We start from the raw sequence: 122,159 nt of genomic DNA, 5'->3' as shown, positions 1-122,159 counted from the left end.
TTCATCAGACCCTAAAGACCATGCTACGAGCCTACTGTAAGGAGTTTGAGAGAGATTGGGATGAGGGAACCCCTTTGCTCCTCTTTGCGGCTAGAGAGGTCACTCAAGAGTCCCTTGGCTTTAGTCCAGCTGAACTGGTGTTCGGTCATACTGTGAGGGGCCCTTTGAAACTTTTGAAAGAAAGATGGTTGGCAAACCAGTCCCCCTCGACAAATTTGTTAGACTTTGTTTGTCATTTTAGGTCAAAACTGAACAAGGCGTGTGAGCTGGCGAGGCAGAACTTGGGGAAGCCCAAGAACGGATGAAGGGGTGGTACGACCGAAGTGCAAAGCATCGAGCATTCTCCCCTGGCGAAAAGGTGTTGGTGCTGCTGCCAATTCTGGGGTCTGCTTTGCAGGCTCGATTTAGCGGTCCATATGTGGTTGAGCGTCGGGTGGGTGAGTTGGATTACTTGATAAAGACTCCAGAGCGAAAGCGTAAAACGCGTCTCTGTCATGTTAACCTTTTGAAAAAGTACTGTGAAAGGAGCCAGGCTGGGCTCTCAGGGGTGAAGGCAGTTGCTGGGGTGAAGACAGCTGCTGTGCTGAGCACTTCGATTCCTGTGGGTGAAAAGGACATTGATGGTGTTGTTGAACGTGGGGTCTCTTGTGCTAGGCTCCCAAACTCAGAAATTGTCGCAAATTTGGAGGTCCATCTGTCTTATCTCGATTCACCACATCGGTCCGACGTTACTGAGGCTATTTGTAAATATCCTGCCCTGTTCTCTGATGTGCCTACTTGTACCAATGTTCTCCAGCATGACATTGATGTCGGGGATGCTGCACCTATTAGGCAACACCCTTATAGGGTAAATCCTGAGAAACGCCAGCTGATGAGTAAAGAAGTGGATTACATGTTGCAGCATGGCATTGCAGAACCTAGTGCTAGCCCGTGGAGCTCCCGTGTTTGCTGGTTGATAAGTCAGATCGCACACCTCGATTTTGTACTGATCTTCGCAAGGTAAACTCTGTCACAAAGCCGGATTGCTATCCTCTTCCCCGTCTAGATGATTGCATTGACAGAGTTGGGTCTGCAGCTTTTGTCACGAAGTTAGACCTCCTGAAAGGCTACTGGCAGGTCCCTCTTACTCAGAGGGCTCGTGAAATCTCTGCCTTTGTGACTCCAGATGATTTTTGTCAGTATAGAGTTATGGCTTTTGGAATGCGGAATGCACCTGCCACATTCCAGCGTCTCGTTAACCTGGTGTTGAAAGGGGTTGCAGGTTGTGAAGCATTCCTTGACGACATAGTTATTTATAGCTCCACCTGGTCTCGGCACATAGCTCAAGTGGAGGAGGTATTTGGTAGGCTGGCTGCTGCCAATTTGACGGTGAACCTTGCCAAGTGTGAGTTTGGTCAGGCCACTGTGGCGTATCTAGGGAAGGTTGTTGGGCGGGGGGTAGTCTGTCCTATCGGCGCTAAAGTAGAGGCCATCTGCTGCTTCGGCGTTCCTACTTCTCGGGGTGAGCTGAAGCGGTTTCTTGGCATGGCAGGCTACTACCGAAGTTTTTGTAAGAATTTTGCTACTGCGGCTGCCCCCTTGACTAGCTTACTTAGCCCAAAGGTCCACTTTGTTTGGACAGAGATGTGTCAGTTGGCATTTGAGAACCTGAAGGCCATGTTGGTCAGTGCCCCAGTCCTGGCTGCCCCTGACTTTAACAAGCCATTTAAACTGGCTGTCGATGCTAGTGATGCTGGGGTAGGTGCCGCCCTACTTCAAGACGACTCATCAGGGGTTGAACATCCCGTTTGTTATTTTTCGAGAAAATTTGACATTCATCAGAAGCATTATTCTACCATCGAGAAAGAGGCCTTGGCCCTTATTTCTGCTCTGGACCACTTCGATGTGTATGTCTCTTCCAGTCAGGTCCTGGTGGTCTACACGGACCATAACCCACTTGTGTTTCTCAGCAGAATGAGGAACTCCAACCACCGGCTGATGCGATGGAGTTTGTTCCTGCAGGGCTTCTACCTGGAAATAAAGCACATTCGTGGAAAGGACAATGTGCTCGCTGATGCCCTTTCAAGATCATGAGTGTCAGAAGCATCGGTGGTATAGGTTTTCATTTGTTTTGTTGTTGATTTGGTTTGTGTAACTTGGCGGTTGCCTAGAGCAACCGTTTTAAGGGGGTGTTATGTGCAGGTCTGCTCCATGTTTTGCAGTGCTCCTGGAGCTCCTCCTTCAGCCCCTCCTTCGCTTCGTTACCTGGCACCTGCTGTTGCCTATAAAGCCTGGGAGGCTTTATACGCTCCCTCTCTAGCCAGGGCCAGCAGCACGGTTCCCATTCACCAGTCTGTGTAACCTTTAGTGACAATAAACCCGGTTTTCTTATATCTAATCCTTGTTTGTCGACTTCATGTTACTCCCCTCGAGCCGGGTCGTAACACTCTGTGACAGTGTATTTTCCAGCTGATCCAAGAAGGTTTTAAAGTAGTTATTTCAGCACATAAATACCATTTAATCCTTCAGTTTATCATTCAAAATCACCAAAATCGTGAAACAAGAATACAGCCGTCAAACAATCTGACTCTTGTTGTTGTTGTTTTTTTACAGTCGGACCTGACAACATGGCCATCAAAGGACCTAAATCAGTACGTGTTGGAGATTTCATGATGCTTTACTGCTCCACCATGTCGGTACCAGCTCCGACGTTCACGTGGCTGTATAATGGAAAGCCAACCAGTAGGCAGGAGTCTGTGTACGTTATAACGACCATCAGAGGCTTTGACGGCGGGACGTACACCTGCACTGCTGTGAACGCTGCTACAGGGCTGAGTCAAACAGTGAGCCACATGATAACTGTTGTAGGTATGTGACAAAAAAGGTAACTGAAAAAGAAACATACAAGTACTAATGAGACATGTATTTTTCTCTGTGTTTAGGAGAAATGCATTAAGGATTTTCTGCATGTTATTTTTTCAGATTTTTCAGACTGTGACTGCTCAGTTGCTGCTGGGAGAGCTACAGTCATAACAGCTGGATGTCTTCTAATCATTGCAACTGTGTGTGGAACAATTGTGTATAATATGATAAGAAGGAATAGGTAAGCATAAACTGTGTGTAAGTACATTTACTCAAGTACTGTACTTAAGTAAAAGTTAGAAAATTCTTGAGTATTTCCATTTTCTACTTTACACTTCTATTCAACTACTTTTAGGGAAATGTAGTGGAGGAACGTAGGACTCTTACTTGTAATGGAGTATTTTACTTTTACATGAGTGAAACATGTCTTGCATCTTAACAAGCCCTTACTTTATTTTTTCAGAGTCAACAACATGTATGCAGCACATCGAAAAGGCAAGTATTTACCTGATCCAATTTCTTCTTCAACGAATGGAAATACTAATTCTTCAATCATTAAAGTGACCTAATGAATCGTGAGATTTAACAAACGTCTGCTTCGGCCCTCAGAAAAATTAAGTGTGAAAGATAAACGTTCAGACCTGTACAAGATCTCAGGAACAGCAACGAACGGCTTGACCTCCTTTGAAGGTGAGTTCAATGTGGCTGAATTATCTTTATTTTGAAAGAGAGAACATTCACATTGACATTTCTTTGAGTCCACATTTTTGTATCTCTGATCATTTAACTTTCCTCTAGCAGCATAAATAAAACACAAATTTCAAAGAAAAACAGCAGTATTGTTGTTTTTTTATTTATTCATTCAACCCAACAATTTTCTGCCTCTCAGACTACTCTTCGCAGGGATGAGTTCGATGCATGGCTTCCTTGTAACTTTTGTGTAACTGGGTTTTGCAACAATTTGTCAATTATTATAAATGACATGTTATGTATATATTCAATAAAACACTATCTGGATCCCCAGTGCCTCCTGTATCACTGCCTCTGAACACAACAGGAAACATCAGCTTTTACCATCATAAATACACACAAACATTAGGCAGGCAGCACTATTCACCTGGTATCTGTTGTAATCTTCTCTGGGTTGGACTACTGGGTTTACATTCTTCACTTCTGTTGAACATGGCCAATCTCTGCAGATGCAGCCTTTGTGCCCTGCTGCGCTCACACAGACAGACAGACAGACAGACAGACAGACAGACAGAGAGAGAGATAGATCTGCCCAGCATTATCTGGTAAAGGCCCTAGGTAGATAAAATAAAATCACTGGTCTACTCAGTTATTTTGGCCTTGAAGAGCAACCAATTTAATAATTCAAGTGACACAAAAATATATTGGAAGTGTAAGTGAACTCCACTCTTTTATTTCACCATTCAAAGTGATGTTATTTAAAAGTATGTTATGTCAAGCCAGGCATGCCATTTAATAACTATAGCATTTAAGTTTTTAGCTAAATTAAAGGATAGAGTTATATATCTTGTTTGTCTAATTAGTATCTTTGTGACTGTACATTATGTACATTAATTAAAGGTTTATGAACTCCCAGTGCTTTGTGTAGATCATCACACCATCAGTCTTGTTAATGATTATTCCTGGACTCTATATAGCAATATTTCTAAATTCATAATTTATGTCGGAATAAATATTTTACGACACCCATTATTAAAAAGGTAAATGGACTTTGTTATATATTACTGATATATGTATCGAGCCAGTCAGGTCCAACACAAAGGAATTTATGGAGCCCCCTTCAAAGCTGCTCTGACCTTTTGTTAGCTCAAATCTTATCATCTTTATTATTATTAGATTATTACTCTTACAAACACAAATAATTAATCTACAATGGTCGGGCAGACCAGGACAAGGACAGAGGAAGGTCACATGTTTGTCAGGCAAAATATTTGTATCTCTTCAGAGCTCATGATGTTCAGAGGGGCTGGAAGCACAAAACACAAACCAGTTGCATGTTTTGTGACGAGAGGGAAATAGGCACAATGAAGATGCAGTCATGCATTGTACAAACACGGATAATACTGTATGTAATCTCTGCACTAATCTAGATTAACCCTCATTTATCGTGACCTTGTGAGATCTCAGAAGCAGGAGGCACATCACAGAGGACAGAAATATCTACTAATGGTTTCATTTTTGCATTTCATTTTTGCATTTCAGCACCATTGAGTCTGCATCCATCTTGCTATCTGCTTTAAACTTTTATAGAGTTCTAAAACATGCAAACAGATGATATAAAACCACATAGACAATTTGTTTTAGGCAAAAGCAAAAAGAATGAATTAATCCAACGCAACACAGAGTTCCATCTCTCCTTTGACTGCAAGAGAAAGCAGAAGTGGACAAACAAACAGTGTTGCTCTACAGGTTCCTACATCAGTCACTGATTATTGGATACAATAATGTCCTCAAGCAAAAATCAGAAGTAGTACTAGTAGCAGTACTATCATTTAAAACATTTTGAAAAAGTAATAGCTTGATCGATTAGCTTTCTTATTCTGTCACTTTTTCAAATGATAGAATTTAACCAACGTCTATACAGAGCACAACTGGCACTTCTATTCAAGCTAGTGACATAATAACAATGTGTTTTTCTAGTGTTTTCTGGTTTGGTTGAAGTCAGTCAGGCGACATAATTAGGTCAATTTGGAGGATTTTCTGAAATGCAAAACAGTGGCTTTTTCTCTGCTGTAAAATATTAACCCATTTAAAAAGATAAGACCTTGCAGTAGCTACACTCTGTAGAGGTCAAAGGTCAACCCGGTTGAAAGATCTAAAAGTTGTGACTTTTTAAATAGCTTTTTATCTTTTATCAAAATCCAACTCAGAGTTTCTCCTGAAAATGTTTTTTTTCTTGTTCTGGAATCACAAAGTTAAACTTTTTCTTTCACCAAACAGTACTAAAATAAAAACTTGTTTTGTGTTGGAAATAAAAAAGAAAAAAAAAAAATATATATATATATATATATATATATATATTTATATTCCTTTATTGATCCCCATGGGGGAAATTTGAGTGTTGCAGCAGCTCAACTACACAGACACAGACAATAAATACACATACTATACAACAAAATAAAGATAGATAGGGGGGGGCTGGTCAGCATGTTAACAGACTGTGGTCTCCGCTGTTGTTATACAGTCTGATGGCAGTGGGCACAAATGAGCGTCTGAAGCGCTCCGTCCTGCTCTTTGGTAGAATCAGCCGATGGCTGAAAGAGCTGCCACAGTTCACAGGGATTGTCCAGGATGGCTCCAAGTTACTCCTCGGCGTCCTCCGACCAAACCTTCACAGTCCTTGTGCTGGCCGCCTGTTGCATAGCCAGTGGCTTGTAGGTGGCCACAAGTTCTATTAGGTTATGGTCAGATTCACCAAGGGGGGGCAGAGGAGCTGTAGGCCCCCTTTACATTTACAAAAGAGGTCCAGGATCTTGTTCTCTCTCGTTGCAACACTGACATACTGTTTGAAGTTGGTCAGGACAGGAGAGAGGGAGACGTGGTTAAAGTCCCCGCTGATCATTATGAGTGAGTTGGGATGTTTAGTCTGAAGCCCCGCTGTAACAGAGTGGATGACGTCACTCGCGCTCCTCGCTGCAGCTGATGGTGGGATGTAAACAACAACAACAACAACAACAACAACAACAACAGCGTGAGAGTACTCCCGCGGTAGATAGTAGGGTCTCAAACCCACCGCCAGGAGCTCAATGTCGGGAGTGCAGATACACTCCTTCACAGTGACATGGCTGTGGATTACACCATTTAGAGTTGACAAAGACAGCAAGACCTCCTCCTCTCTTCTTACCGCTCTGTTTCCCCTATGTCCGTAAATATCATTGCATTTTATCATTGCATATTAATAAAGGGCACTGTCCGTCTGTGTTTCTGGGACATTTGGTGAGTCATACTGTATTTGAAAGAATGTGTGTGTAGTACATGAATTAATGAGTTTATTGATGTGTGATTATTTGAGGAGAAACTCACAAATTTCACAGATCTGTTGAACAAGTCGACTAATCGAGCAGTAAACAAAATTGCGAGAAACAAAAGTCGACTTAGAATTTCTTTGCTCGACGACAGCCCCGATACTTTCAAAATATGTCGATGTATTTCATTGTTTTCTTAACCAAAAACCATATGGGAAATAAAAGTTTATTTCCACTTTTGCTTATCGTTTACAATAAAATGTGGCACTTTATTTACTCAGAAACCAGAGCCATACAGCACAATGGAATATATCGGTTACTATCATGACAGTCCATCGTATGTGGAAATTATTAAATTGTAAAGAGTGCATTATTTAGCAGAACTACATAACTACACAGAACACTGACTCTATTGACGTGGTTATTGTATTGAACAAAAGGGGTTTGGTTTTGAATGTAAACTCTGTCTGTCTGTTAAACTGTGGTCTTCTGTTTACATTACAGTAAACTTCACAGACTTGGAAATTGGCCAAAGGATCCATTCAGAGCTCGTAAAAACGTATAGAGATTTAGCATGACTACATGTGTTAAGAATGTATTTTGTATCACATAAAACTTTGGTTTCTGTATAAAACTCTAGTTGTGAAATTCAGCTTTGTAAATGTTATGCTTGATTCGGTTTTGACTGTAGGGACAAGGTGTTATATCAGAGTAATTGCTTTTATTTTTTCACACAGATATTGACCATTTCTCTCGTAGAAGCATACATTCTCTTTTCAGTACGTCAGCTTTTAATGAGCCACATTAAATCCATCACTCCCAGTGTGTCAGCAGAGGTTGGGTAACATTATATTTACACTTTGAGTGCCACTTACTAAAGCACATTTTTATTCAGAGGCCACAGTGACGTGTTCTGACATTTCACCTCCCGTTCTGTACATTCACATGTCAGGAGTTATAGACACACGTGACACATTTTGAACGCCTCATTGTTTCAGGTGTTTCAGGGGTTGGGTCTCAGTATTTGGACTGTCGACTATCAGACTGGGATTTATTATGGCTAGAGGTTTGTAAAAACAGCAATATTAAACAAATCAAACATATGTAAAGACACTGAATTAAATATCATAATTTTTTTAAAGTTCAAAATCTGCAGACATTGGACCAAAAGGCGTTTTTGTAAAGCAGTCTGAAAGTGTCCCCTGGACGTCTTTGATCCTCCTCATGGAGGAATGCTACGCCTCACTGCTGCTCCTCAAACATCATCCTATGGGAGATCCAAAAGCACTCACTGAGGAGCTCATAAAACTGATGCACAACACGCCTCCGACCACCATGACGGACTTCTGCTACACATATTCAAATTGCTAGATTCGTAGTAATTTGAGTAACTTTACCGATTTTGGTTTAACTTTGAAAATCTACCTAAACAAAAACAATATATCCACAAAGTGTGAAGATGGTGAAAATGTTGTTTCATGCCTTTTTAATATAAATATATTCTGATTGAACAACTTGAAAATGACAATGAATTGGTCTGCTGATGAGCATAACCAGTCTGTTGTGACTAGTTTCAATTATCTTCACAACTGGTTTTAATTGGAAGAGATTACAGAAATGACATGACCTTATGACTTTAAAAAGTCAAGCATTGATTTGTGCATCTAATCATTAGAATTTTAATTGTACATTCAGACAGTTAATTGTGGGCATCTTTAAATAGCTTTCTTTTTTATTTTAAGGGAAACGGTTTGAAGATTAACTTGAATTATAAGAATTGTTATATTGATGAGACTTCCGGCCGGATATCACCAGGAGTAAAATCTTTATTTTTAAGATTTTTATTTCAGTGCCTTGGTAGTTTATTGTGACATGATTATGATCTTTCATACTTTATTGCATTGAAATTACAGTAAAAGGTGCAAACCTGTTTACGGAAAGCTATGATTACCAAAACCATGTCAAGGTTTATCTTGTAGATATAAGATCAGTTGAGCTGGTAGGTGGCTGTTCTTCTTTTGATTACATTTTTTTTCCTGTGGCAGATTTAAAGCAAAATCAGGACAAAGAATTATTGTCTCTTTAAACACTGCCGACCTGTATTTGTCTGGACAATGGACATGTCTACGTAAAACAAATAAGTCCAACAACCTAAGTCTATTGGTAACTTCTGACTGAACTTATACCTTCAGGGGTTTCGGTGTGTTTACACAGTGGCATCGTAAACAGGGTTAGTGCTTTTCATTACTGAGTGGGGGGGCTGGAGTTGGTCCTGAGTCATCGCTGTGGGACGATAAAAAGGGCAGGAGCACCTGTGACCCTCAATGTTTTAGATTTCGAAGAGGACTGTGAGACAACGATACATGAGTCTTTATGGACATCAAGATGCTCAGGACTGCTTGTTTGGTGCTCGTTTTATCAGGTAAATTAAATCTAGATGATGTTTTGATGGGTTTGTGTGATGAATTTTCTGTTTTGTTGTATTTAAAAGAAAAAAAAGTTGCTCTTAATTCTCTATTGGGTGTTATTAGGCTTGTGTGTAGGTGAGGGTGTCTTACCCCCGGGGCCTCTGAGCGGAGCTGTAGCGGGCAAAGTGAAGTTCACCACCACCCTCAGACCTCCCGAGACTCCGTTCCTCTCGGTCAGCTGGAGCTTCAAAGGGGTGAACATCATCACCTCCACCAGCATCAACATCACTGAGCCCGGACATGCCAACAGGATCACAATGGACAGAGCCACGGGGGCCCTGGAGCTCAGGAACCTGGTGCTGGAGGACAGCGGGGATTACACCATCACCATCATACCAGACGGAGGGCTGCAGAAACAGGGGAAGACCACCCTGAATGTGTATGGTGGGTTTAGTGTTGTGATGTTTGAAATATCTGTCACTTGAAAACAAGTCTTCTAAAATGAGTACCATCTTCCAAAGACATTGGTTGATGCATCATTAATATTTTGATTCAGAAATTTGAATCAATACCTCTTAATTCTGCAAGACCTGTGGAGGATACCTCTGCAATATCCAATTCAATCCTACAGCAATCCTGCGAGGAATGTGACCTTTTCCAAACTGATAGCATTACATTTTTGTTTAAAAATCTAATTTTAGACGGTTAGGTGTTGAAGCCCTTGAATGTAATCCAATAAATCTGTTATTCTGTCTTCTATATTTGTCACATTAAAAAAAAATCAGTACAATTGTAGATAGAGAGCAGACATTAATTGGCTCACTCGTCCATTAATTCATTGTATTGACACTCTTTATGTTCCGCCAGCGATGATAACTGGAGCCATCATCCGCAGCCCCGCGGCCATCTTGATAGAAGACAAAAGCTCCACCAACCTCAGCTGCGAGGCTTCCGGCTCCATCAGCACCAGAGAGTGGATGAAGGACAACCTGCCGCTGTATCCGAGTGCCAGAGTCACCTTCTCCATGGACAACAAGACGGTGTTCCTGCAACCCGTTCACAATTCCAACCACGGCATGTACCAGTGTCGAGTCAGCAACCCAGTCAGCACCATGACTGTGGCCCATGAGCTCACGGTCAACTGTGAGTACTGCTCACCAACACTTCCAGAAACACTTTATTTAGGAAAAGAATTAAGAACATGAAGATTCTTTTCAAAAAGGCAATTGTTTAAATCTTCTAAAAATGTTAACATGATTCTTTGCAATTATTAAAGTTATGTAGGTAAAAATATAACTATTATTGCTCTAATATAGTGCAGTTTATACAGTGGTGAAATGTAAGCATGGACGAGTACTGTATTCAAGTACAAGTTTGAGGTACTTGCACATTTTCTTCCAATACCACTTTGTACTTTTACTCCACTTATTCAGAGGGAAATATTGTACATTTTACTTCAATAAAATGATCTGACAGCTTTAGTTTCTTGTTAGTTTTTTATATAGTTTGTGTGCAAAAATCTGTAAAGTACAGCTGAAACAATTAATTGATAGACAGAAAATGTATTGCCTGTATTAACTGGAATTTTTCATGATTTTCTGAAATTTTACAAATCAATCAATTAATCTAGAAGATAACCAGAAGATGGATCCATACAAGATTTAAGGCCTGTTTTTACATTCATGCATGAATGAGAATTAACAAGACAAAATTAAATTTGGTTTACTTTCAACACTTTAAGTACATTTTCCTGATTACTTACACACTTTTACTGATGTAAATGAAGGACTTTACTTGCAGTGTGGTATTAGTACTTTTACTTATTTAAAGTACCTTAATACTCATATTTCTCTTCTCTGTGCAGTTGGACCACATAACATATCAATTACTGGGCCGTCAGCAGCCGCACCTGGACAGAGAGTCACACTGGAGTGCACAGCAGACTCCGTCCCACCAGCAAACTTCAGCTGGATGTTCAACGGCAACGACACACATGCAAATAACTCCATGTACGTCATAGAGAGGTTGGAGGCTGAAAGCATAGGGAACTACACCTGCACTGCCACGAATATGGTGACCATGCTGGGAAACTCCACGATTCTGCATCTGAGAGGTGAGATTTCTCTTTTTCAATAGAGTCAGGAAAGTGAAAGATTAATTTAATCGTCAATAACATATGATTTTTTTCTTAAATTTCATGGTAGTTTTGTCAGTGTTGTCTACATTTGAAATCAGTGTTGGTGTTTCCAAGTGGTGATCCTTGTTTTTTTTACTTCATAAAGCATCCTGCAGTGCTCCCCGCTGGTCGTTTTTATTGCTGCTCATCAGCACACTGATTCTGAGAGGGTTAATGTAAGAGGAGGTAGCAGGTGAGATTAATTTAAAAACAAGATGATATATCAGTATTATCCATTTATTCTTTCTCACTGTCTTACTAATTTACATGGTTTTATATATTTTTCCCCAGTTTCTTCCTTCCCTGATGCACTTTTCTCATGACCAAGGACCCTGATCAAAACCAATAAAAATGTGCTGCACATGACTCATTTGACTCGAGACATTGATGTTTCAGCTCGTCATTTGTGAGACAAAGTGGACACTCTCACATTGGAAAAACAATTATCACGTGTGTCTTCATTAAATAGCTTAATTAAATGTGGGAGATGTAAGAGTACAAATTAACTCCTGTGCTCTTATTTGGTTTTACAAATTATAGCACCAGATGCATCCCCCCCGAAGTGTTGCAAACATTGTGATTCTAATTCTGACCCAGTTTATACTCACAGCCCTGAGTATCGGCACATTAAAGAGTTTACATAAAGCACACCTCTCTTGTTTCTCTGTCAAACAGTCAGAGTAGTGTCATATTAGTGCATCAGAGTCTGTGTCTGTGATAATATGCATGATTGTTCCATGTTGTTTTTTCCTTGTATATCAAACTGTATAAGGCATAGTTGCATCCTGTATTAATCAAAAAATGATCTATATAAAGAATACATAATTTGCCAAGCACTGTATGATGATGTTGGTGAAAGAAGTGACATTTAAAAGATGCAACAAAGCTAGTTTATGCCAAATATCATTCCTGTTTACAGCATGAAATACATTTTTATCTTTGAATAAAAAAAAGGAAGACCTGTTGAGGAGCTGTGCAACATTTTCTTTTACTGACTCTGTCTAACAGATTTATTGGGTTAACTGACCCTGTGCAACTTCTACATTTTAACTGCAGTGCTACACATCAATTCCACTTTCAGGTCCTGTGAATGAAGCTTTGGTATGATATGGTACATTGACAAACAGTGGTGGAAAAAGTGTCCTTTACTTAAAGTGGTCATCCATAAGATTTCAGACCTGGTCGGGTAAGAATTATTATTTGAGTGAAAACGCTGGAATTGTGTTCAAAGTGTAGCATCTCAAGTCTTTTGATAGATGAGCTTCAAGTATTCAGAATTGTGAAATAGTTCCCTATTTTGTGTATAAAATAGAGCAAAACTGTAGTACAGCATTTTTTCCACGAGTGTCAACACAGTCACCCAGTTTGTGATACTGGAAATATATAAATATAGCAATACTTTCACCAGAAGGCCATAGGATAAGTCACTATTGTGTGCAATAGATAGTGACTTAACAGACATGTATTTAAAAAGGAAAATCTTCAAGATTGCCACTTTAAGTAAAGTTAGTAATACTAAAATGCCAAAATACTTTACTGCAGGTGAAGGTACTTATAAAAGGTCAAACGTAATTATAAGTAAGTAATAATATCTCTTGGAGACGCAAAGCTGTATTTGCTGCAATTCTAGCTATTGATACAGTACCAACACATTCACAATGTTCAATACACCACAGTCTCCTCTATGGAAACATATTGTGTGCTTTGACTTGGAGGAATGTAACTCAGTCTGCAGTTGTTATTCCCGTCTTGCCCCATAAAATCAGTAATTTACATGCAGGCAACAAGCTGAGTTCAACCAACTGAAACAGCCAAAGCTTTGCATCCCCGACCCCGATTACTCTTGAACACCTGGGGCTAATTGATCCAGGGACTCTGATTGGTGGAGATAATTATACAACACTTTTCTGAGATGCAGCTCCTACCAGGAGGCTTGACACGAGGTCACTTGTGAGCAGCTATACAATTGATGCAGTGTTCTGCTTTATGCTCTTTTGTTTCCTCACACTGTTATCATCCAGCATCTTAAATAAAACTGTCAAGCAAAGCAAAACGTAAATGTGTACATGTGGTGAAATCTGCACAAAGAATGAAGAATTAAAGAAGACAATAGACATTATGTAACATTATAATCAGTCTTAAATCAGTATTAAATAAAATGAGCATGTTTAATATCAAATTGCTGTGGATTATGTGGCTGCACGGTCAAACTACAGTTCTCAAACAGTATGAAAGAAGATGTTTGGTATTAACAATCATGTGAACAACAGATAAGAATGTCCTGTGTGTGTGTGCGTGTGTTGGGTTTTTTGTATGCCTATTTCTGCACGATTTATTTACCAGTACTGTGTTTAATATCACAACATAATATAAAATGCTAAAATACTTTTGCCTGCTTGCATAAATTACTCAAATTAAACTTGTCCTTGCAAATTGAATAACTATGATGAGCAATTAATTAGAATCTTGCAATAACAAGGTTCTTCTTTTGATTATGATGCTCTTCATAGAGAGTTTACATCTGCTGTCATGCTTTCAATACAGTAGTGTCACAGTTCATGACCCCCCCCCCCCCCCCATCTCTTTTATTGAAACTTTTGACAGCATACCTAATCAGTTTTTATAAATTAACTGTACAAACTCATTGAAAGCTTCCCCTGCACTATACTTATATATGTTGTATTGTATGTATACCAATAATCATCAATATTTGGGTAGAAGCAAATTTGCAGAGGATTGTTTAATTTATCATCTAATTTAATCCTAAATGGAACATATGTAACATTTCACATGTTCTCCTCTTTTGATTATCTCAAACTCTCACGCACACACATATTCTCACATTTACTAAGATGTTCCATCCAGCACTAGGTCTCCCAAATTTCCTCCTCATATATAAGGGGAACAAAATCTTGAGCATTATGCAAATCTAACTAACTGCATGGAAGAGCACAATTTTCAGAATTGTACAAATGCTACATTTATAGAATACAAAAATACATATCACAAGCATTACACGTAGAAACAGAACATCAGATGAATCATTATTATAAAACTTTGTGAGGCTAGTTAGGCTGTTTTTTTTACTTTTATCTCCAGGAAAGACGCTTATATAAAAGAAAATATATTTTTCTGCTTTTTGGCTGACGGCATAAGGAAAAAGATCTGAGAATCTGGATACTTTTTAATCAGTGAACGATGATGCAAAGCTTCTCATATTGATACAAATGCTTATATGGGAAATATTGTGTTCAAACAGTAAACTACTAGCTTCTCAAGAAAAAATATATATAATGCGTCAACAACACAGTGTTTCTCTCAACGGCATTATCATCTTTTGACCACACGAGGTCGCTGTTCTACTGGTGGATACTTTTGAGGGTGTCAGACAGGAATAAAAGTAGAAAATCGTTTTGATTGCTTACTTTGAAATATTAGCCTTGATCACTCAAAAGTGAAACAATCGGCCTGTTTGAGTTGTGTTTTTGATTTTATTCTTGGTAAAAGTGCTGAGAGATAGAAAACAAAAAAATCTTCCTGCGGTTGTCATGACCATATCCTCTTTTATTTTAATAACTAATTAAAGGACAGGTTTTCAGTAAGATGTCGATGCCACTGGATGTTCCATAATCTAACTTTAAGCTTGAGAAATCTACCGGAAGTGGACAAAACACTGCATATACTTAACAGTACTTTTTTTTTTTAAATAGTATCTGAGTGTTGAGGCCGTGGGTTTAGCAGCATTGTGTTGAAATCACAGACTGTAGAAACCGCGTGGCTATCAGTCTGTGTTTGTTGGACTGGTTGAGAGTATGTTCCTCTTTGCTGATGCTTTTTGTTCTGTGTGTTGACGTGCAGTCATACTTTGAAACCTTTTTGACCCGGCTTTACTTCATGTTTTTTCAGAGTTTACCACCAAAGCACCAGCACGACGGATCTGCCTCTACAGTAAGTATCCTTCATGTTTATTTGTCTTAAAACTGATGAAAAGAAAAAAAAAAAGAAAAAAGCACTATTGTGTTGTATTGTAATGATTTTCTCTAATTTTGTCCACCGCCTTTAGTTATGAACAATGGAAACTTACAGCAAATCACCCGTCACACTTCTGAAGGTTATTTTCATGACATTACTCCCAGGTAAGACAACAAGTTCGAAACTTTTTAAAAAAGGATATTATGATTTATAATAAGATAATATTGTTTTTAAATAATTTAAAATGTTTCTGTTTAAGATTTTTGTTTGACTGATAAATCAAAATCTCCTGCTACCATATCACCTTATTTGTTGGCAGTTCTTGAAGCAGAAGAAGTCAAAGTGACGGGTTACATCGGGCATGATGTCACCCTGCCATGCCAATTCATCCCACGACCAAATGATACGATTACTCAGGTTCAGTGGGAGTTCGAACCACCAGACGGAGAGAAAATCAACATTATTGTTTCTAGTAGTATACATGGAGCTACTGTTAATGAATCGTTTCTAAAGGGGAGAGTGGAGATTGAAGAACAATCTTTGATAATTCGTGATGTGGAATCAAGTGATGCAGGATCTTACACCTGGACAATTTCATCCTTTCCTCGTGGTGTGTTTGATGGAACCATCAATCTTCTTGTTCAAGGTGAGTAAAAAACAATAATAAGTAAAGATAGATCTTCAACATGAACATGACTCCAAGCCAGAAAATAAATTGGATTACAATATATATATATTTTTATATTTTCTAATTGTACTGTCCATTTCTTGTCAGTCACTTGGTGAATACCGTGTACGTTTCTCAACTATACCAATAAAGATAAATACTTTGGGGTTATATGAACCCCATAAATTTAAGACACACAGGGATAATCACGGTCATCATTCTTCTATCAGAACAGAAGCCGTTGTCATCAGGGTTGGTGTCTGCTATAGTGATTGCTGTCATTGTGCTGTTGGTGATCATGGTAGCACTTATTTACCTGATCTTCATCAGAAGGTGAGTGTGTGTGTGTGTGTGTGTGTGTGTGTGTGTGTGTGTGTGTGTGTGTGTGTGTGTGTGTGTGTGTGTGTATTTAGCATAGGAATATAGAAGTTATATAAAGAAAACCTTTAACCATAACCAAGACCCTTATGTTACAAATGGATCACTGTGCATTGGTTTTTTTTTGTATTTATTGTCAGGCAGCCACTCTTTTCTATTAGTTTGATTATATTTAAATATAACTATTTGATTTTCTAGCACATTTTCTTGTCATTGTCAAGTTTATTCCATAGATTTACTCCCTTTCCTGAGATGCATTTCTTTTGTTTCATTCGTCCAAACTCTTCATATTTAAACATATCTTCAAGAATATTTGTTCTCGAGAGATTCATTTTAAATTAAGAGGATCTTCATTTTCTATTCAGTTCACTCAAAACATAAAAATGTGTCTTTTGTTGGTTTGTTTTATCATTTTTTAAAATATATAATTAAGAAGGAATACAGAAGCACTTCGGCAAGTGTGAAAAAAATAACAAATTTAAATTCAAACAAAACTATTTCCACCACCTGTTTCACAGATGTAAAAAAATTAAAGTAAGTAACCTATAAAGATTATCCAGGCCAAACCTTTTTTTTGCCTTAAGTCAAAAACACAGGAGAAAACTATTTAGACTAAACTGAAATAAATGACTAGATTATTTTCTCTCCCTTGCTTCTCAGGGCTTCTGTAAATATGTAATTTATAAAAAAAGTTTTTTAAGGATCAGAAAGAAAAGTCACCTCACATCTAAAGTAAAATACGGACAACCTCATGCAACTGATCACGACTCTTGATTTCTTCATTCAGATGGGATCCTAGGGTCAGGCAACGCGTCTACGTTGGTGAGAACAAAACCAATAGCCACAAATGATCAATTAATATCTTTGTGTGTTTCAGTTCCCTTGACTCAAAGTGTTTCCGTCTTTCAGATACAGGTGGTCCAGTGAGGGATGTGGCCAGGCCATCTGTCCTTGTGCGAGACGAGGTGAGCTGGTTTGAAACAACATGTCTGAATTTAAGTTGGATACATTTTGGTCTCATTAATTGTAGTAATGTTACTGTTGTTTCACTAAAGCAACATAATGATATGACTGAGCAGGCCTCCATCTAAACACTCTGTCTCACACTTATTCATAGGCTGTGGTCTATTCTCACGTCAAGCTCAAACAGTCAAGAGACTCTGCCTGCAAGAAACACACAGCGGATGATGTCACGTACTCCGAGGTCTTAATTTTTCGTCAGCAGCCCAAATGAGATGAAATGTACGCCTAAGTGAAGTTGAAGTTCTCCCTATGCAGAATGCAAAAAAAATAACAGCAAGTTGTATTTAGCACAATTTTGGTATAATTTAGTGAAATCAGCAGATCAACCGCTTCTAAAATAAAACAACCTCTGTGGCTGCTCCAGACCTTCTGTACATCAGAATCAGCTTTATTGTCTGCTCTCATATATTGTTTTCCGATGGACCTGTTTCCACTGCAGCCTCTCAGCAGGTGATACAGAAAAAAAGGCAATGTTACATTTTCCCCCCCAAGTCTGCAGTGCTTTCATTAGCTGTGGTATTCTTAAAAAAAACAAGAGTCTACAGCCATGCTATCAGTTCTGTGATGTTGTACTTTGAGCTAAATGCTAACATCGGCATGCTAACAATGACAATGCTAGCATGTTGATGTCTAGCAGGTTTACCGTCTTCATTGTTTTGGTTTAACATGTTAGCATGCAAAATTCGCTAATTATCATTAAACACAAAACACAGCTGAGGATTGTTGGAAAATAAGTAAATGAAAAAGTCAGGAGATCAAAGTTATTCCAATACATCCTCTGGGAACCATGATTGCACAGCAATTCCTCTGGAAATCATTGAGATATTACTTTAAAGAACTAAAAAGTTAACCCCATTTTGGCGCTAAAGGGAAAGTAAAAAGATTATGAAACTGGATATTTGTACCAAATTTCATATCAATCCAGATGGTGAGATATTTGACATGATAAGTGTAGGAAAAGTCAGAGGTTCACAAGAGTATCCTCTAGGGACTTTGAATATCTCTTCTAAATTTAATGACAACTCTGAGCCATAAAATTCAACCTTGTAGCTCTATAATTAAAAGTCAAGAGTTCAAAATCTAATCACAATACATCGTTATAGGACTCCAGAAATATCAGTTTGGAACAAAGTGCTGCAGGTCTACATATTAACGGATGGACATGTTTGGTGCCATCGGGTTCATTTTTTATTGCCACTCAACAGCTCTCAACATGGCGACGGCTGAGCCAAGCTAATGCTGCTAACAGCGCAAACTACAGCAAAAAGGCTGACAGAGCCAACAACTGGAGGGTGGGCACGACATTTCTGCACTGAGGCAGACGGTCAGGACGGCATTACCAGCTGTCACTGCCGTATGAGAGCATTGCAGAGCGGCAGCCATTAGCTAGCTGGTGGGCTCGCTCATATGCACAAACACGCACCAACACGCACTAAAAGAATGCGTGCCTGGACCAGCTATGTCAAAAAAGCAAATAGGTAATTCGGATTACAAGACACAGGGGGAGAGCAAATACACTCTGCTCAAGTAGACATTACTCCACTACATCTATAAATCGATAATAGTTGTTTGCTGCTATACTAATGCACTGAATGCCGTATATTGCAGGAAGGAATAGTGGAAACTTTCACACCTCCAACACATTATCAAGTTTAACTTATAAAAGCTATGCTCGACAGAGGAAAACCCCTTATTCATGCCAACATGGCTAAGTGGTCACAATAGATCTAATTACACAAAGTTCCTGTTCCTCCATTGTTTTAAAAAAAAAGGAAGAACACAAACAAAAAAGGAAGTCAAAAATTAAATCAGTAGGGAACCGACTTAACAATGCAACACCAGTGTAGCGTGAGCTGAAGCTGCTTATGGACTTTTAAGGTTGCTCAATTTCTGCAATATAATTAACTTTCTAGATTGTCATCTTATTGTGATTTAACTAAGTTGGACTTCATGATGTGTAGACACTGATGTACCTCTTTACAAGATTTATGAGTCAGAGAGGAAGGCTGGAGTTGTTGTGGTTTTACTTACAAATTCTTCCTTATTCTTTCCTAACCCTGCCTATTTCTTTAAACTTGTCTGCAGCAGCTTTGAACCAAAAACAATAATTGCATATTGTGATGCTCCAGCAGCAAGGATACTGGTAATAGTTGTAGTAGTATTTTCACCTGATGCAGTATTCTGTCTGCCTTAAGTCTGTTGCGCAGAACATTGTTCCAAGTCAGTCCTGTTTGCAGATGTTGCAGTCTGAGTGCGCCTTAAGTAAAAAGGTGACAAAAAATGGTTTGTACAGCTGCTGTTGTAATGCACACATCACTGAACTTCACCAACAGTCGTTTTCTGTTGCCAGTTTAAAAGCGGCATTTCCTGACTGTGGCGTTTTGTGGGTGTGAAATTATGTCTGCTATGTAGTTACACCCACTTGTTCCTTTTAGTTTAATAAAAAACAATGCTTGTAACGTTGATGTAAATCTGTGTAATGCATATGAGATATTTTAGTCAATTTACTTGTTTATCAAATCATGCAGACAGATAAACTGTAAAAAATCTCTATTTTTAAAAACAGGCTACTGTTGCTGAATAAACGTGTACATTCTCACACTTTTGTCATGTCTGTCTCACCAGGAAGTGGATAAAGCTCAGACAAATGCAGTTTGTCATCATGTTATTCAGGCATGAGAATAAGAAATGCAGATGCAAGTCACTGGGGTTACGAGTTAGAATGAACCACACATTTTTTTGAGCTTCTAAGTAATTAAACTCTGAGGACAAACAATAAGCAAAAATACACGCTGTGGAAGGGATGATGTACAAAATGGCAGTTCTTTAACAGACTGCTCAATAAACTCCACAACGCGCCATTTGTTGTTTTGTGTCTCAGTGTAGTCTAATGTAGATCACTTCACTTCACTTTGAGTCGCTGTGAGTCCTTATGCTTTTTTTTATATTTCTCTGTGGTCTTTTTTGTTCCTCTTTGTAGTGACTTAATTTGATTGAATTTCCAACAAGAGACATTAACAGTCACCAGTAGCCCTGTTCAGTAGAACGGTCACCTTCTGACTCTGGTGGGGGGAGCACCAGGTCTGGCCAAGTTATATTCTGATAAAGACAACATTAATTGTTTTAAATGTTGTTTTATTGGGTCAGTTGTCCATCCGATGTGGTGATTAATGGCTGAAGATAATAACTTGATGTAAATGGTTTGATTCTTGAATAAAAGGAATTGAAAATAAGAGTTTTTTATGTTGTAAAAAAAACACTTTTAAGGCATAAGGTGTTAAAATACTTGCTATAGTGAATGTGTGTGAAGCACAGCAGCTGTGAGAGTGTCGTTAACAGCGGATACGTTTCCGCACTCACAGAATCGGTTTTGATAAGATGTAAAACTGTAGGGTTAAAGGAAGTATTACCATGGTTGCTGTTATTATGAACTTAACTGGAACTGGCGTTTGCACCATTAAATTGTAAATTAAATTTGATTAAAAATGTGAATTCATAAGAATCCTTGCTGCTTGGAAACCTTAAAGTTTTAGTCTGTTGGTTTACATTGTAGGTTTTACCCAAGATGTGAAAAACCTATACACAATCTTCCCTTTGCATTAATCCTGAGCTTATTGTTTGCACAAGTCTGAATCCTAGTGATGTTTAGTTTCACCTCAGACAGTGCATTTCCTCGGGAGGCTTTCTATGAAAGCTTAAGGAAATGAACTCCCATCCATAATTGAGCTTCAAGGAAACACCACCCTGATAAAGGAGAGATAGCTGAAAACATTTGGGGAATAAAACAGAGTTTACATGGAAAAGAGTTGTTTAACTTTGACATGCTGGTATGCAGAGCTTCAGTGCATTCTCAAAATTAGCCATTAGGAAAACATATATGCAACTTCATCGAATTCCACATTTTATATATATATATATATATATATATATATATATATAATTTCATAATCATCTGGTGTTATCCCTCACTTTTATTCAACAACACACAGGAACTCTGCACATCATCATTTGGCCACATGAGGTCACTGTGCTACTGAAGGTTATTAATGGCAGCAGGTTGGAACAAACTACAGGAAATCCAGCCGACTATGAATTGCAGTGTGAAGATGAGGAAGCACATAGTTTCTATTATTTTGTCGACCTGAAGATGTTCACAATGTTAATTTGCAGCATATCACCCCTTGTTCTTCTGTGGATCATTAACGTCCAGATCCCAGGTAAGAAAAAAGGTTTAAAATTGCAGTACAGGTATAGGCAGCAAAATGTAGTTCAAGCATTACAAGTGAAATTGTTGATTAAGAAACAGCATGGACCCTTTTATAGAGTTGTATCACTGCTTTATTATTAATGCATTAAGTTGCATATTAATGCTCTACTAATGTTTTAGCTGGTTGAGGTAGAGAACATTTTAACTATATATACAAACAGTTTAATCCATAGCAATGCATTTTACAACGTGCTCATAATGACATGTACTTGCAATCTTCTTAGTTTGAACTAGTTACATTAACCGACACACCGATTCATGTCGTGGTTTAAAAGTATTAAATCAAATCTCCTGCTACCATATCACCTTATTTTTTGGCAGTTCTTGAAGCAGAAGAAGTCAAAGTGACGGGTTACATCGGGCATGATGTCACCCTGCCATGCCAATTCATCCCAGGACCAGATGATACGATTATTTGGGTTCATTGGGACTTCGAACCACTAGACGGAGAGAAAATCAACATTATTGTTTCTAGTAGTATATATGGAGTTACTGTTAATGAATCGTTTCTAAAGGGGAGAGTGGAGATTGAAGAACAATCTTTGATAATTCGAGATGTGGAATTTAGAGATGCAGGATCTTACACCTGGACAATTTCATCCTTTCCTCGTGGTGTGTTTGATGGAACCATCAATCTTCTTGTTCGAGGTGAGTAAGAAATATTAACGTGAAAATAGATCCTCAACATGAACATAACTCCAAGCCATAAACTAAATTACAATATTTTGTTTTATATTTTCTAATTGTACTGTCCATTTCTTCTCAATCACTTAGTGAATACCGTGTTTGTTTCTCAACTATACCAATCAAGAGAAATGGTTTGACGATCAAAGTTGTGTTTCTTTTCCCAGAAGAGATGCTGATATTACCAAGAATGATTGCTGCTGGAGTATTCGCACTGATAGTAGTGACCATGTTGGCCACGACTTGCTTCATCATCAGAATAAGGTTTGTGACCAAGACTCCTTGACCAAGAGGTTGCAACATGAGACATTACTATCTATCTATCTATCTATCTATCTATCTATCTATCTATCTATCTATCTATTCATCAGTTTGTTAAAGCACTTGTACTTCAAAAGGGTCTTAATGAATTGAAAGAAAATGTACTTGTGAGTCAAGTGCAAAAGGACTAATACCTATTGTCTTTACTCAGGTGTAAGGCTTTGGTCAGGCACCATGTCTGCACTGTAAAAAAAAAAAAAAAAAAAAAAAAAAAAGTTCCTCTTTTTTTTCTGAACCACACCTTATTTATCCACCTCTCTTAATTTCAGTTCCCTTAACAAAATCCTGTCTGTCTTTCAGATACAAGCGGCCCAGGGATGTGTGATCGAAAGTGGCAAGGTGAGCTTTGAGTTGGTTTGAGGCTATACATTTAAATTGTAGTTCAATTTAACTTTTTTCCATGATTTTTGGGCTTTTGACAAAGAAAATGCATTTGTTTTCAACAATTCAACTTGATGGAAATCACATAGCACTAATGTATCATCCTCTAAACCCTCTCTCTCACATAAACATTAGGTCTTCTCTGAAGTCAAGCTCAAATCATACGGAGATGGTAAACCTCCATCCAATGACGAACACACATCCTGAAGATGTCAAGCGCTTCAAAGTTATGATTGGCATTTACTGTAATTAACTCTTAAAGCTTCTATACTGTAAGTTGCATTTAACATAATTTTGGTAACATTTAGTAAACTTTTATATATGTATGTATATAAACTGCTCCTTGGATTAATAATAAGGCCTGTGTCATTCTATGTTTTTGTGATTGACCAAAAACAATAAGGCGCTTTTTTAGTCAAACATGAGTAAAAACTGCATCTGTTGGCAAAGTACTTTAGCTGAGGATTCATACACATTAGCGAGTATTTACAGAATTTTAAACATTTTATAAAGTGGGAACAGGTCAACAAACAAAACAGGGTGGTACATTTCTGTTTTTTTTCAATAGCTTTTGGACAAAACTGGATAAATGTTGGTTTTAGTCTTTTAATGGGATTTGTTGACATGAAAAAATATAGAATACTGTCACCCTCATTCTTTCAATAAAACCCCAAACTTGATGCTTCTCAAGCCGTAAAAAATCTCACTGCACCTGAATCCAACCAGCCAATCATGATAGCAGACAGTTTTAAGTGACACAAACGTTGTCAGTAATAAACAATGGATGAGAAATCAAAACATGATGCCGTTTATTCTAGTGAAAGATGAATGTAAGTTACACTCAGGAAGTTTGCTTCTTACAGCCCTTTCTGTTTTAATATGTAGGAAAAAGTCTATACGAGTCTCAGGGTGTTACATGTAATATAGACTGTGGATGTTTACCCCAATGCCAGCACAAACAAACGCTGTACTTCACATAATGCAATGTGCCTCATTTCATTGGGATAAGCCAAAAATACAAAGTTATATCAAACAGTAGAGCAGATGATATTTTTCACTGCGTTCCTCAATTACAGGAAAACAGTAAGATATAGTTTGCAATGTTGCTGTATCTCAAAACTATTAAATAAAGAAAAGAGAGACAAACATTGTAAAAAGGGAAACTAAATTAGGTAAAACGATTATAGTTTCACTTTCTATGTGAAAATTAGATTCTTGATGCCCCTTTTTGTTGTTTGTCAATTTCTTACTTGTTCTCTCCCAATTCTACCCATTTCCGCAAACAAACAAGAATAGCATTATACGATGCAGACTTGTTCTGCATGTATTCCAATGCAGCATATCCTGATACAACGGCTCATGTGGTATCTTTTTTGTGCCTTCTTCTACAAATACCGAACATCATGAGCGACCAGTGAGCGTGAGCCAGCCACTGCAGTGTAAAGCCTGTTTAGGTAACAAAATTACTTGGGTATGTTTAGGAACAGATCATAAAAAGAAGATTGTTACTTTTATTTGTTTATTATTTTAGATTATAGTTACCAGCGTTTTCTGTTTTTGAGAGAGATGTAAACAAAGAAACAGAGTTGGCCTACCTGATCTCCTCCAGAAGGTAATTCTAGTTGAGGGTTGAGGGGCCACGGCACTGATTATGTCTGTTGTGGCTCATTTCATGGGTAGGAAGTCCAAACAGAAGTAACTGATGATCCACAGGAAACTGGTATAAGGCAGGAAAAGAGGGCAGGTTTCAGGTTGCACAGTACTGTAACAATCCCAGGAAAAGGGGGAGCAAAAGTATGAAGCACAACATTGAAAAACTAGCAACTGCCCAGGGCAAAGGGGCTGGTATATGTACAGCAGGGCTGATTAGGGGAAGTGGAAACAGGTGAGCAGGTGAATGAGAGTCATGTGACTGGGACCAGTGGGAAGGTCTGAGGGGGATGTGGTGGACAGGTAGGGAATGGCAGGTCTGGGGAGCTGGAGGAGAGAACGTGGCCTGCAGGGAGAGATGAGCCGGTCAAAACAAACTACTAGACAGGAAGACTCACTCTGTGCTGTCAGAACATGTGAGAACAACATCAGTTTTTTGCTTTGTAAAAACGTTAATTTACATCTTAAAGGCTCTTTTTTCTTTTTTTTTTCATGTTCTGTGATGTTTCATTTATTTGATGTTGAAACTCAGTGCTTAAGACATTTGATTATATTTACCATCTGTGTTGTCAGGACTCATGAGAACAAAAGTGATTTTTTTCCTGATGTGTAAAAAAAGCTAACATAAGGGCTGGTATTACCTTTTTTAATTTGTTGTGCAGTTACATCTGTTTTCTGTTGATAGTTAGTCCTTAAGTTGTGTTTACAAGTGTTTGTAATGCTTTTTGAGATTATTCTATCTGTTGCTTTATCAACAAATGAAGTCATGATTGCGAGCAAAGCATAAAGAAAAAAACAGTGCACAGTTCTCTAAATTGTCTTTACGTTTTCTTTAAAGCAGAAGTTGATTTTGTTGGTGGCTACTGCTTAATAAAGTTGCACATTTTCACAGAGCTTGCCGAATGTTTGGTTTCTCATTTTCCGTATGTAATGTAAAGCTCTATCATGACAGGAAATAGATAAAAACAATGACGACTAATGTTGTTTGAAGGGAGTAGGGGCCGTTTCCCTGCAGAATGAATACTTCATTCCAAAATACCTCTGTGCTTTCACTTCAGTAGTTGTTAAATTGTTTTAGTGGCACTTTTACTTGGGTAAAAAGCACTTTCTGCACACCTGGTATTATGGCAGCATTCTCATGTCAGTAAGGAAGAGGAAAAGAGCTGTTTGAATATTTTTTTATTCCAAAAGAACTTTGTGTCTATAGGTTTGAACAACAGGGCGATCTCTCTGTAGAACATCATTGCACCTTCGTCCCAACAACTCCCATCCCCCACTCTTCACCCACAATCACACTATAGAACCTCTTGGTCTTCAATAGGAATAATAACAACAATTTAATCATAATATTCATCATCAGTTTTGATAATCCATTTAGCACTAGTATAGAAATATGAAAAAAATTCCAAAGAAAAGAACATAAAATTGAACATAAAGGTTTGTATTATGGAGTGACTGTTCAGACACCCCAACTGATTGGTTTTGTGACCCTCCCTTCCCTTCATACTCGCATTTATTCATACTAGCAATATTTTGCTTTCTTAGGTTTTGAACCCTCCTCTTGCCTTTCCACAATAATGCTTTGCAGCTAATAAATGCTTTCAGCTGGTGGTTTAAAGCTGCTGACCACTTATTGGCTCAGTGGTGCTGTCACATATATGTCGTTTTGTGGATTCGTACACAGAACGGACCGAAGAAGACACATAAAGGACACACATTTTAAAAACAACAAACACAACCAGCGGGTTTACAACCTTTAGACAACGAGGGAATAGGAAATGAAGATGTTGTCGACGAGTGTGGTTGTTTGTGTGAGTGTGTGCGAGTGTACTGTGACTCCTTGTGGAAAAGGGCTCGCTCCTGTTGCCTTGTCAGCATTCTGAACACAAAGGCAGAAGTAAACAGAGAGAAGGAGACGCATCAAATCCAGGCCCCGCTTCTGCTGACAGCAATCATTCATGGAGACAGCATAATGTGTGCACACAATGTTATCATTCATTATCGGGAGCACAACTGTGTCGACAAATCTGTTTCACTGCAAAATGCAAAATGTTATACAGCAATGCAATGTTTGCCCAGACAACAATGTCGGTATTTTTTTTTCCAGGGGGATTTGTAAAGGGCTGAACTGGTGGGTTTGCATGTTATGCCACACAGTTTGTATTAATGCTAAATATGGATGGGTGGGAAGTCAGCTAGGGACTGTTTGGTGAGATCTGATATGAGAGCATGTAGCTGCTGCAGCTGGTAGCTTTATGTGTCCTGGGGGAGACTCATAGGAGTAAAAAGGTTATTAGAGAAGAGGACTGTGGTACAAATTAATTTTACATTAAAACTCAGAGGAAAAAAAGGGGAAAGGGGGAAAAAAAACTATTGACACGTACAGGAGGCAGGTAACACTGACTTTTGAGAATTAGCTGCAGGAAAGTATTACATTCATAAAATCAGCTGTCAGGAAACCGGAACAAGAAATACAAACAGTATGAAAACACTGACACTGAACAGGATGATGCAAATTCAGTTATTTCTCATTGAAAACATTGCATCAGCTAACCTTTGATTCTTGGATTTCAGCCACAGAAAGACTTTTTTAGAACAAGGTATCAAAGAGTGCTTGTAAAACCGCCTCCCCTGGTTCAGTAAGTAGTGAATCACTCTACAGCGAGTATTTTGGGAACCGATTGGATAAATGATTCAGTGAACACTGAGACACTGATGAGTCTACGACCTGCAGTGCAGAAAATGCTAATACAGCACTTGATGATGATTTCATATAAAACAAATGTATAATCTATGCGCTGAGTGCAAAAATCAGGACATTTACTTATGAGGGGACCGTTTACACAGAGAGGTTGTACAACAGAGAACACAGCTGCAGCACATGAGAGTGATCACATTTGATTAGTGTAAAGTAAAGGGAGATTATGCTGTAGTAAGCAAACACAACTCAATATTTTACTCCGGACCTGAAACTGATCTGTTGTAATTATGATTCTAAAAATCAATAGAAGCAACAAGCAAAGAATTTCATTTGGATTATTAAAACTGCTGCTGTGGTGATAATGCAGCCTGGTGGTTTCATCACATCATTTTTTCTTTAAAGTGAATTTAAAGGATAAGGCGACCAGTATTGTTTATTTTTCTTAAAACCACCAATGTGTTGGTTTGTCTCTAACACATTCTCACTCCCAACTCCTCAAACACTGATGTTTAATCTGTGCTAAACTACAACGCTCTAGGTTACCCCTCTAGCATCACTTTCAAACGCGTCAGAAACTCTCTGTCAGTTTCAACTTGTGACATGCATAGTGTCTTTTCAAAAAAACTTCCATGTTCACAGGAAGTTAGGTTTACGCAACAAAACCACTTAGTTTGGTTTAGACATTAACTTGAGTAACTAGCAACACTGACAAAATGTCGATGTTTACTTTTAGTGTCACATGGACATGAACAGCTGTGTGTCTCATGAGCTTCGGTATTAGGCTCCTCAGGGCTTTAAAAAACTGTAGTTATTTGAGGAGTTAGGAGCGAAAACGGGTTGTTCTCTCAATCCTTTTTGACTTCCTCATCCTATAAGTGACACTCAGCCACTTTGGACTCATTGATGACGCAACTTTCGGCACAGATATATACTTTAATTTTCATCTTTAAATGTTACTCAAACCAGTGCAACTGTCCTTAATGTTGTTTTAAGAGCTTTTTAACAATAGAGGTCTATAGCACACATGAGGCTTTGGCTACTTATCAGTTAGATCAGGTCATCAATTAATTGCTGGTTTTGGTCTTTTCATTGAATTTGTTGGCAATAAGAAAAATATAGAATATCAGCCTTATTCTTTAATGATCCTTGTAATTATACCAGAATTACTTGCTTTGAATGCAGTAGCTTCTTGGGACAATTTGAAATTAAAGGCCTGAAATAAGCAAAACCACAAGTGTATTCCCTTTATGCATCAAAGCTAATATACTGTGGTGTATAGTTTTAGTTGGTGTTTCACACAACAGTAGGGCTGTAACATTAACAGCCTAATTAAAAGAGACCAGGTTCCCTTCTGAACCGGAGTGAAAAAACATGCATTTATTCTAAATCTTTTTATCAGCATGTTTCCCTGTGTTCAACCCCCCTCCTGAACGAGCCCCCAGACACCCACGGGAGTAATTAGGCGATCAAAAGCTCGAGACAGTATTGACAAGGCTGTGTTGAGTCTATCACCCTGGCAGGAGGCTGTACTTTGGACGGCCAAGTCTGTCTGTTAAACGGAGAGAAGGGAAGAAGCTGTGGCTACAGTCTGCTGGCGCCTTAACAAGCCCCTTAAAAGATGCCCAGAATTAACAGATCAGGACAGATCTAATAATTGAAGTAGTTCAGTTAGGGATTTCTCACTCAAATTCAGTGTCCTTTTCACTCTCTGGCTCTTTCTATCTCCTCTCTTTCTGTTCTTCTCTATCTTGCCTCTGCCTCGCCCCGGCCTTTCTATCTCTTCCACGCTGTGTGAACAGAGGTGAAAAAGAAGTAAAGGCTTGGCAAGTGTTACTCAGGATAACGAGGGACATTCATTTCACATTTCAAAGCCTCTTGCTCTTTCTCCTCTGGCTGTCTGATCATTTAACATTTGTAGAAGAGTGCTGTTTCCTGGAACATGGTTCTCCTCACTTGAGTAGTTACAGACTTACAGGAAGCACACAGTTTTTTTTACAAACGCACAGACGCACAATGTAAAGGAGGGTGGACAGTTTTTCTCTGCTACCGTTTGCATTTTGTTGTCTTGAAGTGGCTCCATCCAACTTCCCTGATACCATCCAAAAAGCAGCTATGGGTCACAGGGAGGGACACAAAACTCTTGAACACAATTAGCCGCAGTCAAGTGTCTCATTATGTGATAAATTCACCATATTGTCAGGCGTGGTCTGTATTTAACTCTGTAATTCCCACTCAGAACAATCGTAACAAAACAAGAAAGACAATAAAAGAAAAAGCAAAAACAACAGGAAATAATTATCTGAAAGTCTTTTAGTTGCTGTTTTAAATCACATACGGATACAGTATGTCCTCCAACAAGGCTTCATTTTAGAGACGTAGTGGAGGGAAGTGACCCTGGAATAAAAACCAGAGCACTCCAATCTAAAGGTGAAGAGAGAGGGAGAGTGAGGAAGGACAAGGAGGCCAATAGAAACCATTATCTGGTCATGTGCATTTCCACTCAGATTTGTTTAAACTGAACTGATCTTCAGAGTTGAGTACAGAACCTCAACAGACGAACATCTCTCAGCGTGCTTGTAGCAAGTTCTGTATCTGTAGGCTTCAAGCACAACTGGAGAAAGGGTCACGGTTTTACCTCCTTATTCTCCTTTTAAAGGTTGTCTCTGTTTCTATTGGCCGACCTTGCAGAGTTTTCTTCCCTCCATCTCTCCCTCTTTTGCTCTCCGATGACTTTCACCTGTGGAAGCAGCATCTTTCTCAGCAGCACAACTGTTCCTCAGTAACATCTCCGTCACAGTCACTTCCTGCAGCCCTCTCACCTCCACCCGCTGCTTCTGGTCTCAGTCCTGCTCACCTAGTAGGTCTGTGGTGTTGCTGTTCTGTGGAGGTGGAATGGGTCGAGAGGTATGAGGTGGTGGGCTGTGGTGTAGCCGCCTTGGGCTGGGCCCCCTCCGCCCTCACTGTCTGTGTTGGATGAGGATGGGGGTGGGGGTGGGGGTAGCCTTGGCAGGGGCGCTGATGAAGGTGGTATTCTCGTTGAGGTCGATCCTAAACTGCTGCCTGATCTCAGGCTCTGGATCCTCCGACACTCCTGGCAGATCCGCACATGGGTGCAGCTGCGGGCGGGCAGCATCACAGGGGTAGGGGCTGGCGGAGGAGGGGTGGTGTTGGCCCCCAGTGGATCATCTAGGATCCGCTGGGGCCCGGGCCCTAGATCGGGAGGCGCCGTCCCTCCTGCTCCGCCTCCTCCAGCTCCACCCGTCAGCGGGCCGGCTCCACTGTAGAGCTTGCCGTTGCTGAGGCGCATCTCTCGGACCAGGCGAAGGGGCCGAGGGGCCCCCAGAGCGATGCGCGTGGGATGTCGCAGGGCTGCTGAGCTGCTGAGGGGCCGACGGCGGCGCATACGGGAGCTCTTCTTACAGGAGACGGCGTTTCTGAACTCTGTGATCATTTCCTGACAGACAGACACCTAAAGGAGAAAAGAAAGGAGGGAAAGAAAGAGGGAAAGACGGAAGGGAAGGAGGCAAAGGTAGGAAGGAGGCCACGGACACAGAGTCGGCAGGCAGCAGGAAAAGACGGTGGTAAAGCAGCACATAAATAGGAGAGCGGAGGGACAACAAGAAAATCGAAAGGAAAAGCAAAAAAAACAAGGCAGAAAGGACAGACACAGGAAAGCATGGTAAAAGAAAAAGTCGCAGGAGAAGCGAGGGCACACAGACCAACAAATGGTGGGATGGTTTTAAAAACAGAAATGAGGAGGCGATGGGGAAGAAGGATGAGGAGATGAACAGAGATGGGAGAACATCCAAGGAGCAGAGAGAGTTATTACAATCCAAACACACAAAACACCAAAATGTTGTTTAGTTTATGGGCACTTCATTATGGCACTATGCACTATGAACGGACAGGCAGGCCTGCAAACTCAGGTGCACATATACAAAAGGCACACTCACGCACATACCCTCACACAACAACAGTAAGACATCCATAAAATCAATTCATCATTCCAACGGCATGACCACTGTAATTTGCACGCACAACAATCAAAATGCACCAACATGTCCACTACAAAAACAAACAACATTCTCATTGAAATCATAATAAAAATTCATGTGCTCACATAAACAGAAACAATACTCGTTATCGGAGAACAGACACTGATGACAGGAGGTGTGTGTGTGTGTGTATGTTTGAGAGAGAGATTGGAGGAAGACATACAGTGAAATGGGTGAGAAGTAATCCAAGAATGGAAACGAAGAATACCAGCGTACATGTGAGGCGTGTAAAAGAAGATACATCGTGACATTTAATGCCAGGGAATAAGATCACACTAGTTTTTTTTTAATGCAAGCAGATATTGGCATTTCTCAATATTGCTTATCAGTACCATCAAGTTTAGCTCACAAACACTTGTTGCCATACTGTTAAACACTGAACACTACAGGGGCACAATGACTTCAAAACAGGCAGGACATGCAAAGTGAAATTAAATTCTGTATTTGTTTTATACATTTTTGGACACCACAGCAGTTTCAGTGCCACATACTTGAACGTTCCTCTCATTTCACATGCACATTCATCGAACCTCAAATGTTAGAGCGCACAAACACACAGAAACATACAAATGGATGCAGAAGCTGAGAGAATTCTACCCACTCTCTCACACACAAAACAGCATAATCAAAAGGGTTGGCGGGATGCCATGGGAACCTACTGGGGTGTGTCTGTGGGGTCGGCGTGGGCAGGTATGGGGGCATACCTCATCGGTCTCTGCAGAGCGGCGCGTCGACCACACAAACTCCATAATGGCCACAAACACGGCGATGATGAGACCGCAGATCAGCACCACAAAGATGCCCCCGATGTTCTCCATGCCCAGACCTGAGAGAGAGCCACAGGAGACAAACGTGAGTAGACGGATGCAGAAACACAACAACACCTTGTTTAACCCTACTGTTAAATGTATTAGTCATAAAGAGTTCTACACAGCCTGTGAAAACAGTTGTGTAATGCACAAAGTCTGTTTTTCGCAAAATTGATTTTTAACAGACAGCAGTGGCATAAATGACATTGTCATTGTTTTTGTCATTTATACACACACACACACACACACACACACACACACACACACACACACACACACACACACACACACACACACACACACACACACACACACACACATTAACATTCACATGTGAACAGACAGACATGCTCTTATAAAGCAAACAGACGACATTTGGGAGGTGAAGTAGATTGTGCTAAGCACCCTTCACAAGGACATTAGGTTAGGCATAAGCCATTAGCTGGACTGTAGCAAAGAGTGAGGAGACTATTACTGGGGAAATTAGAGAGAAGGAGACAGACAGCTGCGGTCGACTGACCCTTGGCACGGTGGTCCCCCTCTTTGGGGCATTTGCCTCCCTCCCACCAACGCCTCTTCAGTATCTCCAGCCTGTTATTCTCCTGCAGCTGGAGGATGGCCAGCGTGATCTCATCTCTGAACGGAGAACCTGGGAAATGACAGGAAAGCAAGATAAGAGCAAGAGGTGGAGGACAGAAAAACGATGCAGCAAAATAGCTCAGAACAAGGGCTTGGGTTAATTTCAAAAGAGGGGTAAAACATGAAATGTGGAGATGAAAAGAGAGACGGAATCACAAGGACAGGAATGCTGTTGCAGCCTCGAGATGGCTACGAGTGATCTGACTTTGAGAATAAAGAAAGGATTAGTGAGAGATAAAGAGCGAGATTACAACCAGACAGAGCCAGTGGTACAGCTGCTAGTCAGACCGCATACAGAGCATGTCGTGAACTAGATAACGGTAGAAAGGAATGGGAGGGTTTAAAAGGGTCAGTCCGTAACCAAAGAGTCGTCGAGAAATGAAGATAATCAGCACACAACAATGGGAGCAGTTTTCATCTGAACTGCTTTCTGCCAAAATCGTTGACAGTGTGTGCTTTGAATTGTGACAGGAATATTGTTTCTAGATCACCTCTGTTTTCCTCTGGGAGGCGATACAAGTCACTTCCCACCACGACAAACCAGTTCAAAAACACAAACCAATTATCCCCCGCTGCAATACAGATGCTGAGCTCCTCCCTCCACAAGCATGTGTGACTGACACTGTTGTTGTAGGGCAGTGACGTTGATAGAATTTGTGCTTTTACACACAAAACCGAAGTCCAGCAGCATGTTTGTGTGGTCATCAAAGTGAATCATATAGAGTTAAAGGAATAGTTCAACTCTCCGTAAAGTACGCTTATTCGCTTTCTTGAGGAGAGTTAGATGAGAAGATAGTCCGGTACATATAAAGCTACAGCCAGGAGATAATTAGCTTAGACTAGTTCTGTCCAAATTATAATTAAAATCTGTCTACCAACTACAATAAAGCCAACTAATTAAGATTTTTATATCCTTAGTGTTTATCTCTTGAAAAAACAAAATGGGAAAACAACGAGTTACGCTTTTACGGGGTTTTAGTGCTGGACTATTTCCTCCTGAATGCTTTTCGACTTCGGAAAAACACTGTTCCCTACCAGGAAATAGTCACGAACATGACTCCCCGTAAAACCGCATTTTATTAACCTTTGGACAGAGCCAGGCTAGCTGTTTCCCACTGTTTCCAGCCTTTATGCTAAGCTAAGCTAACCATCTCCTAGCTGTAGCGTCATATTTAGCACACCGACTTCAGAGTGGTATCCATCATTTAACTTCTGGAAAGAAAGAAATCAACAATATTTACACACATGTCCAACTTTTCTTTTAAATTGGACAATGCCTACAGGTATGTAAGAAAACGTGTTCTTTTTGGGTGAACCAACCCTTTAAGAGTATTTCTAAATATCTGCCTCAAGACCTCTTTCTCCTCTTCTGTCTCTGCTCTCCATCATGATGTACAGTGACTGCTTTATCTTTTTCCACACCTTTGGTTCGTCATATCGTTCCTTTCTGTCCTTTTCCTCCCTCTCTCTCTCTCTCTCTCTCTCTCTAATGTAAGAACGGATCACTGTGATACAATGACACCACCTCTTAGTGCTAGAAAAGAAACGGGCTTCAGAAGAGCCGGACGGGTGTGGAAAAGCAATTAACTGCATGTTCATTACTTCCAGTTGAAATACTTACTAATCCCTCAGATAAAAAAATAAATCAAGCACGTACAAGACATTTTCCAGGTCTAATCTCTCACCAATCAGTACCACTACATGTGTCTGTTTAGCATAATTGATCTCATGCAGGTGTTTCTGCCTCTCCAACAGCCAATTAAGTTTGAATTTGTTTATTTTGCAAGAATATCACAGTAATTCCAAATCTAGGGGTCAGAACCCCAACAAGGGGCTGCAAGATTAGTCTAAGGGGGCATGATATGATTATAAATTAAATCTAAAATCTGCTACATAATATTTGTTTAATTTCTTTAGACTTTTCTCTAATGTTTGCTTTTTTTCTTGTGAAATGCAGTGTAGTTTTATCTCTCTGGGTCTCAAAAAAGGAAACTGCTCATAGTTAAAACACATGCACTCTGTGTCCGGGGGGAAAGTAGATGTTGCCTTGTATTGAGGGCTGAAGAGCACAAAAGTTGAGCAACATCCCAAAGCTGTTGTTCTGTTAATGTTTTCTAACCAAACTAAATTCTACTTATATCGGTGCTATATTTAGGTAGAACTAAGAGGACCATACATTATTTAATATGTTGTTGTCGTGACAATACCCTATTCTTTTAAATTAATCCACAATCTGTAAAATACAGTTGCAGTGTTTGTAACAGGAACAAAAATAGGGTCAGTGTTGTATCCCCTGTAGCTTCCCTGCACTGGTTACCTGTTGTTCATTCTAAGATTTATTTCAGGCCTTTATTGATAAATCATAGGTCTAATTAAAGACATGACAGCTATATTCGTGACCGTCCGTGACTATAAAACCTTAAAGCAGTGCTGCAGGCTTGATGACTTAGAAATGCTTCAACTGAAAATGATGCTGACTAAATCAATGTTGATGTTTTCAAAACCCATTTATAGGATTCAAAGACCTGTGATGGTTTCATTAACATGTTTTCAACTCTTTTCATCCATCTATCCATCTAACTGTTATTTGATGTTATTACCTGGTAGTTATTATATTACCAGCTGCTACAGGCACTTTTGAAGTTTTATCTTAAAAAGTATATATTAGTATTATTAGACATAAGACATAAGAGGTTTTTATCATCATTGTAGTGATACAACGAAATTTTGTTTGGTAGCTCTCAGCTAGCCAGCAGCGGTGAATAATAGCCAGCAGCAGTGAATAACCCATTATTACCCAGTGGCATGCCGATGCCGTAACCCTTGGTGTCCAGTAGGCCTCCTATCTTTGTGAGGTTACAGTTGAGGCCGCGGTGGTACTCGTTCATGGTGCTCTCCATCAGGAAGGCGTACTTAGAGTTGACCACGCGGGCGATGCCCTCCTCCGTGCTTTTCACAAAGACGCTGGGCTGCTTGGAGTACATGTAGTTCCACATCCGCTGGTAGGTCTGGTAACGGGAGTTCTGCAGAGGGATGGGAGCACAACAATGAGAATTAAGCACTGATTACAGATGTGTTGCACACTCACAGTTCACAACATGTCCTATCATCTGTCTTTGAAGCAGAAATAAAATTTAGATTGATAAAAATGAAATAGGGAAGACAGAGAAAAAGAGAAAGAGACATGCATCGCCGATGAACAGGGGAGTGTGAATAATGACAGGCAGAGTAAAACATCAATGGTGAATAAACATAAAGAGGAGTGAGGAGAGTAGAGGGGGGCAAAGCAACGTGAATAAAGGCAACAGATTATTCGCTCATGGCGTAGCTGATGCATCATCTTTCATACAGATGGAGGTAAATCAGCACACAGGAGGTGGTTCAGCACTGAGCAAAATATGTAAAGCTCTAAAACAGGATTAAGTGTTTAAAGTGCACAATTACATGTTGCATCTCTGTGTGTGAGAAGACAGGAAAAGAATAGAGAAGGCGGCATCTGTGTGTGATAATGTGACTGTGTACTGTATGTGTGTGTTTGTGTGGATTAGCCATTGAGTGGGGTAATGTACTGTAGCATTGAAACTGGCTTATGCAGGCAAACATAGACCATTCTTTCTTTTATCCTCAATATGGACAATAACCACGAGGCTGCAAAGCACACACACTCACAATTTGGCATGTAGCCATTTCCCATGCATGCACACAAACAAACAAAGAAATGTTTTTTTTTATACACTCACCTACACACACTCCCACATGCAAACACACCTACACACGGAGACAAAACACACACGCTCTATGACAAACACAGATGCCGACACAGATGCCGCGAGCGCTCTCATAAGCAAACACAGGCAGTCAGCCACTTAATACAAACAGCCATAAAGAAAACAACAGAGAAACTCAGAGATATAGTAACAAATATGGAGACAGCAAGTTACTCTAGGAAATAAATACAAGAACAGTGCACTAAATCACACATGTACATACAAGCGAAAAAACTTTGATTGAAAAAAATTGATGCTATAAAGACAACAAAGGAAACTGTGATAATCTAAAGTAAATCCAACTTCTAACAAAATCAACACAATTTAACATGTAAGCACGGATTCAAACACACACACACACATAAACCCGTTCAAATAGCCCAAACACAAAGCCAATCAGAGCCATGGCTGCTGCAGCGGGTCGTACCATGAAAAAGGTCATGGTGCTCCCTCCGTGGATGGTACCATACTCGATGTTGGTCTGGTCGGCCAAGTCGTCCGGAGACTCGATGGGAACCTCCATCCTCTGGACGGTCAGGAAGGCGGCCAGGTTGGCCGTGTAGGAGGAGATGATGATCAGGGTGAACGCCCACCTGGGAGGTGGAGAGAAGGGGAGGAAACATGTGAAAAGGGTAAGAAGGGACGGGCGATATGGATACAACCAATTATCACGTCCTTTCTGGATCACAAAACTGATACATATAATGATGTAATAAATTGTCTGGAAAATTACTGGAATTACCTGACAAATCAAGACATTCAATCACACTGAAAATCTAATTAAAATCCAATATAACTATAAATTAGCCCTGCTCGTTGATTTGAGAGAAAGTTCATAAAGGCCTGATGTAACCAGAGATGTCAAAAGGAGCGATACATCAGAATAAACAGTATAGCAAAATTCCCAAATATACATAATCTCACAGTCGTTATCATCACATTGCCAAGCTTTAAGTTTCAGGTTTCCAGGACTAACATATAATACTCTACACCCTTAAATGGGAAGATGGGACTTTCTTATGACCCTTCTTGTTTAAAAACTTTCTTCGAGCACATCATGTACTCACTGTACTTAATAATATCCCACTATCACATATCTGGCTCAACTCAGTGTAATTTGGTCTTCCTGTCTTCCTCTACCCTTTATCTCCTTAGCTCTTAGCGGTTATATTACTATGTGTGTGTGTGTGTGTGTGTCTTTCACACTCACTCTGTTTCCACAGGAATACCATCAGGCTACTGTAGCATTTCTGTGAACTTAGCATTTTTCTACTGTTTGCTTGCTGCTCAGGGACTAAAATTAATAGACGATACGCAAAATGTAAATGCCGTTATCTCACACAGAGGATAAAAAATGCAGGTTGTTGATGAAGAAATTAGTTTAACCAACCAAGTTGAATTTGCTTTGAAACACTTATAAAGTGAATGAGCATTTTCAAACATGGACCCTAAAATCTGGAGCACATTCATATATTTAGTCAAAACAGCTGATTCTCGCATTTGAATTCGTAGAGCTTGGACTTCTTGTTGTAATCTGTAGTTACTGCCCCCATACTTTTACAATAGTATTAATGTTTAATCTTAACTGTCTCTATCGTTCGGCACTCCTTTGTTCCTCATTTTGTTTAGTACTTTGCAAACCTCTGATTGTGTTCCACACAAATGCATTTTAATATTATTATTATATCAACATGTATATTAAATATATCACATCATATTTAACACATCTGTATCAACAACCGAATATATAAATATGCAAATCTTTTTAATTTCCAGTCTTTGTTGAAAAGTATTTTCTCAGTGTATGTGAAGTGGAGGCTTCAGGTTTCCACAACACACTTGTGTAAGTTGCGTATTGGTCCATGATTGGCTTGTTATATAAATAAATCCTGTTCATACGTACATGCTCAGATTTTAGATGAGCACAGATAAACTTTCCCCCTTCAGCAGATGAATGTGAAAACAGCTTTCTGGTGTCGAACTCAGCACATACACCATTCTGCACAGTAACCTAAAAACGCATTTTTGAGTGGTAGGGACTTTAAACTGGCACAGAAACGTAACCATTCAGTAACTTACCACACCCCGCTAACACATCTGGTGGACAGGGCTCTGGGCATTATCTCTGATCCCTGCTGCATGAAGCCTCCAATAGGGAACCACAGGCTGTTTCCCAGCGTGTACTGGTTCTCCAACATGTCCCTGCGCTCTCTCAGACACGGGTGAGGGTTGTACCACTCATACGGGCTCAGCCTGGTGGGGAAACACAGACATAGTGGAATGACCTTGGGGTCAAATCTCTGTCATATCATTCGAGCCACCGCCAATCGGTCATTCGATCCATGTCAATCTGTCTGTTGGAGGGTGTTTAAAGTACAAATCTATGAAATGTGACAGGCAACTCGTGTTCAACAAGATAAATGGCTATAAAGCTGCAGACTATGGGCACAGTAAAGTAATGTAATGTATTGACCTTGCAGCCAGGAAGAGCACACAGCTGACAGCCAGGTAGGCGAGCAGCATGAAGAGCCAGACGGCTGGAGAGAAGGGATCGAGGAAGGAGAAGTAACCCGGCTTCCGACCCTGTTGCAGAGAAAAAGAAAAGGAGGAGAAAGAGGGGTGGAGAGATGGATAGAGCAACAGAGAGGGACAGTGACAGACAGACAGGAAGTTTGAGTGTGTTAGAAAACAAGGTGTCATGTCTCAGCAGTCAGGGACTGTCCCCTCTGCACCACAGGAGGGCAGTGTCCTTCACTGCACGCTGATAGTAAGTCTGCAGTGCTCTGATACGCTAATGCTACAATCCATAAATGCTCCGTCTCACAATGCCTGCTGCCGAAGCACACCTGGCTGAGACCCAAAACCTCATTAGCAATGTAAAGCTGCCACTGTTACGCGGTTACAGAGCACTGACTTATTGAGCAATTGAAATTACACCTATAAATTTCACCGTGGACACAGTGGATGCAGCACACTACATAAACACACGATCCTCTACTTCAAAGATGAGATCAACTGTTATGTAATGTTCAGTCTGATTCCATAAGAATCATCAAACAGGCGAAGCCCCGTCGCCTTCTGCGTGACCCTGCCGGCTTAAAAGCGGCGCAAACAAAGAAAATGAAATCCAATACAAGATCTGTAGTGAGTATCGTGCGGCGGGCACCCTGCAGCCCCGGATAAAAACCTCACCAGTTGAACTCTGTACAAGATGCTGATCCCCAGGGTCATGAACGGCTTAGAGAAGTCGATAACTTTCTCTCTCTCTGACGTGATGGTGAAGCCCGCTACGGCCAGGTCTGCTTTCTGTGGAATTGACAAAGATAGAAAGGTGGGTTGATAGTAGTGGGGGCGAGAGAGAGGTAGAGGGAGTGGAGGAGAGTGAGGGAGAAAAACCGACAAGTGGTCAGGTAACTGCTTAAAAATAGAAAAACACTCAGCGCTGCTCCGGGTAGAGGAGAGAGCTCTATTTGAAATGACGTGCCAACGGAAAAAATGAAAAGTTTTGATTGCGGCACTTGAAATTACATTTGGAAAACATACATACATGCACTCTGTCTCTTTCCCTCTTGCACACTCACACATACACACACACGCACACAATATCCACCATCCAAATTAGGCTAATTGCAAGTAAGCACTGGATGGCTGGTCCTTTCCACCTGTACAAAACCTTGCAGGTCTCTGGTCGCTCTGCCTCCCCTCCATCTATTCCATTAAAAGCTAATTGATGAACATGGGGCCGCTAATTAGAGCTGAGTGATCAGGCAGTGGGGAGGGCATGGAGGGAGAGGAAGCGTGGCGAGCTGGGGGAGCACAAGTGTGGCAGGCCCCACACAGGGACCACAGTCTGGTAATTGAAGTATACCGTATGATAATTAAGCGGAGAGGGGCTCTCATTAGCCTGCTTCAACCAGAGTGTCTGTCAAAGGCGCACTAGGCCTGGACAGGGAAGGAAAAAGGGGGGAGGGGGGAGGGTTGCTGCGAGGAAAGATGGTGCATACAAGTTTAGGCAATGCTACCATTCTCTTTTGGGGAATTATCAAGTCAGCTTTTGTCCTAGATAAGAGTCTTACTCCCCTCTGAGGGCAATTTGAAACATGGGATGTTACAGCAGAGTTGCGGTTTGGGGCTACAGCGTGAGTGAGTTTGTGGGTGTGTGCGTGCATGTGTGTGTGTGTGTGTTCAGTGAGTTATCTGTTTGTAGAGACACTGGATAGAATATCTGTGTTTCTGGTTTGCTTGTGAGACAGAGAGAGACAGAAGGGAGGGAGAGGGGGAGAATACACTCACCCTGTTGATTAGCTCTCCGACCATGCCAGTCCAAGAGCCGTTGGGCTCTGGAGCGCCATACAGGCCATCGTCCACCAGCTTGATCTTGAAGGAGAATTTCAAGATGTCTGCCAGCTCCTTCAGCATGTCGACACAGAAGCCCTCGTACTGGTCGTTGCCCTGGTAGTCCTGGTAGTTGTCTCGGCGCATCACATATGGGTTCTCCTGAGCACGGGGAGGAACACGAGGGGTTTCAATCCAAAACTAAGAATATCCTGTTTGAGCAGGGATTACTGACTGAAGTAAGACTCAATGATTGTTTCAAAAACAGGAATTTAATTTGTATTGTAAAAAATAAACTATTATGTGAATGATAGATGGTTCAACACCAGAAATTTGCTTTCTTGCAGAGAGTGATGAGAAGATCAATACCACTCTCATACTGAGTCTGAAACAGGGTGAAACAGAGCTAACCTTGCTCTATCGGATATTCAAATCCACCTACAAAATGTCTTAATCTCACTTATTTACACGTTAAAGCTTAAATTAAATTATCTGCCAAAATATTGAACTATTCATTTAAGATTTTAAGGAAACAAGCGCCCCTCTTTTGAACTCTCAGAAGCATTTTGAGGCATTACTCAAATTAAACTGAATTATTTTCAGGGACATTCCTCAAATTTATCACTACCTCTGTCAATGCAGTTGTGCCACTGAGCCTATAAACAGGGTGCATTGAGTTTTAGAGACATGCTACTTTGCCAGGCTTGAGTCTTTACAAAAAAATATATATGTACAGTTGCATTATGGGAATAGTAGGATTCTGCCTTTTTGGAGCTTGAACAATACTTTAGACTGAAAGTCACCAAGTCACCAATCCTTTTGTTTTATCTGTCTCTTGTGAGCCCCCAGCCATGATGGAAGTCCAATACTAAATGGCTGTAGAACTCCTTTAAAATACATGAAACGGCTTCAAATCACTGGATCTGTCGACCTCCAAATCTCATCATTTATTTGCAGGTCTTACAGCAGCAAAAAAGGGGGAGGTGAAGGAAACTGGGTGGAGGGGGAGGTCCAAGCAGGAAGTAATTTCTGGGCATTCTACTTTGTGTTTGCTATCGCGATGATTTTTGTTCTACTTTTTGATATTAATAACATTGATAACAAAAAGAAAATGGCTTTCAAGAGAACGCAGACTGTGTTCTTATTGATAGTCTCACTTCCTTTATTTGTTGTCCTCTATATTCATCATGTATCTCTTTTTTTCTTTTTTTTTCATTTCATTCTTTTGTTATAACGTGACATCAACATTCAAGCCATTAATGCTTATTTGATTTTATATCATAGCATAATGTAGTGCAGAGGATTTACTGTATCATGGGTTTTTACACATCTACACTGACCTGGAGATGATGGAGCAGCATCATGTGAGGGTATTATTGATTTTCTGATATGACATTACTCATATGGAAACCAGAAGGAGACAACTTGTGTCGTTCAAACATTACCAGGACACCAGGATTTTGGCAGTTTGAATTCAGTAACACATCTCTCTCAGTGCTCTGTCAGTTTCTATGACAGCTACAGTGACAGCAGAATTAGCAGAAACAGACCACGACGCAGCATGAGCTGCGGCACAGCCTGTGCAAGCAACACAAAAACAACTCTGACCTCACCAGCGAGATGGTCCAGAAGATAGCTGTGACCTTACCAGTATGGTGGTGACAATGAGTGTCTTGTTGGCCAGCGTCTCTGAGACATTGATATCTAGACTGGTGGAGTTCATTGCCAGAGTGTTGTTGGAGTACCAGACCCCGATCTAACAGAGGAGAGAAGGCAAGAAGAAATCAATGGCTATTGTGGGATAAATAATGTACTATTTAAGCTATTACTTTACTGCTGTGGTAGGCTACACACCATCGAAAATTTCAGTGAGCGCATTAACACTATTGGCCTATTGTATAGAGTACCTTTGCATGTTGAATATTTTATGCTTTGCCTTGATATCCATACTGCTACATACTGTAAATGCATATTGATTTAATAACCCCCATTGGAGCAATACACATACCGGCAAGTAGCATGCATTGTAAAAAAGACAACAACAAAAACAACAAAAAAAATTACAAGCAGAGCAATGAGCATGATGGCAACAATTGAAAAGCATTCTTGATCTGGAGTTTTATTGCCATGTCTATTTTCCTTTACTAACAATTTTCTTAAACTGTATAGAAAAAGCTCACATATTTCCTTTTTATGGAGACAGTAAACTCACTTATGTGTAAACAAGTATGTGATTATGACATAACTAGTGTGCAGGGGGTGGAACCGCAGCTCACAGAGACATTTCTTTGGGAGATGTTGCTGTACAATTTTCAATAACTCAGAGAAGAGGTAATGACTGCTCAGACAGAATCACAAGTTTTCAATAACACTCTTTATCCTGCCCTGACATTTAAGAGTGGTCTTTTCTCTGTTAACCACCTCTGATGGTGGGTGTGCTGCTGTGCAGAGGTGGGCCGAGTTAAAATGTTAATTATTGCAACATGACTCTCCCATAGATTTAAAGTGAAGATTTAAGAATGGTTATCAGGTGGTATTTAGTGTTAGCATGGGAGACAGTTGGCCTATAGCAGCACCGAGCAACACGTATTAAGGGAAGTTGAAGAGAAAGTGTTTCCTCCAGTCAATGAACCGCAACGTAATTCCCTCAGACAGAATCTGCAGTGATGTGTGTACTTATGCTTCATTTAATCTCCACTTTGAAATGCTGGTGAAATGCATTTTGATCTTTATCTCCCCTCACCTTTCCTTCTAATGCTCACTAGAGGAGTCTGCATTGACAGGATAATGGCAACAAAATGCTCCTAAACACCTCATTAGCTGGGTCTGCCAACATTTTATTTTGGTTCCCCACACTGTCCAACTACCCTGAACAAATTTGTTGTGGCATGTAACTTGTACATCAAAAAGATAAAATGCCCAGACTGACAGCGGAGGTCTGGTTCGGGAAAAATTAATGAAAAGGAATTAATGTGTGGAACAAAAACTGTAAAGTGAGACGATGTCATTTTTCAAATAAGAAATTACACATGATTATCTTATAAATTAAGAGTCTGAGTCTCTCAAAAAACACCCTCTTTAATAATTCAATACACTCTGTGGTTTTGCTGCAATGGCCTTAATTGGTCTGGTATGACTTTAGATAGATAGTTATCTGTAATTATCATTACTGAGTAAGTTTGCAAACTTGCCCCTTCACTAATTGTATTATTGTTACAATACGTTTTTTACAATGAACAATTATGCTTTTAATGCCATAGTGGAAGTTATTCAGCAAAAGCCACATCGTGACACTTTTAACACTTGGTTGTTTGTAATCTAAGTTTGGTTGAAATTATTCATATGAACCAAAAGGTTTTGACAAACGACAACACAATATGATCATACTGTCACCGCACAATTCCACTGAAAGGCAGTAGATCATATTATGCATTTAATGCCCGGCCCGTCAACTCAAACCCAACTGATTATTTGACTCTGCTCAGATCCTTGAAATAAAACTGCACAATAACAGTGTGAAGAAAATGCAGGGCATTGCTTGGAAAAAACTTTCCAACGTAATATAATTTCATTGTTTTCAAATAGTGGTGTCAAAACATATGACTTCAAGAGGAAACGTCTCTGTAGTCATGACCACTTTAGTCTATGTCAAATGGAAGACCTGAGCCAGTAAAAAACCCACCCAAAAAAACAAAAAGATACAAAGTACAAAGTACAAGCCTAAACAAATCCAGTTCTATAAAAGACAAAGAGAAAATTAAACTCCATTAAGCCTCCATATAAATAGTATATGAACAGTATTATAGATACAGTAGGATCTGTGCTGAGCTTGAATGAATGTCATTGTTTGGAGGCATGGGAAGAAAATAAACCAACCATTAATAAAATGCCATTTTTTGCATGTTTTTAGATCAGAAACATCAAGTCAACATCCAACAAACAAACAACAACAAACAAAGCGCCTGGCACCGGGTCAGTCCAAACATGATTATACATTCAAAAGACATAAAGAAGAAACACTGGGCTCAATACTACTGACCTACTTTGAAATTTGGCAACCGTTTGAAATTCAATTGATGACCAAACCAAGCAGCTAATGTATTCCAGTAGTCTTCAGATGAAATAAAAGTTAACATGTATTTGTAGCTACAACATGACCCACTTCTGATGGCAGGTGACGCTACAGTGCTGTCAGGTGAACTGCATCAAACCAACTTCACAAAGTGAGGCTATTTAGCTACTATCATGGGAGCCTGCGAAGAGGCTGACATCTGTGTTAAACAGCTCCTCTGGCATAGTGAAGTCAGACGGCTGACCTGTGTCTAACCCAAAGCCTGTGGGCGGTTTGACCCAGCTGCTGCATGATAACAGGTGACTCCTGACCTCTTTGTGGCCTCCTCTGTGTTTCTCCAGAATCCTCAGGGTATAGTTGGTCCTCTGACCTTTGCTGTTGAACTCCACGCGGCCTGTCAGACCATCGTACTCCACCTGGCAGGCGGACGGAGAGAGTGAGGTGAGAAAGTGTGAAAGAGGACAAGAAATGACAGGAAAATGAGAAGAGAGTAGGCAGAAACAATGAGGAGACAAATCTACAGGCAATCGTCTCTATAACAGCATACATACAGACTTTCTACAGTGTTGAGCAAGAAAGATAGGGTGTAAGACTAAAAGAAGGAAAGAGCTAGATAGACAGAGGAAGTGTCTGAGACTGCACAAGACAAGGGTGATTAGTTTTGGATCAACCAGGAGAAAGTGACTGACTGAGCGAGAGGCTCAGGTAGAGCAGCAGAGAGTCAACAGCTCCCTAACAAGACTCGGGACTGCACCTCACAGCTCAGCTCCGCCTCTCCAAAACCAAGGGCGCTGGCACAGTGAGCAAGATCTATGATGAATGGCACGGTGCTGAAGATGGAGCGCACCACAATGGTGACTAACAAAGGCAGATGTCGGGCCGGTGGGGAGGACGCAATGAGAGATGGGGCTCAGGCTGCCGTGACAACAGGTAGTCGATGAGAGGAGCACACAGACGACCGGAGAATGGGAGATGACAAAGAGTAACAAGAGACAGAGGTTACATGCAACATGAGACGAGGATGATACACAGTCTTGCTGTACTGTAGTCATTAATCAATAAGTCAGTCAAAGAGAAAATAAATAGGCCACAGTTCTGATTAGTGAGAAACTTATGAGGCATTTTTCAAGAAGAAAATGACAAACATTTGCTAGTTGTACATTCTCAAATTATTTTCTCTGATTCATATAATTAACATTTGAAAATATTTGTGTTTTGGGCTGTTGGTGCGACAAGACAGGGTTGCGATAATTATTTTCATTGTTCATTAATCCGCAATTAATAAGTTATGTCTATAAAATATAGACACACATAAGAACACACTTTTTTGGGTTTTCCAAGGTTTTTTTAAATGTGTTGCTTTATCCGTCCAACGGCCTAAAACACAATTCAAATTACTGTCACAAAAAACAAAGAAAATTAGCAAAATGTTCAAGTTTTAGAGTCTGGAAAAAGCAAATATATGGCATTTTTGCTGGAAAGAAAGACTGAAACGATGAACTGATTATCAAAGATTTTTGTTCATCAATTCAGCTCTTACTTGAAGGTGTCACCTTAAGCTTTGGGAAGCTTTAATACAATTTTTCTAACATTGTGAATATCACAAGCGTTGACATCAGAGGAATTCAACCAAATTAAGACCATACTTCTAACTCATATCTTATCTGTGTGCATGTACATGTGTATGAGCATGTTGTATATCAGCAGGTGATTGTATTATACTTCAAGCGTTTACCATGCGCAGGTAGTTCATAAGACTGGTCCCATGTTGCCAGATCTGGGGTGATGTGCAGCTGAGTGGCTTCACTCCAATTTCCTGACTGCGGTTCAATTCCCTTACGGCCCCCACCACCACATGCACCGCATCAAACATCAATGCTGACGAGAGCTGTGGAAAGAGGGAGAGGAAACAAGAGAGAAACGGAGGGGGAGAAAGGCAAAGGGGGGAGGGATGGAAACACAGTGATGAGAGACAAGGAGTCAAGGGAGTAGATGCAATGAGGAAAGATGTGCCAGCAGATAAGATTGAATGGTTAACAGGGATGGAGGGAGGGAGGTGGGGAAAAGAAGAGAGAGAAGAGATGTGAGGTATGAGTAAACCAGTGGGGAGGAAACACAGATGGATACATCAATACCCATTAAGTACAAGCAAAAGACTAGCTGAATCTCTTTAACTGCTCCATGAATCAGTGTGAGGAATAAAGTAGCTTAATGTTACGTGGCGTGCAAACAAAGCTATGAAAATCCCTCTTGAATGTACACACGCATGAGTACTCGAGTGTCCGCGAGACTGACCGCGGGGCCGGGGTACGTGAGGTCACATCCCTCCCTCCAAGAGAGGTTCAGGCTCCTGATGAACTCCAAATAGAAGGGATGGGTGGTGTTAAACATGGAGAAACCCACAATGTTTGACTGCTCATCCACGATATCATCCAGTCTCAAGAGCGGGAAGTCCTAACAGGAAGAAGAGGAGCATTGAGGGTGTTTGCAGAGAGAGAGAGAAAGAAGGTGACAGAAAATTCAGGTGAGTGACAATGTTGACAGTGTATCAAATCTTAGCACAGACTCAAAATATTGTGCAAAGGAGAGGGAGATGAAGAAAAAGAGAGGCAACAGGGGGTGACAACATGCAATCTCAGATGGAGAGAGAAAAAACGGATATAGATATCTAGAAAAATGGGACAACAGTAATACAGGTGGAAAGAGAGCTTGATGGAATGGTAGATTTTTCACACAGATATACACACAAGATGTGGCATCTAAAGCACATCATGTAGAGAAGGAAATAAAATAAAGAAATCAGGCGCAACGCATAAAGTGACACATTAATTTGAATGTTAGAAGGGGAGGTGAGTGTATCAAAGGGGGCAGATGAAAAACCCTGGAAGCGTAGAGAAGGTGGCGGGTGGCAGAAGAAAAAGGGCACATCACGTCTGTCATCGCCGACACCTCAGACCTTCCTTCAGTTTCTTCTGCCATCCTCATCTGCACTCCCACATCTTTGTTGAGTGTGTTCATTTCTCAGATCCTTCTCTCTCTTTCCCTCTCCCCACCCTTCATATCCTCTCTCACCTCCCTTTATCTCATACTTCCTCAGCCTTAGCACCTTTGCTTGCTCATAAAGGGACAGAAGAGAGAGGAACAAGTGAAGATGGAGGAACAGGAGGCAGAAGAGGGAAAGGGGTAGAATTTGGTAAGCTCTTACCATCGTGGTCAGTATGTACTTGTAAAACGCTGATGTCATCCCCAGCTCAGACGCCTGTGGGACAAAGAGAAAGAGAGATCAAGATGAGAAAATTAAAGTAAGGGCAGGTGGGATACAGAATGTGGAAAAAAAATAGAGGGAGCGAGGTGGGGGTCAAAGGGGGAGAGTTTTTAAGAAGGAGACATTTGGGGGACAAAGTGGAAGGGAGTATGGGGGAGGAGAGGAAGCATACGTTAATCATAGTTTCACATCATCAGGCTAACACTAGGACATTTGGCTAAGGGCAGACAGCCGCTCCGATGTGCCCAGTAAAACATCCCATACACATTCAAACTATGAGTCACTGCGCTGGCTATCGGCGTTACGGGCCGTACTATGAATCAGAATAAGCCTGGGTTACATCTGCACCGCATTCCCAGCAAAATATGTCCTTTTGTCAAATGCTTTCTTACGAGTGCAAGTGATTGTTGCTGGCAGACATGCATACGTACTGTTCCCTATGCAGCCCCGGAGGGCAGAGAAGGTAAAACGTATGATAATTCTGTTAAGGCAACAAACACGCAGCCACTGAGAGAGATGTTTTATCATCTTGACAGATGGTAGCTCTGCATGTCCTTCATGGCAGTAACCTGAATATCACAAATGGGTACATTTAAGAGTAAAGCGCAAACCCCTAAGTGGTACTCTGTGTTCTGTATACATCTTCATATCCTGCACGTATGTGCTGCTGTGAAGTACTCAGATTGATGCTTGTGAACTGACCTTCTTGAGGATGAGATAGGAGACAGAAGCGTTAGCGTCAATGATGATGGTGGCCACTTTGTCGTCACGGATCTCCTTCAGCAGCGGCGTCGGGTCCAGGTTGTCATCCAGCATCCTGATTGACAGTGTCTCCCGAGAGATGAGAAAGCGGCGGACCAGTTCCTCCAATCTCAATAGGCCTGAGGCAGAGCCAGAGAACAGACGAGATGCATATCAACGTCTGTATCAGCAGACAGAAACGCATATTTCCAAACTGTAAGCTTTGAGGGACCGGTGAGAATCTTGATTTATCCTCGGCGTTCATACATTTGTGTCATTTTGCATAGCCTGATCGATGGTTTGTCTAAATCCCCAGGAAATTAAACATCATTTAATGTGGAGTCTACAGTATGTCTGCATTCACTGTTTCTTATAGCAGGACTTATTTTCATCTATTACAAGAACCACCAAGGAAAGTTTGAAATCAGTGCCATATGTTTGCTTCTCTGTAAATTAGCAGTGTATCTCAAATTGAACTTGACACATTTTTTGGCCTTTACACACAGAGGGCGTGACAAATAAACAACACAAAAAAGTGGCATGGAATATTGCATGTCTAGGGCTTTTAGTGTAAAAGGCAAGAAGAGATGTGGATCTGGTCTGCTCTTCCTTTGTCTAGGTTGACAGGAGTAATAAAGATTGCCCTCTTAGCTCGGACTACAGAGCCTCTGTGTTATTGTTTTAGAAATATAGGCACAACTTAACACGTTCTGCACAGTGTAATTGGTCGATGGCTTTACTTGTGGTGTAAAAGCTAAGAAAAATTGACCTTGCTTTTTCGCTGTATAATATTTGCGTTTTGTGTGGAAGTATTCATGACAAAAAGTGTTTTAAAAAATGTATTGATGTGCCAAAATAATCACACAAAGAAATAAACAAAACGTTTAATTTACGACAATGTTTAATTAAAGCTTTAGATAGGTCCACCACGTGGCCATTTATATAGCACTTCACATTTTGCTCTTGAGGAAAAGTTCCTCCTCTGGTTTATTTGACGCTACATGATTCTTTCAGGCTACATCCATTTACACATTTTCATCACGCCTCATACAGAAACACGGATGAAGGCAGAGTTACAGATTTTTGAATGAATTCAGACCAAAACTCTGCTTTGAACTAATAATTTGTGTCTGGTATGTTTTTTTCCTCCCCCAAAAACTTTTGAGCTGAAGTTTAAGTACTCGACACAAGACGTCTCCTACTTTACAGTCCACTCAGTGTGGATGCTCCGGAAGATTCAAGTTTTTACATCAAATTAGTGTTAGTTGCACATTGGAATATGATTGGAATATATTTTCAAACTAGATTTGATCCCACAAAAGTTTTCCTGTAAGTCAACATTTTACTTGGTTTGACATGAACATATGTCAAAACATGTAAATCTGATGTCATTTTAGCCATATGGCGCCACACCAACATGACAAAATGTAATTATATCTGTAATAAGTCTGACACTTATGGCACCGAAATTCATCATTGTACAAAGCCCTAATATTCCCAGAGAGGTTTGAGACATCAGCCAATCAGAATGACAAATTTCTAAATATGTTCTATTAATAGAATAATAAATCTAGAGAGTTGTTCAGCCTTGGCAGAGGTATGCGCTCTTTGAGTGCTTTGTAATTCACTCTGTTGTCCCATCTATCAAACAGTGCTTTTCCAATTCTTTGAGTGATGTGTACTATGAGCAAAATAGTGTGTGTTCCAAAAAAATGATCATAAACAAAAACTGGAGACTCGAGGAGTCGAAAAGATGGACAGAAATAGAAGCAGAAGGACTGAAATACAGCACTCCAGACAATTCACACACTTCAAGCAAATTCCTATCTGAAACGAGAATAATGACTCACTTGACATTGTGTGTGGAATGTGTAAATGCCTTTAGTATGAAGTTTGCCCCGATGTTTCCTAATTGTAATTCCATAGCAAAGCACCCCCAGCTATGTAAATAAGTGGTGGGTTAGGCATCTGGGGAACGGAGGGGAAGGGGAGAGGGAGGAGAGGGAGGAAGGGGAAAGGTAGCGCACAGAGCCCTTCAGCAGGAGAAAGCCTCTGTAAGCAGTGGGGTAATCACTGAACCAGGCCAAAACTTTAATTAGTTTGAAGAAGGAGGGGAAAAAATCAATGCACTTTACAGCTTCCTCTCTTCCCCTCTCCCACTTTCACATATCCTCTCTCTCTCTCTCTCTCTCTCTCTCTCTCTCTCTCTCTCTCACACACACATATAAGCCCTAACCTCTCTATCTCTCTCGTCTTGGTCCTCTGCTCTAGTTACCTCTCTCTGTCTTTATCCATCTCGCTCTTACGGCGCCACCATCTCCTCCTCCTTGGGCTCCGTCTCTCCCTCTCGCTGTCCTCAACCTCATCCATCTCATGAAAACTGCATAATGGAATTAGGTTCGGATAGCGTGTTGTGACCCAGGCGTAGCGAGAGAGCGATACGTCGGAAATGACCCAAAATGTCTGACTGGCTCTCATCTATCTATTCTTTATATCTATTCTACTTCCACTGGCTAAAGAGAGAATAACGTAATAACTCAATTAACATGCTGCTGCAAAAAGGACCAGTTTCTAAATACGTGACTTAATTAGTATGCGTGCAGGGTGTCAATGAAACGTGTGACTTCACATGTTACTCGCCTCACTGACAAAAAAGAGAGAATGTCTACTTCCCCTGAACACACCACCCACCACTGGGGTAAACAAGATGAATAAAACAAGTGGTCTGGTGGTAAACATTGTCTGATGTTGAACCTCTGCAGCACCTCAGCAGAGCCGCACACACACAATCATACAAGAACCCCCCTCAAAAAAACCCACTCACACATAGAGACATACAGTATGCTCAATATACACACACACACACACACACACACACACACACACACACACACACACACACACACACACACACACACACACACACACACACACATTCACACATGCATAAACCAGCACTCCATCACAGGCACATGTACAGACAAAGTGAATCAGGCACTCCAAAAAATATATATATAAACAAACACACACACACACACACACACACACACACACACACACACACACACACACACACACACACACACACACACACACACACACACACACACACACACACACACACACACACACATATCGTGCCACACACACACCCACGCAGTCTTTCAGAGTGTGGAACAAGCCTGTTGAGTGGCAGTTAGCACCTATTCTGCAGCCATGGCAACCAGCTCCATGGCGATAGATAGCGCAGCCAAGTGGGTCAGAGTCTGTGAGTGTGATAACCTTGTAAAGATCACCTTCAAGCAAAATATATATATTACACACACAGGCACCCCTCAGTCTCTCCGCCGGTAAAAGCTGCGTCTTTTGACCCGGGCAGTAACTATGATGCTATCCGTCGCCTCTAATTCTTAAGACAGGAAAAAGGCTGTTGAAAGACGGGGCTCTTATCTGCACATTCAACTGATGATCAAAACTGGAGGAAAAAAAAGATAAAGAGAAGTCTGATGCCATTTCAAAGCTCTTTTTAGTTCAAATGAAATGACAAGTCCACAAGGAATTCAGCTTACTTTCAGGAACGACGGGGAGGCTGGCTTCATGCTGGGGAGATAATGAAAGCATCTCAATGATCGAATCAATTTTTCATGATGTCACAGCTCTTTGTTTGTCAGAATCTACCCTTTTCACATTGTCACAAGAAGTGTTCACAGACTTCAATGGTCCCACTTATTCTTTATATAATTGCCCTTCAGTTTTTGCTCGGTTCAACTTGGCTGGTGTGAGCAGTCATCAGCTGCATAACAGCTCAGTATCACTCTCACCAAAAAGTTTGGTGACTATCCAGTGGGAAAAAAGGTTTGCCACCTCCTACAAAACATAGTGTATTATTTCATCTATTCACAAAAGTTTAGTTTGAATACTACAGCCACCATCCGACCAAGCCTTTTAATTCCTACGAGTCTCGATGGGGCATTGCATAATAAATCAATAACGCACTCTTTCAAAATGAAAATAAAGAGTGCTAGTCACTAAGCCCTGAATCCCTTGTGATGTTAAAGCTCTCTGAGTGCCTGGCAAGTTAAATAAAATGTGCCCTAAGGTGGAAAGCATTTCAAACACTAATATTTATTAAATTGGTTTGGCCTAATACCCCTCAGAGGTGGATAAGAGAGACGGTGTGCAAGAGCATGAATAAAGAAAAAGACTGCAGCAGAGGCCATGTTCTGAACTCTGACAACAGACAGAACTTTATGACCAGAGTGTCAAAATGAGTGCAAAGCAGTCAAATCCGCCCAAACAGTGTGGTTGTGCCAACACTCCCACAGAAGCAATCACTCACACACACACACACACACACACACACACACACACACACACACACACACACACACACACACACACACACACACACACACACACACACACACACACACACACTAGATGAATAAGCTTGCAAGAACACCAACCTGAACACCAAACACAGCCACGCAGTCACACATAATGTACTGTACGTCTATAAAAGAGGCCGCATGTGTACTCACACTCAGCCTTGGCACAGACCAGGCTGGCTGAGGGGTAATTGAACGAGCGCAAGATGGCTTCTATGGCCAGGCTCAGGTCCTCGTTGCTAGGGTACAGAGTGACAGAGGCGAAGCGCAGGTACGGCAAGCGGGGAGTTTCCTCCGGACCAATCTTGACGTGAGGGATCTGACAGAAGAGGAGAGGAGAGGAGATAGAAACATCAAGAGAGGCAAATGTTTTGTGATTAGCTCCCCTCCAAACACACACAGCAGGAGAAAACAGGATATTGAAGCTCCATTAATGAGGCTACAGGGTGCAAAGAGAGAGACCTTGAGGATAAAAGGTAACGGAAAGAAAGGAGAAAACAGTTTGAAGAGGTGGATGATGGGTAATTATATGAAAATTACAACAGATAAGGGAAACCACATCTTAAGATACATCAAGACGTATGTGAGAGGAGGCGTAGTAAGTCAGAGAGAAAGAGGTACTAGATGTCTGTACGTACATGAGACATCGACACACACAGATTTGTTCATATTTGTGTGTTTGTGTTTATCTGCCACACTCACCTCCTTTTCTCCACATATATGACTGACAGTAGAGCCAGAGGCGGGGCTGGAGGCGGGACCTATCACAGAGACGACGCCTTTGGGTAGAATCTGACACACTGAAAGGGGAAAAAAGTAGAAAAATAAACATTGGATTATGCAGACACATACCTGTCGCTCTGCTTCATTTTGATGGCAGCACAGAGTTGGCATACAGTAGGAGGCTGTAGTCCGGGGATCGTGTTAGAATGCAGCAATAAAAAGAGGATGCATTAGGATTTCACTTTAGCCGCTGATTCTATTGTAGCAGCACAATCTGTCTCATTATAATCTGATTTATTTGGTGATAAATACTCCAAGGACCACAGCAGGGCATGCCGGGTGTTGCCTGCTGCTATTATTCACTTCTTTAGATGGCTGCTTTTAAGGACTTTTTTGCTTTAATTATATCCCTGGCGGCTGCACGGTGGTGTAGTGGTTAGCACTGTCGCCTCACAGCAAGAGGGGCCCGGGTTCAATTCCCGGGCCAGACAACCTTCTGTGTGGAGTTTGCATGTTCTCCCCGTGTCAGCGTGGGTTCTCTCCGGGTTCTCCGGCTTCCTCCCACAGTCCAAAGACATGCAGGTTAGGTTAATTGATGACTCTGAAATTGCCCGTAGGTGTGAAGGTGAGTGTGAGTGGTTGTCTGTCTATATATGTCAGCCCTGTGATAGGCTGGCGACCTGTCCAGGGTGTACCCTGCCTTCGCCCATTGACAGCTGGGATCGGCTCCAGCACCCCCGCGACCCTTAACTGGATAAGCGGTTACGGAAGATGGATGGATGGATGGATATCCCTGGCATCAGAACAATACTAACAGTATGGTGGTCAGCCTTCAATTAACAAATGCCACTTTGTATCATTATCCTTCGTGCAGGAAGACATTCATGTTGGGGGATCTATTCCACACATTTGTCTATTACAATAAATACTATGGCTGAAGACTTTATCTATGATTCAGTAAACAGTCAGTTAATTTCACCCTTAAAAACCACCACATGACAAAAGTCTCCATGATATCAATATATCCAGGCTTGTGTGAAGAAACAGATTTCAGACCTTACATTTATGTCAACACACTTATACTTATACTTGACAAATTGACCAGCCTGCAGTCTGCGTTACTGATCAATACGCTTTTTTACACTTTCTTTCTCAGGGGTCAGATAAGGAGAACAATGTCTCAAGTCCGTACAATAAGAGATTGAAGTCTATAGTTTGGCGTTTATCCTACAGACATGAGAGTGATCTGATCTGACTCTCAGCAAGAAAGCAAATGAGTATTATTTTCTTAAAAATCAAACATCTACCATTGACCAGTATTCATAACAGACAGAAGTTTGATTAGACATGTATTCAGGGGTTACCTGCTTTAGCACAGTGATTCTTAACGTGGGACCCCAAGGAGTTTGTGGTACGTTGGGGTTCCACATGAATAATTTGCTATGAATCTTAAAATTGTGCTTTATCATTAAAAAGTTCATTTCTACTGATGGGGACCATTTGCGCTGATGAATAAAAAAATAAAGGGAATACAGAGAACTGAACCAGGACTTCATAGGATGGTGCCGACGGAACCGCCTCCAGATCAACTCTGGTAAAACCAAAGAGCTGGTGGTGGACTTCCGCCGGGGTAAACACTGTCCTCCGGAACCAGTGAACGTCCAGGGACAGGACATTGAGATTGTGAAATCTTATAAGTACCTGGGTGTTCACTTGAACAATAAACTGGACTGGACTAATCACACAAATGCACTTTATAAAAAGGGTCAGAGCAGACTGTATCTGCTGAGGAGACTGAGGTCCTTTGGAGTGCAGGGAGCACTCCTGAGGACCTTTTTCGACTCTGTGGTGGCATCAGTCATTTTTTATGCAGTGGTCTGCTGGAGCAGCAGCATCTCAGCGGCTGACAGGAAGAGACTCAATAAACTTGTCAGGAAGGCCAGCAGTGTGCTGGGGTGTCCACTGGATACGGTGGAGGTGGTGGGAGACAGGAGGGTGATGGCCAAGCTATCATCCCTGATGAACAACACCTCCCACCCCATGCAGGACACCCTGGCAGCTCTGTGCAGCTCCTTCAGCCACCGGCTGCTTCACCCCCGGTGTGTGAAGGAGAGGTACCGCAGGTCCTTCCTTCCTGCTGCTGTCAGGCTGCACAACCAGCTCTGCTCCCAGCAGACCACATGACACATGACACGTGCAATACAATACACTGTGCAATTATAGCCATAATAGTTTTTTTCTGTCTGTAAATATAATATTTCAGTTATTGTTGATTTTCTACTGTTTTTTATTGCTTATTTATAATACTTGTTTTTTATTTCATTTTTATTTTTATCTTGTCTTTCTTTTACTATGTCTCTTGTGTGCACTTTACCCTATGCTGCTGTAAGCCTGCAAATGTCCCCGCTGCGGGACTAATAAAGGATTATCTTGTCTTATCTTATCTCTCTTATCTTAAAACAAGCTTACTGTGTCCATTACTCATTGTTTTAATGTTTAAGCACTTACCGAAAGTCTAAAAGGCACTTTTAGGAGCAATTACTTGAAAAGAAAACTATGTTTAAAAATACATAAGTGGCATGATTTTAAATTGAAATGTGTTTGAGTTTATCACCATGAAACAGGTCTTCAGTATGTAGGTTGAAAGGTTTTACCTTGTAAATTGTTTCAAGAGCATCTAAGAGTACATATGGTAGTATGCATATGCCTTTTCAGTGAGAACCCCTTCTTTAGCACACAGAAATACCTACCTGTTTTTTTACAGTATCTTTAGTTTGTGCATTTAGCTAATTTTTGTTTATGTTTTTCTGCCTACTCATCTGTGACATGCTTTCACAGATACAGCAGCCATGAGTCTGGTGACTTAACTGTTTTTTTCTGATACTCATACGCTCTGTTCTTGCTGGTATATTTGGTTGGTATTTTATTTCATCCCAATTAGTCCTCTTCAGTCACTGCAACTGTCGGTTTTTGTTTGTGTGTGTGTGTGTGTGTGTGTGTGTGTGTGTGTGTGTGTGTGTGTGTGTGTGTGTGTGTGTGTGTGTGTGTGTGTGTGTGTGTGTCCTTGTATATGTGTGAGTGTGTATGCCCAAACTGCGCCCATGTGTGAATTTGCATGTGTGTCTGCAGAAAGGGATGTGTGTGCATGCATGTGTAAACGCCTATGTATACTTATGTGTGTGATTGTGTGTGTGTCTATATAAGTGTGTGCATTTTTTGGTGTGTGTGTGAGTGTTTGCGTGTTTGCGTGCAAGCATGCCTCAGACAGCCGTAGCTGTAAGATGATGAGCTCTCTGATCCAGAGACGGAAAAAACGCTGCGAGCAAAGAAGCCTATCAGAGTCTCCTGCCCATCGGTCAAGGGCACGCACACACAAACACACACAAACACACACAATTCATGCATGCACATATGTACACAACCCCTTTCAAGCAGACATAGACATTTTGCCAGTAGCTTGTGGCAGGGTCAGTGACCTATTAGAATAGGAGCAGAGAGTCTTGTCTCCTCGGCGATCGGATTCAACACTTCTTCCATTTTTACAGACTCCATACATTCTGTTTTAACTCCATATATCAATACATATTTCATGGAGCGGCTGAGTTCTGTGTTTTCTGCTGTCCTGCACTGCTGATCTGTATTAGTATTTGATGATTTGTTTTTGTCGTGGCCGGCACAGTAGGCAGTGCCAGCTGTTACTGGAGGGCACTGGTCCACTGTTTTTAATGAGACAGGCTTACTGGCCCATTACTGGTCTCCAATGACGTGTAAACTAATCAGCACAAGCCGTTACTGGCTCCTAATCACATGAAAGTGGAGGAGGTTTATCGTTCTAGTCATCATTGGAGGATTTTGCTCACAAAAAGGCAGCTTTTTAGGGAATGTAATTGTCTTTTTTGTGAAACACCAGTGCCCCTTTTAAGTGGAATAAAACCTGCAGTATTCAGTGGACTACTGTTCTTTAATCCTCTATATCGGTCACTATTAATATTAATAGTCCATATTAATAATAAGATCTACTGGTATTTTTAGTGGTCACTCTCTGCCTGTGCTAATTAGAGACTATGCCCTACTGGACTATAATGGATTTAGCAGGACTTAATCACTCTGATGGGCTGGGTGAATCTGCTCTACTGGTTCTATTTGGCATGCTTCGGCTCCACTCACTGGTGTCGGTAGTGTCGTACTGGGAGTCTTTTTGCAGCTCGTATATGTCCACCTCCACTCGGGCTCTGGCCGGACCCTCCATCACGCTGTTGATGTTCTCCCTGGCCAGGGCCAGCGCCAGCCGCTCCCCACGCCCACAAACAGACTGGTCATCCAGGATTGCCGCTTGAGAGGCAGGGAGATAGAAATTAGTTTATAATTGTGATTTACAACCTAAACAATTTCCCATCGCACCAAATAGATAGCGTCTTTTCTTAATCTTGTATCGGGGATGTGATTGAATACCTGATCCTTGGTACAAGATGCTTCTCGTCTAGCCTCTGTGTACATGGGTTGTTTGGTCAGACATTTTTTTGTTTTTACAGAAAAATTCTAATTTGCATACAGGATTCAAACAGATGAATCGGGGAAATCCACTGATATTTAAAACACTTAGGGTTATCGTTGCAGGTTTCAGCTCTTGCTGCTCCTGATGGAAGCTTTTCTGGAGTAAATGCTTAATACTGCATATATACAGTAGAGCAAAACAACTTAAATAATTCTGCTAAGATCAATCAATCTCTCTTTGCATGGGGACATATGTTGCTGTATAAGGACAGTTTGGACACAAATAGGATTAATAGTAATGCTCATTTGGCAAAGTGCTTTGCTGTCACGTTATGTCTGTACTGACCAAAGTGGCAAAACCCACTTTGAGGCACCAAAGCAAAAACAAACCATGAAAAAGTATGATGAGAAACTCTTTGATCCAGGTGTAGTCAGGATGGATGGACGGCGGGCCACTCACCCATTCGGACAGAAGAGAGCAAAGGGGCCTGACTGAGGGAGTGTGGCAGCATGGCGACTAACAGGAAGGAGAGGAAGTGTATTGACAGCAGCAGTGCTGGCAGAGCCGGCATCTTCTACTGCTCCTCATGGAGAATGTTCTGCTGGCTGCCTGTACCACCACCTGTGGGATCGGAGGACACACTGCACGTTACTGGACACATCATCGTTCTCCTCGTACAAGATGTCTCTCTTTAACATCGTCATCCTGACGCTTATCTTCAGTTTGCTCTGTCACATTTCTCTGTATTGGGAGAACCTGTAATTTGACAGCACATACAATGGACTTTCATACTGAGCTATGAAGATGTTCTCTGTCATATCACCGAGGCCCATGCCTCTCTTATAATAAAATACAGTACACACATCTCTATACACGTCCGGAGAGCCTGCTGCTTAGAAGTGACAGGACTCAGCCTTAGAAAAATCTCCAGGGCGTTCAAAGACGACATCACAACAGCTGGCACACACGTCGGTGCACATTCACTCATACATATCTACACTGTGCGTACAGTACACACACATATGTGCATATAAACTAAGCCATACCAACAGATACACAGTCTAGAAAACACTTTGTACAAACATACAGAGAAACTCCCAAGTACAAAGGCAACGGCCTTGAATACACACACAGCCATGTACGTTACACCAACACACGGCAAAACCCACTTGCATGTTTTCCATAAACTAGCACCCAAACACAACTTCAAAACAGAAACCCAACTACCAAAAAAGAAGCACTCAACTGAGCTCAGCTGAGCTCCACCAGTGCTAAGAAGCCCTCTTGAAGAGTGACAAGGCCTTGCTCTGACAGACGTGTTGACAAGGCAGTGTGAAGGGATGGGGGGATGAAGGGAGGGATGAAGACAGAGAGGAGAAGGAGTGTTGTGTGATGGACAGACAGGGAGGTTGAGGTTGAGATTGTGTTGGTGGGGGCTGTTGACCTCAGAATGTTGCAAAAGTCTGGTTCACCAATTCGAGCTTTAGACAGATCAGACAGACAGCTGAAATACTCAGTTTATGACCTCCAGTTGACCGCTGCAGCTGTAAACACAGAGATGCTGGAGTGGTGGAAGGCTGACCTTTTAACCTGACAAGTACATGAGGGGAAGGAAATGAGTTGGTGTGGTGTGTTTGTGCATACACTTGTGTGTACATCAAAGAGGAAGATGATGCGGATTGTCAGTCACTGTGTTGAATGCCCCTCCCACCTCCATTCTTTCCTTTCTTTCTATACAGTCTTTTCACTTTGAGATCTTCATTTTTTTCCCCTACTCACCTTTCCAGCACATCTTTAGCTTTGATGTTGAAAAAAACATCAGAAAAAAAATCTGCAACCCTCTGCTTTAAATCCCTCTTCACGTCTCATAAACCAACCATACTTCCCCTTTTTCTCCCTTTTGTTCCCTTTGCTTTCTATGCAATTACCAACCTCCCTTTCTTCCTGTCCAACTATACTTGTCTCTCGTTCTTGGGTTTTGCTGTGTCAAAGGGTGGGCAAGCGTGTGCACGAACATGTCTGTAATACTAATGGCATGCGCCATACTGTGCAGATGGCTGTGTTGCTCTCATTATGGTTACCGCAGCTCAAAGTGAGCAGAGGCACGGCTTATGTGAGGCCATCTGTATGTGAGACACAACATGGGAACAACTGGCACACAGTGGGAGTTTTCATCCTTCCAATTTAATAAATCATTCGTGTTGTAACACAATGTTACATTAAAAGGTGAAAATAAATAATTATAGCATGAAAAGGTAAACAGCTCAATGCTGTTGTCATATTTGTGTGCATGTGTGTAATGGTGTAGGCTACATGTACAACAGAGACAGTCATGCAACAGCTGATTATTCTGACCTCACAGTGAGATGACTACGGCACACGGCTGTCGCACAGTACTCCATTGTGCCGGCTGTTGCGACTGTATTCTATTTGCTCCCCACAACAGCGGTCTCTTTCTCAATTTACTCTTCATCAAAGTGTGTCTGCATGCATGTGTGTGTGTGTGTGTGTGTGTGTGTGTGTGTGTGTGTGTGTGTGTGTGTGTGTGTGTGTGTGTGTGTGTGTGTGTGTGTGTGTGTGTGTGTGTGTGTGTGTGTGTGTGTGTGTGTGTGTGTGTGTGTGAGTGTGATGGCGTATTGATCGAGCCCAGTTGAAGTGGCGGGCCTTCAGGTGCAGTCGATCAAAACAACGGGGAACCTATCACGGGAGCACTGCATTTCACAGGAGCCATCTGATTGGTTATTACCAAGAAGCAGATTGGCATGATGACAAATAAGATCTTAACTGAGGATATGCCTTCATCAACCATGTAAGGGACCGGTGCTATTTCATTGTTATTGAGTGTTATTGACAGCATTAGACAGAGAAGATTACAGCATCTATACTCTAAGGAGAAGAAGAGGGGGGAGGTAGGAGATGGAAAGCTGTGATAGAAGTGAGGAGAATGAGAGAAAAAAGAAGCAGAGGGAACGACAACGGGGGAATAAAAGAACAAAATTGAATACAGAGAGAAGAGATTGGAAAGTGTTTCTGCAAAAGAAAAGGATGTGGAGCAGGATAGAGATAGAAAGACTGAAGAGCAGCGGCGGAAAGTAACCAAGTACATTTACTGAAGTGTTGCACTCAGGTATATACTTTCTACATTTCAGAGGGAAAAATTATAGCTTTTACTGAACCACTATTTATACGGTAGCTACTAGTTACTTAGCAGAATTAAGATAAACCTACAAAATACATGATTAATATAGAAAATTAGATGGATCGTTATAGAAATATATTAAGCTGTTAAAATCAGCTCCACCTCACCAAGTTGCCACATTAAAATGCTGCTTTTACATTACAGTTATTCAAAGGAATCAATAATAAAATGTACTGTATTGGGGTCACACTGCGTCATCTTTACTTCAGCATCTAAGCCCTGTTTATCATAATGTATTAAGCTTTGTGGCCAATCACAAATTTCATACCCGTCACTGCAACAAATTTGGACGCACTCTCCTGCTGACAAGAAAAAAAGAATAATCACATTTTATTACTTTCTTAAAGCACTACAGCTAAAGCTTCTTAACTACCTCACATCTCTTCTCTCTCCGCAACTTCATTTAAGTCTTGCAACTACATTGCATGATCCACTTACTACTTAAACTTGGTGTTAGACTCTAAATCTAATGGCTAGTGGGAAGGCTGAGTAAGTCTGAAATTCATTTTATGCTATTTCAATTTCTTCATAAGTCTGAATGTGTGTGTGTGTGTGTGTGTGTGTGTGTGTGTGTGTGTGTGTGTGTGTGTGTGTGTGTGTGTGTGTGTGTGTGTGTGTGTGTGTGTGTGTGTGCTCTGCAAAGATCTAACAACATTAAATCAAATGTTTCTTAAAAAAATAGTGTGCAATAATAAAATAGAAGATTAAATAATTAAATTAACTTACAAGACGCTAACAATATGGCTGACGTAAGAACTAAACAAATACAAATACACCAAAGGAAGCAAAGCAGCACATATATCCTAATTTCAGTGAAGTGATTGCACCTGAGGGGGGCGTTGCCTTTTCCAGGCGAGAGGGCTCCTATCCTTCCTTCCTCAGGTGAGATCATGTGACCTCTTGATGTCGCTTCTGACACTTAGATAGATACTTAAATATCCCAGTACGCACAACCGTATATGCACCATTTGAATGGAATGAACTGCAAACTGCACTCAGGCTAAATTCTCTTTATTCCCTTTTTAAGAAGGATTTACTATCCTATAAATTTTTACGACTCTTTACATCTCAATGTTGTTTTTTATTGATTATATTCGTTGTTTGATTATATGGTGTTTGACTTTAGATCATGTGCTGTTATTATACGCAACTTGAGTGATTACTTGTTCTCAGGTCGCTTTGACAACAGGGAATACCTGTTTAAAAATACAATTACTTTTGTGTAATGATGACTTTTGATACATTACTGTAAATATAATGTGCCTAGTACTTCTTTACTTCAGTAACATTGTTAAAGCAGGGCTATTTTTACATTATGGTATAAGTGGTTTTACTTAAGGATCAGAGAACCTCATCCACCACTGCAGGAGAGAGAAAGAAAGCAAGTATAATGTGTTAGTGAAGGGGAGGGGAGGGAGGGAGGGAGTCAGAGGTAATTCAGTCAGAGAGACAGAGAGAGAAAACAGTGAGATGCTATTGCCGTGTTTAATCTGCGAGGACTGTGTGTCTGGCTGCTGTACGTGCTCTGTTGCTGTAGTCGTACACGGCTGAGTCCCTGTAGCAGTTGGGTGTCAGTCTGCAGGGAGCTGGAGCAGCGAGAGGGCCGAGCTGAGCCAGACTAGTATGAGCTGTACAAAAAAAACACACTGCTTCAAGCCCCCCTCTCTCTCTTTCATTCTGCACCCTGCTGTAAGTCACCCGGCACGCTGGCACCACTGAGAAATACACAAAAGCAAAAATACATAAATATCCGGACTGGCTGTGTGCGAGAGTGTGCAGGAGAGAGTAAAAAAAGGAGAGAGAGAATTGAGAGTGTGAGAGGGGACATTCATCCTAGTTGGAGATTTAGTTGTTTGGTGCATGTATTCATCTTAGTGTGCGTATAAAGGTATGTGCATATTTGTGTGTGTTTGCTGCTTATTGTGTGTGTGTGTGTGTGTGTGTGTGTGTGTGTGTGTGTGTGTGTGTGTGTGTGTGTGTGTGTGTGTGTGTGTGTGTGTGTGTGTGTGTGTGTGTGTGTGTGTGTGTGTCTGTGTTTTGCAGGAGACTTGGCGTCTTGCTTATAGTGTCTGCAGTGCCTATTATGAAAGAGAAAACCGTAAAATCAGAGATCTTAATTATCTAGAGAGAGCATGTGGGAGAAAGGGGGGGAGTGTGTGGAAGGAGACGGAGGGAAATTAAAGGGAGGGCTAGGGTGGGAGGGAGGGAGGGAGGGAGGAATGGAGGAGATGTAGAAAATGGGGAAAAAAAACGAGGGAACGCTATCTTCCCTCACACCCCCAGGCAGATGAGGAGAGGATGAACAGAGACTAAGGCAGAGGAAGCCGGATGAGCGATAGCAAGCAAGAAGAGAGGGATGCAGAGGAAGAAAAAAAAGAAGAAAAGAACTCAGATGGAGAGAAGCAGCTTGAGGGGGAGGGTGGGTGAGACGAAGGAGAGGAGAAGGGTGTCGGCGGGGGGCTGGCAAATCATTTGTTTTTCCTCCTTCTGCCTTATTGTATGACACAAGAAAATCTGACAGTTATCATAATGGAAGGATGAATCATTCCCGTAATTGAATTTGCAAGTGGAACGGCTACAGAGGCTGTGGATTTAAGACGACTGTACCGCCGGCCATTACGGGACAGAAGTGCTGTTTTGCTCATTCTTCTCACAATTAAAAGTCATTGTTGACGAGAGAGAGAGAGAGAGAGAGAGAGAGAGAGAGAGAGAGAGAGAGAGAGAGAGAGAGAGAGAGAGAGAGACTGGGCTGCTGTCCCTGAATGAGCACGGTCAGGACATTTCAGAGCATTTGTCTCCCCCCCAGACAATATGGATGAGCTGGGAGGTGTGTGTGTGGTGTGTGTGTGTGTGTGTGTGTGTGTGTGTGTGTGTGTGTGTGTGTGTGTCTGTGTGAGCTGTGTCAGTGGTAGAAGAAAAAAAACACCAAGGACCCTTCATTCACCCCTTTTGGGCTTTTTGTAGGATTAAGTGTTTAGTACTTTGTGTCTGCATCTAAAAATCAAAGCGGCAGCACATGTTCTCGGTCGCATTGACTCAGCATTTTCACTTTGCACCCATTCAAACCCCCCCCCTCTCTTCTCCTCTTACATGTACCTCTCTAATCTCACCATCTTTTACCTTTATCTTACCATTGTCCTCCACTCTTTACCCCCATCTCATTGTTCCTCTTACCCCTTTCAGCTTCAGTATTTCCACTTCTCTATGAGGGATTTTCTTACTCTCACCTCTCCTTCTTGTTGCCATCCTCAGCGATAGGAGGCTTTTGAGAATTTGTATTTGAGGCATGCCTTTAAGGTGAGGTTAAACATTTTGAGCGAATATGATTTATTCATGTGATGTTGCCTACCAGGAAGCCGGTACGTATATATCTTAAATGAGATTTTTTGAAAATGTTTACTTGACTGCGGGATGCTGGGTAAAAGGTATAATATTCACTCGGCCATATGGAATAAGAAACAACAATAACATGAACAGCTATAACAAAAAACGCAATTCAATACAAGTACCGCAATAAACACAACCGTGTGAGGCAAACAGTGTTGAATGTTTGTTTCTTTGAAGAGTTCCTCTAACTCCAGTAAAGGGGAAAATGAAATGAACATCTAACAATGTAGTGAAATCTAATACAGCAACAACACAAACTGCAGCCTCAAAATGAGTGGAATCAGCGCCCCATAAACAGACAGGACTCGTAAGATACTGCACAATTCTGCAAAACCCCAAATTATCCAATGCCAACATTTTCTCCTGCAGTATTCTGCACAAAACTCATAGGCACTACATAAAAGTGTTATTGCCACATTAGAGGACACACTACTTCCTGCATTGTCTCTGTATTATTGGCACCGAACACCTGCAATGGACATAAATTATGCACCACAGAATTCTACAATATGAACAGAGATACTGGGCTGCTCGGACCGAGCTTTAAAACATGCAACAGTGATTAAGCGATTAGATGAGCGCCAGAAAATGAATCAACAAATTGATTGTTATTAAATGTTTGAATCATTTATGAAGCAATAATTTAAAATGTTCTGTTCCGGCAACTAATGTATGAGGAGTAGTTGCTGTTGCTGTACTTTTTAAAATCATTAGAATCTGAGCTTCCTTGAGTTTTGGGCTTGTCTGCACAAGACGTGCAGGCTGCAAACTGGTTTCTGGGAGAGTGCCCCCCCCCCCCACACACACACACACACTTCCTCTATGTTTTCACCTTGTCCTCCCCTCAGCAGGGCTGCGGAGACTTTGATCTCTCATTTTCAGCCTCTCTGCCCTCTCCAGCCCCTCTCTCTCTCTTTCTCGCTGTCTCACCCTCTTCTCACACGGCCTCTATCTATTTTGTCTCAGGAACACTCCATCCCCCTGTCGCTTTACTGACCTCTCTCTCTCTTTTTCTCCCTCCCTATCTTAGCTCTCGCCGGTCTCCTCAATCTCGACAGTGCACTTTCTCAGTCCCCAGTTATCCCTCTTCCTCCCTCTCTCTCTCTCACCCCCTCTTCCCTTCTCTCCCTGTTCATCAGACATGGATAAATTCTTCCCCAGTGTTCTCCTTGACAAAGAGGCCCTCAGTCGGTGACACCTCCTGCTTGGGGAACCACCGTGCTCCTCTGACACTGTCACATCCGAGCATGTCACGCACAAACATACACACACACGAGCGTCCGCTGGCTGCACAAGCGCGCCAACTCTCGAGGAAGGTTCAAAGAACGTTGTGTGTGTGTGTGTGTGTGTGTGTGTGTGTGTGTGTGTGTGTGTGTGTGTGTGTGTGTGTGTTTTTTGTGTGTGTGTGTGTGTGTGTTCTTGCTTATGTGTAAGCCCGTGTCTTTTTTTGTTTTCTCCACGTCTGCGTCCCCGCTTCATGCCTGCGTGTTATGTGTTTGTACGAGCCAGCAGTGAGTTTGCATTTCATCCTTCCCGCATGAATATTTACCGCCCGCTGTTCGGATCAGTGCAGTCGGGGGGTTTGGTTGGGGGGGTGAAGCTCGGTGCACAGCTTTCCCCAGGAGCTGTTTAAAAAAGATGTACTGTTCAGTGTCACTGGCTGTCGACGCAGGTCCAACTTGTTGCAGCTGTGGCTTATGTAAGCACAGCAGTTTAATCACAATTAGGAAGCTCTCCTTGAACTCACTCGCCCCCTGGCTTTGTTTGGAGAGCCAACATTTGCATTCAGAACAAAGCATTGGGAAATACAAGAATGATATTACAACACGCGGTGCTGAAAAAAGAACAATGTCTGGGTGAGAATAGAACATTGTCAATTTAAATCAGTGTTTGCTATCAGTGAATGCTTTCACTTTCATCGTGGTGTGGGTTTAGTTATAGGATTTTATATGATAGTTTTGGTATTTGACTTATTATAATCCCATTGTTGGAATATAAATCCCTAATGATTTGAATTTTTTAAAAATGTTACAATTTCTTGCTCTTTTTTTCTCACTTCTTTTTTCCCCAACTGCTGCTTCTACTGAGGAGGCGGCCATCCGAGGTCGAGGGATGTCTTTTTGAATTTCTTCTCCCAAGGCTTCTCTCAATTCCTATTGTTGCTTAAGTGTTAATAGTAGTTTCCTTTTCTTCTTAGAGAGCTTAGCACCAATGGTGTGAGCCTGTGAAGCCCATTGAGAGAAAGTGGGTTCACTTGGGGATGCAAGAAAATCTGACTTGATTTGGTGCAGTGGAATCAGGACCTCGTATCGACACGGATAACATCTGTAATGTTTCAGCTGACTACTGACACAGAATATTTCAAATAACGTCTGTTACTGTACAGTAAGAAAAGCTTTGTTGAATCAAGAAAGCGCTTCATAGTCGGGACTTGACTTTGTTCTCTCAGTCAGAGCACACATAGGCTTCACAAAAGAGATGTTTGTGAATCACTCAGAGGGCACATTGCTTTAAAATAACCCGATATTTGCAGTGAACATGAAATAGAAAACGGAAACAGCGTTGCTATATGCAGTAAGACAGACAAAGGTAGAGTGTTTGCCTTCGCACTGCCATCGCTCTGTGATGAACCGATGAACCGACTCCACACAGCTTCCCACTTAGACACCTACGCGCCGTACGTACGCGCACACACATCAGACACAAACACACACACACGCATCAGAAACACACACAACAGATACATAGAGATGTACACAAACATAGCAAACATATTAACCTTCACGCACACACATTCAAACACACACACACACACACACACACACACACACACACACAGGTTGTGGATTAAATGACTCAGATGGCATTTGCTCACTCTGTCTCTGTCTCTCTCTCTCTCTCTCTCTCTCTCCCTGTCAGGTTTTGCTGCCGTGGCAACAGAGTCGAGGATGAGAGGAGGAGGGAGTGGGAGTGGGGAGGAGTGGGAGGGAGACGGAGAGAGAAGAGAGTAGCCGGTGATGGAACAGGTAAAATAGAGATCGGGGAGTAAGAGCTCACCGGTCATCTGAGGCGGGGTTTCGTCGCTGCTGCAGTTTTTTGTTCTTTTTTTCTGTGTGTGAGTGACTTTGCTTTATTAATGAAACACACTGAATGTGTTGGTGCCACGTGGTTGGAAACAAGTGTGTAGACTAATCATGACTGGAGTGTGTGTGCCGTATGAGTTGCATGTTGCATGTCCACTCAGATCGTGGTACCGTTCTGTCACCCATGACTGCCTCTAAAATTGGTCATCTGAGATCGAGCCATCACACTATCAGGGCGACTGGGGGACAGCAACTGGGAGGGGGAGACAAAAAAAGACCAAAACACGAAAAGGGGCAACTGAGTGTTGTAAAAGTGCTCTTGTGGTTCAAGTTTTCATTTGGGGGGCTTCTGGTTTGTGTTTTCGTCTGTACTAATTTGCTCTGCAGAAAGCAGCATGCTAAAATTTGTTTTGTTTTTTTCGGCTGCCCCGGGGCAAGAGACAAATTCTCTCTGACTGCACTTCTCAGACTCAGCTCAACATCTGAAAAGGATTCACTTGCAACTATGCAAAGCACCTATATGCAAAGACCAAAGTATGTAGGGCAAGCCTCAGCTGTTCACTCAGGAGAGGAATGATCACGCTTTCTCAGAAAGTTAAATAGTTGAGTATTCATGTAGAATGCCAAATCTTACATCATGCATTTTTTTTTTCTTCAAGGATTTGTATCAGATCTTTCATTTGAGACATTTCACTATGAAATGTATGTGCATCGATGTGTAACAGATGAGCAAGACTTGAATCATCTCTGAGTTATATAAAGTGTATTTTTATGATCGCTACAGGTATCGTGGAAGGCTTTCATCAATATGACCGATTGAAGACCTCATTATGAGTTTCCAGTGAATGTCTTTCTGTGAACAGCCATTTAACGTGATCATTAAAATGATCAGACAAGGTGATGATTTCAAATTAACAACAGAAACAGAACAGTGAGTTATTAGTAATTATCATTTGTAAGTACTTGCCGGCTAGTTCAACCTCAACAAAGCCTTCATTATTATTATTATTATTATTATTATTATTCACTTCTTAAATCTGTTCCTTTAATACATTTTTAAGTTAAGCATGCACCAGGCTCTGAATGGAAAAGTAATTTCATTTAATGAGAACAAACATAGTAATTATCTTGTTTACTCCACGTTTCTTAGTCCGACATTGTTTTCTGGGTGTGTTTAGGATTGTGCTTCGGGATAGATGCATTGAATTATTTTTTTTTTACTTTTGATGCTCCTGCTTAAATAGCTGAGAACTTTGCATTGGTGCCAGATGCTAAATATAAGCCCTGAATAATGCCATGCGACTGGAGACAGCGCCAATCTGTGTTGACTCAGCGACAATCTTAAGTCTGCGTCTTAATAGATAATACTGACTTTGGCCTTCATGTCGCAGAAAAATCCTCGCCGAAAACAAATTCTAAATATGCTATTTACAATTAAAGCAATAAATAACTCTATCAATTATCCCTAAATGTGCATGTGCACAGATAAAAGAACACAAACTGTAAGCACTCCCAATGGCTATATTGGATTAAATAATTGATCAAATTATTTATGAGCAATTTCATTGCAACAGAAAAAGAAACAGCCCCATCCATTTTAAAAAGGTCACAGAAGCGATAGGATAACACAATGAAGCCCTGAGGGATTTATTTTCATTGTGTCTCATGTTGAAAACAACATGGGTATGAATATAGCTCATGACCTTGGTTGATGTCATTCCCTCTCTTCCATGTTGTCTTTCATTCTGCACTCTGCAATATCCAGCACAGTTGAAACGCCAGAAGAATAATCTCTAATAATGTCCGTTGTCAGATTGTGGAGTTGCTTTAACGCATATAAAATGCCATGTTGCTGGAGGATGCAACAAAATGACTTTACGGTATTCTATTTGTGTTAAGCCATAAATTATCCTTTTAATCAAATGATTTCATCAGTGTTACTCTCCTTTTTCAATTTTATCACGAAAGCCTACGGACCATAAATACATTAATATCTGTACTGTATTAGTGACCATGAAAATATGCTTTCAACAGACCATATTTTATCACACTAATCATAAGGCTATGTATATGTTCTATCATGGCTGCTTGTTGCGGATTATAATTCTACTTTATGAAATAAAAGTTTCATTTATTGGTACTTATGTTATGTAAATTGCCCAGAGATAGTATGTCCAACTCTGATTGAAGTCAGCCAGGCTGAGCTACTTTATCGGCTGCAATACATATTAATCAGATCAAATTAGTCTTATAATTATGTTTTTAGGTTTGTGGTCTAACCAGGGGCTAATGGTCGATATTTATCTGAAAATTATTCCCTTATAAGTATTTCACAGTTTTCCTGAATATTCTGCATGACATCTTCACTCCTCAGGATGTTGTGTAATTCTGTCACCCATGACTGAGTCTGAAATTGGTCATCTCCACTCAACACGAGACATCACACTATTAGGCCTGATAAGGACTGACTGGAGAGAGGAGAGGGAGGGGCAGCGACTTTCAGCAAAATACACACAAATGGAATGACTGGGCACTTTCAAAATATTGCTGTGCATCAATTTAGCATAAAAAGCTCTTTATTTGTGAATCCATCTGTGCTAAATGCATTACCGACAACAGCAATCTGAAATTGTTTCCAGACGCCCCGGGCAAAAGGCATTTACTCTTTTCTGTACCTCTCAGGCCCAGTTAAGAAACAAAAAAGGACAACCTGCATAAAGCAGTGAGATTTTTAAAGGATTCAACCACTAAGTGTGATTAACGATCAAAAGTTTTGTATCAATGTTTGTGAAAGGATGAATGCCTTTTACTTAAATCAAATCCAATATTTTTCAGTGTAATTCAACAGTTGTGCAAACTTCCAAAGAAGTATTTTTTTACAACTTGCCACACATTGCTGTTCTGTACATTACTTTCATTTTTAAATAAATATTCAAGGAAGGTATTAAAGGAATGCAAAAGACTTCTCAGCTACCAATAGCAATTGATTTAGAAATCATAATTGTATTGTGCTGTGAGCAAATACAACTATCTTCTGTAAACAAACATAAATCAATGTAAAAGACTGTTTTGTTGAGAGTAAATCTGCAATATTCTCCTAGTGCACCAGATGAGTAAATTATCATAGTTTTCAGATGCTAAGATTAACGAAGTTAGCTGTGAACTTTAATTTGTATTTCATCTTGACATGGGTATGATGGGATCCAGTTTAAGTTCAACAGTAAAGCACTGAGGAACAGAGGTCTGAAACATAACAATGGCTAAGATGATCAAAAACATTGTATCAGAAAAATGATGAATCATTTCTTGCCATTTGGGCCTCGATTCTATCCGTAAATTAATATTTAATGTCCCTCACCAGCAGGACAGATTGGCTCCTCAACCATCTCCAGGAACCAGCTAAGTAGCAGAGCTGCTCGCTGCAGAAATATAAAACTAAAACAAAGTGTCGTACTGCTTATTTTTAGCAAAAACTGCATGTCACTTTCAGGCTGTTTGTGTGTCATCATGACCGGGTTGTCACCTTCACAAGGTCAATTAAGTGATTCAGTCTGCCGTTCAGAAGTCAAACACTGCTGCACTACATTCAGTTCAGCTCTCTCATGCTGAATTGTTGGTTACCCCTCCGCCGGCTCTATGCTAATAGATGGTAGCATATGCTAAAAGCGCTGTCTGTTAGAATATTTATGCAACAGCGCCGTATTTAAGGAGGATTAGCATTTGTTTGCTCCATTGTTCAGTAAATCAGTACCAGGCACGGGTGAATAATTGCATACTCAGTTAGTTAGCCCATGGTACATTAGCCTTGGAAGTTCCACGACTTACTATAGAATTATGAATATCCACATCCTTTTTTTATATGTTGTACTACTGGCATCTCAATAAGAACCGCTCATTCACGTTACTTAATCTAGGTCAGGTTTGACTTAATTTTGAATGCGAGATGTGTGTTTATTCAATTGCTTATTTATTTGAATGACTATTTGTAGTATAGTATCACCTTTTTTCCATACCTGACAGCTGTATTGTCTGCTTTTGGATACATTCTGCGGGAAATAAACTAAAATTACGTGCTTTGGGGATGAGAGTGATATAATGTCCCATCACACAGAGTGATTTCATGTGCATTAGCGTGCATTTATGTACTATATGTGCTGCTCATTATGCCAAAGGGGGATAATGATAACATTTATGTGTGCTTTGTTAGTAATGATACACACTGCACCGCACTGTTTTGTTATGGAAACCACATAATTAGGCGGTTGGCATGCAGCACATGTACCAGAATTAGGTTTATATATGTACAGTATTCATAAAAGCATCCGGCCTGAACCCAAATGTCAGAGGTTCCCTCTATTAGATCAGCCTCATGACACAAAAGCTATTCCAATGTCAAAGGAGCTGCTGCATAAAGCTCTGTAATCATTATGACAATGTCCAAAAACCGCCTGAGAGAAGAGAAAACAAACTCTATGTTTTCATAATAATCCATAAAAGAGTGGACACAAAACGCTACATAATGGTGTAACAGGCGATGGAAAAGAGATTGTTTTAATTGAATTGCCCATATTAGCATTTTAACTGTGGTGTACGTCTTACAGTGTGTTGCTGTCCATGCTGCAGTGGTGATTATTGAGGAGCATGGCTCAGGATTTGGCAACAACAAAGCACACTGTCTTTTCCGAAAAAACGGCCCTTTTGATATCCTGCATGTCTGAGATAAATGTAAAACAGTATAATATGGCTGCATGGGAGACTAGTCACAGCAGTAACCGAGTTTACTCGTCTGTTTTACTGCCAGTGTTCTCACACGGTCAACAACACGTTCCCCAGGGAGGAAAAAAGGGTGTGATTTGAAAGTTGCCCTATATTTTGGCTCATATGCTTTCAAATGCAGCCTGTCAAGTTGCCCTGCGTCATGCAGCACCTTTCACTCTCCCCGGCGGCCGTCCGCTTGGTCAGGTGAGTTATTGCCAAGAACGTTCCTTAAACACCCCCAACCACCACCACACACACACACGAACTCCAAGCCGTCCATTACCGAGCCCGTCAGCCAAGCGTGCAATCAATACTCCCCCTCCGACAGAGTGCACACATGTGATGGAAGGCAAAACGGGAGCAGAGGAGGAAGACAGCAAGGGCAACGGAGGGATTGTTGGAAGGAGGAGACGGGTGAGAGGGGGCAGAAGGGCTGGACGAGGGAGGGAAGTGTTAGTGATGGGGGAGTGTAGGGCTCGGGGGCAGCGGGTGAAGGAACATGGGAAAAAAAGAGAGATGACAAGAAAAATGTCCAGAGACCGGAGACAAACAACATAGAGCAGTAATATATAACAAAGCACAGAGATAGAGTGAGTGTGGGAGTAAGAGATGGAGGACAGAGATGAGGAGTGGCAGAGGAGTGATGGAAAATAGAGGCAAAAAAAAGAGAAAAAGAATGAGAAATGGAAGAGAGGCTGTGGGTGGATGAGAAGAATGCTATATATGATGGCAGAGGGTTCAGGAATAGATCAGAGTGATTGTGTTTGGTGATTACCTAACACTCACATCTGCAAACAGTAGCAGCCACCAGCTGACATCAAAGACCACACACACAAATACTCTAAATACACACACACACACACACACACACACACACACACACACACACACACACACACACACACACACACACACACACACACACACACACACACACACACTCATTGACACGCATGCACGCAGGAATACAGTCGGCAAACCTCATCTTCATGCTGAACTGCACTAACTCTCCACTAAAGAGCTTCTGTCGTCTGGCCCGGGTTGATAACAGAAGCAAACAAACACAAACACTCGGACACAAACACACTGTTGTCGTGCTACGAACACGTCTCGTACACATAAAAAGATTCATAATCGCATATAAACACACAGACATGGCTGTGTTGTAAACACTTCACCCAAGCAGCCACGCTGCTCTCCTGCCACACACAAGCAGACCCAAAACACACACAATGAGCCAGCAAGGGCATTTAATTGTTCATATTTTAAGCTCTGCAAGAACTCTAACCTTTTTCTTCTGTGGTTTGAATGGAGGGTGAACAAGAAGGGTTGGATACCGACAATCGAGATCCTGTTATTACCTGAAATTAAATTTTTTAAGAGATAAATAGCTGTGGGAACTTACTGTGCTTGTTCATATTTGTTGAAACAAAGAAACTCCAAACTTCATTATTGCTAAAATGTAAAGTAATGTTATGGTAATACTCTATCCTCAAATCGGCCGTATTCCACAATTGAGCATCAAGTGCAGTAGACATTGACCATGTTAAAACTATAAGTGCAAGGATAATGTTTCTGCACCTCAAACCACTGAAACCCTGTTACCGCAGTGATAACCTCAGGTCCGCACAATAACATTCTTCATACACTCCCATCGTCTCATACTCGTCTCTGTATTTAAACTGGTAAGAGGTTTTATCGAAAAGCATTGAATCAAATGATTCAGTATGATGGAACTGTGTTATTTAGCTCAAAGATAGTGTCATTCTACGAGGAATTGTTTTTCAATTACGTATACTGTCACATAATGAAATAAATATGAATTCATCCCATAAAAAAAATGAAAACTTAGCTGCAGTTCTATGTTTGAAATCCAACTCAACTCAGGACTGATAAACTCCCGGAGAGTAATCATTTTAAAAATGAAGGAAAAACATTCAACCCCAGTTCTAGGGGGGTGCACGAGAGAGAGAGAGTGTGTGTGTGTGTGTGTGTGTGTGTGTGTGTGTGTGTGTGTGTGTGTGTGTGTGTGTGTGTGTGTGTGTGTGTGTGTGTGTGTGTGTGTGTGTGTTGTGTGTGTATACGAGCCTTTGCGGTATGCCCCTGTTTGTGTGTGTGTGTGAGTGTGAACAGTTTGTGTGTGTGTGTGTGTGTGAGTGTGAACAGTTTGTGTGTGTGTGTTTCCTTCCAGTGTGAGGTGGTGAGAGGGAAGGCTGAGGGCTCAGAGGGAATGCTAAAGCCGGGGCACAGGAGGAGCCTCTCTCCTCTCTACTTAGACAACAAATTACTTACAAAAGTCGGCTATCACTGTGTGTTTCCCCACCAAGCTGTGGAGTCCTAGAATATCTGAAGGGGGGGGATTCTGAGGGGGAGATAGGTGTGGATGTGCTCCAGTTTCATGCCTGCATAGAGCAGGCGGTGAGCTGCTTGCAGCCAAGGTGATCCCTGCCAGCCATTTTGCCCTGCATTTAGTATTCATTTTCCAGGCGATCAAACCCGCTGCCAGGAGGTAGAGAGAGTATGTGTGAGCGTGTGAGAGTATGAACACGCACACACATGCCAAGTGTGTGTGTGAGAGCACATTAACAAACACATGGATGTGGCTGTGCAGATGTAGGCTTAACACCCTCACAGACTCATGTATAACAGACGTGAGGATGTGCGTAAGTTAATGAATTTGCAAAACATGTTTGCATCGTGCAGCAGCGCTGATTAGGAACACAGGGATGGAGCCACAATAGGCCAGGGGCCAACAAACCAATGGAGTAAACCTGGATGCACATAGCTTCCTGCTGGGGAAGGATAAGGCAGAAAGGGGGGGGGGACACAGGAAGTAAGGAGAATCGAAAGAACAAAGGAAGCAGTAAAGAGGGGTGAAGGGGGGGGACAGAAGGAGGATGAGCGGAGGAAGTGGGGTTTGGGGAGAAAAGACAAAACAGCACGGTAACAGGATGAGCGGGAGAGGGGAGCATAGGAAACAAGTGATAAGAGGCAGAGTGAGCAGAAAGAGGAAACCAAGAGGGGGATGAAAACGTGCTCTGTCCTGGTGCAGGAGGAGAAGAAGGAGGAGAACACAGAAGAAACGGGGATAGAAACAAAGAGGGAAGGAGCTGAGCAGCAGTGCCCTGGCAGCATGCAGGGGAGGCAGGCAAGATGGCTGCAGGGGAAAGAGCACTCGGCCAAATATGGTCATCGGGACCCGGCTCTGTCCTACTTTTCTCTAGCGGGCTAAACCAAAGACTGGCTGATACAGGAAGAACCATGTATGGTCAGGGGGCAGCAGCTTCGGCTCCTGTCTCTTTGATGTCTTGTGCTACAATGAGTGATGCAGGACTCGGGCCTAATATACAAACCAAGCCCTACAGCGTGCTTACACACACACACACGTAAACACACTCATTTATCTAATTCCCTTTCTTTCATGGCGAGCAAGTTGACACGACGACCCCATCAAGAAAATGGTGGTGAGAGTGCGTGAGGGTGACTGAGCATGTGGTGAAAACGTTGGACTTGTCCATTTGTGTTTGTGCGTGAATGTGTGTGCCCCGCTTGCTTCTGTGCATCTGCGGTCACGGCACCCGGGGCTCCGCCAAGCTGTGTGAACGATCATCAATCTGTGAAAGCTTACCCTCAGCTTTCACTTCAGGCTACTGTGTAATAGACCAGAGACAGGTAACGTACCCACACCATGTGGCCAGGTCAACAACCCTCAGCCGGAACATCTGTATGCATGGCGGGCAATCAGGGATGTACAAATACGGACTGACCATGGGCATCGCTGCAAGTGGCCCTTCTGTTGTTGTTGTTGTTGTTGTTGTTTGTGTCCTCTCTAGCGTTAGAAGTGAAAGCAGTGCCCTCAGATAAACGCAACAGTGTGTCTATGTTGTAAACATTCTTTTTCTTTTGAATTATTCCAACTCCTAATTAGCTTATTGTGTCCACAGTGTTTTTTCTTGGCAATGTTGTCCACCCCAGAATGTGGGGACAAACTGACAAACACTGATTACAAAGCCGTTTTCCGTGGCCAGGAGATGAAGCATGCCAAGAGTAAAGCACTGCTACTGATTCATCTCATCTATTTCAGTTGTCCTACGCAGGGCTTGTTGCTATGTGAGTTGCTATGATTGACCAGCGGGTCTCACATCCAGTCTATGCACAGCAAAATTCCATTCCTGCCTGAATTAAGCCATTATATGAGAAGCAGTGCTTCAAAATAAGGGGTCTCTTTCATTATGGCCTCTGTGTCAGGAGCTGCAGAAACACAATCACAAGGCTGCAGCTGTAAAAAAACAACTAACACAACTCGTGTACTGTACAGCAAAGCCCGTCAGGCTGCAAGAAACACCTTCAAAGAATGAGGCTCCTAGGTGAGATGGCTCCAAACGTGCAAAGTGAAGTCCCTTTACACTGCTCCATATATGGACACATAAAGGGAGGTGTCACTCTCCGTGTCATTGAAGCGAATAAGTCTTAAACAATCCCATCACAAGGGCCTGCAGGCTAAAACAACAACAGCTGAAAAACTATATGCAAGCTGTCAGGAGGGCAGCATACGGATTTAAAGAATTGTGACTTTTTTTATTAGTTTCAGAGCAGTGAACATACATTCTAGGGAGGAAACTGAAATATACACCTACAATGTATCTGCCAGCATACTGTAAACACTGGCACACAAAAGAGATGCTGTATAGTATACAGCATCTCTTTTATACAGTGTATACAGTGTGTTTTGTGAAAGCCCACACACAAATGTACTTATTATCATCACAAAATATGCGCAATAACAGCAGATTTTCAAATCCCTCCCCTCTGCCCAGGAAATGTTTTCAACAACAACCCTGGGAATTGTTCAAGTGTTGAAATGTCACATTGCATTTCTTCTGCAAGACACCGTCTTCCTCATCAACCACGCATCTGGTGTGCACTTGAATCAAGCCCCAGTGTGGGGCTTAGTTCCTGTTCTTCCTGACAGCTACACTTACAATGAGGCCTGTTGGCATCACAGTATTGGTTAACATTCTGCTACAATGCTTCTTAACAACTCCGCTGTGGCTGCTAAGCCGCGTATTTAAGCATAGATAGAACGCCAAAATACTTCTCTGCATGCCATATGAGAACAGGCTCGCTTCCATTCAGAGTCCTGCTGAGCTGGAAAAATTACAGACGCCCTGAAGACCCACAAATAATACCAATTTCCACAAAATAATTACATGTCCAGTGTATCCTGGCAACGGCTTTATAATTCAGTAAAAAAAAAAGAAGTTTTAGTACATTCAAAATCCGCCAGTGTTCAGGTGTAACGAGAGAGACAGGAACGAGAAATGTGAAACTGTTAAGTGAGTATATGTCAACTTCAGTTGAATTTAAGTGGCGAGGTTAAGAGTCCTCAGGTTGAATGAGGTTAGACTGAAGGAAAATGGGAAAGCGAGGGAGGAAGACAGCCTGTAGTTCCTGTCAGGTGAGCTGACACACACTCACAGTTTTTGACAGTGTTTTGTTACGGGTTTGCATAACACGGACGCTCACCGACGGCCAGTGGGAGAAACTGACAGACAGGAAATGTGTGCGCACGCGGGAGCACGCACGCGTCCTGTATTTGTCTATGCTCGCAGAATGCCTAATAAGGAGTACATTATACACTCCCAACTGTGTGTGTGTGTGTGTTTGTGCACATTTAAATATTTGTGCGTTAGTGGAGGTGTGTCCGTCTCTGTCAGTGTTCAGAACGTAGCCAGCAGTGCGCTGATGGCTGCGCTGCGTGGATGACACCTCCCGTTGACAGTGGGCTCAGAGCAAGGACGCGAGTCATAACATAACAGCAGGAAGGTGGGAGGACATCACCTCCAAGCACACACACAAACACATACACAGTGACACACTATGACACAGTGTTAAAGTCACATCAAGGTCCTTATTTAGATTGGCTATCATCTCTGACCTCTCTCTCCATCCTCATTAGTCGGACTAGACAGCCTCTGCAGGCCTGACGCTGCCGCAGGCCCACACACAAGATGTCACATTGCTTCATCAGTGGTACAGTAACTAACGCACACAGCCCGTAGGTTTCATCCTGCTCGTTTGTTGTGCCATAATTGAATGTTTGATTGACAGTCTGGTTCTTATGATAGCCTTTTTGCTAATCCGGAACCAGGTTTGCAAATAAACTCAACACTGATCTCTAAGAATCAATTTGAAGACTCCCGTTGTCATTGGAGGAACAGTTAGAGGTGCAGAATGACTGGAGAGCAGGGCACAACAAAGAAGTCGGGCAACGCTCCAGTACTGACATGAGGGCCAGAAATGGGTTTAAATCAGGCCTGTGTCACATTTATCTATCTTCACATTTTAGCTTCAATGTACTGAGCAAAAGAAGAAAAAAAATACTAATAAAATGCCAAAGTGAAGTCCACTGCCAAACTTAAATGTCAGATGTCAAAATGTCAAATGCCCCTCGAGTACGACCTTAAAAATCTAAATGAAGGTTGAATCAAGCATTATCTAAAGACGTCATCTGCCCTTTTCAACGGACCCCATCCAGCCTGCCTAGCCTTTAATTATCAATGTTAGCACCGGTGGCAAAAAAAACAAACGGCATCTAGGGCTTCACCTGGTGGACCAAACCTTTCATTATCTCTTTCAGTTCGTCCGGTCTTTGTTCCGAATTCCATTTCTCTTGCTCTTTTTTCCTTCTCCTCCCCCTTTTCTCCGCATGTCTCAAGTCAATTCGGTTCAGTTCAAAGGGTCTTTATTAGCGTGACCGACCCTGTGGCGAAGTGCCAGCTCACTGAGAGGGAACGCTATGATGGAACATCAACAAACCACATGAATCTCAGCACCGCTACGTCAGGTGAAGAACAATCAACATAGAGATGAGAAAATCCATGTGTGTGTGTGCGTGTGTTCAGTGTGAGGCCTGTGCACGTGATGTCGTAACGTATGTTTTAATCCAGGATTATGTATATTTAGCAAATGAAATTATTTCATCAAGCATACAAAACAGGTAAATGTGAGAATGCTCTCGCCCACTCACGTCTAGCTTGCTTTTGACTGGCAGATATATTGTGTGTTCCATGCATTAGTCATGTCTGCAAAAGAAAACATCCACAGCATGACAAGCAGCTAATGCTGGATTCAGAGAGAGAGAGAGAGAGAGAGAGAGAGAGGAGAGAGAGAAGGCAGCGACTTGTGGGACTCAGACTGTAGGAGAACAGGGGATTAGCATCTGTGACATCACTTTAAGGTGTCTGATGGGAGGTTTTAAACCCTGAAGTTGGATTAATTACCTGAGATACCAAAGCCAGAAATTCAAAATGTTGGCGATGGCCCAGTGGCTGTGTGGAGCTGACATGGTTTAAACAAGTAGAAACCACCACAGCAGAGTGCAGTAGCTTTAGAAGCATACTTCAATTTAAACCTTAACACCCCCTTTAATGGAGCAATAATTTTCTAAATCACCACCCAAGAAACACTTAGGATAAAAGTACAATAAGCTATTGAGGCTGACTTACTGTGTACCAACTTTGGGTTGTCCTGATGTGAAACTCAACCTATAGCTGCTGTTAGCTGCTTTAAATTGGTGCAATGTTCTGTTGAGAGTTTCTTTCATCCGTCTTTCTGAAGAAGTACAACATTTATTTTGAGTGTTCTTTACATTCATTACCATAATTGTTTGTTCTTGTTTCTTTATGCTCATCATTGGTGTGTGATTGTTACAGCCATGTCTAGACTGGAGGAGTCCATTAGCGCTCCACTGCACTAGCCTATACAGTTCAGTTGGTGTAAGGACATAAGATACAAAAACAAGAGACATGGTCTTATATACTGAGCTTCAAAGGTGCATAGGTGTAATGTTGAATTTTGAACAGAGCCTAGCTAGGCGTTTCCCGCAGCTTATAGTCTTTATGCTATACGATAACCACCTCTAGACTCTAGCTCCCTAATAAGCAAACAGTATTCAACTTTTCATTCAACTTTCCACAGGAAAGCATCTAAGGATATTTCCCACAATGTTGAACTATACTTCAAAGCACAAAAGGCTTCAACATGGGCCAGATAAATGTTTTAATTGTCTTTTTTCTTTTTTAAAAGACCACCCAAACAGCAGAATTGAAGTGCTGCACAACATACTGCTGAATGTTGTTATGTTGGGTTACATAGGGCAAGTTTTTTAATGTGGTGACAAATGTAGATGTGATTTTGAATCAGGTTTTCTCATCTCATAGAGCAGAACTCATAAATTCTGGTTGAACTTCAGCTCTCTATGCAGACTACATGTCCAGTAGCCTATGTTAAGGCTATACTGTAGTGACCATTATGTAGTGGCTATTATATTATGTTCAGAGCCTTCAGAGGCAGCAGCAGCATAATCCAACTTGCGCACTTAATGTTCTTTAAACTCAATATGCGTTTCAAGCACTCATGGTATAAGAGGACAAATCTTGTGCTGCATGTTCTATGTTACCTTCCTCAGTGACCTTATGTAGGAGACAATGGAGGCTCTTGTGAATCGCAACTTGGTAATGAGCACATAGCGTCCACATAACGGCCTAATGAGCTCAACCAAGAGTAAACGCAGCTACACACTCTCACACACACATACACACACTGCTGTCAAATGTGCCATGAAACACGTGTGCACATACAGACACCCAGGTGGTCCCATATACTTGGTGTGTCTCAGGCCACCTTACCTATTAGAAAACCAATCATGTTCTGCACCTGGGCCTATCAACGGTACAGATTTGGAGCAACGCTAGAAATCTGACTTGTTTTCCTGCAATCTGCTTATTTCTTGTCCTACAAATGCTCCATTTGTCATAGAAGGAAAATCATGACTACTACTGGAAAACCAGGGCAGCATTTGGTAGATTGTTTATATATTGGAATAAATGGTTTGTGTCAGGCAGGTAGGTTTTTGTTTGTGTGTGTGTGTGTGTGTGTGTGTGTGTGTGTGTGTGTGTGTGTGTGTGTGTGTGTGTGTGTGTGTGTGTGTGTGTGTGTGTGTGTGTGAGTGAGAGAGTGTAATAGAGAGACAGTGGGACAGAGCACACAGTTTTATGTACAGAATTACTTTGAACTCATAAATGATGGTGGTCAACAAAGGTCAAACCACCCACACATTTATTTTTGTATCAATAGAGGGGAGAAGGCGAAGAGTTGGTAAGTGACTAATTTAAACATTATGGTAAATACAGGGGTCAACACAATAACATGAATTTGTATAGAATAATATAAACCTAGGGCTTATGAATAAAAACCTTTCTGACAGAATCAACAGAACAGCATCACAACAGTATTGATTGCAGAGCTTATGAAATATAAAGGAATATAATAAAGTTGTTGGTGGTAATAGCATGCCATGCTATGTGCTAGCAAGCTAGTGTCAGCATTCAGTTAGCATTATCTGAACTTTACATAAAGCTGAGTCTGACAAGCTGAGTCTGAAATGTGCTAAAATGGCCACTGAAATAACCCTAAACCCTGATATTCATGTAACAATATGACTTTTCCTCTGGTACCACTTTCAAGCAAAGTTATAATTTTCCTCACACATCTTTGTTTTCTGGTTTGTAAGGAGCGTCACAACCCAACAAATTCTATACTACACACAAGGGCTATCATTTTTTATTCCAAGTTTAAATTACCTTTCAAGTAAATACTGGATCTGCTAGGCCTTGCCTTCTACTCCAGAAGGGAGCTTTGCTAAAATGCTTTCTATTTTTTGTGACAACAGGATACCATGCAATATGTATTCAAATCCTAGAATACCTGTTTGAATTGCATTGAGCATGAATGTGTAAATCACATGGATATATGAAGGAGAACTGGATAACACCTTCAAAGATAATACAAATTAAAGTTGCTAACTTTCTGCTGCCTGAGCCGGCCAACTTCCTACTGGCTCCCCTCACACATTAAATGGCTAAAAAAGTTATAATACATTGCTCTTCTTAACTTTTTTAATGTTACTGGACCAAATGGATCATTTCAGGGGGGTTGAAATGTTCAGAAAAATGGCGTCATTGTTTTACAGCTGCTCCTTTTCCAATGATTGTGCAGCTTTATAGGGCAACGTGCTTGTTGAGATGATCCTCAACTCTGCTACTTGGTACGTCAAGAGTACACTAAAAAAATCAAGCAATCTTTAAACGCTGACTGTTTTGAGTATTAAACAGGGACACAGCTTTAGTCTTGTTAAACCCCTTCCAAATATTAAAGTCTGACTAAATTCAGACATGAGACATTTAAGTGTGCCCGTGTCCTCGGTGACACTGTGTTAGCAAACTGCAGCCCTCTAATCATCCGGGGCTGTAATTATTGTATAATTCCATATTGAGCCACACTGGGGCAACACATGGGGTACTAAACACTGCTGATAAGAGACGACACACCGACACCTCCGCCTGTAGCCGCCCCCCCGCCTCACCTTTCACCTGTCTCTCAACATGCATGATCATCATCCCTCCCACACACACACACAGACACACACAAAACACCCAGTGTGCCGTCCACCACAATCACTTTCACACCACAGAGGGACGGAGAGAGAGGGGACGAGAGAAGCAGAGAAAAACTGTGGCTGAGTGTTTAGCTTGACATCACAGAAAATACTGGTGAGATAGAGAAGGGAGCAGTGAGTGCAAGAGAAAGAATTAACCGGTGAGATGCAAGGTAAGAGAACAAAGCTAATGAGACTGTGAGACAGAACAGAAGCATAGAAATGAGAGAGAGAGACAGAAAATAAGAGATGGGCAGTTGGTGATAAAATAGAGATGGGACGTGGAGACTCAGTGAAGGCAGACAATGAAAATCAACTCTGTTTCATTTTTATTAAAAAGAGCGAGGCGAAGGAGAGAGAAAGGAATTCCTTAATGGTCGAGGAAAAAAAAAAAGCAGCGATAGATGGAACATGCCTGGAAGATATCACTATATTTATACTCTACTATGCCATTATTTATTTATTTCTCCCCCCTCTCTCCCCCTACTACGATGCTCCCTTTGACAGACTTGAGTTTTAATAACATGCTTATCTTTGTTCTTCTTCTTGATGAAGGGATAGAGATTGGGGGAGACAATGCCGCAGGGGCCAGTGGAGACCACACTCCTGCTGGATGGAGGACAAACCCCCCCCCCCCTTCCTTCTCTTCCTTACAACAACCCCCCCACCACCACCCTCCTTATGTATCCTTATCCTATCATCAGCATTCCCTCTGGCTTTCTCAGTCTTGACTTCTCTCCCTCCCTCATCCTTCTCTGCCCCTCCCTAACTGCCTCCCCCCCCCCAGTCTACACACTCCTCATCTTCATCTCATCAACCCCTTTCTGCATCCACTACCATTTGGCTGCTATTCCACTTCTCTGTTGATTCATTTTTTGGGGAATACATCACAACCTTAAGTTGGTTCTTCTATATTAGAGCTGGAAAATATATTCTTATCAATAACAGGATATTAATAACAGTATTTTTTCAGATGATATTGGTTTGGAAATATTAATGCAAAATCACATATAAAATAGTCGGCGATGTCCAGCAATGGTCCACAGAGGACTATGACCAGAAAGAGTAACTAATGATGAAGTAATTGGTTATGAATGAGTTGTTACAAGACTGTGCCGCTCAGCCGGGTTCAGAGTTAATCGGGAGCAAAATGATTAACGTCATTCCGATTCACAGATGCTTATGAACTGATTCATTATTATAGTATCTTCCAGTCTCTCCTCTATTAACTCATCAATATCTGTTATATAGTCTCAAATCTGAGTTATTCATCAGATCGTTTCCTAGTAACTGCTCGTTTTTGTGTACAATATAGTGAAGTACTTCACTATATTGATCTCTTCATGTCTAAATCTTTTATTTTTTAAATAAGAAAAATGTGTGCACTCTACCACTTTGCAAGACAAGATGTCACTCTTTAAAAAAGAGCTGGATAAATAAATAAATGTCTTTGTTTCCCCCATACACGACCATACTTCTTCTCTTCTTTCCTCTCCTCTTCTTTACTCCTCCAACTCATCCTGCTGGAAACAACCAACCCTCCAGCCTCCCTGGCATATTAACATGACAGCCGTCAGCACCTCTGTGCGGCCCGGCCTTTGCGCTGGGAGTCTGTAAGGAATGCGTGGATGCCAGTGTATCTGCAAGATGTGTCACGGCACATGTGGTTCAGTCAAGTGTGCGGGAGTTGTGAGCACAAGCACCCATGGCATGCATGAATACTTAATCATAGAGGAGAGTTTTGTATTTTGAGCTGGTTGGTGCTGTTTGTTTTACTCCACCACTTTTACTTAACACCAACAGTTACATATCAAAAATATATAACCATATAACAACTTTGCATAATGAGTACTGTTAACTCTCTTAATTTGAAAAGTTTGGGCTTCAGTTGGTTGGAACTTGCTGTTAGTGGTTTTAATTGTGACTATTTCTTGGTTAGAAAATGGTTCCAATGCAAACTCTGCACTGTAAGGTCTGTGGATCACCCAGAGTAATTTGGGACATTGTTTCGGGAAGGACACGATGCTGCTGAATTTTTAAAAGGTAATAATTCATTGCTGTGAGCACCACACCAGCATAGGGGAAGAGGAGAGGAAGCAGTAATCTCAGGGACGGATGTCTTGGGTGATCAAACTATCTTAAGCAACGGATCTTAACACTTCCTCCATCACCGCTTTCTGCCTTGGCAAGCATTACCACAGCAACCAACCCCAGACAGGCCTCTGCCTGCTATTATTTTATTGGACCGATAAAGCTGGAACAGCGCACCGTTGCCTGCAATCAGCTGCTCTAACTAAATATGTGGGCGCGTGGCACTGCATTTGTCTTCTGTGAATGAGTAGAGAACACTTTTTGTGTCTTCAAAACATATGTGCCCGTGTCATATATCACATTTAACGCGTCGTTTCCCTCACCAGCCATTGTTGTAAATCTCTTACCACCATGATGATGATCTCTCATCTATCATTCCTTTCTTTTTGCCATTTTGTGCTATTTTTCTCACTGTGACGCATTTTTTTCTCTTCCCCCCTTTAAGCCTGTAATGCACGCGTGTATACACACACACATATCCATATCCACACACACACACACACACACACACACACACACACACACACACACACACACACACACACACACACACACACACACACACACACACACACACACACACACACACACACACACGGATTGCAGATGTGCTGACACAAGGATATTCTTCCTTCCGCATGAGCCTTCTTCTCTAAGCTTCTGGTCAGAACAGAGCATGCACACACCAGTAAAAGCTTCAATACTGGATCTCATTCTCTGAAACCAACCACACAAACACATGTGCAAAGAAACACACAGTAATGCATGTGCTCGTTTTATTTTTCATTATCCTACACCTTTTCTGCAACACTTTCCGATAGCAGTCTTTACCTCCCTCGCTCCCTCCTGGAACAAAGGTGAAGGGCACAGAAAATACCAGATGAGGGAGGGAAAGAGAGGGAGACTATAATGGTGATGTTTTTCAATTGGGTTGATTTATGGCTGGCTGTTACAATTATTTTACCATTTACGGCAGGCGGGCTGGAGGAACCAGGCTGGACAGCTCAAGCCGGAGGGGAGGGAAGAGAGCGGAAGAGGGGGAAAGGGCAAACACCACAGCAACAGGATACACACAGTATAGGTGGGACACAATGAAGAAGAATGCAGCCAGGCTTTAAGGACGATGACAACCCGGGCCGAGAAAGATAGGAGAGAATGAGGGAATAAAGGAGTGAGTGGGAGAAAGATAAAGAGAGGCAGAGGGGAGAGCAGAGGGGGCTTAATGAATGTAAAGGCTGTAACAATGAGGTGAGGTAAATTGTCCATTAACTCAAGAGTTTCTCATGCGTGTGTGTTGCCTCACCATAACATTCCAATTTAGCAGGTTACACTCTGATGCTTCCTGGCCAGAGACATGCAAAGTGTCCCTTTAGGATACAGAGTTAGGGCTAAAGTGAGAGAGAGGGAGGCGGTTGGGGGGGACAGGTGGAGAGAAAAGGAAAAAGGTAGGAGAGTAAGACAGAGAGGGCAAGATTGAGGGAATGTAGTGGTGAAGGAGAGATGAGGGGAGAAGATAGAGAAGCCAGAGAGGGAATATTGAAAGTTGAGAAAGGATGCTGGAGAGGAGGAAATTCACAGAGGGGAGGGAGATACCATCAGTTCTTCAGATACGGAGTGTGACAGCCACTGCAGAGGGACAGGATCGACATTTCAATACAGGCTCGAAAGGGAACAGAGAGCACCGCATTATCACACTGAAAGAAACACAATTATTAGTTTCGACAGCCCCAGAGAGAGAGGAACAAAAAACAAAGATTGAGCCCGGGCCGCCATGATGCTCAACAAATGACACAACAATTTGGTGGCAGAAAAAAGGGCGAAACTGGATGGGAGGTTAATCCGTTTTAATTGGTCTGTGCAATCACAGGGATTCGATGAGGAAGATAATGACGGGAGGGACAAAATGACTTTTCACTCTGATGTGGCCTAACTGGCTAAATTGAGTCTGTCACATCAACGTCATTAAAGTGATTCAACAATGGATATCAAATGTCACATATCAATTAATTTTTAATGAGTTGAACAAGTGCGCGGCAATAGATAAGGCATCCTGGTGCTACAGAATATTTGCACAGCGCAGCGTTTGACGCTAGTGACGGCGGGAATTTGGCAACGTTTCCAAACCGCAAAACTAAACACGAAGGGACACCTGTCATTAGCACTTATAATGACTCAATTTGGATTCTAAGTAGCTTGTAGTGCCGTGCCAGGAATAGCCACACACACACACACACACATCCTTTAGCACCTTAGCCGCTAGCGTGAGCGGAGCAATTCTTTCTGGCGATGGTCTTTGGAGGAGGACAACGTTTATTTGGCTGCGGCTGCCTGAGCAGTTGTGACAGATGTCAAGTTGAAATGATGAAACACGTCGAGATGTTATAACAGTTCAAAGGCCTCTACATTCATCAGTTCTACTACAATGTGTGTTGAACTGTTTTATGTTTAGTGTTTATGAATGCATGTGTCTGTGCCTGTGTGTGTGTGTGTACATCTGTGAACGCGATTTGATGTTGCCAATGTGTGTAGAAAAGGGAGACAGACACACACACACTGAATAAAAAGGATTAGCTCACTATTATGGAGGAACTGTCAAATGCCTTTAAGACCAAAACACATTTCCCCTCCCGTCTCCCTTTAACCGATGTTGCTTAATCTCCACCCAGATCCGCCTCAGAAAGACTTAAGGGCTGTTACTGATTCCTCTAATGCCTCCAGATGAACCCAATGCTCTGACATGTATTCAGTTAGCAAGAAAAAAACAACCGTAAAGTGCATAGCAAATAACACTGAAAGAAGGGGGGGTCGGTTATGCAGCGGGTTATTCATAACCAGCAGGCTGCCATACTGGAGGCTATCAAACTCCAGTGAGTGTATTAGCACTTCACCAGGCAGGGTTTCTAATCACGCCACCGCTGCAAAGGGCTGCATGGGCTTATAAGGTGCTGGTTCACATTCTCAGCCTTAGGGAAGCACTGGGTTAATAATTCCAGCTGCCTATGGATGAGTTATGATTTGGAGTGGAAGCACAGAGAGGGTTATGTAATTGGCGCTAACGTTATCAGCGGTACTAGACGTTATCATCGGTTTGTATCCGGCAACCTACCAATCCCTTCAAAATGGCATTACAGTGAAACTCTAGAGAGATTAATGGGGTTTTTTAATAAATGTAGTGACAACAAAAGTATCATTAGGTAGTTGACAACATAATTGGTGGGTTATTTTTGAAATACTGAGCAATGAATAGATAATACAGCAGAGGAGATGATCTCTGATGTTTTTATGTCTGCATGGTTCACTTCAGCTTTGTGGAAATTTTCATTTTAATTAGTGCCTCCATTACTTTCCATCAGAGCACGCGCGATTAGACGAACACAGGGGTTAGACTGATAAATATGAGCGGATGAACTCGCAGAACTTTTCAGTGCAGTAAATGATCGCAGCCACAGTTCTTTACATCAACATGGAGTCTTGGTCTCTAATGAGCCTCACACACCTTCAGCTTTGCTTTGCCGCCAAAGCAAACGTTGCTCATGTGTATTCATGATATGCCAATATGTGCCACTTCAAAAGACCGTCCGGTTGGCACTTTCAAGAGTTGCTCTCTTCCTCAAACTCAGCCACTCAGCCTCTCTCTCTCTCTCTCTCTCTCTCTCTCTCTCTCTTTCTTCCTGAGTTACAGTAGCTCTCCTTTGGCCCAGCCTGCTGCACCTGTCTTCCTGCCAGGACCCGAGCTTTATTTACCGTAAAGCTTTCACACAGATAAACACGGCAACCCAGCAGCTGCCGTGCACACGCACACAGGCACGCTCTCAGATTTTGGCTTGTGATCAGAGCAAAAACAAAACACAACTGTTCTGGGCTCGCCTGTTTGTTTGAGTCCTGTCTTTCTTTTTTGTCAATTGTTCTCGCTCAACACGCTCATTTTTGATTGCTTTCCCTTCGTCTTCAATCATCTCTCTGCTGAACCTGGATGTTCCCGTGAGAAAGCAGCGGCCTGGAGCTGGAGGAGGTGGTCGTAGGTGGAGGGAAAAGGGAGGATAGGGAGAGAGTATGCCCTCCACCACCTCCCTCTCTGTCTACCCCCACGTTCCTGACGGCTAATCGATGTGTTTGGGTTTCCCCCTGTGGCTGTGGCCCAGAAGCCTTGAAAGGTGAGCCCGGTGGAGCTTTCGCCTTCCTCCATGAGGGCAGGGAGGAAACCAGCCGCCCTAAGCCTGGCAGATTAGCTAGCCAAGGGAGGACTTCACACCTTTCTGCTGAGCTATCGCTTCCTATCTTCTCTCCCCCACACCCCTCGCCCCCCGCTTCCTCCAACATCCCCTCACTACAGAAGCCTCTGAGGATACGGTTGTACACACACACACACACACACACACACACACACACACACACACACTTCCCTTTATTAGCATATTACTGAATTTGGGTTTTCTCTTAAAATTAATTATCGTACAACAGTGTTTTAATATCAAAGCCTTGGTGGGAGAATAAATCAGGTTGCTGTTGTAATGGCATGTTGTCCCGTGAAAGGAGCCCTGCGTTTTCTACTTCAGAACAACACTGAGTGAGATGGATACATGGCGGCAGCATTGATGATGGCCCACAGGTAAGCATTTAGTTGACACACACACACACACACACACACACACACACACACACACACACACACACACGCAGACAATCAAACACACATTACAATCATCAAAATGGTGCATTGATCCTCTGCAGCAGCATGGCTCGACAGGCCTGATTGCCAAATGAAAACAAAGGCTGCATGTACAGTGCTGACACACACCATCAGTCACAGATAGCCTGCAGTCACAACGATTACCTGCTGTATGTAAATTGAGCAATAAGGCAGGTTATCCCCTCTATGAGACGCAGTTGTTATTATCGTGGACAGGATATCAGCGGAAAGTGCCACTGGCCGACTGCTTGCCGCTGATTATGTCCCATTGAGACTGGATGGCAAAATTGGAAAATGGTGTTATCACAGGGCCGAGGTTACACAAATCTTCAGGCAGTACAAATGATGGCTGTGTCTTTTGTCCTCATTTGTCTGAGCGGGCAAAGGTCTGACATTGTCGGGGAAACAATGAATCTTCTCTGGGGAAACATAGAACGGGTAAATAGCTACCTGGGATGTATTTTCAAGCCTGACATCTTGTTTTCTGCATCTTATGGAGATAATTCCTAACTGTAGCGTTAAATCTGCTGTGTGTAATGTCAACGGTGTTATTTGTAGTTCTGTCACAGACAATTATCATCTGACTCTGCAGTTCCCCTCAGCCCCAAAGAGCGTTTTAGCATCTTTGAGCTCAATGCTTCTGTGTGGTAGCTCTCACCGCTCTCATCTGCGTTGTTTCTAAACACAGAACACAGCTGTTTCGCCAAAAATGTATCAGAATCCTACAGTACCTTACCTGCCTAGCACCGAACAGCACACAGACAAAGGTGGTGGACATATAGTGGAGCTTTAGGAATGGTTGGAGAACAAAAGCAGAGCTGAAATCAGATGATTAACCGTATGCTAATGTTTCTCCATATCTGCTGGGTATTCTAACACGCATATGTTTGCAAACAAGTCCGCCATATCAACTTTATGAGGAGATAATAAGACAGTGTTTTGTTTCAAGCTTGTTTCCCCTGTTATTGCTGGTTTAGATGCCAATGAATTATTAATAATAATAATAATAATACTTCATTTTATTTGTATAGCGCTTTAAAAGGTACTCAAAGGCACTTTACATGATAAAGACAGAAACAATAAAATAAATAAAAATGTAAACAAGGCAGAGAGATGATATTCTAACAGAAATAAGCAAAACAACAACAAGAAAAAAGACATACATAACTAGCATCACAGGTTGAAAGCAGATTTAAATAGATGAGTTTTAAGTGCAGTTTTGAATGTGGCAAGTGACGGGGAATGTCTGAGGTGCTGGGGGAGAGAGTTCCAGAGGGAGGGATTAAATGAAAGTCATTATAGCATGTGGTGTATAATAACTACAATCTATTCCTAATCCAGAATTTGCTCACTAACTCCAATTCTTAACTGCTTTAACCTAGCATCTTTTAAGTAAGACACACAATATGTTGCGTCCCACGTTACCCCTTCGACTTCCTTTGATCATCTTCTACTACTGACTGCAGGTGATAAACTGGTATCAGCTGTGTGGATTAGCAGAATATCTGCTCTATCAGCCTGTTTTACTTTCAGATCAAAGACTGTCTCATGAAATTGCCTGTGATCCTCAGCATGATGGTACACAATGCATTGATTCTGGCATCTACCAGACACCAGCGTTAACAATGATCTGCAGAATGCACAGATGAAGACCCCCCCCCCCCCCCCCTCCTCTTACGTAGGGTTTCATCATGTATGTATTTCAAAGGAATTATAAACTCACACGGCATCACAATAAGTCTCTTGAGAGATCACTCATCTTGACACAGACGGAAAAGACGCCTACGCAACATTTATATTACACAAACAAGCGTATGGTTGTATGCATAAACATGGCACGCACATGCACACATGCTACATCTGATGTTCATGAACAGACAGACATATTAACACGCTCACGCAAAAACACAAGCTCCTCCTCGTTCCTCTTGTAGTGTTTTTGTATTCTTTTGATAACATATAATATTTCTGGGTTTGGGGGAGGTGAAAAATTGCCGCAACACTTGGAGATTCAGTGAAAAGCACCAGATAAATTGCTCAGGCTTTAGACTTTGATTCCTCAGCAAGTGAATAGCTCAGGAGGACTTGAAATAAACACTGGTCAAACAACTCGGTGGATTACATCAAGTACCGCTGAAGCGGAGACAAAAAATGTTTTTCACTTTAACTGAGCTTCTTGGATGATGTGCTGCTATTGTTTAGCTTAAGTGAAGCAGAAAAGTATCGCCCTCAGGAAGGTGTCAAACTGGTTAAAGAGTTATTTTGTTTTAGAGAAGCATTTTTTACTTTATGTCACGCACACCTCCATGTGAGCTTAATTACACTTCTTTCCCTGGGTGTTTGATTTAACATTATACTCCGTTAATCCGAAAGATATACCCCAAAAAGGCAACGATGCAGATAATACTGTACTGTTTTGTGACATCTCTGTATGTGGTTGCAGTAGGGGGCAGTGGTGGGGGGTTGTCATCGCAGCCAAGTTTTGATTGGGGAAAAAAAAAGCTGACACATTTTCCAGCCTCACAACACGTTTGTGGAAATCTGAAGCCCATGAAACAACAATGTTTAAATGAATCACATCTATTGTATTTTTGTTTTTAATTCAGTTATAATGACATGGCTTGAGCCCATTTGGAGTATTATGTTTCATTGAGCCAATTAAATGCTCAGCAGTTTAAAATCAAGCAGTAGCCCATAATCAAATGTTGCATCACCATTTGGACCGAGGCAGCTGAGCTGGAACGGACTCGTCTGTTAATACTTCTGATTGGTGGAGCTGATTACAGGCTCTTCACTAACAATCCCAAATACCAGCGTTGTGGAGACAATGAGACAGGGCAAAACATGGATATCTTAAGAACAAAAAGCAGAGATGACATCTTTTGTACATAAGACACTTAATTAAGCTTTAGACACAAGAATGGAAAGTGCTAACCTCTTATCGTTATGTTAAGAGCCACAGACCGAACCAGAAATCTGACTTCAATTACCTTAAGAAAAAATCAAATGTCAAAGCAATTTTTTTCAGCAGGGTTTAGAAAAACATAGACAAGACAAGCGTCCAGGCAGTTATGCAGCTCATATTTACAACAAAACTCCCAGAAAACCGAGATGGGCTCTTATATTCTATTTAGTTTCATTATTTTATAGCCTTTTGTATCCTGTTTTAATGCCTTATGTTAAGCACTTTGAATAACCGTGGTGTTGAAAGGTTCTCTAGAAATAAACTTGCCTTGCCTTAAAGTGCTATATATCAGTTGGCTGAAGTTTTGGCTGTTAACAGTTTTAATTAACAAAATGTGGAAAGACCTAGGTGACTTATTGAAGTGTCCAAAGTCTCCAATGGGGGGACAATTTCTTGCTAATGAAATTAACATTTTACTGATTATTTGACAGAGACTTGAGGGACTGCTGTGCTCGCCTCAAATACAAAAGTATTTCATAGCTTCAGATTCATGTTTTTTTTGTCCATGTTGTTGGTGAAATATGTGGAAATTCTATCTGATCAAGGTCCACCATGGAGTCCTTTTCATCTGGGGAACAACTTTTTGAAAATAACAAACCATCACAAAATTCAAAGAAGCCATTATCTTAAATCGTAAATCTTAAGAGTTAATTTGTGTGTAAATGAACATCCTTGACCATTATTTTGTGCATCACCTTCTATTATCTTAAATAAATAAAAAAGGAGTTTTGAAAGAGATATGTGTTTTATAAATCATAAATTTGTTTTATGCACGTGTTATTGAAAACAAACACGTTGCATTTTAGGCGAAGTTAATCAGGCTCTTGTTTTCTCATCAGTTAAACAACAGAATGCACGCTATCCTTTTATGTTTGATTAAATGTTATCGGCTAGCATGCATTCTGTTTGGCTACAATTATCAGAAATATACGAACACAATCCTTTATTTGGCTCAAAAGTGTACTGCAGATTTAAATGTTAAATAAAATACTTTGGAAGAAATTCAGCATATTTATTTGGCGACCCTTAAAAAAATCTTCTGGGAACCCACCTTCCGGGTCCTGATCCACTCTTTAGGAGTTACGTCTCGAGAATATAGCAGAGTTGAGCCGAGTCCTACGTATATTAACGATCGGCTTCAGAGAGAGGCGATACCTGTAGATATAATGATGAGTGCTATTATTACACTGTCAGGGAAACTGCTGCTCGGCAGGAGCCACAGTGAAACATTAAAATGTAAAATAGAATCACTCGACCAAGGCTGACAATGCTGTTACCCGGATGATTTTTGAGCAATTTTTCACACAAAAGCAATTCTATAGAATTGGACAGGAGTGGATGAACAGTACAAGACTGCATGCAGAGTGCTTCAGTCTATACATCTGTGAGAAAAAGACATTGCCCTTCTACTGTGGCAACACTTACTAAGTATTGGGTTTCAAACATCTTCACAAAAAGGTTCCCCCAAACAGATGCAAATGTTTATACTGTTGACTAACGATAATGAAATCAATGATCACAGCAGTCACTCATATAATAGTCCCTCACTATCCTATCTCAAATAAAATAACATGGAAATTAAACCAGTTTTCCTTAATTTTTGCAGCATGACCCCCTAACACCTCCTCGGGGGTCTGCACACAGGTTTGATCAGTGATTGCAGTATGACATCCCCTGCTGAGTCTCCATTTTCCAGCTACGGGCTTCGCCTGCTCGGTAACTGATTACAGATTAAAAAGGTGTGCTCTTTCACTCTGAAACTTTCTGATACATGGACTGACAGCCTTGGACAGATACATGTGGTTATTACCCATGAGGCTGGCAAATATATGTAAACAGGGTAGTAAATTACACCTCTATTTTGAGTTAAGTGCTTTGCAGAGTGATGTGTGTATCAAAATGTTAATATTACAAAGTTTAGCAGTGAAACTATTGACTCTCTGTCTGGGCTAATTGTATAGATTGCTCTTTTCTATTTAATTATTTTATCATGTGATTTAATGTTAAGTCTGCCTACACACTAGCTTCTCCTTGCGGTGCAATGGAGGCTGCATTTCATTGAATATAACAAGTGAATGAGACAAGCTGGACGGCAGCTGAGGTTTAAAAGACATGATGAGCACAGTGACACGAGCAAACCCTCTGGTGAGAATCAAGAAATTGACATAGAATTAATGAGCAGTCATGACACCATGACAACCACACGCAACCACTACCCAGAATGCCTTTCGCCAGTTTTGCCACATTCTCTGGGGGACACGTCCTGACATGACCTCAAATCAAAGCCTTTCAGCCCTTGTCACCACACTCACACACTTACACACTTACACACACACTCAAAGCAGCAGCAATCTAGCGGTGCAACGTTATAGCTGTGACTTTCCGAGCCTTCCTCCAGTCGGCTGATTAGGACACAGCCAGGTCAGGACTGAGCTTTTTCCATTGAGGGTAATGCAAAATAGTGTCACTGCCTCCTTTTAGTGTTGTCCTGGATGTATCTCCTGGGTGTATCTGCTGAAACACTAAATAACGAGAAACACAAAGTGGTTACAGTAACATTATACACACATACAAACGATCAAACTTCCGCCCGGTTCGCACACATTACACACGTTTCTTTTATCTTCTTGCAATCCGATCTTAATGACTCCATTAACCGAGAGGCCATTAGCGGCATTCACTTTATGGCCGTCCAAACTGCCCAGCCGGGAGCGCATTATAGAAAGGGCATGTGTGTCCTAATGTCCATTTGTTGTCATCCTCCTCGCTCACACACAAACACACACACACCCATACACTCATACACCCCCCCCAAGGCCAGCTAGTCTGAAGCAAGCAGAAGTGGACAAACGACTAAGCAAACAGGGCCATTTTTTGTGCTCCATTAGGCAATGAGGAGCAAAGGTTTAGTGCAGGCTGCAGTGCCTTGCGCTGGTGGTCAAGCGGCGGAGGATTGAAGGCAGAATAAACTCAAGTGCTGCTCAGTGTTAGAAGAGATCTCATATCCCAAATTAGCCCCGCTCTCTTCGGAGCAGAGGCTGTCTGAGACACTTCAGGGGTGAAACTACCACGTGAGAGGCAGCACGGGGGGCATGATAGCAGATGCCAGTCACAGGAAACGATGGATTCAGCGTTGATCACAGTCTAACAACTCTATTTCCTGCGAGAACACCATAAATATACATATATATCTTTTTAAGAAGCGTTCCCTGCTACATTACAGCTCGGTTAAAGAAATAACAGCTGCTGATCACCTTTAAAGAAGAAACAGCTGTTCCCACCAAAGAACTGTAAAATGATTAATGATGCAGTCAATAAGGAAATGTGTTTTTGCCTTAACGCTAAGTAGAGAATCATCAAGGAACGCTATTGTGAATTGGAACCAGCAAGTACAAATCTGCAATATGCAATTAGAAAAATCCAACCCTGAAGGATGATGGGATCACTGATCTGAAAGGACCTATCTGGTAACAAACAGGGGCAATGGGAAGCTCTAAAAACCCAACGTGAAAGATTATTTTATGAACCGTGTGGATCTCTGCTAGGATCTGGATCAAGTCGAGGGAAATGATTGGATGCTGCTGCTGTGAAAAGCACTTAAAAAAGGGGACACCCAATGACAGGAAGACATAACTGATAATTTGGCCCATCATGTCCATAGTGCCCTTCTGTTTTCTGCATGTCTGGACACACTGAGCAGAGTGTATGTGATTCAACATGGATGCTTTTTGACTGGAGCTGTACTGGTTCTGCTGAGTGACTCACACAGTTATTTTGTGTCTGTGGGGCTCAGCTGGGGAGGATCTGAGGTCAAAGTTCATTTAATGTCACTGTAGCAAATACACTCCATGACGTGTACATAAAAACCTCAAGTAGATGACAAATGCGCTGCACAGGCACAGAAACCGAAATGAATGGTTGCCAACTTGCAGTGCTTTGGGGCTGTTTTAAGCTGCATGTTTGTGCCGTGTGTCATATTTCATTGATTTTGTTTTGTGCCCTGCGCTCCGGTTTGTTATTTTTTACTCTGGTACTACAACATCACATGCTAAATGCATCTTTTGTATTTCCTGCTCGGAGCGAATCTTGAGCTCTGCAGGCAAATGGTTGCTCCTGCTGAGAAGATAGTGGAGATACTTCATACATCATAGGAGGGGGGTTTGAATACGGCCCAACCCTGATGTTAGCTCACTACTCCGGGAGCAGTGGGTTTCAGACGTTTGTACTTTACTTCCACTGAGCAGAACTGGACAGCGGTTTCTGCTGCCTGCTTGTTTTTCCACTCTCCAGAGGGGTGTGAGACCATTTATCAGCTACCAGAAGTACACATATCGATGTGCAACACAGCCTGGGAATTTAGCTTTTATTACACTTTAAACTGCAAGGTCAACTTGGCAGGAAATCTGTGTCAAAGCTGTCAAGCGTGGAAACATGAAACAAATAGCCCACGCCGAGGATGCGGTGTAAAACATCGAGATAAGGGGAGGACATCTCACCGTGAGAGCCTTTGGTTTATGTTTACACATCAGGTAATATACCGACAGCGCCACATTAACAACTAAAATATAAGGCGAGTCAAAATTTATGTCACATGATTGAACATAAAGTCAACTTACGTCAATTTCAGGAGGAAACCTGGGATAACGCTGTTTTTTGCCTCAGCGCTCCTTTGTTTATGGCCACTTGTCATATTAAAAGTCACATCATGTCTTTCCACTTTAACTCGGCTGCGAGCGGAGAAGCCATGTTGTGAAGCACGGGGCCCTTGTGGCGATGTAATGCAGTCAGGACTGTCATGCCTTTGATGCCATCATATGCCGGTCCGCCTCTCTTCTCTGGGTTTTTCTGACAGTGACAAAGGGGATCGGCAGCAGTGTGTTATCGGAGCGCAGCTGCAGTAATCGTATTATTTAGTAATCTTAATTCTGAGAGGCTGACCAACAGTGTGAACAAAGCGGGGTCTTGCTAAGCCCATCAGAGTGCTCCCATGGAGCAGAGGTCTTTTCCTGCTCCGCGGCCCCCTCTAGACCCAAACCCCTCCCTTCTCCCTCTCTGTTTCTCACCCTCCCTCCCTCCTCTCTGTTGCTTTCTGTCTCACACTCTCCTCTCTCTCATTCCCCCTTCTGTTCTGGCTCTTCAATCTCCGGCATGTTTCTCACTCTCCCTCTCTCCCTCTCTTTCCCCTTCCTTTTTTTTTTCCACCCTCCCAATCTCTCTGTCTCTGTAACGCTCTGAGCTGGGAGTTTGTGTAATGGCGTTATTCACAGTTCAGTGGTCTGTTTGAAGGGACTATCTTGATTGAGCGTCTCCCGGTGCAGGGCCTGGTGACTGTGGGAGTGTATAAAGATGTGGATGTGTCCGCGGAGATAGATGGGCTTAGTAATATGCAGGACATTGCAGAGGCTGGGTTTCAGTACGAGGTTTCATCCAAGGCAACACATAAGGAGATAAAAAGAGGCTGAAATTATATGGAGCCGGGGTGTAATGCTGAGGGCATTGGACGTGAAATGGAGGCAACAAAGAAACTAGTCAGGGAATCACAGTCATTCTCATTAGCTGGTTCATCCCCTTCAGTTTCAGCCCCCTTTCCATCTCACCCTAATGAATGCAAGTACACTGACACAGAACCCAAAACTGCTCTGAGAAGCAAAATATACTCACCACTAATTAGTTTAAATTAACCTCAGGACCAATATGTAGGCATGTACACACACAAAGATCCACACACACAGGGAAAGGCACCTCCTTTGCCTCTTCCTGACACCACTCTGATGCTGTTGTAAGCTTGGCTGTAAGATCAAAATCTCTTTCTTTGGCAAACACACACACACACACACACACACACACGCACACACACACACACACACACACACACACACACACACACACTCAAATTGCCTGGAGCAGAGGAAGCCACAGGAAAGCAAATCCGCTGTGAAGACACCAACACTGCAGAAAGATGGACCACGTCCGTGTTCCTGCATACATGAGCTAAATACACGCTAATGACATGCAGAATACATCTGAAAACACACACACACACACACACACACACACACACACACACACACACACACACACACACACACACACACACACACACACACACACACACACATAGAAAGAGAGAGAGGCCTACTTACAGAATGAATCAGACGGTATCAGAAGCGCTGTGCCATATTATCGCTGTAGTAGTGAGTCAACACAGGCATGGAGATCTGAGACCACAGGGTTTTAGCACTTCAGCTGAGGGGGGTGGGCACCGTGGGGGAGTCAGAGGGGTTCACACTGTGTCATTGGGGGGTGAGGACACATGGAGGGAACCTGGAGGATTCCAGTGTTTTTTACTCGGATGGAGAAAATAATCCCTTTGGAGCAAGGCAAGAAAAATCAACAGTTGATGAAAGGAGAGGGTCAATTCTGTGCACAAAGACAACGGAGGATTGATTGGTACGCAGTTTTTCTGTTTCCTTTGAAAAATATAACAGCCTGCCTTGACAAATAAGTAAAAAGAAGTGGTGGTGGGGGGGATTAGTCACTTAAAATGTGTCTCAACCTTTCCTTCTGATGCTGTCTGTTTTTTTGCTTCCCTCTGTCTGCCCGCCTCTTGTTTTTCTCTGGATTGCAGCGGGGCCTATGAGCAGAGGAACGCCGGCATCAGAAAACCAATCACCTCGCCAGACGACGAGAGAACATAAAGGAGTAAATGACAAGCAGATGAAGGGAAGGATTTCCGACACCTGCTCTCTCCCTCTATTTCTCTGCCTGCCTCTCTCTCTCTCTCTCTCTCTCTCTCTCTATCCAACCTGTATTTTCTTTCTAGTAACAGCCTCCTCCCTCCCAGCCTGTCCTTTTTAGTGGATGGGCTGACTGAGGTGGATGCAGATGAGGTGAGATTCTCCAGAAGCTTCAAACACAGGGATGTTCCCCTTCTTTCTTTCCGTCTCTGCTTTCTTCCCGTTTACTCTGTCTCTTCCTCGCACACTGCATAGAATGACAATGAATTGCAAGCTGTCTACTGTGCGGGCACTAGGTGTCTGTCTGGCTCTCTGCCTGACACTTGGAATAGGATGTGTACCCGTCTTCCTGTCTGTCTGTCTTCCTGTCTGTCTGCCTGTCTTACCCAGCCTCAGAGCTTGTCTGTCAGTATAGCTGTCTGTTCACAGGGCCATCTTTCAGTCTGTCTTCCTGCCAAACACTAAGAAACAGACCAGGCAGGTGCAGGGGGGGACATAACCCGACTCTCCTGCTCAAGTGCCCCCCCTGGTGTAAATCCTGACCCTGCCCATCGCGCAAACTAGCCTCCAACACGGCACAGGCGAATTAGAAAGAGACTCTAAGTCTCCAAGAGAATTTCGAACAATCCTGGTTAATTCTGTATTTGTCTTTTCTTGCCACCTCTTCTTCTTTCTCCTTCTACCCGTTTCCTTCTATATTCTGCTTCTCTTCCCTCTCCTCTCCTCAGTGCCAGTCTCCGTGCTCGTTATCTATTCTGGACAGTCTGTCCCTCCTCTCTCTCCGTCACCGAGGAAGGATGAAGAAGAATGGTGCTGCTTCATAATGTATTTCTCCGCAATGTGTGAAAAAGATGGTGAAAAAGAAGAAAATCGGAAAGCGTGGGATAAAAAGGGAGGATTTCTTTTTAAATTGTTCCCTAAAAAAAAATAAAAAAGAAGAAAAAAAATCCCTCCTCCCCCACAACAAATCAGAACAGAGCACCTCTCGAGGGGGGATTTTCAATTACTCGCTTTTGCCCACAAGCCAGTCTGTAAAAGGGGCCCGGCTCTGAGGTGTGCACCAAAATGTCGTAATCTTGATAGGATATCCGGGCGATAAATCCAGACATGTCGGAAAGCTTCATACCATTGCTCAAGCATCACTGCAGCCTATTTCATTTCAGATTAAGTCAAAGAAGCTCAATCGTATGCTCAACAGGTTGACTGGTTTGTTGTAAATCGACTCCTCCGAGGCTCGTCCCCCTTCTGCTTTTCTCTATTTGCTGCTTTTGGTATCTCAGTCTAGCTTGACCGGCCTCAACCCTGCAGGTTCAGTCCTCGCTGGGAAGGTTGGAGCTGACGGCTGGAGATGGTGGAGGCGGTTAACTGTGGAAAGCCAGTCGCTGGAGGGTGTATGTTGGCTTCCATGCTGCCCATTTGGTGTCCATCTCTGCGAGGCTTCAGATCTGGAAGGAGAGGAAGAGGAGAGGCAAAGTAGTGAGGTGAGGGAGTGAGAGTGCACCAAAGGTTAGTATGGTGACATTTGTGTCACTCCGCCTTATCACGTACGTCATTCTCCTCCTCGTCACACTCCAACCTGCCTGTCGTCCTGCTGTCTATTCCGTCCTTGTCACTCTTCCTCCGACTTTGCTGCCTGTTTTCTCCTTCCTCCTCTCCACTCACTCTACGATTTGATCCTTTCACTCTCTCCCAAACAAGCCCCTTCTTCAAACACTCTCCTCTGTCGCGTCTCTCTTCTATTCCCTATATCCAATCATACATCTACACCTCGCCTGCTTTCGTTATATCACTTCTCCTGTCTTATTCTATAATCCCAAGTCAGCTGTCCATCACACTCCTCAGTATCCAAGATGCATGTGATGGAGCAGACTGAGGGCTGGTGAAGGACCTCTGATTGGTGAATGTGCCTGAGGCAGCTGGAGGAGGGCAGTCCGGGCTCAAATCATCGGCAGGTACAAGTAGTAACACTTGATGGGTGTAGACAGCCGGGTGTAGGCTGTCTACACATTTTAATTAGAGCATACTAACTTGGGAAAACATAAAATATTTGATATGTTAGGATGTATTAGGATTAGAAATGCATTGGGATGTGCCTTGTAATCCAGTGGGGTCGTTGCTAAAACAAAGTGTCCCTCTGATCCACTGCACGCCCTGCTGCCCTCAGTGAACTGTCTTCGCTCTCTCCGCTGAAGTAAAAAGGAAATGAGCGACATGAGAGATGCACTGAATGGATAATCATGACACCATCTCAGAGGTAATTGGAGGAAGCATTTCAGATTCAACACCATAAATAGAGAAATGGTGCAAAAAAAGATGTGGGTGTTTGCAAACTTTGTATACTGCCTCATAGCAACGGTAGCTTGTCACTCAAGTGAGGTGTCAGAGGCAACACGAATGAATGAAAGTTCATTCTATGGTGTATTTTAGGACAACGGTACATGTGTGGCGTTTAAAGAAATGACATGTCAGTTCGAATTTGTTCAGCCTGAAAATGTGACAGCCATTGTATAGACTGGCTTCACTTTGTCTCTCAAACTAATAGGGAGGTAGTAACAGTCAGCTGATGTTATGGTATAATACACAATACAGGCATCATGGTTAGATGGTGTAAACAGAGTTGGACTTGTTCGGGGTAAAACTGTGCTTGGAGTTTTAATTTTCATACTATTTCTTTTAGGTTTTAAGGCAAATGCAAATATTAGAATCTCTTATATTTGTCATTGAGCAGCACTGAATTGTTCGAGAAATGTGATTCTACATATAAATAAACAGAAAAATAAAAATGAAAAAATGTCCTCATTAAGAAAAATGCAAATGGCTGAACTTATTTCCATGTTTTTACACAAACAGATTTAAGATTTGGGAATAACACAGAAACTAAGATTTTCAGGCCGTATTTCATAACGTTGACATTTGATTGAGCTCACTTGTATTCAATGTATGCAAATATAGATTAGTGCCTTTTGTGAAAGTCTGATCAGATTTAGTTTACACTGCGATCAAATCTTCATCTCCATGACGCACATAGTCACATTTGTTTACATTAATATTGTGCCAAAACATTCTGAGCTTTTCATCCCTCTCCATTCCTTCACACCAATAACGTTCCAGGCAGACAGGTATGCACGCAGAAACAACAGACGGCAGAACTAATGTTGTTGGCCTGAGCTTAGACGGACTTGGATGACTCTTGACTGACTTTTCTTTTCCATTTGCTCATAATTGTACTGCTTTTTGTTAAATAAAGATTGCCCATATCTGAAAATAGCAGCAGGATGGCAAATCAGGTAGTCTCGCTTCTGTTACTATGCAACAGTTTGCACCTGTTGAATATATAAAAGTAAGTTTTAAAATCTAATCAGAAAGCTTGCAGCTGAATAGCCTCTGAAATCAAAACAGCACAGAGAAAGCATGCATTGCTTTAAACCCACTGCCATGTAGTGACTGTGTGGACTCTTTCAACTGGACAAAACAAAATCATTAAACAGGTTAAGAGACTCCCTCCTTTTTCTCTAGTCTAGTGAGGTGATGGTCCATTTAAAATGAAACATTAGAGGCCATTCAGTGTATCAGCTCCAATCAATAGTGCTGTGTGGATAGATGTGACCCTCCTGTGACACCCACATCCTCCAAGGACCATTTAGTATGAGGCCGTGTGTGTGTGTGTGTGTGTTTGCTCACTGGTTAGTCAGGGCTCAATGTCTGTACGTGTGTTTTTGTGTGTCACGCGTGTGAAAAGATGTAGGTGGGTGTGAATTGGTGTGCAGAAGGTAGATCAGCAAGGAGTGCGAAGAGGAAGGTGCGTGTCAAACGATAGACAGCGTGTGTCTCCGTGTGTGTGTGTGTGTGTGTGTGTGTGTGTGTGTGTGTGTGTGTGTGTGTGTGTGTGTGTGTGTGTGTGTGTGTGTGTGTGTGTGCATTTAAACGTCACAGCTGTCATGCCTGCAGCAATTAAACACATTGATCTACTTCATAACCTTTTGTTCCACGGATCCCACACACAGAGGCTGAACACACACCTCTGCCCTCTCTGCATTGTGGCACAGACGCACACACACACACACACACACACACAAATGCTTTCAAAATGATTGACACAGACGCAGAAATAGCAATCCTTTCACTCAAACACATACAAACACGGCATCTCCATTCATTGCCTGTGTCAGGGAAAAGACTCAAACGTCTTCTGTGTGTGTCTGAATTCAAACAGAATGTGGAGAAGAGCTTGAAGAGACGGAGAGAGGGTTGGAGGCAAGGAGGTGGGGTGGGGGGAGGGGAGGGGAGACACAGCAGAAGAGGAGAGGAGAGAGGGGAGCAGAGAGGGGAATGGTGGGGGGGGAGAAGCAACAAATTGAAGTGAGCCAGTTTTCAGATTTCTTCCAAATCCATCAAACTGGACAGGCCTGTTTTGATGGATTTTTCAGAAGACAGACAGAGGAGGGACACAGGTAGGGGAGTGGTGGGGAGACGGGATGGACAACGTGAGTGGGTGAGACACACAAGGAATAGAAAAAGGAAGACCCATCAGTGGTGAAAAAATCCTCTGAACAGAACTGCAGAACAGCAGAACACCGAAGACGAGGAAGCAGACCGAAAGATGAGAGGCGATGGAGAATGGAAAGAGCAAAAAAAAAAAAAAAAAAAGAAGAGGAGGATGGACACTTACTCATTTCAGCGGGCTCTCAACAGGCGAGCACAATCCCCGCTCTGTGATCCCATCCTGGGGAAAAGGCGCAGCGAGATCCTGGAGCTCCCTCCGCTGAATACCAATGGTGCTGCTAATATCAGCTCACACACACACACACACACTCTCACACACACACACACACACACACACCAGCACTGTGGAGGAAGAAAAAAAAAAGGCACAAACACACAGAGTCAAGTCTGGGGTAGTTGTTTAAATCAGAAAGAAGAAGAAAAAAAAAAGAGCAGTCCAGTGATAAAAACAGCTTTTCACAATAGAAGAGACATTGCAGCATAACTGCATTTGCATTCATTTCTTCCTCTCATATTTTCTTTCTTCATTAAACAAATCGGAGGCAGTGCACAAGCTAGAGGCATCAACTCAAACATACACACATACACTGATATTTCTCCGCCTATACAAACACTTACTGAGCATATATTCAATCCCAGCGAGTCCCAAAGTCGGCTCTATTCTCGTTTACAGCTCCACCGCTTCCGAGGGTGTTGGAGAGAAATGAGTTGTCCGCTATTTTTCCTTTCCCTCCCCGAGGGTTCCTCACAGCAGCATCTGATGCAGAGATCAAAGGATGTGAAGGCAGACTCTTGGTCCTCCCTTATTGTCTCCTCACATGCAGTGTACATCCAGTTTTCCTTTTATCCATTTGTTGATTCAGGTCCAATCCTCCTCCGCCGGCTGCTGGTGGACCTCGCTGCAATTCCGCGACACGCAACGGCAAACTGCATTCACTTAGTCACCCTCCTCCCTCCTCCTGCCTCTCTCCTCTCCGTCTTTCCCCCTTTTGCTCAATAGTATACCCGTACCCCCTTGGCTTTCTCCAATCTAATCAGCTCTCCCTCTCTCCCTCACTCCCTCACTCTCTCCTTGCACCCTCCCACTCTCTCCCCTCCCTCCCTCCTTCTTCCCAACACCCACTCCTCGATCTCTCTCTCCATGGTATTTTTTCTCAAAGATTAATATCAACCCCCCCCCCCCCCCTCTCTCTTCTCTCTGTCAGTCTCTGAGATAAGCATTTGAAATTAGGGGGAAAGCAAAAAACTGGCCATGAAGCAGACAAAAAACTATATGTAACACACACACACACACACACACACACACACACACACACACACACACACACACACACACACACACACACACACACACACACACACACACACACACACACACACACCAGAGGAGAGAGTAATCAGGGGGATGTGTTACATCCCTAGCCAGGGTAAACTACCCTGACAGAGTTTGACGTGGCTACATGCTCAGGGTGACAAACACTATCACACCACCACGCCACTCGCCTCAAACCCTATGACACACATCACGCACAGAGACACACACACACACACACACACACACACACACACACACACACACACACACACACACACACACACACACACACACATCTACACGCACAGCAGGATCAGATGTAAACACACAAATGGGATCACATACTGGGGCACATATTGACATAATGTCAGTGACATGCACAAACGTAAGCGGGGAAAGTCACACACAAACACACACACACACACACACACACACACACACACACACACACACACACACACACACACACACACACACACACACACACACACACACACACACACACACACACACACACACACACACACACACACACACACACAAACACACATAAATCCTGTCAGAGCATGAGGCTAGATCAAACATGCATGCAGTCGTACACAGAGGTGCAAAGTAACTCTGTATATTTACTCAAGTACTGTACAATTCGGACGTATTCAGCGTTATCTGAACTTTAACTACACCAGTAGTTCAATTTTATGCTACTTCATACTACATTTCAGATGGAAAATGTAGTCTTTACTCCACCACCTTTATTTGACAGTAATAGTTACTACGACGACGAGACATGCAACATTCCTGCCGGACGAGAACCAGTGATGGTGCAGATATGGTAATCACCATCTCCCATTCCACCAGAGCCCTTTTTGATTATGATTTTACATACAAATGATGTTATGAGCTTTAAAATCATAATGCATTTTTTTTATAGCTTTACCATACAGCTGTACGGTGTATATACTATACAGTATACAGTTTAAATAATGATCTCCACTTTCACAGACTACAAAATTGAAATGCTGTTTACACATAAATGCTTTCATAATAGTAATGCAATACTCTGGAAAGGCCTTAACTGCACAGTGAGGACATAGTGAGTACAGGTTTTATAGCTGTACTTCTACTTAAAAGAATGATTTGAATATTTCTTCTGCCACTGGGCAAACACAGATACCGTACACACTCACACACATTGCTGAAAATCATTTCTCTTCTCACCAGATCCCCCAGACACTTCATGTGGATTGTGGGACTCCCTTGAATGGAGCTGACATCCTCTTCACTATTTATAATGTTCACTCATATAAGGCACAACTCCACAACAGCGTGAGCCCACTGCAACCAGACAGCCGTCCCCAGAGAGGCCACTCGCACTATATGATGTCACCGCCTGACTCCCATATCCCTCCTCTATCACGCTACGCTGTCTCACCCCCCCCAACGAGACCGGGACGCTGTTCCTCTTTGGTACACTGGCCGGTCCAAGTAGCCTTTTCAATATATATCTTTTTCTTAACCTTGCAGCCCCAATGCCCTCTTAGCAATTCATGTCCTTCAAGACTATTAAACTCACCACAGTGTGTTGAATCATTGATTTTGTCACTCTGTGCATGAGGTGGCTCTTTAATTGCCGGCGACAACACTGTGTTGCCCTATAGTGATATTCCTAAATTAGGATATTAAAAGAGATGTTCAGTTACAAGATTGCTGTTAGAGCTTAAATTAATAAAATGGCAACTAAATCCGTTATGTGTCCATTACTAATTAATCCACATCGCTCCAGTCCAACCAAAAAAACATCAACTACAGTGGCGTGATGTTAAGTTGGGGCCTCTTTGTGTCTCCCGTATTGACTAATACCCTCTGATTTGAGCCTTTGGATACATCAACTCTGGTTCGTCCACTAAGCTGTCCCCTAATCAAACAGGGGAGCAAATATAGTATGTGACAATGCTGAGCTGTCTCCTCTGCTTTGGTCTCAAACAGCCCCCCCATCGTGTTTTCACCTATTCACTTTGCATCTCATAAAATAATGCACATCTCAAGATGTCTTTGTCTAGTGGGCGGACAGTGCACAAACACCTATTACTCACTCATGCTTGGGCATATTAGACTGCAGCCATGTCACGCCAGAGGTCCCCTTAGGCCATGGCTTTTCTTTTCTTTTTTTGTGTGTGTGGACATTTGGATATGACTGTTTCTGCATTCGTCCAACTTGCAAATTCAAAATTCTTTATTTGGCTCTGTGCATGTGTGTGTGTGTGTGTGTGTGTGTGTGTGTGTGTGTGTGTGTGTGTGTGTGTGTGTGTGTGTGTGTGTGTGTGTGTGTGTGTGTGTGTGTGTGTGAAGGTTGTTAGGGTTGCCTACACAGCTTACCCCTAGCTGTGACCCACAGCTGTAGTTTTTAGTCGGGAGGAGTCTCAATGTGCTGTCTCTCCCATTCCATCACACACACTGACACACGCCCCGCAGTCCCAGTGTGCTTGTGTGTGTGTGTGTGTGTGTGTGTGTGTGTGTGTGTGTGGTCTAATTTACCCCTGTCTTGTTTTTCAGCACGACTAGGTGACACTGAAACTGCTCTGTGAGATTGACTGTCTGTTTCATACCTCAGTCTTTTTAATGTTTAAACTTTATATTGAGAGTCCAACACGCAGAAACAATTTAGGAAATACAACTGGAGATTTAGGCCTCACTGCATCCACTTAAAGTATGCTGTCACTCTCTGTTTTAGTCTCCCTCCTTTCTCTAAATATGCATTTAACAGCTGTCTCTCTCTCATCTCCATCCCACACCACTTTACTCTTGACAAATTGATGTGGAGTGCTTTTACATAACAACTATGTATCATGCACACATACACTCCAAATATAATCCACAGCACAAACGTAAACCTTACTCAACCATTACACTTCGCTGCAGGTGTTAAGAGCCATGTTTTTTTTTTACGAATGTGTTTACTTTTCTCTTTGTAGAACACAAATGTGGCTCCGGTGTTAACTATTGCTTGGAAGGCATGCAAAAGAGGGGAGGGTGAGGAAGACAGCGGGAGGGGGGGGGGGATTGACATTCTGCCCGAGCACTGCGCTCTGCTCGTGGAATAATGATTAGCTCCTCAGTATTCTAGTCACAAATACTTCACTATCAATGAGAGAGAGAGCCGGAGAGAGAGGAAGGAGGAAACATGAGGGAGGGGACAGAGGGGGAGGAGACAAGCAGCGGGGGGGGTGAAGGGGAGAGAGGGATGGAGCGCGAAAAAGAAGAGGAGCACCATGGGAGATACAAGGTGAGCAAAGGAGCAAGGAGTGAACAAAGTGAGGAGTAATGGAGGACAGAACAGATGAGTATATACTGTGACATAAGCAGTGGACGTAGGTGCTAGTATGCTGCAGTATGCTCACACACACACACACACACACACACACACACACACACACACACACACACACACACACACACACACACACACACACACACACACACACACACACACACACACACACACACACACACACACACACACACACACAGGCTTGCTGCACGTGTCCAATGTGCACATTTAAACAAATGCAACAATAGGACAAATTTGCAAGGTAAAAATGAAGCTAGTGCCAGGAGTGTATGCACACAAACACTCTTGTGCAGCCTTGCAATGCATCTACACACACACACACACACACACACACACACACACACACACACACACACACACAGAGAGAGAGAGAGAGAGGGAGCGAAAGAGAGAGAGAAATACACCACTACACGCGTGGAGACTACTTTGTCAAAGTCACAGCAGGTACAGCCACCTCAGCAAAGAGAGAGACAGAGGCTATGTCGCAGGGGGGAGAGAGGGAGAGACAGAACAGGGGAATGATGATGAGAAAATGAGAAAAATAAATAGAAAATAAGAGCACAGGGGGTGGAGAGGAAGCATGTGCAAGCGATAAATATGTAATCACAAAGCATAGAGAATGATAAATGTAAACCATTACTTAAATAGGTCAATCATACATTAATAACTATGAAATGTTAATACAGTCGTGAAGTCAGCTGTAGCAGACTGAGTAAGTTTGCATAAGTGTGCTCACTTAGTCAAATACAAAGAACTACATCATGTTTTTGCACGCCCCCTAACTCACACTTTGTTTTTTTTAAGATGGATTATCATAAAGAAGTCAAATGTTTTTTTAATTAAGATGGAAAGTCTTGAGATGCGGTATTATAATTTAATAATGTCATTTGTAGAGGACAGCAAATGGTATTAATCACTGTAATAGATAACTCTAATAATAGATATTAATATTTAATGGCATAAAGATAGACCAAATGTTGATGGTTTGATTGATTTTAGATAGCCAGAACAGTCTTAAATGTATAGTAGTCCAGTCTAGTAAAGTGCATCTACCACATCATTATGTTGCACATGGGATTGCATCTAAATCATCATAACGTCTCTGGGCTGCATGTGTAAAAGATAAAGTAAAAGTATAGTAGAGCCACTAAGGTAAATGTAGTTTGTGGTAGTGTATATACAAATATATTTAATAAAACATGTCTGTATGAATACAGTATTATTTCTCTTGCAGGAATATATTGCGGAGCACTGCAAACACAGTGCGTTGACCTTAACATGATTTATGATATTTCCCTTCTTTAGCATTACCACTATATGTGATTTTCCTTGGTAACATTGTTGACCTTTAATGGATAATAGTTTTGCTGTGATATATATATTGCATGCCTAAGAAATACAGTATATTGCAGCATAACTTTAGCTCTTTGTTTAAGGGCTGGATGAAATCAGTTGCCTCTCCGTCATGCCTAAATGAGACATGATTTGCATGAAATGCTAAGGGCAAAAATTAGCCAGTTTGCATAACCTTCAATCAATCCATTCAGCATAATCATACAGCACACGAAGACATTATAACACATGAAGACATTAAAACACACGTGTCACTTTAAAGACAACACAGCAACACTGCAGTTACTATAGAGAGAAAAAAGCAAACTGAATTTTAAATCATGTTACCTTGGAAACAAAGAAGTGACTCACATCTCCAATTTGCCAAGATGTCAATAAAAATGCCATCATCAGAACATGACTTCAATACTGCAGGGACTTCAGGGTCTCCATGGTGGTTAGTGGGTTTACAGAGACTGTACAGAATTTTAATGTAGGTCTATATTTCTTATTTCCAACGATTTACTGTAACATACCTCCAGGATATTGAACCTTAAAACTTGCATTAACATTTGTAGCGTATCCTTTAGACAGATCATTATAGCATCAATGTGTAGACCGTGTACTAAAGGCCCATTTTGCATACTTAAATTTGTATATTTAACAGGAAGTCAAGAGTACTGATAACACAGTAGTATTTACTCATTTGTTCGTTTTTTTGGGTACAAAAAGTTAGGTTTGGAACAAGAGTTTTTTTACCAGGGATTTCCAGCCAATGGTACTTGCATCCCAAGGGGTACTTTCTACAGTTGCCATGGGGTGCGTGGAAAGTATGCAGAGTAGCAAGCCACACTTATTTGAAAAATTAAATTATGATTTGATTGAGCATAACGCCTGAACATCACATTATGATTAAGAGGGTGAAGACTATTTTGCAAGGAAGCTAAAAGCAATAGATAACTGGCTGAAATAGGTAGAATAATGAATAACTGTTAAATTGTAAAAATGCAAAAGGGATGCTGGGAATTGCAACAATAAAGTATTAAAACACACAAAAATGAAGTCCTGCATTGAAAATCATAGCCAAGTAAAAGTACACAGGTATTAGCAATATGATATACTTTAAGTACCAAAAGCAAAAGTATGCTACATAATGTTACATGATTTAAGTCTATTTTTATTAATATTCTAAATATGCAAATTAAGTTCAGTAGAGGATAAATGGTTACCAAGGTGCAATAGTTAAAGCATACAATGACGTCAGCTAAAAGTAAGCTAACGGATAAACAGTTGAAACGTCTCGTGCATCGAACATAAAGGGTAACCTAGACTACTGGAAAAAAACACACACAAAAAAAATTGACATATTTTTTTTAAACGCCACACAAAGCAGTTTTAAACAGTTTCCATCCGCCCTAACGTTAAAAACCTCTTTATCTTTACCACTGCTTTTACCTGGAGGTGTAACAGAAGCCAGCAGCAGAGCTCCAGGTGTCCTCCACCTGCACGGGACACTGTGATGTCAGCGAGTTTACCGCTGTGAGAGCTGAATATGCACATTACCCTCCTGAGGGTCACTCGGGTATTTTTAGTGTTTATGATATAGAAAAAATATTTAAAAAAGGGATGCCCAGGGTGAGGGCAGCTACAGCACGTGCGCTTGTTTCTCATGTTTTTCATTCGTAACAAGGACATTCCTAACTCTGATGCTTATTTTTAGGCCCATGAATCTGCATAATTGTCCATTACATTTGGTTGTATTAAAAGATTAAAAAACCCTCTTTTCACTGCCTGAAGCTGTCTATACAGCCTATAAATGCCATGAATAATTTAAATACACAATTGTGGAAACCGTCGCACATGCAAGCATACACAGTAGTTTATATTCATATCAGCTTTGTTCATGCATGATTATGAATCATTTGATTGCACACTGGTTTGTGTGTATTTTCTTCAGTGAAGTGAAAAAAGGAGTTTAGTTAAAACACTTGCCAAGTGAGTTTTCAGTGAGATTGAGAACTGAAGGTTGTCTTTCTTTTACCAAAAAAGATTTTGTTCATCCGTGCTCAGCACCGATCAAGAACAAAACAAAAAAAAGAATAAGAGCACAATATTAAATCCGAGCCAAGGAATGAACAGTCAAGACTATACACTTCTTTAAAGCAAATAGACCATTATACCTCAGGCAGGATGCTTCCCTAGAGTAAGTCTCATGATTTCACCTCCAGCATCAACAGTTTCATTACACAGCTATGTGTTGGTTGAGTGTGTTTTCAGTTCCAATGTTTGGCAGCATGTATGATAAACGGCACTCAACCCGAATATCAGCACTCAAGATTTTCTAGGAGAAAAGAAGCATGTATTCATGGACTGTGTGCTTGTTGACTCCCTCAGAAAAGCATTGGAGAGCAGCTGGATTCTTGGCACAGGCTTCTTTTTGCTCCTGAGGAGTCCTCTATTTCCTGATATGCTTCTCACACACTGCAGAAACGCTGCCATTTACCCATTTCAGTACCCCGGCGAAATCATCAGCATTTCTCCCTCCATGACATGAAAACAAACTAAGACAGATTGCCTGTGTGTGTGTGTGTGTGTGTGTGTGTGTGTGTGTGTGTGTGTGTGTGTGTGTGTGTTGTGTGTGTGTGTGTGTGTGTGTGTGTGTGGTTTCAAACCCCCCTGTCAGCAATCACTGGGTGGGAGACAGCCATAAACTGTGCTTTAGAAGCCTATAATGGTCTAGTGCAGCGCTGGCAAAACTTATATCATATCATGCCCCTTCCCATTTAGACACAAATAGGATCATTATTTTTGATAACTATACAGCAAGTGCTGGATAATTCCATTGCTCTACTTTCCACTGCATAATGCTGTACTTCAGCTAAATCATCATAGATCTTGCCTTGCCCTTATCATTGTATTTAATTACAGCACAACACCAATCAATAACATTATGTTCTATAAGTGATTGTAACATCGGGGTTGATCTATACACACGTTTCTACTTCATCATGCCTTTCACTAACATTAGTGAGCATGTAGCAGAGAAACAAAGCGGTTGGAAGAGCTGTACACTCACTTGTCTGTATATCTCTCAGTAGAAGACCTCATACTGTTGTTTAAAGTGTCCATTTACAGAAGGACCTATAAAAACCTTCACAACTGACGTGTCAAGCACCTTATGAATTGATGGACGCTCACAAGAGTGAAAGCTGAAGCGTTTTATTATAAAGAAAGCAGAAGACATTTGAGGGGCCGCCACTTGTCTTCCCCTAATAAATAGGGTCTGTAAATACACACCTGTTTTTCAATCAGTTTGTTAATTTAAAGGTAAATGATGTCGTCGTCGTCGTCCCCCCCCCCCCGCGCTTCATGTGTCCGTGAACCTTTCATTCATTAGTTTTACACTGTTTGAACAATGTCATTAAATGTTCTGCTCAAGAAAAGTTGTATAATTGTATGACTTACTATACAGAGTGGGATTTTTCTTGAAACTGGCTTAGAAAATCAAACTATATATACATATATACACACATACATATACACATATATATATACATACATATACATATATATATATATATATATATATATATATATATATATACATACATATACATACATATATATATATATATATATATATATATATATATATATATATATATATATATATATATATATATATATATATATATATAAAAAGGTAATAACTCAATATGCTTCAATTATCAAACTTTTAACTCCAACTGTCTATATTCGCATTTAGTCTCTTTAGTTTTTCTCTGCTGTTTTGCCGTTTCCATTTATACCGTCTCCTCCACAATGAACTCAATGGCATGCTCCTGTGACTGGTTCGTCTCCACCATGGTGATTTCATTTCCGTCCATGGTGATGGTGGGAACACTAATGCCCTGAGCGTTCAGAACAGACGAGGGCAGGATGACGACCTGCGAGGTGCCGTCCATGCCGGCGAACTGATCCGACGGGATCATGACCGTCTCGGTGCCTCCTTCGGCCCCCTGCAGTACGTAGATGGTCTGCACTGAGCCGGACTCAAGGTCCCCTGTGGTGGCCAGAGAAGACAGCACCTTGGCCCCCTCCAGCACCTTCTGTACATGTGCGGCCTCGGCTTCCTGTGCCGCCTGCTCGGCGCTCTCCAGAGGCAGGTCTCCGTGCAGCCGGATGTGTTTATCCAGGTTGGAGCGAGATCTGAAGGCAGCTGGGCAGTGGGGGCATGGGTAGGGTTTCTCCCCGCTGTGGGTGCGGGCGTGCTCGGTGAGCCGGGCGGCCACGCTGAAACTCTTGCCGCAAATCCAGCAGCAGAAAGGGCGCAGGCCGCTGTGGATGCGCTCGTGGTCCTGCAGATGGGGCAGCTGGCGGAAGCGCTTGAAACAGGTGGCGCACTGGTGGAGGGATGAGGAAAAGGATGGGGGAGCGGATGAAGGAAAAGTGCATAAAACATAAGAAAGGTGAGGAGGTGACAAGAAAGTACAGTTCTGTTCACAACAGTGCCAATGCACAAAACTCTATTATAGTTCATATTTTTATAAAGATGCAGCATTTCTGGCTATGTTCAACAATTCTTTCATTATCAACTAATCCCGTCCCGATTATTTTGTGACAATGAATTAATCAGCTGTTTGGTCTATAAATCATCAGAAGACGGTTTAAAAATGTGCGTTACAATTTCCTAGAATAAAGGTGACGTTCTCATGTTCTTATTGTCCGTTAACTCTTATAGAAGACTTAGAAAACCAGCAAATATTTACATTTAAGAAGCTGGAACCAGAGAATATTTAGCATTTTTTGCTTTAAAAAAATAACTTTTTTCAGAATATCTGTTGATCAACTAATCATTTAATCAATGCAGCTCTACAAGTGTGTGACGGATGGAATGATCAACTACACAGTGGACACCAGAGAGAAAACCTTGTCTCTCCGCTTTGTACCACCTGAGAGCAGACAATGAACTTCAGCCAGATACTTGATTAAACCTGAGGCACTACAAAAGAATGACTTTGTTGTGCTTTGCTTTGATTCCCGCTGGGGACACTCAGATTGAATCTGTAACCCCTGTTGTCAGTTTTGCAGTGTCAGTATCTCTGTGAGATAAACTCTAATGAAATCACCTTTCCAGTCGGTTTGCTTTTCATATACTTGGTAAATAAATATAAGTATTCCTTCAGGAACACACAGAATATATCAGATAGATATGGCTCAAAGGAAAGCCACAAAAGTTAAATCAATTTCTACAGTCCGACGTGCTATGATGGGCTTTGGGTGGGTCCATAGTTGATGTCCTGCTTCGTCACCAGAGCAACGGAGAGAGAGAGAGAGAGAGTCCCAGAATAGTAACAGACACAGGGGGGGGGGGGGCTGACAGGCCCTAACTCAGCCCTGTCATTAATCACAGGTACACAGGGGGGGAGGAAACACCCGCAGGACACACACTGCACAAATGGCCATGGTCCAGAGCCGGAGAGACGGCCACAGCCATGAACGGGAGAGACCATGGGGGTGAGGAAGTGCCGAATGTCAATATGAAATACGCGCGTTAAAGGGGTTTGAAAGCCTTATAAGTATAAGAAAAAGGATAAAATGTGATTCAGCAGGCTGAGAGACATCCCCTTATTATGCAAGCACGAACACACACACACACGCACGCACGCACACACACACGCACACGCACACACGCAGCGTCCTCCTTACCTCGAAGGGCCTCTCATCAGTATGTGTCCTCATGTGAACATTAAAGGTGGAATTGTAGGAAAACTCCTTGTGGCAAATCTGACAGCGGAAGCGGGGTCGGTTTTTGGACTTGCTGAGTCTGCCTTGGAAATGGGCCAGCACATGCTCCTCCAGGGTACTGTTGGAGGTAAATCGGCGGCGGCAAGGCCTCACTGGGCATTTGAGGGGGGTCTGGCCCGTGTGGGATAACCGATGGAGGTCGAGGCCCTCCTGGGTCATGCATCGGTGGCCGCATAGGTCACACTCAACCTGAAAGAGGAGGGATAAAGCGAGGAAGGAAAAAAAAAGAGAGATGGAATGGAGACAAATCGGAAGGTGAGGAGACGGAGGATGAATGGAGGAGGGGCAATTAATGAAAAGAGAAAAGGTCGTTGTCTTTATGGGCTGACTGAGACGTAACCATGACGTCACACAACTGGGGACCTTTGTTACATCACCCCCCCCCCCCTTATGCTAACCCCACTTTATTTCTGTCTAGACTGGCAGAATGCCAAAACAGTGTGTGTTCTTGTTCCATCCAAATCTGTCTCTAAGGATTTATCAATTCCTCACATTATGAGAAATAAAAACGAGTTCCTAACCTGTCCGGTGCATCGTCCTCGGCCCTGACCCCGTCCACGACCAGTGTTCTTGTCCTCCTCTGTGGAAGGGCAACGCTGCATGTGGATCTCCAGCACTGACTGGTTCACAAACTGGGTTGAGCAGTGGTGACACGTCGCCGGCTGCTTGTCTGCAATGGAACAGTGTCAGGTTTTAGGCAGGTGGTCACACTCTCATCATACTACACGCAGCTACCCTGACATGCTAATATCTGATGATTGATCTGAGCTCGTTGTTTGGAAGCCGTCGTTCTAACAATTGTGCAGCAGCAGGTGGTAAATGTAGAAATGGTTGGTGATTCAGATGCAGCCAATTTCTCGGATGCATCAACTGTTGCTTATAATGGGAACACACAAGGTGAGACGGAAATCATGTACGCATTGGGCTTGTGTTGTAATGAGCGATAAAGTAATGAGAAATGTAATGAGTCATTTTGACATGTCACAGCAGGAAAAACAGGTGTAAATAAAACATTCATGTTATGTATCAGGGTCCTGGTAGTGTGCATGCAGACTTCCTGTCAATAGAACGGAGACATCATTATTACAATAAACAAAGGGATATTTAAGTGTACTCAGCTCTGTCTTTCTTCTGCGTTCATACACATACACTGATAAAACAAGCGTTGCATTATTTTATTAAACAAATGGAAATGAACACAAATGGATGAATGGCAATTTAATTTGCATTTTTCTCTTTCAGCTAAGTAAAATATATATATAATATGCTTGCACAATATGTTTATCAGTTGTCATTGCAATGACCATAGAAAAAGATATATTGTGTATCCCTAATTCGGTATTAGGTAACAGTGTACAATTTGATTCTTTTTATACATGACAATATCTGAAATTCTTTTTAAAACTACGGTTGTTCTACTTTTTTTTCCCTCTACTCTAATGATTATTTTCCTCGTGGAGACCAGTCTGCTTTCAGTTACCTGAGGCTGTTGTTGAATGCACATTGAAATCCTGACGAAGTTATTTTCTCTTGATGAATAACGCAGTCTCCTCGAAGATTATGACAAACTGCCAAAAATGAGCCAAGGAGATGCTCCTCAGGCTACCTTGAATAGTCTACTCAAGCAAAAATAATTGCTGCTAGAGATGAGGACAGAAAACAAATGTGTCCTGGGAAAGTGCAATGATCATGCCGGGTCACATACTGCCCCCCCTCAGCGGGCCTAAAGTACGCTATATTCTATCTACAGTACTGTAGTGTATTAAAGTGTAAAAATACTGTCCCGTCCAAATCTCGGAAGAATGAATCCAGTTCAATCCTGTTCCTGTGTTTAGAACTGCATATTTACATATGAATACTAGAGATGCACCATTGTAATTTTCTTGGCTGATTTTCTTTCTTAGAACTATAATTGACAGCATAAACAAACATTTTTGAAACTTTTATTTCATGAAAAATTAAGTTGTATGTTCATCAATTATGAACATGTTACGTTAACAGTATTAAAATATCAGAACAGAATCAGAGAAGAGTAATCTATACTGTGTACAGGCCTACTATATTCAACTATTAATATATCTAAAACTATGTATTTATTCATCTATTTATTGATACAAAACTATTTATAATCACTATCTACTGACAAGAATGTAAAGGTGTTTTTATTATATTATATTAACTGCCACTCCAGTGACAAGCGGCCTCCTGAATGCCCCACACTTTCATTATGATTTCAGTCCTGAGTCCCAATCTACAGTAATTCCATGAATATCTGGCTCTAATTTGAATTATACACAGTACAGTAATTACATTTGTGAAGTACTGTAATTTGAAAAGCATTAGAAACAGCTGTACTGTGTCAGACAGTAAATTAAATTCAGTAAAAAGCGAAGCTGTCCCTTTCATTACTTTATATTCATGTATGAATATATCATTTACAAATATTAGATCAATTAGACTGTAATTTGCATAAAACATTTTTCGTTATTATTAACATAATCTTATAGTGATCAATTTGACCCAGACAGATCACTATAAGGGCTTTCCACTGTATATAAAATATTTGTGGTTGGACTGACATAACAAGCACACTCTTGGAAATTGAAACAGACATTTCTTTTTGAATATTTCAGAGACTAATCAAATGATCAATACAATAATTGACAGATTAATCAATAATCATTATTTGTAGAACTATTATTCTCATTGTCAATTGATCTCACAAACTACTCTGTCAATTAACTGATTAGTCATTTGGTCTATAAAGCGTCAGAACAATTTCCCAGGGCGATTGTGACTTTGGCTTTTTTGTCCAAATCCTATAAATATTCAATTTAAATATGTATCTTAGTTTAAATATATAAAACAGAGAAAAACAGCAGATCCTCACAACTGATATCCGTGAACCAGCAAATAATTGGCATTGTCACTTGACTAAAGTGATTTATCAAATGTTAAAAGTGTGTATTTTCCTGTCAGTTGGCCAATCAATAATTATCATTTCAGCTGTAATCAGCTGGTGCCCTGGTTGTGTTTTGGCAAAGCAAACCACCCTCTCACTGCGTTGCTCTTGAGAACCTGGTTGGCAGACCACTGACAGTGATGGGTCATCAGTATGTCTATAGGTTGTTGCGCCAACATCTTGCAATCTGCTAACCATCTGTACTGTCTGTCCCGGTGGGGGCGACATACTCTGCTCCTCATTGGGACCCTCTGATTAAACCTTTAATAAGGACACTCTCAGCCTAAGGCCCTGGACTGATCAATCTCTTCCATCATCTCTCTCAGAGGAGCGTCGTACCTCTGACCCCTGCTGCACACGGACTCTTCCAAGCTTAACTAATGAGGTTGCCGTGCCAAAGCCCCCACCCCCCTGATTAAGATGAAGTGTCGACCCAATCAATTTACCTCCATCTTCCTCCTGCGTTCCATAGGGGACGCAAATCAATGGAAAGTCATTGACTTTATGCATAAGAGGAACAATGCACATATGACATATATATGTATGGTTGTAAATAAACAAGATAGGTCACCCAGGCAGGCTGATGGGGGCATCTACCGCCTTTGCATTAATCTATTGTAATTCACAGCATGCTGTCCAGATAACATAAAAACATCACATCTAATAAGTTAATCATTACAAGCAGGCAAAAGGGCTTGTATTTGATTTCTTGATACGTTTGCCACTAAGGTCTAATGGAAACGGTCACGCAATGAAAGGATGTGAAATACTTACACACCATACACCAAGAGCTGAATAATAAAGATGTTGAATAACGGAGAAAAACACTGCAGCCTAGAAGACTGCTGTATGTAGTATTTGTTAGCTTTAGGTTGCTCCTAAAGCTAACAAATACTACATACAGCAGTTTAAATTGGGGCTGAACAATATTTTGCCAGACTGAGCCCTGGACACTCACCTTGGTGCGTGAGCGAGTGCAGATCCAGTTCTCTCCGGCGTTTGAAGGCCTCTCCACATTCGGCGCAAGGGAATGGATGGCTGGTGTGGAGCAGTCTGTTTAATACACAAAAACACACATATTCACATAAGAGCTTAATACATTTAGCTTATTATTGACGAGGGTAAGTTTCAAACTTGTTCTATCCTGCAAAAGGAGTAACATGGACATGGCAACACATCGGAGAAAAGGGCCGGAAAATGCCTCACAGGGAGAGGGAATAGTCATACAAACAATTCAATTGCACTGAAAAAGGACTTAAAATGGCACAAACAAAAGACACAAAAAGTGGGGGAAATTATGTTTCTATTTTAAGCGGCCACCGTTTTTCACTCATGTGAGGATCACCAGTAAGTACGTGCTTAGCTGTGCTTCAGGTTAAATAAAGGGTATTAGCTGAGTGTATAACGGCTAGAGATAAAAAAAAAAAAAAGAAAAAAGAAGCTATAAACTGGGAGGAGTCCGAGTTAGGACATGAAAGACTATATTTATCCATTGCATAACGTTACACTGGATATAGCCTTAGGGGAGGAGAGAGGTGTTGGGATGTATTCACCTAATGCTGCAGCAGGCCTGCTCTCAGAGCATGGATAAAATAAAGTACTGGTTCTCTTAGCAGCTTCTCCTCATCAGAGCAAACACGGATGATGTTGAAGTTTAGGAAGCATAATGTTGCACTAGATACTACACATATCGAGGTTTATGTATTATGTATATTACTGCTACAGGTTATGTTGCAGCAAAAGACATGAGTCACTTAAAGTGAAGCAGGATGCTTTAAGTGATGCCCGTATAAGAGGCCAGGCTGTTTCTGTTCCCCGTTACATAGACAAGAGAAATCAATATTTCAGGGACAGCTGACCCTGAGGCAGCTGGGAGGATTACATTTTCAGCCAGGGTCACCTCTTCTCCCAGTCAGATGTTAGCTGCCTTAATGAGTAGGGGTGACACTGCACAGTCAGAATTATTACTACACTGAGTAGAGCTACCACAATCTGTTGGTGGACAGAAAAATCTATCTCAGACAATTTTGATAATTACTGAATCATTTTAAGCCATTTTTAGCAAAACTGCCTGCTTCTGCTTTTCCTCATCTTCTAAAATAGGATACTTATTTTCCTGACCTTGGAAATAAACACAACAATCTGAAGTATTCTTCAACAAATGACGTGCGTGTGAGCTGCATCTGCTGATGAAGACTGTGGGGGGAAAAGCTCTTAAGTGCACTTTAAATTAAGATTGTTGTGTCTTAGACTGTTTAGGACAATAGAAAATATATTTGAGGCTGTAATTTAAAAGACAAATGAAAGTTGATTTATCTAAAATATTATCTACTGACTCTTGCAAGCATGGAAAAAAACGGCCTGTGTGGTCAACCGTTTTCCAGAACATGCCACTGGTCAGTATCAACAAAAACGCAAGAGAAGCCCAAAGGTATGTAAACAGTAAAACTTTTTCAGAGGGTTTGGCTTTTTCTGCTTTTGGCTCAGTTCACACAGCCACACACACACACACACACACACACACACACACACACACACACACACACACACACACACACACACACACACACACACACACACACACACACCTCCGCCTTGCTCAACCAGGCAGGACAGGACCAGGCTCTTCCCCCCCCGCCCCGGGTTGTTATCGTTATCATCTTAATTTACTGGGCCTCTGTCTGTCAATCATGTGCGGCTGAGGCTCAAGGGCACGCAGACATCTCGGT

At 41.8% G+C, this 122,159-nt stretch overlaps 4 protein-coding genes and 1 long non-coding RNA gene across 6 annotated transcripts in view; 3 read left to right on the top strand and 2 right to left on the bottom strand.

Moving 5' to 3' along the window:
* The first annotated feature begins 9,209 nt into the window (after nucleotides 1–9,209).
* Nucleotides 9,210–11,600, top strand: LOC129109684 (carcinoembryonic antigen-related cell adhesion molecule 5-like). Its single transcript, XM_054621801.1, has 5 exons — nucleotides 9,210–9,258; nucleotides 9,368–9,688; nucleotides 10,112–10,387; nucleotides 11,109–11,357; nucleotides 11,527–11,600. Exons 1-5 carry the CDS (start codon nucleotides 9,210–9,212, stop codon nucleotides 11,598–11,600), a joined length of 969 nt encoding a protein of 322 aa, XP_054477776.1.
* Nucleotides 11,601–15,150: 3,550 nt separating this feature from the next.
* Nucleotides 15,151–20,053, top strand: LOC129109685 (uncharacterized). 2 transcript variants are annotated; one of them, XM_054621802.1, is made up of 8 exons: nucleotides 15,151–15,230; nucleotides 15,327–15,368; nucleotides 15,484–15,556; nucleotides 15,712–16,038; nucleotides 16,290–16,392; nucleotides 17,225–17,259; nucleotides 17,347–17,402; nucleotides 17,555–20,053. In XM_054621802.1, exons 3-8 carry the CDS (start codon nucleotides 15,493–15,495, stop codon nucleotides 17,669–17,671), a joined length of 702 nt encoding a protein of 233 aa, XP_054477777.1. In that variant the 5' UTR covers nucleotides 15,151–15,230; nucleotides 15,327–15,368; nucleotides 15,484–15,492; the 3' UTR covers nucleotides 17,672–20,053. The 2 variants fall into 2 exon arrangements, with proteins under 2 accessions (XP_054477777.1, XP_054477778.1); XM_054621803.1 differs by lacking the exons at nucleotides 15,151–15,230; nucleotides 15,327–15,368; nucleotides 15,484–15,556 and having other exon boundaries at nucleotides 15,846–16,038; nucleotides 16,295–16,392.
* Nucleotides 20,054–21,561: 1,508 nt separating this feature from the next.
* Nucleotides 21,562–25,647, top strand: LOC129109934 (uncharacterized). Its single transcript, XR_008532096.1, has 5 exons — nucleotides 21,562–21,677; nucleotides 22,049–22,375; nucleotides 22,579–22,675; nucleotides 23,033–23,071; nucleotides 23,249–25,647. It is a non-coding gene; the product is annotated as an uncharacterized LOC129109934 (long non-coding RNA).
* A 4,671-nt stretch (nucleotides 25,648–30,318) lies between these two features.
* On the bottom strand, nucleotides 30,319–59,324 carry grik5 (glutamate receptor, ionotropic, kainate 5). The gene is made up of 19 exons (XM_054622485.1): nucleotides 59,213–59,324; nucleotides 58,426–58,590; nucleotides 54,238–54,335; nucleotides 53,689–53,854; nucleotides 49,109–49,287; nucleotides 48,347–48,400; nucleotides 47,437–47,595; nucleotides 46,877–47,029; nucleotides 45,453–45,557; nucleotides 42,718–42,825; nucleotides 41,028–41,231; nucleotides 39,927–40,040; nucleotides 39,208–39,317; nucleotides 38,814–38,987; nucleotides 37,162–37,327; nucleotides 35,765–35,990; nucleotides 32,849–32,977; nucleotides 32,179–32,345; nucleotides 30,319–30,933 (listed from the first exon to the last, which is right to left on the bottom strand). The coding sequence occupies exons 1-19, from the start codon at nucleotides 59,322–59,324 to the stop codon at nucleotides 30,319–30,321; spliced, it is 3,204 nt and encodes a 1,067-aa protein (XP_054478460.1).
* Nucleotides 59,325–114,349: 55,025 nt separating this feature from the next.
* The window catches only part of znf574 (zinc finger protein 574), a 17,724-nt gene continuing 9,914 nt past the window's right edge, over nucleotides 114,350–122,159 (bottom strand). Inside the window, exons 7-10 of the mRNA XM_054621795.1 lie at nucleotides 120,389–120,483; nucleotides 116,990–117,138; nucleotides 116,370–116,657; nucleotides 114,350–115,063 (exon numbers count right to left, since the gene is read on the bottom strand). Coding sequence (XP_054477770.1) covers nucleotides 114,464–115,063; nucleotides 116,370–116,657; nucleotides 116,990–117,138; nucleotides 120,389–120,483 — 1,132 coding nt within the window. The 3' untranslated portion in view covers nucleotides 114,350–114,463. The remainder of the gene's footprint in view (nucleotides 115,064–116,369; nucleotides 116,658–116,989; nucleotides 117,139–120,388; nucleotides 120,484–122,159) is intronic.

This window comes from Anoplopoma fimbria, chromosome 20 (genome assembly GCF_027596085.1).
Source record: "Anoplopoma fimbria isolate UVic2021 breed Golden Eagle Sablefish chromosome 20, Afim_UVic_2022, whole genome shotgun sequence".
Lineage (NCBI taxonomy): Eukaryota > Metazoa > Chordata > Actinopteri > Perciformes > Anoplopomatidae > Anoplopoma > Anoplopoma fimbria.
This window is presented reverse-complemented; position numbering and strand designations above follow the sequence as displayed.

What these genes read in the sequence shown, in the direction of transcription:
- LOC129109684 (XM_054621801.1), top strand. Translation starts at nt 9,210, where the DNA reads ATGGACATCAAGATGCTCAGGACTGCTTGTTTGGTGCTCGTTTTATCA. An exon ending in CCATGAGCTCACGGTCAACT is followed by an intron (nt 10,388 to 11,108) that starts GTGAGTACTGCT and finishes TTCTCTGTGCAG; the next exon opens with TTGGACCACATAACATATCA. An exon ending in CACGATTCTGCATCTGAGAG is followed by an intron (nt 11,358 to 11,526) that starts GTGAGATTTCTC and finishes TACTTCATAAAG; the next exon opens with CATCCTGCAGTGCTCCCCGC.
- LOC129109685 (XM_054621802.1), top strand. Translation starts at nt 15,493, where the DNA reads ATGGAAACTTACAGCAAATCACCCGTCACACTTCTGAAGGTTATTTTC. An exon ending in TTTCATGACATTACTCCCAG is followed by an intron (nt 15,557 to 15,711) that starts GTAAGACAACAA and finishes ATTTGTTGGCAG; the next exon opens with TTCTTGAAGCAGAAGAAGTC. An exon ending in CTGTCCTTGTGCGAGACGAG is followed by an intron (nt 17,403 to 17,554) that starts GTGAGCTGGTTT and finishes ACTTATTCATAG; the next exon opens with GCTGTGGTCTATTCTCACGT.
- grik5 (XM_054622485.1), bottom strand. Translation starts at nt 59,324, where the DNA reads ATGCCGGCTCTGCCAGCACTGCTGCTGTCAATACACTTCCTCTCCTTC. An exon ending in GCTCTCTTCTGTCCGAATGG is followed by an intron (nt 58,591 to 59,212) that starts GTGAGTGGCCCG and finishes CTGCCTCTCAAG; the next exon opens with CGGCAATCCTGGATGACCAG. An exon ending in ACAGAGGAGGCCACAAAGAG is followed by an intron (nt 42,826 to 45,452) that starts GTCAGGAGTCAC and finishes CTCCTCTGTTAG; the next exon opens with ATCGGGGTCTGGTACTCCAA.